The following is a 144,179-nucleotide window of genomic DNA, read 5'->3' on the forward strand; positions in this document are numbered from 1 at the left end:
GGAGGCAGCGGTCTCTAGCCAATAAAGACACTCTTCACAATCTGAACTCTAAAGGAATGTTTGTATACATGGATTCAGAATATATATATTTACAGGAGGATTTCTTTTTTTTTTTTAATAACTATTTTGATTCTTCATTTTAAATAAAATACCAAATACATTTTTACAATGTTTACAAGTCAAAGCACAAGTTCTGCAATGATTATCATTCACCTCAAGTCACTGTGCTTGTACTGGGGGGATATCTACACTGTTCCATAAACACGAATGTGATCTTCCATCACTTTATTTCCGCAACGGTGACTAAGGAGTATAAGCACAGTAACAATTATTTTAGCACAATCAGTGTATAATGCAACAGTTTACAACAGAGAACTGAGAAACTATTGGTCCATTCTGTTCAATTTGCTGTTTATCTGCCAACTGTTACGTCAGTCTTTGTCATGTAAATTGCGTACAAGAGAAGAGTTAAATAATACAACTTGAATAGGAAAGAGCACACATTTTTTAAGGCAAATTAATAAGCAGCTTATGGTGTTTTTTGTTAAACTATACCCCAACAGAACCTAAAAATAAAATGTATGTTCTGCAACTGTCAATAATTATGTCTTGTTAAATTGATCTCCTCTATAAATTGATCAACATGGCTTTGAACCTGGTTATTCAAAATGGAAAGAACTCCTCCCCCCAAATCCCCAAATATAGAAAGTGCATGACTTCATATGCACCAAAACAAAACAAAAGGCAGCTGAGGTAGTTAGATGTAAAATGTATTTATGAAAAATAACTGAAGAACTAAACCCAGGACATATACAGTAAAAATCCACTCATTTGGAATTAATTTTATATCATGCAACAACTTAAAGCAAGAAACTTTATGATTTCTGAAAAAAAAAAAAAAAATTATTTGAGTATTAATAACATAGGAATGAACACAGAGTATACTATTGGAATTTGAATTTCAAGTATTTGAGTCTATTTGCATGTGCATTCTTTTACAGGCTTTTTATAGTATTAGGAAGTCATTTACTTTTTATCAGGCATCACATGAGATCTGGTCTACTTCTGGGACTGCAGCTCCTGGAAGGCAGAAATACACTGCGAGTGCCTGAAGATGTGCCACCACGTGTGCCCGGAGGCACCCCCATCTCAGCTTGGGTGAACTTCTACACACCCATCCTCCACCGAGGCCACCTGAGAGTCACAGGGCCAGGGGTCCCATGCCTATGTTTCCCAGGGACTGATTGGAGAGGTGTCCTGGGAGCCTGCCTGGGGTGTACCCGCACGTCTGGAGCCACGCAGGATGTGCCCGTGTGGTGGGGATCCCCCACGCGATGTTCCCGCAGAGCTGTGCGTACACATGCAGCCCAGGCAGCAGTCCCCAAAGAGAGGATCAACCTCCACCTTGGACCACAGAGCCACAGCTCCTCTTAGGTCCGTGCCCAGCGCTATTGCATTTCAGCCCTCAGGGTGACTTATTCTCAGCTGGAGAGAGGGACGGTGTTCCCCCACTTGCAGACAGGACAGTCTCCAAGAAAGCGTTGGCTTGAGTCCACTCGGGATGAGCAGGGATTTGGGCTCGCATCACGATCCCAGCTGACAGCCCTGGCACAGAGGCAGCCCCAGCTGTCCCTTCCATTCCTGCCTAGCAAGAGGAGCAGGCGGTTTTCTCCACCAAAATACACAACTTGAGCGTGCAGGTGCAAGAAAAGACTTCAGGCTCTGGGAATGAATTTCACAAAAAAAGCCTACTTCTGGGAGACAGACAAATTTGGAGGTGTGCTCCTATCTTCAGCGGCAACAGCCCAATACATCCCGTTACTGAATGTGCAATGTGCTGGCTCTTCTTAGCCCTACTGTTAGATCCCACTGCTGATGGTCACAACACAGGTACGCGCAATTTGGTATCATGAATTCTGCACTGTGCACCTGGCTTGAAGAAATCAAAGCGGGGAGCATCACAAACTGAAATAGTTTTGGTGTTGATTTTTTTTTTGGTTGGCCTGTGAAAACATAGGGTTTGTACTTCTGAAGTATGTGCATATGGTTTACATATAACTTATGAAAGAGAAAAAAGTATTCATGACTTCTTTCATTTTTGTTTTCTGTTAAACAAGGAAATCCTGAAACTCCTTTTCTCTCCCCCCCCCTCTTAATTTTACCTTTCTAAGCTCCCTGTATTTTGATTCTGATTTTCAAAAGTGATCTGTGATTTTGACCAACTTCATCTCTGGCAGCCCAAAAGGAGGAGTCACTGATGTTCACAGTGTGCTGAACCTATGTACCATGGTGGCAGAGCCACTGGTAATTGCCAATTACACTCGCACATCCTGCACATCGTGGCCTTTAATTTTTCCTGCTCTTGCCACAGAACTCAGTGGAAAACTAGAAAACTGGAGTGTGAGATTTCTTGGTGTGGCGTGTTATTGTAGCTTTCCCCAAAATATTTGTCAGGAGTTCCTGCTCAGTTGCTCAGATTTTTTGACGGGGGGAGGGAATGGGGCTGTGAGAATCTTAGTTCCTCAGAGAAGTCAAGGCTTTATAGTTTTATGTAAACGTAAGGAGAAAAAGATATACTGATTTTGACAGGGAGAGAAGTATTTTTTCAGGCCTTATTTCATAAAACACAAAGATGCTAAAAGGCACACCTTTGAAACAGATGTAAAAATCTTTTTCTTCATGTGAAACAACAGTAAAGGCAAACCTTTGTTTTTCCCTATGCATATCAGTTTGCAAAGGACAGAAAACCACAAACTGCATCTTTGAGGACTGCATTGCACCAGCTAATTGTGTTCGTAGCCCCAACCTCTACAGCCTAGGCATCCAGCTTGATGTTTCAGTGTTTTGGCACTGTGGGTATTTGGCATCCTCTTCATTGCATCATAACTTTTACCTGCCACCTTTCTGTTTCACAGAGGAAATGTGCTATCAATAATATTGCCAAGTCTCAGTACTCACAGACAACATCTGCCCCAAGAAGAAGCAGTCCCTCTCCCCATCACCAGTTCAGCTGTGTCAGTGGTAGCCATTGGAGAAACTGGAAGAAAAGAGGGTGTACCTGCATCTGCCTGATCCTACCCTTGAGCCATCGAGGTGCCTCCATCCCCTTCCTGTGTGACCCAGCACTAAAGACTGAGATGAGGTTTGTCAGGATCCAAATCCTAGATCCATTTCCAGGGGTTCCAGTGGCAGAGAATGACACGTGAGTACTGTGGAGGGCTGGGGTGGCAGGCTGGTGGGGAAAGCAGGAGGACTCTTGCCTGAGCTTAGGAAACAATTTCACTTCCCCAACTTGTCCAGTTTTTCCCCTGCTGCCCTGGAGCTCAGTGACTTAGGCTTTATATATATATATAAATGGATTTTTCTTGAAATTGAAATGTATAGCTTAATGGATACTTTCTCATAGAAAATATTAAAATACAGTTAATATTAATAAGCCATCTGAAAATTTAAACACCTATTTTAATTTATCCTGGAATCCAGCCAGGTATCTTGGCCTCATCCAGTGACTAACAGAATTGGAAGACCTAGAAATGCTTTAGTATTATTTCCAGTGGACTGTTTTTTAATACAAAGCCTGATATTCCTTCCTCAGACATTTTCATTGACTTAGCCTAATCAGTATTGGCTGCACAATGACTGACAGTTTCACTTGATAGTGAAGTTCAAGTGAGCTGTAAAATAGTTATTAAAGAGACTCCTCAAAAATAAATTTTACTTAGAGAGGCATTGTGAAATGTAAAAGCAAAATGCCCACGTGCTTACTCCTGGGACTTATTGGACTCTATTAAAGTCAAAAGAAAGTAATCCATTTGCTACAGTGGACCTTCAGGGAAGCCCTTTATGATTATAAACTGCCTGTAATCAAAGCAAATCCCAGTATAATAAACACTCCTGTCCAGAATGCTGGTGTAAGTATGACTTATTGACATGTTCACCAGGCAGAATTTCTCTATCAGTCCTTTAAGAGTGTCTTTTGGTTTGTTTTTTTTTTTGCTTAGCTGTAGATCATTCAAGAAGGTTTTGTAAGCACAACTGTTACCAAGTCTGTCTTTTAGGATCATTTGCCTCACATGAAATTGCTTTGGAAGGCTCACCTGTTTTACTAATAGCCTAGAAACACTTTTGCACACATTTCCCCAAAACAAATCACATTCACCAGTCAATCTGCAAACAAACTTTTGAGTTCTGTATCTTAAGAGATGAAGGGTGGAAGCACGCACAAATTAGTTAGCCTTGTCTGAGTATACGTTTTGCCGTAATGACTGGAGAATATGCTCTTTTTAATTACTGCTGGGTTTATTAATAGTTTTGGTAGGAATCCATTTGAAGCGTCCAATGTGAATTAACTGGCATGCTCCTGGCACATCGCAAATTTCAAGAGAACAATGTATACTGAGGAAGAACAATTAAAGTCGGTTGGTTGTTTTTGGTTTGTTTGGTGTGTTTGTTTTTTTTTTTTTAATACAAGAAGATTACAGAGAGCTGCATAAAGTTTTAAACCACAGCTGTACTCTGGAAAATTACTATAAAATCAGCATGGTAAGGAACCATGTTTATTGCGTCCCAGTGGGTACCATTTCCAATGCACTCGGCTTAGAGTGAGGAGATGACTCTCCCATTTGCTAATGCCACGGATCAAATCCAGAAGTCAAACTGGGTTTTGTATGGCTCTGCAGCATGAGAAATAACAATTGTTAAGTTAGCATTTGATTAAAGAGGCAGGTAAGCAAGCATGGGAAGACAAATAGAGCCAGCTTCCATTGTTAAGACAGCCTTATACACAGAATGGCAGCTGCAGGAAAATACAGTGATGCTCATTGGTTAGAATAAACATTAGCTTGCTAATAATACACAACTCAAAGAATAGGCAGCAAAATATCTGTCCCATCAAGTAGAACAAATTATTCAGGGGACAGTTTTTGCCCTTGAGAATAAATGGGAATTGATTTAAAGGAACTGCAGTCCTGTTAAAGAAGAACTGCAATGGGATGGCAGATCTTTGCTTGCTAGTCCAACATGATCCGCAGTTAGTGGCTGTTCTATGAGTCAGAAATGATCTCAGAAACAAAAGATATTTACTTCTAGGTTGCTATGGGCATATACCAAGGCTTTAGAATGATGAAGTAAGATCAGTTGAGCCGCAAAATATGACAGCCATCTTTAAAAATGTTCCTGCTTTGCACTTGATAAAATGACTTCAGTATTTTCATCTTTAACTTGCTTTTCCTTCTCTAACTACAGAGGTTATCTCAATAGCCAGGTGTTACGCAAAGGAATTTTTGAGTTTTGTACTATGATGTGAGAAAAGAGTCTGTTAGATAACCTGAGCGTTGTCTTCTCTCATTGGTGGGGTTTGCATATGAGACTCATAAACACAAGAGGAAAACTGAAGCAAGGAAAAATATCAAAACAGTATCTAGTAAATTTTGCAAACTTGTTTGAGCAAATCTTTGAAGAAAACAGACCTGTCATGACATGCTACACTTACAGGTCGTGCATAAGGCTATGGATGCCTCCACAGTGCTTTCTGCTGAAATCAGGATCATACCGTTCCTGTTTCTAAACAAGCAAGGATTGATGGTAACTTCTGATATAGTTGAAAGTCCTTCAGCAGTAATTTCCATGATGAGCTGAGTGACAGAATACCTGAGCATGAACAAATACCATGAGGGCTCACCTACTCTAAAGACAGCTGTTCCCTAATTATAATAAGGCTTCTACCCCATCATCTACTGATCTCTGTCTTCTCTATTTTTTTCCTGCTTTACACCTTTACAAGTGCACACCTCCCCATGTATGTGCTCCTCAGCTGTGCACGAACAAGTTGATGTGAAGACTATTAGCACTAAAGGAACATGCACCTGCAAATCCACTATTTGCTTATGGACATACTGCATGAGAAACTGAGAGCATGAGAAAATGCACAAGCACTCAAACAACAGCAAGCCTATAATATTCCATATACAGAAAAGCCCATCTTCTGAGCCTATTTTAAACCTTATGTTTTTTTTGTGGAAGCCATCTGAGGTTTATCCTCTGTAAAGAAAAAAATTAAAAAAAAATTTCTTTGACCTATAATCTATTATAATGATCTAGGATTTCTAAATTTAACAACCACTGGCATAACAGCCATACAAAATCCTTGTCTCCCAGGCCTTAGTTTGAGACACGTTTGTATCTTATTGCTAATAAACAACTCCTGTCAATAGCAATGAAATTATATCTAAGAAGTATCTTTCACTGTCTCCCTGTATGTTCCAGTTAGTTTGTAATGTACCTAGAATTTTTCAGTCAACAGCTTTCCTAGAGGAGAGAGTAATTGCACCATAAATAGTATTTTGGCATTAAGTTTTGTTGGGTTGGGGTTTTTTGCTGTTAAAAGACTCTGCTCCTCCATTTATCCACTGAAACAGCAGGGGCAGCTTTTCCACAGTGTTTCACAAACATCTCAATCCTGACTAGAGGAATCATTTCTTTGCTTTCACGTCTTTTTGATCTCTGGCCTCCTTGGTAAGGTTACCAGTGGAGACGCTTCCACAATAGAACGTAGGTACAGATTACTCATTGATGTACATACACACGCACCCTGGGCAGACGGACCGAGCAGGCTGTGACAGCACCCTGCTTGAAAACTCTGTACCAGGAGGGGGTACAGCCAAGCTGTGAGCTCTTGCTGAGTCCCGTGTTGCTGTAACTGTGTTCCTCCAAGCACCAGAGTTAGGTTAAATATTAAACCACCCACTCATTCCTACTGATTTTTATAAACTGCAAGTGTACCAACCTTCATCCTTCCTGCTTATGAAAGGACTTAAATGCTTTGCTGATCACAAACCTTTCTTTATTGAAAGATCAGGTTCGGTTTAGGCAACGTTTTTGGGGGGTTTTTTTTGCCCTTCTGCTTCATGTCAAAGTAGCTAAAATCCACCTGTATGTTAAAAGCAATGAATAAAATATTTTCTCCACTCATTCGCCCAGTTCTTAGTGCTGTTGCTAAATGCAGTATGTGTTTTGTTACAGTACTTTCTCCAGGATAAACTGTTCCACAACCAGCACAGTCATCTCAGAAATGAAATTGCATTGCTGCTGGGTAGAATGACTTTTTGGTTGATAAGGAAATAGATGAGCAGAAGGAAATCTGGCCAGTTCCCCACTGACAGTAACTAGCGCTGTCTCAATCCCAGCAATGCTCTTTTAAATGCAACTCCTTGCATGTACAAAACAAATCAAATGGATGAATGATTCATAAGATGAATGATGAAAGCTTAGCTAGGACGAATTTCCTAGTGTTGCATTTCTTCTAGATCTCTTTTTCCAGTGTGGGCACCACGCTGAACACAGCTAACAACAGCTTTCTTTTTTTTCCCCCTTAACTGATTAATGTTTGCTCACGGGAGCTTGATTACTGTATTACAAGTCACAAATTTGCAAGATTAAAAATGTCTGTTGAATTAATTAGCTGCAAATCAACCTAAGCAAAGCTTGACAAGTTCCAAGCTGTTTCAATAAAATAAAAAAGGAGGAATCGATAGCAGCCACAAATACATGACAATATGCTGGCACTTTGTGACTATAAATAGTGGCAGCTGCCCTCTCTGCTGACAAAGGAAGATTTTTCATTGTCCATACAGTGCTGTCTAAAGGCTAAATCCTGCCCAGATCGGTGTGGCAATCTTGCCGATGGCTGAAGTGTTCTCAGTGAAGTATCTCCTGCGGGCCAGCCCGATAACCCAGGGGCAACTGGGGCTGGAAGCGAGCTGCCTACTTTGTCTTCCCTTTCAGCAAGAGCGAATGCCCGCAGCGCCGGCACTGGGACCAACCACAGCATGTGGTGAATGCTGGCCAACAGGAAGGATACGTGTGTCCCAAAATGGAAATGTAGGGAACGACGTTGGGAGTCATTAGTGACTACTTTTGAACTTTCCCTCCGTAGCTACTGCCATTGTCTGACCAAGTCACTGCGACAGTTTTAGATCTATCTGTCCATAAATCAGATCCTGTTGGAAAGTGACTATATTTTTCAAACACCATCCTTAATGCTGAATGGTGACTCAGGTCAGGAACTTGTGTCATATTCTCGAACTTCAGTGCAGCAAGTGCCTTCACTGGCTAGTAATCTTCTCCTCAGCTTCATAAAATTTAAAATTAATTCTTATCAAACATTGCCTAAGAAACAATCTGGGATACACAGATAGCAATGCAGAACACATACTGAAAAAAGCGTCAGTAATTAAAATTTCAGAAGTAGCTACTGTGTTTTCACGGTACATTTAAATTGACGGGGTACTGTTTTCAAATACATGCATTTGAAATTTTTTTTCAGTACATAATCCATGAACTAGCAAATCTTTCCTTCTGACAGCATGTATCAGGCAACTGCATATGTGTTGGATAGGAAACACTCTTTAGTGTTCTTCAGTCAAAATTCAAGTAAAACATCCTAATTATTGCAGGTTATTTCCTTCCTAAACTACGGACATTGATAATTGATAGTGAAACAAATACAACCAACATTAAATGAAACAAAGGTTTAATTGATCCCTTTGCCATTTGCCTGTATGTTTTTTCCCCTTGATTAACTAAATGTGATAAATCCTTATTTATTTTGTAAAAATCTTTTTTCTTTCCACTCTATTCTTTTATCAAAATATTTAAGATGATGAAATATAGCATTAGGCATATTTCCTCCACAATTTTCATTGCAATACTGGCATAATACATTGCAAAGCTGTCTCCAATCATGGCTGGAATGTGTTTTCCAATAATGTTCTTTCCTTTTTGCAGTTATCACTTGATTACCCTTGATGACGATGCTCCTGGTGCTTTTCTTTTAGGCTTAGAATTTAAATTAACTGTAAGATTGAATCCTAATAGAATCTCAGGACTCATTGTCATGTGTACACACACACACACACACACACACACATATACACACATATATACACATATATATAGAAATGCATTTGATACCGTAAATTTGCTCCCAAGTATGAGACATGATCCTACTATTTTTGTTATGAGAAAAACAAGCACTTTCATAAAGAGTACTCTTTATAGCATGCTCCAAACTATGGGCACTGAACTTCTTCCATTTGCCATAACCTGGGCAATTTGCACACAACTGTGTTTCAAAAGTACTGTCCAGAGAAACCATGTCTGCTCCACATGCTTCACTAGACAGCATAGAGCCTGTTTGCCCTTTGCTCAGCCCAAACAGATCTTTGTTCAGCAAAAGAACTGGGATCGCAAAGGGAGTGCACCATGGGCTCAGGGAACTTCGGATAAGCTACATGGTGTAGCTCTGGTGTGCACACACAAAGTCTGCCTGAGCTCCAACGAGAAACCAGGTGAACGTGGCCAGAGTAGCACACAGTGCATTAATAGACCTGATTCAAGGCAGCGTGTAGAGATTCAGGCTTTGTCACAGTGCTAACCATGTTCATACAGCTTTTGGTCAGGTTGGAAGGTGAGCAGAGTGATTTTGCATCTGCCCCAAATTTTTACTGTAGACATTACTCTGGCTGGAAGCAGGCAATGGCACTGGACGTGCGCAACAGCTTCAGAGTCCTCAACACTAAGGGGACCAAATACATCAGAATAATAGAAGTATGTCTACATTGCACAGGATAACCTTTACATTTTCCACAAAGAGGAGGAACAGCCTCAAAAGAAGAGGAAGGGAGCATGGCCTTCTCCTCAGTAGCGTGCAGCCCTATAGCCTTCCCCTGAGAGATGGTAGCTAGAGATATGAATCATTGCTAGCTGAAGAGATAACTGAGCCTGGCTCTCCCCTTGGTCTCTGCTTACCACAAATCTACTGCTGGAAAAGCAGTCATGAGTATTTCTGTGCAAAGCTCCATCTGATAGCACCCCAGAGGACCCAAGTCCTTCAGGTAGGATGGGCAGAGGAATACCTGCTCAGGGGACCCTGGCAGTCTTAGGTGGGAGATAGGAGCTGAGCTACTTTTTGCCTTGAAGGCTGAGATGTTTCTGACCAAGTCCAGGAGCCAGATTTTAGGTGCTTGAACATCTAGCATAAAAAGTCCAGGAGCTCCTGGTTCGTGCAGTTTGGAGGATCACAGTATTAGCCTGAGGCCCCTGATGTGCCTGCACTGACCTCTGAGTGTGTGCCACAACATGCCAGATATCTGGTCCCCGTGTGCCGTGGCTTTCGTCCAGCCCATGCACGTCATTTTCCTCTCTGTGGGCTCTTTGGTGCATGAGGTGGGGGAGACAGTGCTGGACCATGACCAGGCCTTGCCCTGAGAGGACTCGTAGCACCCAAACACAGCCTACATCTTGCCTTAGCACTATCTTACGTCTCTGAAGGCTCTTCTAGACATTCAGCTAGCAGCTTTTCTACCTCAGGGAAATCCCTACCAGTGAAATTCTGTTTTGCAGTACCTTTTACACACTAGGTGGCTGAGTGGACACACCTATTTCACACTAGAAATGCTTTTGTGAGGTTTAGTTCAGTGCAAAAACCCCCCAAACTGAACACTTTGTTAAAAGGATGTGGACTTTCCTACAGCAGAAGAGAACTTGTGTAGAAAAGCTGCTAGCATGCCTAGGGCTACAGCATGCCCAGAAGTAAGATCCAGAAGCAATTGCTTCCAAAGATATCTGAAATAAGAGGCTGAAACCTACAGATACAGAAAATGCTTGTATCCATAGCAGTCATGTCTTTCTTTCTATTAATGTAGCATCTAGTTACATTGACAAATCTGTTACATTTTTAAGTTTATCCCAACCATTCCTGGAAACGAGATTCTTTGTTACACTTGAAAGTTTCTTGGCTGTTTTTATTTTACAGTGTCTTGCATGTAGAAGTTTAGATTTGATCATTCTATTAGTTGGCTGCTTATCTCAGTGTTTCTTGTAAATATCAATGAATACAGTATCTGTAACTCTGTTGTGATTATACACAAGCTTCTCTCTTACCTCTCTAGCTCACGCAAATTACCCCATAAATGTGCAGAAGAGGACTTTTTCCTCTGCATCTGGCATATCTGTCCTCTTTGCTCCAGGATTCAGAGTAGGCACATGACTTACTAATGGGTATATAAGATCCTGCGCATAAGAATTAAATACTGAGCGTTCAGAACAAAACATTAAGTACAGGAGCCAAACATACATGTACAGAAAAAGTTCCTTTTAATGAATGTGCTGGTCAGCAATTGGCTTTTGTAAGGATCACTGGAAATGACTGGTTTCAGAGACATTTCTCAAAGTCTCCTTAAAAGGATCACAAAACAGCAACTTGGTCAAAATAGGTATATTCTTAAATGTTTGAACTAAAAAGGAAAGAAGAAGAAATGTTTTGATTCATGCTGAGTTAGCACTAAGGTTAAAGTATGTATTTCTGGTTGAGCCAAGTGACATTCAGGCTCTTTGGTACGAAGCAGGTCTCCAGCTGACTTCAGTTAGGAGCTAGGACATGAAGACTTTCACTACTATGGTCTGAATTCATGCAGTTATTCACTCAAGGTCAGGAGCCTACTTTCTCATATTCATACCAGTGTAACTGTGAAGAAATCCCACCAAACACCTGCAGTGACCTGCAGTAAGGTCACTACGGTAAAACAAATGGTCCCAGGGGACCCCCTCATGTTAAAAAAGCTTTGTAAATGGTCTGTAGATCAGTGACACTGTTCCCCTAACCTTGTGTGAGCAAGGCTTTACAAGGTCATCTCCATCTCTCCTGTAATGAAATCTGCTCATACCAGATGTGAGAAATCATCTCAGAAGCAGATCACTCAGCAATCTGCAGCCAAGTGCAAATGACGACAGAATTTGTTTCCAAAAATCACTGTATGTGAACTGCAGTAATCTGTTGTGGGTTTTTTTAATTCCCAGGTTTAAAAGAATCTGTTGTCATTTTGCATTTTATCTGTTTTATCAGAATAAAGAGGAGTGATTCAATGCTGTAAAGAAAAGACATAGTTCTAGAAACAATCAAGGGAAGATTTCGTAACATAATGTCTCTGGTATATACATGGCTGTTTGCCACTTACTCCATTTGGCTTTCTGCTGAGAGCATGGGCTTCATGCAAGCTAGTCTAATTGCTACAATTAGCAAAATTAAATGGCTTATTGTGTATTTAGACAATTCTTCCCACATTTGGCATTGTTATACTACAGAATTAGTAATTACAGTGTTGGGCTTGTAAATACATAGACACGTGTTGTGATTATTTTCATCATGCACCTCTTGTAGGGGCTCAACCTAAATAAGCTTGTTTAGATGGATGCACAAATGCAATTTACTCTGCTTCCCACCATGCACAGGAGCAAGAGAGGCAGCAGTAGGACCCCAGCAATCTGCTGAAGCTTTTCCTTGGCATTGTGCAGGCAGTGCAGGGGGTGCAGAGTAAATCACGGCATCTTAGTCACTCCGGATTGCATGACTTCACGGACAGAGAGGAGAAAGGGCAGTGGCTTTGGGAGCTGAATCACTGGCAGAGCCAACCAAAGCTCAGTACAACACCACTTTTAAGGCTCTTAAGGAATTGTATGATCAAATCACAAACACTTCAAAATTGTTTAATTTGGGTTCTAAAAAACCCAACAGGCTAGTTGTGAATATTTGCTCGCCAATAAAAAGTAAATGAATATAGTGTGTGATTAGGAGTCCCTTTCCAAATAAAGCAGCACTCGTACTTTTAGTACCACTCATGAATTGCTTTTTTGGGGAGATAATGATATATTGGCTGGACTATCATATGTTTTAAAGAAATTTGGGTTTAATAGCTATTCACCACATATTAAAAATTGCAGCTCAGATAAAATTTTAATTTACCTCCTCTGCTTAAGAGTTTACAAAATCAGGCAGCTGAGGCCTAGCATTTAATTTTGGAAGGAAAATTTTCTCCAATGTTATAGAAATTAATTAATAGAAAATTTGTTGATCTGCAAATGACCTCAAACCCATATAACCCAAGCACAGAAACATTGTTCTAGCACAAGAAGCATATTTAAATTGATATAAACAGAAGTGGAAATTATTTTTTCATTATTAAATCTGCAGGAAAAAAGTATTGCACGTATTTTCAAAGAATTCATTTTTTTAAAAAAAATTTATCCTATTATAGAACAAATAACTTCTCTTTTAAAATAAGACAAAAGGTTTATCTCACATTTTCTTATATGTTTTCTGAATGACCATGGGTATGCATTACCTCTCCTTTATCTATCTAGAGGAGTAGTGAATACTAGTTAAATTGTCTTTTCTGTAGCGTACAAATCCACAACTCTCAAAATTTTAGGACCAAGTCTTTAACCAGGTAAGTTACCATTAAATCTGCTGGCAAATTTGTTTGGTTCATTAGAAGAATGTTTACATAATTCTTACTTCTAACAAAGAGATGTGATTGCTTTTCTTTACCAGAATATAATTATGAATTTTTTATTTTACTGTATTCTGGAATGAAATTTAAAGGACCTGTTTTTTTCATTATTTCAAAAGCAGAAGTTAATTTTTTTTTGCAATTCTTTTTTTGCTATTGCTGTCTTAATTGAACTTTATTGATTTGAAAACTGTCTGTGGTAAAAAGAATAGTGCATATTGATTAACTGTCCATAAGGCCATCATGGAATTTCAACATGGACTATGTTTAATCTTGACAATTTCTGTAAAAAATACTTCTAGCTTTTAATGTGACTATTCACAGCAATGCAAATTAAGAAACTGCCCGTGTAGTCATCTGAGCGTTAAGATTTCAGTGGCCACCCTGTTCTCAGTGCAGGTATCACTGATGTTACGAACATAACAGAGCAAGATTTTGGAGAGCAAATTTTGACGTGGTGTAAAATGACTTCTCCCCCTTCCTCAAACAGCCAGATTGAATTCTGAAGACAAGGTGTGTATACGTACTGCCACGTATGGCGCTGTGCACTCAAACCCTGCAGTAGTTTGCTTAAGATAAACATTTTTACAAACATTATTAAAAAAAAATTAAAAATCCTGGGAGAGTAAAGAAAGTAAATGCTAGGTATTAAAAACCACACAGATAAATAACGCCTCTGTGTCCTTCCTTCCAAAACCAAACAAGAGCAAATCAGACAAACTCACCCCAAACCTTCTTTAGAAACCTTGCAATGCAAGCACCGGTCCAGACCATAACCCTTTAAATTCTGTACGAGGCAACATTTCTTCAATTCTGCAGGCCCGCACCAAAGGGCTCGCAGCTCCGAGGAAGAGCAAGACAGGTTGAGAGGGAGATCAGAAGAGGACAAGCCTCCCTGCCAGCTGCGATGCTGGCCCTCTCCCTGGGAGGTGAGAGCTCGAGAGCGCTGCCCACCGTGCCTCACTCATGCTAAAATTTCTGAGTTGTTAAAGCAGCAGCAAATCCGTCGAACTGGTTCCAAAAGAAACCCTCACATCTTGGATTACAAAGCTTGTCATTGGCCTTGTTTGTAAAGAAAAGCAGCAATTTCCTTGTGCGAGCTAGTGTTTGATTCTGGAGTGAAGGCTCTACTGAATTTCACGGGCCAAAGGACTTGCTCCCAAAATCTTTTTTAGCAGTTCCTGCAGTGGTATATTTTCTGACAAAATATGAGTACTTTTCTCTGAATAATTAGCTATTATCTCCATGGAGGAAAGGGCGATCATTTTGTACAAAGCTTCAGGTTTGGACTATCAAAGAGTTATTTTATTTAAAAAATGATTATAGAGGCAGCTGGCCACTGCTTAATTTGAAAATACCTAAGAAACCCTTGAAGCACGGGTGGTTTTGGATCTGTGTAAAGTTCCCTCTGCCTTGCAGATTCCTGCACTTTCACAGATGTTTTGTTTTGAGGAACTCGCCCCAGCAAAGAACAACAGGTATTGAACATTTTGCTAATAAAAAAAGTCAACATTAAAAATGGCTAATTGAATGCATACAAATAAACACAGGCGTGTAACCTTGGCCATTTCATAGTACAAATATTAATAATAGGAAAGACTGAAATTTACCCAGCAGCATATACAGCAGTGACTACACTGGATATACCTGACAGTGAAGATTACAATACCAATCATCAGGTCTTCTCCATCCTGACAATGCCATTTACAACAGTAACTCTTCAGTTCTGCTTCGCTCTCCTAAAATGGATGGAAATAATTATAGCAAATTGTTTCTTATGGAATTGCTTGGTGTCTTTACAAGCCACTTACATTTGAAGCAGGATCCACGGTTTATAGAGTATTCTAAAAGTACCCATGTAGGCTTTCATATGGCATTACACTGCAAAACAAACCCATAATGTGTGAAAACCAGGTTTATATCAACCTGCAGAAGCCAGTTGATAAAGTTCATGGACCAATTCTTAAAATCTAAGCTATAAAGAGAATGAAATGTATTAAAAGATTTGAGGTTTATAAAAAGTAACCTTTTTATACCATATTTTTACTTTACAAAAATATTGAAATAATTCATGAGTTTTTCACTCTGCACCAGCTTTAAAAAAAATACTATCAAATTTTGACTTGCACCTTTAATGCATCTGAAAGCACCATCAGGGGATACTTTTAACATAAAGGAGGATACCATTGACTAGATTTAGGGAGGTATTTAAAACCCAAAAGCTTGCAGCAAAAGCACTCTATTACAAGAGATTCAGCGTAATTTTTAGACGTATCTGGACACAAGTCTTGAACAAGCAGAAGAGGGTCTTCCACATAACTTGCTTATACTATACTTCAGTGAATATACTTACTAAGAGGTGGCTGAAAGCCTTTAAAAGACATCACTTCCACCTCGGGTGGGAAAAATCAGAGCTGTCTCTACACGTTGAGAACTTGATTGGTCTTTCCTGCTTCTTGTTCTGGTAGGGCTCGTGCCACTCGTTATCTGTCCCTCAGGCAATATCAACCTTGCAGTTATACAATGTTTGGCACTAGAAGGGTATGGCATGTCACAGTCTCTTGTCACCCCTGCATACATTCACACACTGAATCATGCATTCTCAGTCCCGAAACAGAGAAGTTTCAGTGTGTTCATCTTGTAGTTTCTTCTGAAATATCTGAATGGGGTCCTCCTAAAGTTTAGAATACGAAAACTATACTTCCTTGTTCTTTTACATATATATATATATTGGTTTTTTTGCAAATTGAACACTGAATCATGATTATCATTTAATTTACATCACTACGTGCTAGAGCTCCTTATTCCTCCTGAAAACCAGAAGTGAGCTGCATAGGATTTCTGTTGAAAGTAACATAAAGAACTTAAATTGCATTTAAAAAGACTTTGAAATTCCACAGAAAACAAACAGTTCTGGTAGTACTAATGTTTATGACCTAATTAATCAGAATTTAGTTTATTTTCCCTTGACAGCCTTACAAACATGACGATGTATCTTTTTAATGAAGAACCATTTTGCAAACCTATTCTAAGCTGAATGGTTGATCTATGGGCGTGCTGAAGACTACTATGCTCCTATTTTTTTCCCCAGAAAAGAGTTTTCATAACAGCAATACTGTGTGCTACGGTTTTGTTATTTTTGAAAAGGTTTTGTTTGTTTGTTTTTGCCATTGATTATGTAAATATCAACCATTCATTTCTAAAATAAATGCACTACTGGCTAAAGTTGAAAGCCCTCACCAGAGCCTTCCTATTGGTTTGATTGTGAGTACTGTGCAGTCAGAGTTTCATGGCAGCAAGAGTCATGGGTGAGTTTCCCCATGTGCAGTAACTGATCTGTACGTGTGGGTCAGCGTTTGGGTTTTTTTGAGGCTTTCAGGTGATGCTGCTGTATCAGTGTCTTGCAGACGGACTGCACACAGTGGATCAAATGATAATCATGATGATAGCCAGACTAAGAACACTACAGCTTGCTGCTCTACTTGTAGTATGCAGTTTAGTTATTCCTACAGCCCTACTGTCAACCCTTTAATTTGGACTGTAATGTCGGAGCTTCTTCAAGCTGTGTTTTTGTTTTGTTTATAATGTGGTTTCATATTCCAAGCGCTCCTGGATAAGGGCATCATCTTTATACTGTAGCCGTGGAGGAGCAGGGGAACATTCAAATGCTAAGATCGCCTTCCTCAGGCTTCTGTCCAACACGTGTCTCTCCCACGCTGGGTACCTGTTCCTGAACAGATCGATTTTAATGACAGACTCCTCAATCCTTGGTGGCCGGGATGAAGGTGTGGACGGTGCGGTGGGTCTCACCTGAAACACAGGCACACACCCATCCCTCTCCGCGAATTTTTGATCCCGCTCGCTCGTGACGCTCCGGTTGTTGGAGATGGACCGTAGGGTGTTTGTGGCCACTTCTGGGGGTAGGGTGAAGGCAGCTGCAGGGTCCTCACAAGCACAGCTTGGTGACTGCCCAAACCTTGGTCCGTTGGGGTGAAAGAAGGCATAGTACATTAGCATAAAAACAATGCCTGTTAAAAAGCTGCTGAACACTACGCACAGTGCTGGTATGGCAAATGCATCAGAGATTGGCGGGGCCTTGTACAGATACCAGAGAGCACTCAAGGCGGTGTTTTCTAAAAGGATCACAAAATAGTAAATGAAAAGCCTACAGCGTGTCCTTCCTTCCTTGACATTGAACCAGCTGAAGATGTAGATTATCCCAACAACCATGTCGAAAACTATCTCCTCCCATTTAGTGATGCAAAACTCTGTCTCGCAGTGGACGATCCAGAAGGTCATGATGCACCAGTGCAGCACGATGAAGATCCCGAAGTACAGCTGGAAAACCGAGGCAAACAGAGCAAAAGTAATGACCCTTGCTGCAATTGTGAAGAAATGCCAGCAAAACTGGATTATAACAGCCATGTAACTGATGGGTTTCTTGTCATCACGGGAGTCACGGAGGGCCTTTTGGTAGGAAGCCAAAGCCCAAGCCAGGGATACGAGAGATGCTGCAGCAGTAAGACCTAGGAGGAAACAGGAGATGCAGTTAAGGCATAATTAGTATATCAGCACTTGGTTGAAACTGGAGAGATCCTTGCTGCTTTCAACGCGTTCTCCACCACTGACATAATAAAAACCTCTTCCTTCTCCTTTAGCTCAGCCAGCACTGAGAAATGGACCTCTGCTGCTGAGATTTCATTGCCCTTACCATGCTGGATACACACAAACAAGAGTGGCTATCAAGCTGCACTCTGAAATGCTTCTCTAGCAATTTTATGTTTGAAACAAATTAATTAATTCACAGCTTTGAGCAAGTCGGGAATAGGTGTCTCTGTCAGCTGTGTGATTTAGCAGGATCTGCTATGGTTATTGTTTTAAAGAAAGGATATGAATTTTCTGATTTTGATAACTCATTAAAGAAGCCTAATATAAAGCAACCAAGTCTTTCTAATTAAAATGCCAGCATCATATACATATAAACCAAATCAATAACAATGTGAGCATAAACCTACATTTTTAAAATAAATGAATGTAACTCTTGTTACATCAGAATTTAAACTAACTGCCTTACTCTTGCTGAGGGAAAACTGTTGCCCATTTTGATATTTCTACTACTTTTAAACAGAATTTTAATAAGTAGCAAATGTTAAACCTTTATTTTCTTCCAGTTGGAAATCAAATACATTTTAGAAATGTTGGAATTTTCTACTGAATTAAAATACTGAGTATAGATGCTCCTAAAGTAGGGAGTTGGGAGTTATGACTTAATGTTCATATAGCCATTCTATCCCCCATGTATCATGGAACTGCCTATTTATAAGGCCCTGAACTATACTATTTCTGGAAAACCTGTCACATATTTTTCACAAAAAAGCATTCAATATAAAATTAAGTCTCATGAGATTTTCAAACATTATTTTTGTGAAAATAATTCCTATTCACTTGAAAATACAAAAAAAACATAAAGCAATTTTTTAAAAAACCCTTCTATGCCTATTTTGAAGGTGTATTATTCTTTTTTCCTCAAGTGAGTTTGATTGTTGTCGGTAGGTAAACCTAAAAAAACCCTTGCTTTGCAACTGAATCCAATTTTTAAACTAATCTGTTACTTCCATATACTACCAGAAAAATACCTACATTCCCATTTAAGAAGCAATATAGTTCAGCATAATTATTCAAATGCTTAACACTTACATAGCATTCTGTTAGAAATGAATAATTCTTCTTTACTAGCAGATTAATTTTTATTTACTTACGACTCGTATCAAGCTGCTTTGGATGGAAATGGGAATTCAATTGAAATGCAAAACCCCAGCCTTTCAAGTGTATTTATTATTTAAATAAAATTGCAATAAATATGTTGTATACAGAGGAAAAATGCATCAAACTTTTTATACTTAAAACTGGTTTATTACCAAAGCAAATTTTATATACAGTTAATGAATGAATTCATAAGTCTTAGCATACTAGACTGAGAATTTATTCATAGACCATTTAAAGATAATGATGCTTCAGGTTACTCTAATTCTAAGCAGATCCTTAACTTTGAACTAGTTATTGAAGTAAATCAAACTGATGAAGAAAACATTTCTTTTGTCTGCTGTTAAAAGCTGTTTAATAATTTCAACAACCTTTGGTTCTGGATGCATAGGCAGTATGTTTATTCCCTGTTCAATAGCTTTCTTTAGAACTTAACCAGCAAGAATATATTACTTAAATAGTATAAATTTTATGCAAATTTTGTTAATACAAAGTGGTAAATTTAAGCCTACATACATGTTGCTATTCACTTTTGAAAAGGAAGTTTATTTTAAAACAGATAGATGTAGGTTATGGAAATAACACCTGATTCTGAAGGAAAAAAATCTATTTAAGCAATCCACCCGGCTTAACACTCTAAGATTTTGCTCAGTAAGCAGTACAGAGGGATTCGGATTGTGTTTGCCAGTGTTTCTCCTTCAGTCACTGGCAGGGTGCTAATTATGTTATTAGCTCCCATGAATCCAAAAAACCTTTGTTTTAAAAATAAACCCAATAAAAAACAATCAGCAGGAATATAGAACAAAATTAGGACTCCAGGGAGAATTTTTAATAAAACTTCATCATTTTTCTTCACACACAGATGCCTGGATGCCAAAACACCAGTGTTACTTCTGGAATCCTCCTTCACAGAGAGAATAAACTATCAGCAATGAAGACATGAAGGAGATGTAGTATAAACTGTTATTTTCATTTCTGACATGTATGTTTGCTTTTCACACTGCCTTTCAGTGACCATTATCTCTGGAGTCAACACTACAGCTGAAAACGTAAGTTCTCATTTTCCTGTAGGAATGTTTTCAGTATTGAAAAACCACAGTTCATTTCCCTTATGAAATGAAAAGTTTGGAAAGGTAGATAGATAGGTAAAGGATAAGAGAATGTTTCAATAGAAATGAGCCACTCTGAACAGGCACTCAAAAATAGCATTATCAGCACAGGAAAGAATAATGTGTGAGAGAAATCCATGTATTTTCTTTGCAAATCTAACTTTAACGACCTCACACACTCCCCCAGAGGGTTGTAGAGATATCATCGGTTTTGCATTAGGAGGTGTAAAATCATTCAATAGTGCACACAGAATGTTCCAAATAAAATGTTAAAATTCATAGGCATTTCCAATGTTCTAATGCTAATTAATTCATAGTCATTGTCTGGGAAAGAAAGAAGCAAGTACAATAGCAACGTAATTCTGTTATTTAAATAGTCATTAATAGGGAAACATCCTTTGCTTTTACAGAACAAGCTCAGGGATACTGGCATACAGGAGAGAAGAGGAGACAAGGGAATGTACAAAAGGAAAGAACTGCCAGTTAAAGTAGTATGTATCTACTCTTGTGCTATTGGCAATGGCATTAAGGATATAGAATTAAGATAAGGCTAAATGCTTCATGAGCACCATCCGTTTTTCTTTATTGATTAGACCAAGCACTAAAGAATTATTAAAAGTATAATTAATAATGAGAACAGTAATGTAAAAGTGATGCAAATGGCAGTTTGCTAATAAATGTCACTATATAAAGAATTCACTGGGAATGGTTAGAGATAAAGCAAATTATTGTAGCGCTGAATGGATAATTCATTAATTAGAACACATTGATGCATTTGCTGAGTATGTGTTTGTATAAACCTCTATCCCTATTTCAAAAGAAGAACTAAAATAAATTTCTGTTAGTATCAAGCCAAAACTTTAAAGACACTAACATGGCACCAGGAAAACAGGATGTCCTAGAGACCTAGTGGAAAACAAGTAATTTGTAACAATGCGGGTGGTTTAACTTCTGCAGTTGGGAAGGCTTATTTGCCATTCAGAAATGAACAGAGAAGATTGGACTGTGATCTGTGGAGCCACTGTTCATGAAGAACAAGAACCAGCTTTCCCACTTGCTCAGCTGCAGCCTCTGCACTCTCTTTGGGCGCTGCAGCAGCTGTCTGGTGTATTTGACAGTCTTGTATATCAGAGTCTTGTATTTAGGGTCTTGATCTTGGAAATTAAGATTAACTAGTCATTCTCAGTGAAAATATATTCAAGAAACTATATGCTTATCCATTACAGACTGTTAACAGTCCAGGAAAGCAGGTATTCTGTAAAATGGCCTTGGGAAAAATGAAATCAAGTTCCTGTTTCTTCCTTTTCTAAAGCTGAACCTTCAAAGTTTTTCCACAGTATGTGATTTGGTCTCTAAAGTTCTGTCCTGAAGAGGAAAGAAATACATGCTTTGCACAGGAAAAAGATCACTTCACATATTGCATCAAACAAATGATGCTTTTCTTTGTTTGTAAAATGGACACTTGAAAAACTCTGAATAGCAATTAGTGGGGAGTGTATCTACCCGCTTCCAGCCTTTGTAGCTTAGCCCATCGACAATAGTCTCAATCGTGAGACTAGCCAATAATGCATTGTATCAGGACAACTTTCTGTCAGGAACTAGTTAGAATATGTTTTGAGTGAAAAAGACAATTTAACCTCTTTTATTCTGCGAATAGTTTGCATTACTTAGCTATATGATTTGTATAAGGGAATAACAACTTTGTAATCACAGATGAGTTTCAGATGTCCTTAAGATAGTGCACTTCCTGTCTGAAAACAAAGAAAGAACAGAATTGCCTTGATTGAATTATAATTTTAACTTCTTTCCCTGGAAATGATTCATTTCTGCATACATAAGAGATGCTCTTGCATTTTATAGAGCGTGGCATATCTGTATTGGTACTTTAAATACAATGCATAATACACTGCAATAAGCTATAGCTTATTAAAGACAAGATAAAAAAACCATGAAAATGACTTTCACAGGTGAAAGCAAACATATACGAGGGAAAAGAGATTTATACAGAGATGGATACATTCACAAATGTAATATTATTTCAGGGAAGCAAGCTCAAATAGCTACAGGAGAGTCAATGAAGTTCTCCTCAATGGTATTTGTAAGAAATCTGACTGAAATGTTTCGTTTGTGAGTAATCCAAATAGAATTGTTCACAACAGATAAGGGTTTTCCATATTACATCTCTGCTTGACAATTCACAACTTAATTGTATCCTGCTGACACCTCTACCTTTGCATTATGGTTGTCCCAATTTGTTTAACTTTGAGGAAAGCAATTCAATGTCTAAGCAGCATATATGATTTACTAGTTTGTATTTTTCTCCCACTCCCACAATATAATCTTTAGACTGGGGTGTAACTGAAAAAAATATGGGTCTTATTCTCACGCTAATTTTATCTTATTCCTGATTTGTACTTGGGAGAGTAAAGGCATATTGAGGTCCATAAACCACTTTTTTTCTATTCAGAACAGTCCACAAATCATATATAGGATAAGTACAGAACATCTCAGGTCAGCTGGAAACCCTACAAATGAATGAACTGATCAGAGAAAGTGCGCCTTGACATTCAACCTGATTTCAGAAATCAAACTCCTGCCAAGGCTTCTCTCTCTGCTTCATCCTCCTTTTTAAACTTGTACTCATCTCACCATTTCCAGGAGTAAATTCATGTAAAAGCAGGAATACCAAATGCAGCAGGACATCTGGGCATGACGACATTGCTTGGGATCTGGGACTATGAAACATTTTTTTCGGGAGCCTATTTTTATAAGTTTCCTACCCAGCTGGAGAAGTGACATTATATGCATCCAAGCTTCCAGCTGCTTCTCTGAACCAAAGCCAAGGATCTCTAATATTCATAGTCTCCCTTAAGGCCTTGTCCTGGTTTCAGCTGGGATAGAGTTAACTGTCTTCCTAGTAGCTGGTGCAGTGCTATGTTTTGAGTTCAGTATGCAAAGAATGTTGATAACATGGGTGTTTTCAGTTGTTGCTCAGTAGTGTTTAGTCTAAAGTCAAGGATTTTTCAGCTTCTCTTGCCCAGCCAGGGCACAAGAAGTTGGCACAGGACACAGTCAGGGCACCTGACCCAAAGTGGCCAACAGGGTATTCCATACCATGGGACGTCCATCTAGTTTAGGAACTGGGAAGTGTGGGGGGTAATTGCCGCTCGGGGACTGGCTGGGTGTTGGTAGGTGGGTGGTGAGCAATTGCCCTGCGCATCATTTGTACATTCCAATCCTTTTATTATTGCTGTTGTCATTTTATTAGTGTTACCATTATCATTATTAGTTTCTTCTTTCCTGTTCTATTAAACCGTTCTTATCTCAACCTGCGGGTTATGCTTCTTTTTTCCCGATTTTTTCCCCCCATCCCACTGGATGGGGGGGAGTGAGTGAGCGTCTGCGTGGTGCTTAGTTGCTGGCTGGGGTTAATCCATGACAGGCCTTAATCCTGTAGGAAACAGTATATCATGACTGCATCCCTCCAGCTTCAGAAAATGCCTTGCCATATTTACACAGCTTTTGCCATGCTGCTTTGCAAGTATGGACACAAGCTTGACATTCACATGGAGGCCTTGCAGGCAGCTTGACAATAGTCGATGGGTTTCTGCACTAATTCTCTTATTCCCATATACTAGTATGGCAATGTATGACTTGATATACATACTGTGCTTCCACACACGGTTTAGTACACAGGACGCTTTGCATGCTTCAGGGGCAGCTTTTGATCGTATCAGGGACCGCGTGTCCAGGTTCTCGGTATGTGTTTCATGCTCATGAGTCTCATTCCCTGACCAATACTGTGAGATGAAACCTGAAGATGAAGCTTACTTTTTTATGCTTTCCTGTTATCTAAAGGGATAACAATATAAACTCTTGCCCTCACCTGGGTATTTCCTTCCCTGATGACTGCAGATGTAGCCTGCTGGGGTAAGCTGTAGCACTGTACTGAAGTATCCATACTGGAATCCTCCTTACAGCCCTCAGAGTCTGTCACCAGGTTTCATAGTTAGGGACACTTCATGTACAATGATCCTTGCTGACACAGTCTTTGCTAGCACATTTCTTTTTTCAGAAGAGGGAAGCATCACTAACTTAACGTCTACAGGCAGGTCCAACTCCCTGAAGTATGCTGTACACTGATCTTAACGTATCTTTCTGTACTCCAAGGTTTGTGCCCTTGTTGTCCAGGGTCATTCTCCATAAGCACATTGCCAAGATAATCCTATTACTTTCCCACATCAGCAAAGTTTCTCTTATATTAACTGTCCTAAATCATAGTCAAAGGCTTTCTGTGCAATTGAAACAAGCTGCTTGAGGTCAGAAAAGGATTTTTTTCTTCTTTCTTAGGTACCACTAGATCTGATTGTGCCTAAATAGAAACGGTACCTTACTGAAATATTCCACTTCTGTAGTTTTAGACTTAGATTGTTTTAGGCTTTGACTGTTTGCTACCCACAAACATGGGAGTGACACTGTCTGAGGATGAATCTCTAGTAGTTCATACTTCAAGTGTTTGCCACGGGCTCCATTCACAACTAGGGATTTTCAAGGCAATATAGATGGTTTCATGAGCTCGTCTGCCAACATTTGACTTCACTTTCTCCCACTGTGTACTGGGGTGGGGTAATACAGCACAAGGGATGACAGGAACTCTTCCTTGTTGAAATGTAAATCAGATTTATGCCTGATATTACTTCTCCTAAGTGCTATGTAATGCTTAGAGAACATGCTAGCATATATAGGAATAATTTCTCCCATGATTCCTTTCAGCTGCTTTCTATAGACACTTCCAGTGAGACAACTTCCAGCTGTTTCTTTAATTTGGCTCTCCATGACAACTTACCATTGCCCTGGAAGTCTAGAAACATTATATATACTAAATGTTACTTTCAACCTTAGTCATTTTATCTACTCCTAAATTTTTTCCAGTGGTGATTTGGCCTCTAGAGGACCAAAGTCAACTGACAAAAGGTTGGCTTATTGTACGTATCTTTAGCAGATTCTTAGGGTCTGTATCAGACACCTGCCGAATTATTTACTTCTTGCTGCACTCAAGGTCACATCCACCTTAGCAAATCTAACTGTTAGATGTACTGTTGAGATGCTTCTGCTGAGCAGCAATCCTGGTCATAGCTTTAAACAGATCTACAGCTGAATGATGGTCATAATTTTATTTCAAGCTAAGATCAAGAACAGTTTCCCTTTGCCTCTCCCCTAAATCCAAACTAAGTCTTTTACCCAAATTTTGTTGTTAGTATCTCAAGAGTTCCTTTGGAATCTATGAATAAAACTACTAAGGATAAAGTCAACTTAGCATGCAGGGACCACAAGAACCACGAAAGTTGGATTTCTCCTGTCTTTCAAGAGACCACAGTCAGCAATTCAGGCCTCTCTTTCTTCACAGACAGCTAATGATGAAAGGGGTTTGGGGCACAACAACCAAAAGCTCTGCTACCTTTTCATCAAGCCATAGAAGACTCTCTAAAATACTTGAACTGAAGTCACACTGCCAGAATATGCTAGCTAAGGCCAGGCACTAGCTGACTAAGCAGCCTGGGTGATCTCTTCTCCTCCCTCACAAGTGCATTTTCCTAATATTTGTTAGTTTCTTGTTCTACTAAAGATGCGTTATAACTTACAGTTCAGGAGTCCTTATTAGCCACTAAGTCCAGTCAAGTCCAGTCCTTCACAGGCAGTGACAACCGCCAGGTGCTCATGTATGTCATGCAGTCTGTATGCTGCCAGGCTTGGCAAGACAGCATGAGATCATTTTGCCTGTTAGGAAGCTAAACTTAGACTTATGTACTTTCACAGCTAGACTCCTTGTCTGTTAGGTAATTTGGTATCTTGTATTCCAGTGAAGTATGTGCAGCATAAACATACCCACTGACTCCACGCTCATTTCCATGATTTGTACATTTCTTCTTAGGCAAAAAGTGCTTTTGATGTCTTGAGGTTGCTGCAAGTAGCTTATAGAAATCAAGGGATTATCTGGAGACTGCAGCTACTGCAAGCAGAACAAAACCCCTGCCATTAGCTCTTGAGGAGAAACATCATGATAACATGATGTTAAGCTAAAGATAGGGCACCATCTATGGGAGAAGGCTCCACCTGCACTGCTTGGTCCAATGCACTGCACACATGGACACCTTGTACAAAGTCAATGGCACAAGCAGTAGCACTTCTGCCTGCTACCCAACAGGAGAAAAAGACGTAGTCTACTAGACACATAAAAAATCCTGTTAAAACATAAGTTTTGAGGAAACGCCTTTCTGTTGATCCACATTTCTGTGATTTTGCCTTTATTTTTCTGTTGCAAATAAAATATTTTTCTGTTTGCTTATGCAACTTCTGGACAAAGTTTCTCTTGGTATATTCCACTGATTCGGAGGAACCAGCCACACAGATTTTCATTCCATGGCTGCTAACAAGATGAACTGAAATTCTTTTATTGGAAACACATTGGAAAAATATTCATCAAGTAAAAAAAAAACAACAAAGATGTACAGAGTAAATGCCATTTAGATTATTTCAGTCTTTTATGAAAACAAAATATATTTTTCCTTTAGGAATATGCAAATATATATTTTTTTAGAAGACATTGTACTTAGTCTACAACAGTGTATGAGCATGAATAGGGAGAAAATTAGCATTAGCATTTGTTGCTTTTGCCAAGTCACTGTGGTCGCCCATCCCAAGGTCTGTATGCCATCATTCCCAGTTCACAGGGCAGTGGCTTGCCAGACCCTGGCGGCTGGCTTGGGGCCGCCACGGGTGCGGACTGAACCCATACATCAAAAGACGGCAAGGAAGTAAAACTTCAGAATAACAACTCTCAAAGCATCCACACAAAAGGCAGAATTAAAATGGTACACAATTTGGAAATAAATCTGTTGAAGTGAAAACATGATGATATTGATTTCCTAATCAATTCTGCATAAAACTGTTTTCTAATGTACTGGATGTTGGTGCCAGGTGCTGGCAAGTGGGCAGGGGGCTGCCCCATGCCAGACATGGCCCCTTCCAGCTGCTTCCAGCCAGCTCCAGACTGAGCCACTGCAGGACGCAGCTGAGCCCATCAGCCAAGATGGTGATGCCTCTGGGAAAACGTATTTAAGAAAGGGCAAAACCACCCGATAGGCAGAGGAGGAGGAAAAAGAAGAAAGGCAGAACGGCAGCGTAAGCACCGGGGTGAGAGAAGAAGGAGGGGGAGGAGTTGCTCCAGGCGCCTGTGGGAGAGGACCATGGTGGAGCAGATATCCACCCTGCAGCCCATGGATATTTCTTGAAGGAAACTGCAGCAGAGGAAAAGTGTGAGGAGGAAGGAGCAGGAGAGACAAACTGTTATGGAATGGCTGCAACCCCTCATTCCCCGTCACCCTGCGCCACGTGGCGGGAGGACGTAGAAAGGTCAGGAGTGAAGGAGTGAAGTTGAGGCTGGTAAAAAGAGGATACAGGGGGAAGGTGTTGTTTTAATTTGCCTTTGTTTCTCACTAGCCACATCTATTTTAACTGGCCATAAATGATATTAATTTTTCACAAGATGAGTCTGTTTTGCCTGTGATGGTAACTGGTAAGGGATCTCCCTGTCTTTACCCCAACCCACAAAGTTTTTCACCCTCTTTTCTCCCCCTGCCCTGTTGAGGAAGGGGAGTAAGTGAGCAGCTGGGTGGGCATCTGACTGCAGTCCAAGGTCAACCCACCACATCTAATCATCTCACAGCAATATATTTTTTGCATGCACAAACCATACATACGGTCATTAAAAAGCAACATTCAGGCTTCAGGGGCCAGGCTGTACCTGTTACTTCCAGGACTACTCAAGAAAAAGACTTTTTCCTTGCACAGGGATACATGGAAACATTCCTCAAACTTTGCTAAACCCTCCTTCCTCTGAAGGGTGTTCTGCCACCTGCCAGCACCGTACAAAGCACTGGCCACCTCAAAGAACTGATGTCTGAGAATATCAAAGCTGCCACATAATTTCCTGACATTTAATTAGAGGAGGTGGGAGTAGAATGCAACTAATACCCAGGAGGATTAGAAAGTTACTACAGTAACAGTTTTTCGATGCCTGTAGAGGAAAGTATAAATTCTGGAAAAAGGAAGTACATATCAACATTTGTTTGTTTTAGTTTAACATAGTCACAACAAAGTTACCTTTTTTTTTTTAATAGTGAAACATGCACAAAATTTGATAATTCAGTATTGCATGTCATAGATATAGATATATATTTAAAGTGAGATAGCACAGTAACAATCAGTAGGTTTACAATACAGGCCACAGAGCTTTGCCTCATGAACACTGAGTGAATCCCATACTTGTGTTAAAATAGGTGCATAAGAATTCAAAAGTTTCAAACAAGGGAGAAAACATCCTTCCAAGGGACATTTACCTTCACTTTAAAAATGCACTTTTTTTTTTTTTTCCAGTCTGACTTAATCTACCTTTGGTTTTCAGCCAGTGATTTGGCTGAAGTTCTGTAGAGTTCAAACAACTTCAGCATAACATTTCATGGACCTTCAGAATTCTAAAAGCAAAGGTTTCCAGGACATCAGTTTTTCACTTAGAAGCCCTCAGTATCTTTGAAATAGCATCATGTCAGGGCATACTAAACGCTGGAAGAGAAGGAGACGTGGACTTAGAAAGTCCCATCATATAGAGCCCCAGAATGAGAGCTTAAAGCATTATTCCTGATAGCTCTAAGGCTCTTAATCATCTGTGTGGCTAAATGAATATCCACAAAAATGTCAACAGCATGGACAAAGCAATTTAAAAAAAAAAATTAAATATCTGAAGATGATTTTCCTAAGCCTGAAATGAGCTGGTGAAAGATATATGTTCTCACTATTAACCAAGCTTTCTGATGTGTTTTCCACTACCATCCCACAAGTAAAACAGCTTGAAATGACCATACTGGCTGCAGTATGGTGGAACATATCAGAAATAGTATCAGATGGATCCAAACTCTCTCTTCTAAGTATTTTTTTCAAGAGATACTGAATATCATAAAATACACATAGCAGTATCACATTGGCCCTTGAAATGTCTGTTGAGGATTTGGGAGAGGAAGGGCTAAATCAGTATTTCAAATACACCAGAGATTTATTTTTTTTTTTAGGTGTTGCACTAGCAGTGGCCAGCATCCAACACAGAGAAGACTAGAAGCCAAGACATGTTTTGGCATGAAAAATGTCCCAAATACCTTATACTAAGTCTTATTACAAATCAATAGCATGGGACCAGGTCACTGGCAGTGAAACACTGACTCCGTGCAGAAAGATAGCATGGGGCCATTACTCCCCTTAAATCTCCTTAAGCCGTAAGTTTAGGATTGGCTTTCAGTGGTTCATAAGCTCATATTGGCTTTCTGAAAGGGGATAAATTTCAGTCCCATTAAGCAACTGATATTTCTCCCTGTTGCACATTAAAGTAATTCTGAAGTTAGTACCTTATTTGACACAATTTGTCTAAGAAATATTTTATATATATAGGATTTTTCTGTGTTTGCCTTTTAAACTTCTTTAAGCTCTTCAGCTCTGAAGAGATGCTGAGAATAATGCCTAATATGGTGCTCAGGGACAAAAGGCAATTAGTATCACTCTGAAAAGGAAATCGATTTAGCATTTGTGCAAGCCCTCTTAGCAGAGGGAAAACTGGAGCTGTTAGCTTTGGCTGGTAGATGGTGCTATTTAAGTTTCCTCTGGATCAAACTGAAATATTACAGTTTTCACTCTTTGCTATGTTTCTTTCACTTTGAAAAACTTCAAAAACATTTTCACAATAATTCATTAAAGAGACTTATTTTTCTGTTAGTGGAAAAGCAATCACTAACCTCCTCTCCTCCCTTCCAAAAGAAAATCCATATTTCTACCTACCGTGCAGATAATTTAAATTGAAGCAAAATCTAACTAACCGATTTGAAGAATATTCAGAGTATTCTGGGAAGTCTGGAGATTAATTCTGGTTCTATCTCATGCTGTTTTGGATTATTTTAGATCTCATATTTATATCTTTGTCTTCAATATTAGTTATGAAGCCATTCGTTAGCAGTAAGAAAGCTTTACAACTGTATATCTACCTATCTCTGATATATCTAGAATATTTCCTCATGATATACATAGGTAAATATTATGTATCTGTCTACACTTTATATGTACAGTATATTTAGATTTATATGCTACATACAGACAGATAAACTGGCACAATTTGAGCACTCCAAGAAAAATAATGACTCAACATTTCCTCTGAAAAGGTTTTTCAATATTTATATGTGGTTTGTGCCAAAAAATTGCACCTCATTGCAAGATTAAATTTAATTTTAATTAATAAAAAGATTAATTTCAATTTCTGGTGCTTGTCTAGAAAATTGAAAAAGCTTCCCTGGCTCCTGCTATCACACATTTTTTTCATGTACAAGTACCCATAGAGGATGATTGAATTACTTCTTCAACCTTCTGGGCTGATCAGTCCCTTAAAGTCTTATATCCAAATGGTTGACTCATGGCTTCTGGGACCATTTTGTTCCCCTCCTTTGAATTTCCTTCAGTAGCTCCATCGTCCATGAGGTGTGAGTCACAGAACAGGGCACAGGCTTTTAACAGCGGTCTTATTGGTGGTGTTCACAGTGGTATGTGTCTATTGCCTATCTTCCTTCTACACCCATGGAACAAAAATAAGGCTTGAAGCCACAACTTGACACTGAGATCTCACAAACAAGCTCTTCTCTCTGCTGACTGCTGTGCCATCTTCTGAATTACTGTTTTTTAAGATAGAAATTTTCCTATCCTATAGGTGTAGTCTGTGTTTCTGATTCCCAAACACACTTTTCTGTATTAGTTGGATGTGATAATTTTGACCAAATGATTCAGATCAACCTGTGGTGGTAACCTGTCCTATGCACTATTAAGTACCCTCACATCTCTGCGCAAAGGCTGGGAAGACTTAACCAGTCACTGGAAACTCATCCAGAAAATATTATGCATCATCATTCATAATGGTATCAAACAAGATGAGAGCAAGGACAAGTGTTTGGTACGTGCTGCTAAGCATTTCCTCCACTCATTCTTTCCTAATTTTCATATGCATTTAGAAGACAGATTTTAGTTCACTTAAAGTAAGCCCTACTCACTTTTACTTCAAGATCTCATATGATTTTAATTCCCATGAACTATAAACACCCCTCCCCCCCCCATACATTATTCATTATAGTTGCTGTCATCATTATAACTTGTAAATTTGTCGATGAAAGATAGCAGGTCTGGGTAACAAGACCTGACGTTCAGTAAAAAAATGTTTGCAGAATTCTACTACCTAGCTTCTAATTCTTTCTTACCTGAGTACACAGTTGACCTTTCTATTATTTTATACTGAATTAATGTCAGGCTAATCTATACCTTTTTTTAGCTCTATGCACCTTTTCTTTTATGATTTGTAGATCTGTTTCTTTACGCATCTGCACATCAGTTTGCTCCATGGTAATTTTTAAGAATGACCAACTGATTTCAACAGAATTTGACACAGCAGTCTCAAAGATACTAAGTTCTGTGAAGTTCAGGGAAAACGACAGCTAGAGAAGGGCCCAAAGAAGTGTTCCCTCTGAAAGGAAAGCAGACTTCAGGCATTTTTATGCCTGAATTTTAGGGATTCTTATGCCTTCAGGCATTTTTATTCCAAAACCCAGGGACCAATTAGTAAGTGAATAAATATATTCCTGGCAGCTGGCAAATCCACACAGATATAACTTTGAGCTAACCCCAGCAGATATTGCCTCTTACCTATCCAAACCCAAAGTCATGAGAGAGAACTGAGAACAAGGCTGGGAGAGAACAGTACAGTGTGGCAATCCAGGGGATCTGAGGAAAAACTGGAGATATTTTGAGGGCAATCGTTAAGGGCAGGGTAGGAGTAGGAGACACTGTGTGAGAAGGCTATGAGGACCTTATGTGTTTACTCTTACAGTACAGATAGAAAGAAGCAGTAGGAAATGAGGCTTCATTATTTTTGCTGCTTGAAGAACCTATGAAATTATATTAATAGGCACTCTGCTTTTCTGGAATTCACCTGCTTCTCCAACATTTTGTTAAAAATGAATGGTTCAGTGCCTATAGACATCTGCAAAAGGGTCCTCCAAGCTGGAGACAGTATAGTTTAGGCTGGAAATGGAACACAAAGAGGGCCCCATAACTGGAACTCAGACTCAGATTATGTTTTAGAGATTACTGAGCATCTACCTCAAAGAGCAAATAAATGGATATTAGTTTTACACCAGTGTGACTTTAAATCAGGTTCTCTGCAGACACAAAGGGGGAAGTGGCAGTCAGCTCCATATCTGCTATTTATTTGATTTATTGGTTTGTTAATATGGCATGACAGCAGATTAGCAAGGCTTTTTTTCTGACACTGAAGATGATCAAGAAGTTATCAGTTCCCATCACTGGCACATTTTTACAAACAGAATAACAATAATAAAGCATTCAGTCTACACTAGTAACCTAACTAAACAATTTGATAGCCAAAACCCCGTCCTTTTTCAACAACAGCAGCAGTAGCAACAACTGATAAAAGCCCAGAAACAGTAGCTCTAAACCTATCGGTGAATACACTAGTCTAACAAAATGCCTCCACTATGGTCCACCTTACTCATCTTGATTTGGAGAGGAAACAGGGTAGAGCACATGCCCACAATTCGGGGGCGGGGGGGGGAGGATATGCTATTACCCTTCAACTTTGGTAGTTGTTTGGATGTGCAACAGTGAATGACTCTTCATTCAGCCTGCAGAAAAAAAGCTTACCTCTGCTACTACTACATTTAGATAACTCGTCCCTCTCAGTCAATTAAAAGCATAATTATTCCTCAGAAAACAGGATTCATAGAAAGCCCTCTGAGCCATGCCACAAATGCACTGATGAATAAAGAATCAAAACCAATACCATGACAAATGTCACATTTCAAGATTTGAAAGGTAATATGGAAATAGGCTTCAAAGAGTTCACATTCCCAGTTATAGTGAAAAAAGTGTCATGATCTATTTGAGTAAATGATCTTCCACAGAGAGATGAAGTAAATAGGCAAAAGCTTTTTTTATAATTGCAGTTCTTATTAGAGCAAATGCAAAATAAATTTCCCCAAATAATCAGGCACTGTTGGGAAAAAAATATTTCACATTAATCAGAAAGCCATTCAGTATGCATGTAGATTGTTTCTACATGTTTTAATGTTAGGATACCAAAATAAGCTATATTTTGAGATATTAGTATTTAATTTGAAGTCTAAGCTCTTTATGGCCTGGTTATACCCTGATGAATTTAACATTTTTCTGTTACTGACTGTTTTGGAACAACGTATTATGGACATTGATACTAGCTTAGGAATAAATGCAACACTCTTGCAACAACCTAGTATAATTAAATTATCAACATTATTCTTTTCTTTCAATCTTACCCTGATTTGGGAGGCAGGAGACAGAGATACTTTGTTTTGTTTAGGATTAGAACAATATACGAGTACAAACTTATTTAGAGATTTTCCTTATTCTATTTTTGAATAGTAAGGTCTATCGAGGTGCAAGAGTGTGAGTCAATTCACGCTTTCTCAGATACTCAACACTTCCTTCTCCGCTTGCAAAATAACTGCCATAAGCGATAGCTTAAACATCCCATCCATTTTGGTTCTGCATCTTTTCCTTCTATTGTTTCTGCCCCTAAAAGTCTTCAGCATCACCTGCATCCCAAATGTTCCCTGAGACACCTCCCCTTCCTCTTTGTCACCTCATCTGCAAGGTTTTCAAACTACTCTTTTCCCAATGCTCCTTATATTTCTTGCTTTTCCACAGGTTTCCTGGCTCCTATATTAGTTTTCCGTAGAGGTGCTCCGAACCCCCAGCCCTGCCTCCTCCCTTCCCATGCCCATCTCACCTGATGTCTCCACAGTCCCCATGGCTGTCCCAGCACTGGGACAAGGTGCCCAGGCCTCTGCTTTTAGATACAACCCCTGGATGACCGGGGCATTGAGACCATCGCGCTCTGGTTCAGGAATGTGTTGTGGTCCACCATAAAACCTGGACAGCTACCATCTCATGCTCACTTCCCTTGGCAGCCAGCCTGTATGTAGTCGCAGACAGGTTGTACCTATTTGTTGCTCTTCAGGCCTTCCTCCCCAAGTCAGCTCTTTTGCTTTCCTTAAACAGCCAGTTCTTTCAAAATCCTGGTTAACAACTGTGGTGTTTATCTGCTGTTTGTTTTTGTTCTTTTTTTAAAGATCCTCCTACAGCAATGAATCCATAGGAAACTAATATTCTTGTTAGTCTTAAAGAAAGTGTTAGCTTTATTAACTGCTTCATATTTTAATATGAGATGTCACACTGAGGACAAAGGTCTGCTTGTGTAACTATCAAGTGAGCAAGGGTATTCACTGCTTCTTACTTTTTCCAAAGCAGCCCTCATTATCTAGGGCATTTCAATTCACTTTCTTCTGTTCTGACTAGTGCTCCTACTTGCTGAATTATTTCATCAGAATAACCCCTGCCCTGTGCCTCTATTCATTTTTATTACCTCTCTTTCTCATAATGAAGTGAGAAAAACCTGAATACAATAGTCAGGTAATCAATGTAAAGTTCCACAGAATGCAGGAATATATTTGTAATTATTTGCTGTCACATTGTATTTCTGCCTGCAATAAAATAATTTATGCCATTCAGAGAGTATCTAGATACATAAATTCATATTTTAACATTAAAATAGATAAATTTATAGGCATGATCTCAATACACCCTATTCTCAGTGCAACCTCAAGAGTTCATAAACTGCATATCTCAGAGGCTTATAGAAAACGTGAGTGATGTTTGTGCAAAAGACATGTCTGCCAATTTTCAGTTAGTAAAACACATTATTTCTGTCCCCAGTATACGATTCCCTCTCCTTTATCAGTGCTGAAAAGGTGACAAAATTTCCCCTTATAGCTCCATTGTATTCCTCTAAGCTCTTCAAGCTGAGCAACATATTAGCTCTCAGAATGTGTGTATTTCTGTGAATGGGACATTTTAACAATGCTTTGCAGATCTAACACCTTTTCTCAAAATATTTTAGTATTCTCTATAGTCATTATATTATTCTTAAAATAGCTCATGAAGAATGTCAGTATGACATCCATTTTCCTGATGGATGAAGCAGGGAAAGAGGAACTGAATGATTTGCCTGAAATATCAACATACAAAGCCTTTTCAAGAGGAGGAACCCAGGAGTTTTAAAGCAGTCTATTACCCTAGCCATGAAGAACATGCCTTCAGTGGCACCTCAGTACCGCTTTGCAGCGGACTCCTTGGCCAAACTTTCAAACAACAAATTAGCTGTCTGCACTGGTGTCCTGGTTTTGGCTGGGATAGAGTTAATTGTATTCCCAGTAGCTGGTACAGTGCTATGTTTTGAGTTCAGTATGAGAAGAATGTTGATAACACACTGATGTTTTCAGTTGTTGCTAAGTAGTGTTTAGACTAAAGTCGAGGATTTTTCAGCTTCTCATGCCCAGCCAGCGAGAAAGCTGGAGGGGCACAAGAAGTTGGCACAGGACACAGCCAGGGCACATGACCCAAACTGGCCAAAGGGGTATTCCATACCATGGGATGTCATGCCTAGTATATAAACTGGGGGGAGTTGGCTGGGGAGTCTGGATTGCTGCTCGGGAACTAACCGGGCATTGGTCACTTGGTTTGTATATTCCAATCCTTTTATTATTATTGTCACTTTATTATTGTTGTTATTTTCATTATTAGTTTCTTCCCTTCTGTTCTATTAAACTGTTCTTATCTCAACCCACGAGTTTTACCTTTTTTCTTCTGATTCTCTCCCCAGTCCCACAGGGGGTGGGGGGGAGTGAGTGAGTGAGCGGCTGCGTAGTGCTTATCGGTGGACTCGAGCACCATTGTCCATGAGCCCCCATTACAATCTGTGGCCCCACTGCAAAAGCTAGCTTATCAGCATAGAGTTGGATCTTTGGAAACTTGTTTCCTGAGCAATTGGGTTACCAAAAAGACAAACCATGTGTATATTTGGGAAGCCAGTTGAGTCCCACTCAATGCATCAAAAGCAACTGGGCTTTGAAAATAGGTCAAAGCATCAAGGAGAAAATGTTTTCAAATTAACCTTCAAACAGTACTGGGCAGTGGCAGGGATTTCATTCTTAGAAGCACATGGAAGAACAATTACAATTCAGAATGATCACGATTAGTTTTTCTCAAGAGCTATATAAATAAAACTATCTTATCAACTTATCAGCTTTCTACATCCTAGATCAAGAAGTGCTTAATTTATCTTACAACTGCAGGTGAAGTTCTGTGCCTGTGCTCAACCAAAGACAGCGTTTAACCACCACCTCTCAAGCATGCTGAGAATGCCTCCCACAAACACTGGCATGCCTTTGGGTGAGTATAAAAGAAATTCTCTTGGAGCTTTTCCTACCCTAGATGCCATTCACAAGATTATCACAGCAGTGCTAGCTTTGCTCAAGACTTCACATTTGTGCAAACAAACTTCTAATGGGTTTCATGCTAATTCACTGGCAATAACTGTTAGATGAACTAATTCTTCTCAGATTAGTTTTACAGAAGTGTAAAATTTCAATAGTTTTCCTCATCTGAAAGATACTTGAGGACTGGATATTTATGAGCATAGATTCTATGGATCATTAGCGGAATTTGGTTCACTAAATCCTTATGGGCCTTTTGAAAATGTCTTCTCTGATATACTTAGTACAATTATTCAATCAAACACTGTGACTTGAATTTATTATTTCTGGCCAATGGCACTTTCCAGCACAGCCACATATGGTACTTCTGTACTTGTTGCCATAGGGTATATACTCTGCTGTTTAAATAGCGATTTAATAGCTGCACTGGCTAAATAAGGATATTGGCTCAAATCCATATTTTCTGAAATATTCAAGATGAATGGAGGCAAAGATTTGCTACTTGTCTTTAAAAAATTCTTTTACATTTTTCGAACAGAAATAAAGCAGCAATTTTATTGGCATATTTGTAAGTAGAATATTAACAAATTTCCCTAGCTCTATAAAAGCTAATGTATACTAGGTATTACCAACCTGAACAGAATTATTACTGCCTGGTAATAATGTCCTCAAAATAGAAGTCTATAATGTGAGCACTAAAGCTCACATAATGAATGCCAGGCTATCATACAATTATTACTCTGCACAGTGTATAATTACAGAAACTGGAGAGTATTCTGGGCTTTCAGTTTCTCTATTGTTGGACTGTTTGGTAAACTTGACTGGCAGCTTCTCTGTTAATTTTTTTTAACCAGCAGGGAATCAAGTCACGCAGTCACTTTGAGTGACAGCTAGAGAAATATGACTAACAAGCGAACACCCCACACTGCATCTTAAAAATGCAAACACCATCCAGAAAAAGGAATTGAAGTAGCCAATTTGTATAATAAATGACTTTATAAGGCATGCATGATAACAGAACTGAGGAAAAATGGGATGCCAATCCAGGCGGACTGCATGCAGCAGGCATCCACAGCACAGCACAGGACGCCTTTACATCCCAAAAGGTAAACACCGCATACCTCGGCTAAAATGCCAATTAATTAAATAAATTGTTAATATAATTAGTTTGCTCATTTTTGGTTCCCTGGGTTGAAATTAATCAAAGCACCCTTCATACCTTTGAAGACAAATGCTTAAATAATCACATATATTTCTCATAGGAAATGTAGGTCCTCGGCCCTCAAAGCAGCTGGAGGGTGGAACGAGGGAGTTTGCCAATACGTTAACCCGGTATAAAGTAACACAGCTTGAAGGTGGCTGTCATTTGCCTTTGCTGCTGACAGTTTTAAAGGACTATTGATTCAGCTGATGAGCTTTGGAGGAGTGTAGCCACGCTGCCTTTCCCAGGGCCATGCTCTTTGCACAGGAGGGAACAGCTACTCGCCTGCCAGAGCATCAGGGGATTGTTGCACACTGGAAAGCTCTCCTGCGGTCCCTGGCTATGGATTAAGGGCTGCTTTGTGGTGGGAGTAATTGCCTGTGTTTGTGAAATAGGTCAGCCTGCCAAGCAATGCCAGGGTCTTCCCTCAGTTACAAAGCATCAAAGCCCAAGAAAACCACCTAAGCTAAATGTTTCAGAGAGAAGAGGGTGAAGGAGGGAGGAAAGAAAGTGGAGCAAAGGTTTAATGCATTGTAAGCAACTAGAAAACACCTATGATTCTTTCTACGAGGAAAAATAAGGGTCTCCAGAACTGCTTTCAGTACAGGCACATAGTCACATGGGAGGAAAATGGTACTGCAAAGGAACATAAAGAGCTGTTTCTTAATACAATTCTCTTTCTTGCGCTGACTGTATTTGCCAACATTTCACCTTAGGGGTAAAACTTTTTACTTTTGTTTGCTGAATGGTGACCCATGATACAACAAGGTGCAAAGGTGACACATAACACAGTAGGATTTCAGTCATGTTAAATCCATCATAAGAAAGATTTCAGTTGAGATTTGTGAAAGGTCCTGGTTCCAGTTTCAAAAGTAACTTAAACTTGGATCTTTGGCAGTATTTAGGTACTTAACCCCCCTGACTTTAGTGGGAATCAGACATTAAAGTACTTCAGATGAAATCCCATGGGCCAAGATCTCCACATTTAAAAGTAACTTTAAGTTTGCTGTAAGACCCTTACTACAGCTCAAAATAAACCCTTTGTGTTGAAACCTCAGTGCCAGTTCCAATTCAGTTATAGTTTTGGAAATGTAACCTGAGGGCACATTGACCTGGTCCCTTGCTGAGGACAAATTCACTGCCTGTCTGGGAAAATTACACTTCCTTCAAGACTTGAGCTATGTTTTCAATGGTAGTTTTCTTCCACTAACTTTTAAATGTTCAGCCTTGCTCTGCTGTTTCCAGGGACAGACAAAGAGGCTCTATCTAGCTAAGATACTTGTATATCCTTTTCTGCCTGTGGTCAGTCATGTACCCATGAACTTGCTTTTCCTCTGTGCTGAAGCTCCTACTTAAGCAACAACAGAAATCAATGAAAAATCCAAGACAAGGTAAAAGCACCATTAGAACAATCTTCCAGGAGGGAAAACACATCATTGTTCAGAGGCCAATACACTTCTAGAGCAAGAGTCCTTTGACAAATTGCTAAGTCCCTGCAGCAGTCCATGGTGTTCACTAAACCATGCAAAATGAACGTGAACAGATGTAAGGACCCTTTCCAACTACTGAAGACCTGAGCACAGTCACAAAAGAATTTACTTTCTTTGCCATCAAGTGCACAAGTGCTGCATGCTAACCAGCCATAGGTGTAGACAGGCAGAACTACCTACCATGAAATCCAGGCCAATGCTAAGAGGAACTCATTCACTGTGTATTCAAAGTACAGCGAAGGTGTCATTCTGGCATATCCTCCCAGGGTCATTTTGCCAAAAACCACAGCACAATCCCCCATCTGACCAGATATGTTACTGGCAAAGACAAAGAGTATAGAGAAAAACAAGTAGACATAGCCAACTTTTCTTCTGAATTAACTGAATACAGAGGAACAGAAGCAGCAGCAATATAGCAAACTGCTTCACTACTGTACAGCCAGCTGAAACATCAAATAGTAAACCCAGAAAACATTTAAAAATCCTACCCATGATTCTGAGAGAAATGAAAGTATTATTGCCCCTTACTGTTTGTGAATATCTTCTGCAATCCAAAGGAATACTATGCCATAAGTTTCTTTTTAAAAAAAATTTGGTTTTACTCAGAAAAATTTCAAACATACTTTAGGAATTTTCAGGGTTAATTGTCAAATCCTACATGACACCATGTCAACTTCTCTGTGGTAAATATAGGCTTTTGATCAGCAGACTGTCAACTGTATTTATTTATAAGTCAGTGTTCCTAGAAACACATCTAAAGGCTATACTTAGAGGTTGTGCCACGATACTGCAGTGCTGCAAAAACTGGTCACATATGGAGGTAAACAGTTTTGAAAGGTTAACCCTCCTCAGCTGTGATGTGCTCTGACATCCTGTGGATGCCAACTGGCTGCAGACAACACCAGAGAGGAAGAGCTGTGGGTATGTCAGAAAAGGAGACAGCTGCTTATTTGGATGAAAATTTACAACTTAAAATGCTAGGATGGAAAATCTGCAGGGTATTGTAGGAAGGTCAATGATATGGATGTCAAGAACGGGAACAGGCTTACAACTGACTTAATCCTGAGTGAGTTTTATGCTTGAGTTCATGAATATTTATTCTAAGTAATCAATTATTTACATTAGATAGTAAGTATATTTATTATAAATATATTTTAAATACAGTATTAGTTAAAAAATATAAGGCATCTAGCACAGCCACCCTAGAGAAGCATGCAAAAATTCTCCAGAAGATTTTCAAGGTCTAATTTAGTGCAGACTTAAAATAAACATGTCTCTCACTCATCTGTCCTGAGACAATCTCCTGAGCAAATATGAGCTGAGTGTCAATAAATCCAGTCTGTGATGCACTCCTCTTCCAGCTAACAGTCTACACTATCAAACAACCCTCTCAATTAAAGTCTCCTCAATATTTATGATTGAACCTCGAACACTCTTGTAAAGTATTATTACATCTCTATTCTCATTTTGTAGATTAAAAATGGAGACATACATAGACTCCTTTAAGAAATGTAGATTATTTAAGCAATTTGATACTTTGGGCACTGATGAATCATTAGTTCGTTTCATTCTTTCCATGTAGCCAGGTTAGGTATTTTTAGAAATGAAATGCAATCTCACTCAAGTCTTTGTGCTTGGTATAAGGTATCTAGGTAGAACTTAATGGAAAGGGATATACAGACAGTTGGACCTTAATTACTATGAAGTTGCAACTATCCAAACCAACAGAATGACCTCTGGGAAAAGTTGCAAGATGACTCCATTTTCCCATGTCTCAGGTCCTTCCTTTTCTACAAGGCTCTATTTTGTCTTACTAAGAACAGATAATTCCAGGGTCAAGAAGATTTTACAGAAGGCATCATACTTTTTCCCTTAGGCCCATCAATAAGTCTTCAAATGCATGCAGTGCCCTGATATTTCAGAAAGCGTATTCCATGGAGATAAAAAGATAAGAATAAAATGAATAAAAAAACCCCACCCAGCAGATATGGTACAACTGATAATATCAGTCACATGTAGTCCAAGGTAAAAATACATGGCTTTGTTAATCTCCAGTGAACGAAAGAGAAAAAGCTGTAGGGCAGTGTTTATATATCCTTATTCATGCCAGATAGCATTGTCCTCTTCCCACAGTAGCAGCACTACCCAGGATTGCTGTAAGGATACCAGAAGCTGTCCTTAATGATACTTCATATGCTTGAGAATATGCAATACTCTTTTTCACAGAAATGTGTTGTGATGATCACAAAAGTACAGTTCAGAGAGGCAAACAACCTGTCCATGGCATGTTACCTCTCTGCAGAACTCTCCAGATTGTTCGACTTGCTAGTTATATAGAAATGTAATAGCAATAGTATCTGATCATTAAAGATATTGATAAAACCCCCTCAAAACCTAAGGAAAAGCCATTCACTCATGTTCAAATCTACACACTATTTTTCCTTGTAGGGTATTTTTGTAAGCAGTCTAAAAATAAAAAAAAGTCTTGTCAAAAAGAAGCCTTGAAAGAAAATGTTGCCCTTAAGGGTTACAAAAAGAGAAAGTAAACTCAAAAGAAGGATGTTCTGCCTTGTGCAGGCCAGAACAGAAGAACCAGCTAATTGCATACAGGCAGATGCAGGCTTACCAATGAAGCGAAGTCACCTCTAGTGTCTTCTTTTCAGACCAGCCAGTATGGTGTGTGGTCCTATGTTGCAGGATATGACAGGTTGTGCAGCTCTGCAGCACCATTTCCCTGTGTATCCACGTCCCCCCACCGTTCGCTAATCCTTCTGGCAGGCTATGCTGGCTCACCTGGCTTTACATGAGTGTGACTGACTCCATGATGATGTTGAGGGAGCATCCTCAAAGATAACGGTCCTGACAGGACCATTGTTAAGATCAAGTTTCAGATGGCTGATGTAATTTCTGCAGGAGTCCATACCATCCTTTAGGCAGGGGAATTAGGGTGGTGGAACCCTAGGCTTTGCTGTTAGGAGGCAATAAGCATTGATAAGTCCTGCAGAAGTGGATGTTTGCTTATTTAGTTGACAGAAGTATTAGAAACCATATAATATTTAGGTGGGTGATTCAACAGACACAATCACCATCTTGTGATAATTTCCCACTTTGTTACAGTCTTTTTAAAGTACCTGATTACCTGCAAAGAACAGTGGTGATGACTCATTATTTTTTCTTAACAGCAAAGCAAAAGAAAAACTCCTCTCCTACATGAATACCAATGAAGAAAGATTAAGAAGATAAGAGTTGCCACACTGGCTCAGGCAAAGGTGCATGAAGCCTCGTATCTCTGGCAATGGCCCAGATCAGTCACTTAGGGAAAAGTACACAAACAGGACAGTCATACTCTCCTCTTTCCCCAAATATGGATTTATGTTTTAGCTACCTTCCATTCTTTTTCTCTTCCATGACCACTCCCAGCTTCTCTTTGGACTTGTATAACATATCTCACCCAGAACATCCTCTAGCAAGGAGCTCCAAACCTTAAATATACCCTCTATGACAAGCCACATCTGTTTATTCATTCTGAATCTACCATCTGCTAAGTTCCCTTCTTAGTCATCAGACCTTGTACCAAAAGAAACTGCAAACCATTGGTCACTCACTCCTCAATGCACTCACAAGTTCTTATTTGATAAACATAATTTTAGCTTTCAGTTTTCAGAAAAGGCTGAAAACATGGCCTGTATGTGTTCAATGTCTTCAATGTAATAACACATCTACTTTTGTCCTCTAGAGAAGAGAAGAAGGGCTGCCACTAGGACAAAGAAGAGACTACAGAGCTGAATCAGGCACCTTAGGATTGACTCATCCTTGGTGGAAGGTGGACAAAAGCCAATGCTAGGTTTTTCCTGCTGCATAGTGGGCTGTTCCAGTCAGGAAGATGAGGGAGAAAGTGATACAGCTTTTTGGTAAACTCCCTAAAGATGAGACCAAACCAAAATGTCTGCATGTATAATACTTTTTTCTATGTATTTACTAATCTTCATTTTTATACACTGTAATCAGCAGTGAAGTAGTTAACAGAGGGGTCTCAGTTCAATAACTGCCACCAAACACCTGACAACACATTGACACAAAGGAACTATTTCATGGTGCTCAACATAATTTATTGAGACTTTCCACAAACAGGCACACATCACTTTCTTGATCTGGAGTTGTTTTAATTTACTTCATAACTATAGGGATTAGGAACTTTAGAAATAACTAAACAGATTCTGGAGAACAAAATGTCAGCCTCAAACAAGAGCAAGTTACCTTCCAACTCATCTGAACTGAGCTTCTGGCAGAACCAGCAGAAGCTTTAATGTGAGATTTTTCTTACTTTATTCTCAGTTTCTGAGTCTGTACAATTCTCACAGCGTACACTATATATCAGACACATCCTGTTGACAAGGGAGGATACTGGAAGAGAATCAGGTCTATTTAATTCAGTAGACCCTCATTTATTTCTTATAGATACAAGGAATAATATGATAAAATGGGAGCCTGCAACATACCAGTTGCTCAATATTGCTTAGTATCTCTGTTTATGAGCCAATGAAGTTTGAGACGTCAGGTCTGCTGATGTCATTTATAGAAGGAATCAAAGAAGTTAAGAAAACAGTTAAAAAGAAACACATAATTTGAACATGTACCTTTGCAACAGGCTTGCATGGAAGACAAAAAGCAGCTATTAAGCTTGCTTACGTGAACTTCTTTTATTACTAGATTATCTTTTCCTGCTTCCTCCAGAAAATAAGAAGAACGGAAAACTGAAGTCTGCTTGTAAGAGGAGTGATTATGTTGAATTGGCTGAAGAACATGGTGAAGTCAACAGAATGTGTACAGGACCTGCTGCCCTCAAAGTTCCTAAATGCTGCTTACTTGGACAATTGTCCTGGCATCAATTTTGGCAATTAGGCAATTTTTTAAAGTGTTTGCCCTATTGCTATTACGGTATTATATTCTGAACCAGTTGTTCCAATTGGCTTTGGAAAGTATTGGTGACATGTACTTTAGCATTAGGGCCCATGCAACCAATTTTTATGTTCCTGTAGCAGTTCCATGCATGTATTTCTATGGGTTGTATTGGAAATTTCCCCACTGGTTTGCAGAGGGGCTATTTATGTATATGTCATAGGGACTGAAATGGCCACTGTTTTCTTGGCAATGATTGCCAGCTTGTGCCTTTCTTGCATTGTTCACAGAACTTCATCACAAATGACATTCTGCAATAAGAGCAAAGTACACTGTAGTATACATTACCAGCTGAGAATATGTAGAGAGAATATATATGTTCAGTACATTGTACTGTTACAGCACATAGTAATGAACACTAAAAAAAAATTATCTCAGTAAGCCTTGTCTGTAACTCAGGAAAAAAAAAAGAACCCTCAACCTGGAAGAATCTGTTATTAATTTCCATTGTATGGAGTCTGAATGGTTTCCTATTTGAATAGAATACAATGCTCACCTTAGTTACGGCAGCCACTTGCTCAACACATCAATTTTATTGTTATAAAGAAATACAATTCTCCAGCAGAGGAAATGGCATGTTTCTGATCTACTTGCACTGCCTGAATGACGTAGTGGAAGTTTTCTCTTTCTTTATGGTGACCAGGTGTGGCAATAGGAGCCTTTGTACTAAGGCAGGTTTAGATTCTTTATCAGACAAGACCTGACACATTTCAATATAATTTCACTGAAGGTATCTTGTAGAAAGGTTAGTTTTATTCTGCTTCCTTGTTTGCCAGTAGTTGATGGCCAGGCCAACTCTGATTCATGGGTCATAAATATATCTTTCAGTCATTTGATAGGACAAGTTTATATCAAAAACATATGTAGGATTCTTTGCTTTATTATGAAGAATTATTAATTATTGCATTATTTATATTCATAGCACAAATAAGTTTCTGCCCCACAGTCTGGGTATTTTCATGTCATTTAATTTCACAATCAATCTAGTGTGTGTCGTCCCCCTCCAACAATAAATGCTCCGACAAATAAGAAATTAAATAAAATCCTAGGAACTACACCTAGCTCCCTCTATAAATACCTTATGCTAAAGATGAGCTTTCCAGAGAGTTTGTAAGATAACTAATACAGGCCTTAATGGATCATGTAGGAGACAGATAGGTCTAGAGCTCAAAAGTTCATCATGAAGAGTATTTAGGCAAATGCACCTACTCAACTAGAGTTGCAGTGCCTCAGCAATACCAGCTGCAACAGTAACAAATGGGTTGCACCAAATTACTCAGCTTGGAGGTGATAACAGCTGTTCTGAAATGTTACTTGAAAGAGAGAACATGGAAAAGTCTTGTTTCCTGAGTTATTTTGGTATTCGTGCCTGCTGTGTGGTGTGCAAGGTGAGAGACTGAACTCTGCAATGACGGCAAGAGATTGCACTTAAGTGGCCGCCTAAAAGTAAAAGAAATTGCATTTGGTTATATGTAGCCAGAGCATAAGGAGGCGGAGGCCAGTATATACACCTGTGATACAAATCATGTCATCCTTGTTTGCTAATATCAGTATGATCCCTTGCTATCTCTGCCAGCTTTTCTCCATTTATCACCTTTCAGTCTGGATTGATTCATACATCCCTCCTACAGAATACCACACAGCTGGGAGTACATGACATCTACCCGCAATCCATATTAAACAGACCTCATGACAGGAGAGCAATTACTCACAGCTACTCATTAGGTCCTGCCAAAGGACAAAACCAGAACAATGTAAGGACCATATCACCCACCCTGTTAGGACCTGCAATGTGTCTTTCATAATAATAGTTCACAGCTTCCTACAGATCTAGAATAATCAGAGTTTGTAACTTGTTGCTTCTGCTGCCAGGAATGGGTAAACAGGTCATGCAACTTCTTTTCCACATTCAGATTCCAATCAGAGAAGTTGATGAAAACCAAAAGCCAAAATTACCCTGGCAACTCCTCTCAAAAAGCCTCCATAAAAAACAGTGGAGGAAGTGCAATTCAGAGAACGGTCAAGACTTCCACCATGAGGTGTCTAGAGTTTTTGTGCAAAGCTGAACATCTTAATCCATACCCTTTCAGGAGAAGCACTGACACTCTAACAACCATGGGTATGTGGCCTTCAAAGGCTGGTAGGTGAAAGACATTCTAGAACATGCATTGAGATACTCAGAAGTTGACTCAGTGACTGGTGTCTTTCCACACTGTTTTTAGGACAGCACAGATCTGAGATATCTAATCTACAAAATAACTAAATGAGGAAAACCCAGCTAATGACCACTTGGAGCAGTCTTCTAAGTCAGTTTGTCTGTGAGCAGCAAAATAAACCAATCTTGATGTTGTGAACTGCCAATGCATATGATATTTCCTCTGACTATTCATCTGCAAGTCTATGAGGAAAAATAAAAGATAGTAATGAGTTGTAGAAATGTTCAAGATAACATTGTACTGCCTATTACTGAAGCAATAGTGACAGAAAAACTGTTACCATTTGCCATTGTAATCATTCGCCAAGTATATGACTTTGATAAATGGATAAATCTTGTAGTGCTGCTTCATGGCCAGCAAACTTGGGATTTTCTGAATTAACTAGATTACAGAAAAAAAGCATAATCTCAGAGAAAACTCTGCCCCTGGTTGCCTGAAATACAATATATGGAAGCATTATAGTGTATCTTGATTGTAAACATTATTCATTGGGAATACTAAATAGAAATTGGAGCTGATATTCATCCCAGGGTTGTCCCATCTAAAAGCGTCGAAGATACTTTAGTGAAAAAAAAAAACCAAAACCAAACTACTGTGGCAGCTTGTATTATCATTATCTGTTCTGGATTAATGCAGTCTTGTAGTCCTGGCAAATTTTACCAGCCAAATGGCTCCTTAGATAAGAAGAGTTAAATGTAAACAGTAATCAAGCATGCAATAACTTTAAGATTCCTCATGAATGGCTGTTGAATTTCTAATTCTGATGTTTCTTTTATTCATAAACCCCCAAGTGTTCTTTGGCTACCAGGTAAGCATTCAAAAGAAGTAATACAGCCTTTATATAATGTACAGATCTCTGGTACAGTTGCTTAATTAAACAGTAAGGTTTACACAGGCACAGCCCAAGGCACAAAGCTCTGTTTGACTTAGATCCTGGCTACCAGAGAGCCATCAGGGTCTGGAACAAGTATGCTTAAACTAACAGCTCCTTTTTATTAGTTGACAGGTATATCTGTGGTAAGGTATATTCAGTAAGAGACCCTAGAGTCTGAAAACTCATTTTTGCTTTTTAGTGAGCAGAATTAGAAAGAATTCACCTAAGGGTTTTCTGCTGGATTCATGCATGGGTCCTGTTTACATTTTTATGTTGGGCATAGCTTCTGAAGTAAGTGTAAGCTGTGCATTTTATAATGGTAAAGTTTTTTGTAATATCTATCACTGAAGCTCTATGTAGCTGAAGTCTTTTGATACTGCCATAAGGATATCCATGCTAGCCAAAACTTGAAACATTAAAGTGGGGACCTCTATAGCTAAAAAAATTGAACATACTACAGACTGAGCTAAAAAATTTCGATTTGCTAGGTAGCACTGTAAGAAACTAGGCACAGGTGCAAGAAGACCTACTATATACTCCCTAATGGGACACACAACGTATTATTGATCTAAGTCTTAACCAAAACCAGTTAATACCTTAGACTGATATATTTCTATTGCAAAGGCTTTCAGGACCTTTGGTCCTTATGTAAGAATACTTACATTTTCCAATTAAATAAGAAATATAAATATTAATAATATCACTTATGTTTGCCAGTGTAAGCTGACATAATTATGAAGAAATTTTATTGGAAATTATTCATTCACAGCCTACTTAGAGATTAGATCATTCTCTTACTTGCCTCTGAGGATTTTATAAGCTATGGAGGGCCAAACTAGGTCAGCTGTAGAAGCAGTTTAAAGGTGCTATGAAAAGTAAGATATTCTACTTGAATGCCAGAGTGCTAAAGTTTTGGTCTCAATTTTATCCAAGTATTTCAATTAAGCTGAAATATGAGTCTATAAAGAAACTTCAAAAGGGTTTTTCCTAACCCATGAAAGTTTAGTAGAAAGAATATCTGAAATGTAAGCATGATATTTCTCTCTCTATATTAAAAGGTTCTGCTAACATTATGCGGTTATAATATTATTCCGTGTAACTTCAAACAAATGACTTCAGGCTCCTCTAGAAAGCCCAGCTACAACTACAATTGATTTATGGAACTAGTTAGGGATACAGTGGACACACAGCATGGCTTTGGCTCATAACCTTGATGAATACTTGATTAGCAACTGTGGCAATTAACCAACTTCCACTTGTCAGAAACAGAAGACAGCACAATGTTGTCTTCTCTTGTCTTGCTCACACCATTGTCCAGTTTTCTGAGGGCCAATGCTATACTGGGGCAAGATGCTGAGTGACTGACATAAGCCTTTGACATAAGCACCAGAAAGCCCCTTTAATAGCAAGGTTTTATAATAAGGTCATGTCAGGTATTAAACTGGTACAAATGGGTATTGCACCTGAGCTCAGTCAATAAGGCCATAAAGATCAGCCAGTTTACCACGCTTGTGTGTATGCACTGACTAGTTCTCCTTTCTTCTGTTCCTCTATACTTTGCCCGTGTGGGTTAGCGATGCCATTGCACAGGAAAGCCTTTTCTTGGCTCTGGAAAGGTAACAAGAGAAGCTGCCTTGATTTTCTCAGACCCTGGTGATGTAAACACAGTTAGGTAGTGCACTACCTATGCGCTGTATAGATGTGAAACGGTTTAAATGCATCTGTTGAGAGTGGATCAGATAAGCCTGTCATCAACTGATTCATTGCAGCTGTTAAGAGGGCTTATACAACCAGGTGGAATGCTTGGAATTGCTAAACAAAAGTTACGTCATTCAAAGGTAGCGTTCAATCTCTCTAGTGCATTTTTAAAAGGAATGTCAGATTGATTTCTAAGAGCTGCTTTGATAGTGCAGATAGTACTGCGATTAACCAGGCTCTTTACAGACAGACTCAACAGTTTGCAGTCACATAAGGGTCACCACAGATATGAAGAGTTTCTGATAAAAGCTTAAGTGAGGAATCCATTTATACCAACGAGTTACTCAGCTAAGGCTATGTCATTTACATTTGTTTTAGGGTAACAGTCATCTGCACATCTAAATACATTTCAAATGTTGATTACTTGATACTCTCCACAGTCTGAGAAATTCTTATTTTATGATTATGTCCTGGTTTTGGCTGGGATAGAGTTAATTGTCTTCCTAGTAGCTGGTACAGTGTTATGTCTTGGATTCAGTATGAGAAGAATGTTGATAACACACTGACGTTTTCAGTTGTCAATAAGTAGTGTTTATACTAAGTCAAGGATTTTTCAGCTTCTCATGCCCAGCCAGCAAGAAGGCTGGAGGGGCACAAGAAGTTGGGAGGGGACACAGCCAGGGCAGCTGACCCAAACTGGCCAAAGGGCTATTCCATACCATGTGATGTCATGCCCAGTATATAAACTGGGGGGAGTTGGCCCAGGGTGGGGGAAGGGGCGCACAGATTGCTGCTCAGGAACTAACTGGGCATCAGTCAGGGAGTGGTGAGGAATTGCATTGTGCGTCACTTGGTTTGTATATTCCAATTCTTTTATTATTATTGTTGTTGTTGTATTTTTATTATTGTTATTATTATCATTACTAGTTTATTCCTTTCTGTTCTATTAAACTATTCTTATCTCAACCCACGAGTTTTACCTTTTTTCCTTCCAGTTCTCTCCCCCATCCCACTGGGTTGGGAGGAGTGAGTGAGCGGCTGCGTGGTGCTTAGTTGCTGGCTGGGTTTAAACCATGGCAGATTACTTTTATCAGGCTACAGCATTAGAAAGGTTACTGGTGGCCTCCTGATGTCAAAAAGGTCTTTCCTTTTTCCTTTCCTTTCCTTTCCTTTCCCTTTCCTTTCCTTTCCTTTCTTTTCCTGTCCTGTCTTGCACTCCTCTTAAAAATGCCATCTTTAAGAATGAACAAGGAGCTTATTAATCCTCCCAAGTATTCAAGGGTATAAAAGCCTTTAAAGAAAAGATAAGGATCTCCAAAAGACAGTAGCATGCTCACATTTAACATAGGATGAAAAAGAAGAGTGGACAGAAAGAGAGACACTTCAGATTTGAATTTTAAACTCAGTGAACATGGATTTTCATTGTTGGTAATACTAAAACAGAGTGAGAGGGCTAAGGAAATCACAGCATAGCCCATATAACCATCAGTCCTATTATTCTCCCAATTTAGATATACATTAAGTAGCCATGAAGAAACAGAGGGAAAGACTGGTGATCATTTTAGCCTTATAGCTAAAATTTGCTTACACAGACTAGTATCATTAGTACAGGCTTTCTCTACATACACCTTTTAAAAAAGCAGTTCCAAATCTTTAGCTCTAGGGATTTCAGTAGGGCTACAGAAAATCATGCTTCAGTGACTGGGTCTGAGGTGCTTTGTACTGGACTATATGGCCCAAAGTGCTTAGGCATCTCTCAATACGCATCTCTCTAATTCTTTCAAGGTTCCTCTCACCTTTCTTTAGTATCATGACTGCTTAAGTAACAGAATAGTCCAGCTCTGGACCACTTTCAATTTTTCCTGCACCTCACTAGGGTTCCAGCTAACGGTATTTGAGTGAAATAAAATATAAAATTTAAGAACTTAGAGATATTCTAGGTACTGTAGACATTGCTGATCCAGGATTAGGGACCTTGAGCTTTAGACTTTGTGCTAGATGAAAATGGGATATTCACTTTATTTGTCTGAAATCCTCTTTCCCGAATGTAAAATGGAGGTAATATGAAGAAGCTATGCATAGTTACCGTGGATGAAAAGCAAATATAGAAAGAGTTCATTCCTAAAATGAAGCAGGTGAAGATACTGTCATGGATTATGACTACAGGTGTTTGGGGTACCCATGACTTATGCCAGAGCTTTAAAGTCTTAAATAGCTAGAGAAACTCTTAAAAAGCTGGGAAGGGTAGGTGCTGCAACAGCAGCAATGTTGTCTTCTCTGAGAGAGAGCGACAGCACGTGACAGCGTTTACTTCTCCAGGCACCGTGAAGCAGGTGACTTGCCTGGATGTAGAAGCTTATAACAACCATGATTTAAGTAGAGTGTATTCTCCCTCTGTTTGCTTGGTACCTGAACAGTAAATAATATTTCAATTTGAAGAAGCTGCTGGACAATCACTTCAATTAGCTACTACCTTAGCTGACAGACAAAAAAAGACTGCAGAGCTCATGCTATTGCCTAAAACATTGGGGCTGCTGTGTAGATCGAAGATGAAAAGTGGTTAGGCTAGGGAGGGCACCGTCCTCTCAAAGAAGGAAATTAGATCTGTTAGAAATGGATTAGAAAACATAGCTCACACTATATTGATAACTTCACCCACAGGCACCAAAGACTCAGTCCCTGTGATGCTGCGTGTTGCAGTGCAATCCCCAGTGCTGAGATGGGTGCCTTGCTCTTGGCTTAGGTGAGGTACCAAATGAGGAGAGGTAGATGCTTAACGAGTGATCCCTAACAGCCTGCATGCTGGCTGAACCAGTTGGAAGTGCTGAGAAAAGAGCTGAATTACAAAACCTTCTGGGCTTAGGAACTTTGAAGAAACTGGTATTTGCAACCAGCTGAGATGAGTCCATGCAGTCAGGACAGCAAGCACCGGGAGTCTGCAGTGCGCCAAGGGCAACATGGCTGGTTTGGAGGTTTTTTCTTTTTGTTTTGGTGAACAGACCATTTGGAGCAAGATGCCTACACTGTGCCTTACAACTTAACAAATCATTTTCATCTTCAAAGTGCTGTACAAAATAAGTAATCCTTGCCGAGTGTCTGTGAAGTATGTTCAGTTGCTCAGTTACTACTGAGATGAGTGTACCATGCAGGTTTTGATAAGGAAATTGACTGTCTCAATTTTATCCGAGGTGCAAACAAGGCAGGGAGGAGGTTAGGAAATGAGCGCAAAGTCTTGCAGTGACCCAGAGGCTGAGACTGCACTGAAAATTAGACATTTCAGAGCTATTATGCTTAACTCTCTGCATTAGTGTACTCCCTGGCTGATTCAGGTCTCTCAAAAAGGGAGTAAAGTAGAAGGGGAACACAGTAAAATGTTTGGGCTCAGATTTTAAACATCGAAGCTCAGTGAAACTAAATCATTACCTACTAAGATTAAAATAAAGACAGACTCCCGTTCAGACCAGACCTAGGGTTAGTCTTCAAACAGCACAAAAATATATACTAAAAGTATATATCAGTATATAATCAGCTCAATTGCTGATTGGCTTTACCAGTCAAAGCTTGATTTTGTTAATGAATAGCTCACACTGTAAATTATGTATGAGTTTTGCATTAAAAACCATTTTTTCCTGTGTGAAAAGACTAAAAAAAAATGTAATACAAGCAATGATTTGATTTTATCTCAGCATCTCTTCTACCCTCTGTAGATATCAGAAGCATAAAACAAGTTCCATCCCGACTTTGTAAAGAGCTGTTGCTGAAGATTCAATACCTTCTTTTTGTTTTTCATATTGACAGTAAAGTTGGCCAAACCGTTTCTAAGACATAAGCATTTGATTCCATTCATTCAGGCACGTTCAAATATTCTCACTATACTTTTACATTTGACCTTCCCTAAGTGAACCTTCAACTTAACTAACAGCTTTCTGATCAAACAAAGGAGTTTCTCCTCCAGGAAAAGAGGGGTGATGTCTTCCAGACCACCTCTCTTCTTCTCCACAGGGCTCCCAGGCTCCTCCTCCATCCTGTTCACTCCCGCACATCCCTTGCGCCAGCAGCAGCACTTGTGCAGCTTTGCAGTTGGTGGTTTGGCAAGATGATCTGGATGAAAACTTGCACATTTTGTTTGTACATAGGGTTAGTTTCAGCAGGATCTGTGTGGCCCCCGAAGTCCTACCACTAGACAATGGAAAGGTAGGAAAAGTCTGCCAAGAAGAGGGCGGGAGGACTGACCATTTCATCAGTAATGTGACTTTAAATTGGTGTAAGTACCTTGTGATAGTGGCCCCAAAAATGAATTTTAGGTAACAATTGCTTTCGCTTTCCTACTTTAAGCAAACACTAAATAGAAAAATGCACTGAAAAGAACTAATGTGTTGCTGTCTCTGGATCTCAGTGTGAAGCATCTTCCGGGGCTTCAGCTATTTAATTTCAGTGATCAGAGGCCACCATTACCTGAAAGACGTACACAGGCTACTTTGGCAGGGGTAAATTTTCTGAAAAAAGCTATCTTGAAAAATGCCATTTGTACAAGAAAAAAATAAGATCTTTCCTTCCATAAGATGTGTTTAAAGATATTTATCAGCTATATATTCCTTAGCAGGGACTTTATAACAAGAGTGCCCAGATTCAGCTGAATGCCTAGATGAATGCTTAACTTCAAACAATCATATATACCCAAATTTAGGAAAGTACTTGAGGTTGGGGTGAATTTTATTTATAATGAGCTTTGATAAAAGCATTCAAATGCTTAAAGCCGAGTACCTGTTTAAGGATTTTGCTGAACTAGAGTCTACAGGAGAAATATAGATTTGAAGGATCAATACAATCATCTACAGAGAACTGACTAATAACACATGGATTGCTAGGGATGAATTTTTTATTTTTTCTTTAATTGGTTTATATTTACCAAACCTGTGTTTTTAATGGCTCTGGTTCCACATACTTTTTGCTCAGTAGCAACACTGGCTTAAAAAGTTCTTATCTTTTTTCTCTCCCTTCTCCCCCATATGCCTTAAACTTCACCCGATCTTCAGAAACATCTATATTATTCATGAAGCCTTTGAGAAAAAACATGAGTTTAAAAACTTTGATCACTTAAGTTAGCCAGTTTAGAAGGTAATGCCATAAGCAGCTGCACCAGCACAAGTATGAGTGGTCAGCTTTAGGAGGGGACAGGAATAAATAGGTCGCTTTGAAACTTACCTTGTGGTTACAGGCTGAATTTGAATGACCAGTTTATGAGCCCAGAAATTGTCTGCATCATTTAATAGACATAAAAAGTTGTGGGTGCCTTTCTACTACTTAGGTGTGCAAAATGATTAGTTTACAGGCAAATTAAAGGCTGTGGACTTCTTTAAAAATGATGCCTTAAGCATGGTTCTTTGCTGAAAAGTTACTGGAAGAATAATATTGCAAGAAAAGTATGGCGCAGGGTTTGTTTCTTTCAAATCCAATCTACTTAATGTACAGCTTAAAGGTGTGCTGCTTTTGCTGCCAGTATTGCAAATTTAGGATACTCTTGAAAGTGACACTAGTGTCTTACTTCAGCAACTCTGAGAGCTGTACACCTGAAATTTAGGGCTAAATCCTGGTTCATAGAAAGGTCTCTTGGTGCTCTTTTGACTAAGTAGGGAGCAAAAACTTCCCTAGGACTGACACATCGCTGACTGACAGAACTATGATCATTGTACTCCAACGTGCATTAAACTTCAGGGACAAAACTAGATGTTTCTCCCAGCTGATTTGAGGGAAGAATAGGAAGAAGTAACCTTTCCTTCCCCAGCAGTGCTAGCCGTTGTCTAGAGGAGCTTGAAGACTGAGATGAGAGTCATCAGTTACTTAGATGATGCACAAGCTCAAACAGCAACACCCTCTGCATGTTTGTTAGAGGCTCAAGGACCATTTTGGTAAAGGCTGGTATGGACCTTAAGTATTGTGTTCAACTTTGCACAGCTTAAACTGGCTGATCATGAATGACAGCTGCATGAAACTGCAGTAAAGGAAAACAAGACTAATGGTTTATAGTTAGACTGTGTCACCCTGGCTCCTCTGGAAGAATTTTTTGCAGAAGCAAATGGACTATCTTTGGAGTACAGTGAAGGAACCTCATGTAACTTAGAGCATCAAATCTTGTAAAAATTGACATAAGAAGTAGAAAATGTAGTTGTTTCTAAGCATACCCAGAAAACCTAATACAGTTAAAAAATCAGAATATAAATGCTTGGTTACTTTACATTCCAAAATAACCACGTGAGCTTGAATTGACAAAGAAGTGGGGGGAGACTAGAAGCAATTCAAGCTACAAGATGACCAAAAAGTATTAGGTCACCTGTGGTTTTTGTAGGGGTTGCTATTTTCTTCCTTTAGAGGAGGGATTGAGATCAGCTGTGAGTCGTATCATTATCTACAATTCTTGTAACAGCAGCATGGAGAAAAGCTGCCAAAGCATTTAAAATTAATTCAATCAGGCTGAGAGGAGTATGTCAAACTGACCTCTTTGCCTGCAAATTACAAAATTATCTGTAGTTAAAATTAGTTTCTAACCACCTTGGGAAGGGAGGAGATGAGTTCCTAAAACTACTGTGTGCTGCCATGAGGCTGTGATGTAGGCTGGGCTCACCAGCAGCACTTGCAAAGTCAGTTGCTGTTGGTAGAACTGCTGAGATGCATATGTGGGGCACATGTGATAACTGCTGCAAGACAAAGGACACAATAATAGTAACTGTAAACTATCACCTAGACACTGAATTATGTTCTCTTTTTCTCCTCAAAAATCAGCATAGCATAGCTTACTTAACTCTTGCGTATAGTAAAATTAATTTTTGACTTATTACTACTAGCTAGAAATGTCAATAAAATTTCCCTTAGCAAATTTGGTTTCAGTCACATCTATCTTCTGATTACTGTCCTTCAGCATAGGGACCATTACAGTCAATTACATTGTTATCTGACTCAAACATGTGGACAGCTCAGGCAGTGACTTTAATTACTTTCTCATCAAAGCCATGTTGGACAGTGTCTGAAATTTCTTCTTTGCCTCCTAGGACATTGTAAAGGACAAATGATTTTTGCATCCCGTTCATCAAACATGACAGGAAATCTTTTAGTTTAGTTATCTCAAGTCAAGTTCTAATAAAAAAACTGTATGTATGCCTGCATTGGCAATCGGCTCATACCTCTTGAGATATGACAGGCATTGTATGCCCTTAGCTTCATGGATTATTTTCAGAAACAGTAGGCAAAAATGCACATCTTCATTCACAGAGTCTGAAATTAATATATTAACAGAATCCTTTTGTTAAATTAGTCCCTTCACAATACAAAAATCTTTTCAAGTGGTCTCCGCTGGAATGGAGATTCACAAGATCCTGTGCTTACATGCTAATTAATTGTGCTCTGCTTTAGCCTTGCCAGAACTACTGGATGGGGCACGTATGTTTTTTCAGACTGAGTAGGACTTTTGGTCCTAGCTGTAGCTGCCGAGACACCAATCTCCAGGGTTAATTTCTAGTTTGCTCTAGAAATTCAAAGCATTGCACCAACAAAAAAGCTCAAACTGTTTGTAGATTATTTTGAATGTGCAATGAACTTAATAATACCTAAGTACTTCTTATTGTTACTAAAGCCTATGAACACTTGGATAAAGAGATAAACAGGATGCAATTACTGGATGTTCATATCATCAACAGAGGGATGTTGCATTGTAATTGCAGAAAGCAGGGCAGATACCTATAGCAAACCCATCTCATAAAACACATCTCTCATATACTCAAAAGAATCACCCCATGGGGCCATAATTAAAACTTTTTTATCAAGAACACTTATTTCCACAGAAGAAGGTGTACTGCAAATGTCACTGATTTCTTTTTGATAGCTACAGCTGCCAGTCCCTGCATCTAAGGGGGGCATTTGAGCCAATGTTTGAATAAAAATAATCACGGCCTCAGACAGAATAAAATTCTATGAAATTATAGTCTAAATACTGTTGCCTTTAGAACGGACAAAACTGCAGCTGTTCATTTCATGAAGAACAGATTTAGACACATGCAATCAGGGTGAGAACTGCTCAGAGACGTGATAGCTCTCTGATTGCAGAAGGGACAATTACTCCTGTAGGGTTTCTAGAATCAATGAATCACTGAGGTTGGAGGGACCTGGGTCACCTAGTCAAACTCCTGCTCAAAGCAGAATCAACACTGACTACAAGCCAGGCTGTTCAGGGCTTTTGAAAAACTCCAGGGAGGGAGGGTTCACAACCTCTCTGGACAACCTGTTCCATGATTAATTCTCTTCTTGCTGATTTTTTTTCCCCTCTTACACACAGTCAGAACATCTCCTGTTTCAATCTGTGATCACTGGTTCTCATACTCCTGTTGTGCAACACAGAGAAGAACCTGCCAAGAGAAGGGAGCAATATTTCCTAGTATTTTCCCTAAGTATCTCTCCTACTGGCCACTGTCAGAAATAAATTATTGGTCTAGCAGAACCTTTAGTTTCATCAAGTGCAGTGCCTCACAGAACCTCCACAACTTTTTTATAAAAACCACTGAATATTAATTACTAGTTTCTTTTTTTCAACATGCTCAGCAATGACTGATGTATAGAAACATGCAGCAAAAAAGCGGCCGATCTACAAAGAGAGACATTACAAAAGTTAAGGCATTAAATGCCTTACGCGTTGTAATTTAGAAAGTTGAATTTAATTTTCTTGATAAAAGACCACATGAGATACATCATTTAACAACAGAACCTGGTGAATTACGGAGCAGGGATCAGGAATAGAAAACAGCATTGAGAAGGAGCATGCTAAAAAAGTGCAGGTGCCAAACATGCATTTGTTAGCAAATGTGTCACTGACTCTGAACTGGAAAGTATCGTCTCCCACTGCTCTAGCACATTCGCACCTCTGTTCTTATATAAATGTGCAAGAAGAAGAAACTGCAAGCAGTACGATGGAGGTGGAGATGCATGATTACAACCACCCCCACTCTGGGAGGCACCCAGGCATTGCTGAAAGAAACAACAGGTTCAGACCTGTAGGAGTGCACCTTAGAGGTGATGTCAAGGCTGTTGAAACTAGTGACTTGACTGGTTTGTTAACAGATGAGCTGGAAGTATGTGTACCATAAAGGGTTTGGATAATGCAATAGAGCACTATCACATAACAAGATGACTGGTTCAATGGGACTTAGTGAAACAGAATTGTTATCGGGGATTAAAGTGGGCTGGTATTGAGTTTATGGTCTGAGCACACTCTCTTGATTTCTTCACACAGATTTTGCATAGACTAGCAGAGTGAACTCATATGTACCATTTAAATATGTCAAATTAATTTTGGAGTTTATGTTGCATATAGAGGCACATGGGGCACTGGGATTTCTCTACTGAGGCTTAAAGAGCAAGTGCTGCACTGCCTTTTGTCCACTATTCTTTTGTAACCTCTGCCTTCATCTCCTTTATGCTTAGCATTTTTAGCCTGTGCTGTAAAACCTGCTACTTCTTTAAAGAAAACAATTTACTTTAGGATAAGTTTGTAGGGAGAAATGATACCTTTTATTACAACAACTTCATTTATATCCTTAGGGCATCATGGTTACTTTGCAATTTACATGGTTATTTGCAATTCACTTAGAAAAGAGAAGTGGGTTGCATGCCATTCTTGGAACTGGGATCCTCATGAGCTCTGTCAACCCATACACTAGCAGTCTTCACTTGGCACTTTCAAAAGAGATTTGAAGTAAATGTTATGCAAAAAAAGTTGCTGTAACATTTACTCAAATTAAAAGAATGCCCAAGTGCACTCCTAAGTCATTGTTTCTTATAAACACAAAGTTGTAAATACACTTTACAAGAATAAAGTAAGCACTGCAGATCTTTTGCTCTTTTTTATTTTAATTCTTTAACTTTTAAATTTTAATTCAGTTTATAAAACAAATAGTGGTGGGGTTTTTTTGTTTGTTTTGGCTTTTATTGAGGTAGTGCATGGAAGAACATATGTTTTTGCAGTTATAAAAAAGTGTAATCATTAAGGCACTGCAGCTAGGATATGGGAAATTTGCACAGATTTCACAGTTGTGCTGTGGGCTTCCTTTTTTACTCTGGAAAAATATTTAAAAACCTTAATACCCTTTTCCTCCAAACTTTGTTTACATACCATTTTCACTTGAGAGGAGACTATAACCTACCAAATGAAGGCAGAGTACAGCAGGGACCAAGAGAGTAAGAAAATGAAATACTACTCTGTTTACTGTAACTGCATGCACTAAACAGGCAAGGGACAAATTATTTGCTGCAAATATGTCGTTTTCCCCCTGAATATGCAACTATTTTGTCTAGGAAGCTGCAGAAAACTTTTACAAGGTCACAGACAAGCAAGCTTCATAGGCATTTGTGTGTGGTTTAAGGGATTTCAAGTTTTAACATTTAGTATATGCCACTAGTGTATGCATTTAGTGGTGCCACTTAAACTGGTTTAAGCAGTCACCACCATCCCTGTCCTGAACTGGTTCCCACCTCCACACCTCCCCCACTGTTGTCATGGCACATGTGAAAGCATGGCTCTGCAGCAAACTGGACCACAAGTGTCATCCAGCCAAAACCCAAACTATTTCTGTCCAGGTTATTGTTCAGCAGAATCAGTTCTGCGCAGACACAGACTGAGGGTTTTTACACAAAATTGTGGAGTGACTGCTCTTGGAGCACATTCCCAGCCACATGGGGAAGAAAGTGATTGGGAACTGCCAGCATAGATTGACCAAGGGTAAATCATACCTGACCAACTTGATTACCTCCTACGCTAAAATGGCGAGGACACTGGGCAAAGGAGACCAAAGGACGTCATTTACTTTGACTCTAGTAAGGCTTTCAGCTCTGTCTGCAACAGTATTCTTGTGTTCAAGTTGGGATGATACAGTCTGGAAGGGTGGAAAACTGGGTGGGTAAAGAAATTTGTTGGATGGTTGGGCTCAGAGGGTGGTAGTTAATGGGTTGTACTCTGTGGTGGCTGGTGAGAAGCAGAGGACCACAGGTGTCTGTCCTGGGACTTCTACATCTTTATCAATAACTTGGAGGATGCAACACTGCACACTCATCCGATGTGCAAATGACACCAACCTGGGAGGATCAGTCAATATGCTCAAAGGCAGGGCTGCCATCCAGAGGCACCTAGACAGGCTGGAGGAATGGGCAACAGGAAACTTATGAAATTCAGTAAGAACAGCATAGTCCTGCCCCTGGAAAGGATGAACGGCTGGCAGCAATGCAGGCTGGGGACAGACTGGTGGGAGAGTAGCTCTACTGAAAAGGCCCTGGGGGCTGTGGCAGACAGCAAGTGGCACATGAGCCCCATGTGCCCTGGTGGAATGGCATCCTGAGTGGCATCATTAGCAGCACAGCCTGTAGATTGAGGGAACTGATGATCCCGTTTTATGCAGCACTCATTAGGCCACATGTACATACTGCATCCAGTATTGGGCCCCCAATACAAGAAATGCATCGATCAACCAGAGTGAGTTCAGGAGAAGGTCACTGAGATGATCAGGGGCTGGAGCGCTTAACCTGGGAGGAGATGCTGCAGCACCAGGGCTTGTTCGGCCCGGAGAACCTACGAGGAGGTCATCAATAAGATGGACCCAGCCTCTTCACAGAGGTGCAAGGTGGGACAATGAAGGCAGTGGGCTTAAGTTGAAGCAAGGGAGGTTCAAACTGCACATAACGAAAAAATCTCTTTCCCCATGAGGACAGTGAGGAAGTGGCACAGGCTGCCCAGAGCGGTTATACAGTCCCCATCTTTAGAAATTTTAAAGACCTGACAGGATAAAGCCCTGAGCAGCCTCCTGTGACCACACCGCTGCTCCTGCCTTGAGCAGAGGTCCCTTCCAACCCCAGTGACTCTGTGATTCACACCAGAGTCAGGGATGCTTGAACTGGCTCTGCTATGGACCAAACATATATGAAAGTGTGCTATTTATCCCCAGGATCAAACAGTTGGGACATATTATGTCAGCAAATGAAACACATGCTTTCAGCCCTTAAAAGCACAGGAGAAAAGGAATACTGTGGTATCACACTCTATACATTAACAACTTCTGGATAAGCAACACAAAGAATGTCACTACCAGAGTTCCTATTTATCCCTCTGTCTCTCTATAGTCTATATTTTTGTGTATTTATGCCTGTGAGTATGCAAAGATATCACTGCTTGAGAGGTTTACCCCAAGCAAAAAATTATGTGTACAGACTGTTTGTTACTGTACTGCATACATTTCTTAGCTGTCTCAACAGTGCAGAGAGTTAAATCTTTAAGAAGCTCTTAGCGGGCCAGAACTGGTTATAAGGGTGTGGAGAGGGTCAGATTATGCAGCACTGATTATCAGAAATCAGACAGTCAATAAAGCTGATCTCTACAGACACGCTGGTGCTGAGTGATTGCAGTACTACACATGCATAAGACTATCTTGGATGTATTAGGAAATAATTGGCCTGTTGTGTTTGTGTGCATTGTACTTCAAGAGATGGATAAAATACTGGATTTAAGAGAAAAATAAATATCAATACTTCACAATTCTAATGGACCCTCCCATAATGCTTAAGACATGGATTTGCATTGTTCCTTTCACATTATTTTGTAAGGTAGGCATGTGTGTTCCTCACCTTTTCAGATGAAGAAACAGATGCACTGAGATTGAATGGCTTGCCCAGGATCACATGTTAAATCTGTGATGGAATCACAAAGAAAACCCACATATTAAGGGCAGCATGTCCTGTGAACTTCTAAGCTTATCTTTCATCATTTTTTACTGCTAAATTAGAAGGTTACTGGGTCAGAGAAGCTGTTTTCTTATCTGCCTGTGAACCACCAATTATGATCTACCTTAGTACCAGCATTATTCCTTAACATGCTATCTGTGTACAAATGTGGGGATCACTGCTCAGCCTCATAGGCAGTATTTGCCATCGGAATGGAATCACTGTGAAAGACGCCGATATCCATTCTACTCTGCTTTCCTCTTGTAATTTAGCCTTATATAAGAAGAAGAAAAAGATAACTTGGGAAAGGGAGCAAGAGAGAAAGCAGGGAAAGAAAAGGAACACCATGGAGAATGCAGAAGGACAATGAAGAACAATGGTAATGGAAAGGAATATGGAAAGAGAAAAAATATGAAGGCAGAAAGAGGAAGGAGTACAGGAAGGAAGAGAGAGGAGAGACATAGAAAGTGTAAGTAAAAGATGGCAAAGACGGAAGACAAGGAAAGAACAAAAATTAAATAAAAAAGAAAGCATAGCAAGAAGAGAGATGAGGGGAGAGATCACACAGGAGTACTAGAACCTGGTAACTCATTATGTGTATTTAAATAAATTTAACAGAACTAACTAAATTACCTTTGTTTCAATGTCTAATTCTATGGATTACCATGGACTAAAAATGCAAAATGGCTTTAAAGTTATGGCCATAATTTCCAAGTTGTATTAGAAAAATTAAAATATGAAAAGCAAAGATTAATACTAACAGTCACACCAGGCCCTACAAAGTCCAGCCTGATGTATATAGTATACTTTCTGAAGACAAATTTGTGTTTGGTATTACAAAATGTGGAAAGTTTATCACGTGGTTCACTGCATCTCCTGAAGCAAATCCATAAAAAAATGCACTCAAAATATTGTATTGCACAATAGGATGGAAAGTGTACCATGGAGCAGCTTTATGATACTTTTTTTGCTAGGCTTTTGCAAAATGCCTTTGAACTTCCCTCCAGAATAGATACAGCAACTTTTACCATGTATACCACCATAGGAACAGCTATTGCTATTTTTATTTAATTAATTTAAACTGTCATAACTTCTTTTTAAGATGCCATAACTCATTGGGACTTTAAAACATTTATAACTTGATTTTTTTTCAACTTAACAGAGCAATTGGAATATTAATAACAATAGAGAAAGAAATCTGAGATTTACTTTTCTACATTCTCTTTGAGCCTAAGCAAATGAATTTAGAGAATGTATTTTCAAGTGAAACATAACATCACGTATAGATACTTCTGTATCCATTTGGAAATAAAGTATTTGCATTAAAAGAAGATTCAAATCTACTTGGCAGAATTTTTTGAATAGACATATTGAGAGGAACAGATACCATTACATTGTGGTATTAAAAAATACCAGCTCAAAATCTGGCAAATTGCAGAGATTAGTCAATCAAGAAAAAAAAATGTGAAAGTTTAATTTAATGGAGAAAGATAACTTAATGTAATTATCTCTTCCTTGGTTTTCCTTTCTGCGGCAGATATACTTTGCTCATTCTGTCTCTGTCATCTTTGGAGACTAAAGCCAGTTCAGCCTGCCTTCCCATGAAAGTGTCTTACATCCTTTCAATAAAGTAACAGGGGTGAAAAATCACATCTTTATCCATGTTCACACAGTGGGTGGGCACTACGTGCGTTTGCCTTAGGTTCAGTATTTCTTACATACATACTCCTTCTCTAACTTTTCCTATTTAGAAGTATTGACTACTTTCATACTTCTGGGTGAAGTATTGCCTTTCTTCTTGCAAGGGCAAGGACACTGACATTGATTCTCATCAAGCTTTAATTTAAAGAGGACAATATAATGGAAACATGCACACTTGTCTGCTCTCAGCTCCATGATTCATCATAATGACAGAACGTTTAATATGTGTTTTCAGTTGAGAATGCCCCTTCTGGGCAAATGACAAGTTTGTGGTTTTTTGAGGTTTGCCCTATAGGACATGGTAGACAAGGAAACACAGATTAAACAAAAACAGGGTTAAGGAAAAATCCTAAGTACCCCAGTCTCCTAGAAACTTTGCTGTCACTACTTTTCAAAGGTGACACAACATAAGCCTGCAATGGGTGTCAGATGCCACCAAAGGACAGGAATTTCATCCAGTTGATCCTTGTGTCTGCTGTGTGAGGGGAAGGTGTGGGAAAGGGAGAATTTGTCTTTCCTGGAGTGCAAAAAACAATAACCAGTCACAGAACCCTGGGAAATCCAGTAGCAAGGCATTGCTCCAAGGCTGACATCCAGCTTGATGCGATACATTCCTCCCCAGCTTAAGGTACATAGATGAGAAATGAGAGAAGCTACTGTAAGTGACCAGGCACAAAATGCTTCTGTGCCCCCATGCTGACCTCACGTGGCTACTACAAAGGCCAGGCGCAACCCAACCTGCTTCTGTGCACCCAGTCTTCAACTGAGAGTTATTCTCTGTGTTTAGAAGGGGTGGTGGGCATGTCTGAAAGGTGAATTATTCCTTTACTCCACATCTTGGTGCCTGATTTCCCAGCTTGCAGGGAATAGATCTGATTTTGACTGGGTCCATTCAGTAAGAAAAAATGTGGAATGTGGTGTTAAGTATCATGATCCCTAGTCCCCCAAAATGAAGCAGTATAATTTTATGTTTTAACCACGCTACTAAAACATCCCAGCCAGGTTTAGACCAGCTCCTTCCAGCCTGCTCATCAGTAAGGGCCTGTCTGAAGGTGGCGGGGGCTCTGGCAGATACCCTGTGCTGAGCTCCCTCCCAGCACCTGCCTGCAGCCAGGTTAGTGCTGCTGACAACAAACCCACAGCACCGTCACACGGGCGACTGAAGCAAGGTCAAACTTGTTGTCAGTGATGGTGGTGTTATGACACTTGTTAGGAAATGCTTGTGGCACTCAGGTGATGGCTGAGGGGTCTGTGGCAGGACAAGATGAAGATGGTTAAAAGCCATTTGCAGTTATTTCTCAGATTGGTCCTAAGACTGCTCTTTGGTTAACCCTCTTCTAACCCTCACTCAGGCACCAGTAAAGTTGATTTTTAATCTGCTCATAGTTTCAAAGGGATGACATGTTGATATCAGGAAAAAGGGAGGATACTTTCTAGATATTATCTCTGAGGGTTCAAGAAGGAGAATGGTAGGATGAGTAAAGAATCACAGAATCATAGAATCATAGAATGGTTTGGGTTGGAAGGGACCTTAAAGATCACCTAGTTCCAACTCCCCTGCCATGGGCAAGGACACCTTCCGCTAGACCAGGTTGCTCAAAGCCCCATCCAACCTGGCCTGGAACACTTCCAAGGATGGGGAATCCACAACTTCTCTGGGCAACCTGTTCCAGTGCCTTACCACCCTCACAGTAAAGAATTTCTTCCCTATGTCTAATCTAAATCTCCCCTCTTCAGTTTAAAGCCATTGCCCCTTGTCCTATCACTACACTCCCTGATAATGGGTGCCTCCCCATCTTTCTTGTAGGCCCACTTTAAGCACTGGAAGGCTGCTATAAGGTCTCCCCAGAGCCTTCTCTTTTCCAGGCTGAACAACCCCAACCCTCAGCCTGTCTTCATAGCAGACGTGCTCCAGCCCTCTGATCATCTTCGTGGCCCTCCTCTGGACTTGCTCCAACAGGTCCATGTCCTCCTTATGTTGGGGGCCCCAGAGCTGAACACAGCACTGCAGGTGGGGTCTCACCAGAGCAGAGTAGAGGGGCAGAGTCACCTCCCTCGACCTGCTAGTCACACTTCTTTTGGTGCAGCCCAGGATACGATTGGCTTTCTGGGCTGCAAACACACATTGCTAGGTCACATTGAGCTTCTTGTCAACCAACAACCCCAAGTCCTTCTCCTCAGGGCTGCTCTCAATACACTCATTGCCCAGCCTGTATTTGTGCTTGGGACTGCCCCGACCCATGTACAGGACCTTGCATTTGGCCTTTTTGAACTTTGTGAGGTTCGTACAGGCCCACCTCAAGCCTGTCAAGGTCTCTCTGGATGGCATCCCTTCCCTCCAGCGTGTCGACCGCACCACAGAGCTTGGTGTTGTCAGCAAACTTGCTGAGGGTGCACTCAGTTCCACTGTCCATGTCACTGACAAAGATGTTAAACAGTGCCGGTCCCAATACTGACCCCTGAGGAATGCCACTCGTCACTGGTTTCCATTCAGACATTGAGCCATTGACCACAACTCTTTGAGTGTGACCATCCAGCCAATTCCTTATCCACCAATTTAGAGACAAGGATATTGAAGAAGAGAAAATTGTTTCAGAGATCAGTGCATGAACATTTCAAGGCTTGAAATAAATTTGACAAATTACGCTACCTATTTTGAAAACCAAATTAGAATTTTCAAAAGCGGACTCTGGCCTCAACTTACTTTAAACACTTAAAAATACACCCATCGAGGCCAGTTCAGCCTAAGACAAATACAAAACAAATGAATAAATCACTGTTCCTTGGGGCATGATTTAGTTAGTCTTCATTTGATTTTTCAAAAGTTACCACTCTATGTATATTATTTTCAATGTGGGAATTGTTTAAGCATTATTTCATAGCTAGGGTATGCAGAAGTAAAGAAATGCAGTTTAAAAATTACATATATCCACAGCTTGCACCATTTTCACATCAGAAACGTGGGAAAAGAGTGGATGGCATTTTGATTACAGCTGTGTATGTCAGCAGGAAACTGAGGGTGCATGTCTGGTGAATCATAAGATTGGATAAAAATAGATGTATTTAGTCACTAGTACATCTACTCACGTGTGTGTATATATATAAGTATATAAACTATTTCTAGATTGAAAATTTTCAGTAGATATATACACACAGTTCTGCATGCAAACACTCAAACACAGCGTACCTGATGGTGACATTAATTAATAGCCCGAGCGTAAAACCCACTTACTGCTGCCTGGCTGATGATGCCCCTGAAACCCCCTTACCAAATGTTCCTGGTTTTAGGTGAGAGGCAGAAGCCTGCCGACCTGGCTGGTAGGCAAGGGTGCAAGGTCACACACACAGGCAGGCTCTGACCCTGCGGGAATGACCTGGCTCTGGCTCTGCTGCCCCCCACCAGGTGCCCCATCAATCCCACCACCAAGGTGAGGAGGATTTTTCCCGGCTCCCTTTCCTTCTCCTGGGCTCAGACTCCCTCTCCTGGCCTCTGGCACCACTGCACCCGTGTCCCCCTCCCCCTATTTAATCCTGTCCCAGGGCTTAAATGTTGCTTCACTGTCACTGTTCCCCACAGAAACTTGGGGTCACCTTCCCGGGGTTCCATCACAGCACCTGCTTGTGTCAATATGGACCTGCCTGTTGCCGTTTTCCCATATATTCCCTCCAGCCCACAGCTATCCAACACAGGTGTCACCAGAGCATGGTGACAGTTCACAGCGTGGGGCTTTGAAGGAATGTCACATCCCAGACTTCCCTCTTGTGACACGCTTCTCTGGGTAGCAGGGTGATGAGAGGAGCTGCCACCTTACCTATAGGCACTTGCTGGCAAATGCCCCCATTAGCAGTGTGGCCAGCTCCTCTGGTTTTGTCACAGTATGTATTTTAATCTGCCCACTCCTAGTGTCAAACAATATTTCTATTTCAGTCTTGCAAAATTTCCCATTTTCAGAATAGTCCCCGCTCAGAGGTGGTAAGATGTGGGCACTGGTGACTGCGCATGCAGCTGCCCTAGTAAAACGAGCATCAGTTCCCACTGTTTCCAGGGAGACGAAGGGCCTTCAGAAGATTTATTTAGGGGTTACACAAATAACTGTAGAGAAGATGGGATTGGATGACGTAAAGGAGCAAGAAAATGGACAGCGAGAGTGGTGGTGGATATAAGGCAATAAGAACTAGAAGAAAAAACCTTGATGCTGTGCAGGAAAATGTCTAGACTGGTGAATAGACAGGTTCAGGAGCTGTTGTCTGTCCCCGAGGGCAACTTCGTTTGCATCCCTATAGTTACAATCTTCCTTCTGCTCCACCTCCATCTCCCCAAAACACCAAACCCAGACAAGCAGGGCAATCTTATCCAAACTGCCCTCTGGAAGCAGACCCTGGGTCTGTGCTAATTCCCCGAGTAGCCCAGCCATTGCCTGGATGAGTATTGGCAGCTTGGGGAGGCACTGTATACTGATGTCCACCACACCCTGGTCCTGGTATATGTACTTGGGTACATACAGATAGATACACATATGGAGAATGTGACAACTGACAAAAGAAGAGGGAAATACAGGCCACAAACAGATGTGGAGGACCAGAGAAGTCAGGACCAGTGGAGAAGCCAGAAAAAGCATTATTTAGACAGCTTTCTGTACAGGCTAATTGCTGTGGGATGCAGCAAGGTAGCAAGGCAGATCCCCACCTAAGCAAAGGAAACCAACATAGCCTTAAAGCAATGGACAGGGAAGCCACTTGCATGCGTATGGTTGACATTGTTGAAGTTTGAACCTGAGATGACTATAGACAAATTTGAAGTTGTCAGCTTCACTCTGAAAGTGAAATCATGACAAGATAAGCAAAATCAATGCCATTAAAAAACCCTCTTGATTTGTAAGCCAATCTCATGATTTTTTTGGAAGTAACACACTCTTCCTTAACACCTCTCTTTGGCACTGGTGAAAGCAGCAAGAAGGATCAAATTGCTCATCTCAGTAGCCTGCTACTATCAGTGAGCAGTGTGTGTGACTGTGGCATGGTCCAAAAACATCATTCATCAATGAGTGACATAGTTATCAGATCACTAAAATGGAATTTACATGCTACAAAGCATTTAAAGTTTGAATGAAGAAAGAAATGAAAAATTTCTTTGCGCCTTCTGTGCACATGCCTGTGCTTCTTCCTACCTCTGCTGGTCTCCCTCTTTTCACTGAGGTTATGGACAAGATCAGAAGTGAAGGCTAACTAACTTTTCCATCCTAGATTATAAATCCAGAGTCTCAGTGTCAATTAGAGGCACAGGTAACTATGGAAGAGGCAGTAACAATCCTTTCCATTCTCAGATCAGTAAAAGGGAGAGGACTGGGTCTGGCTGGGATGGAGCTAACTTCCTTCGTATCAGCCTGTATGGTGCTGTGTTTTGGATTTGTGGCTAAAACAGTGTTGATAACACACCGATGTTTTGGCTGTTGCTGATTAGTGCTTGCACAGCACCAAGGCTTTCTCTTTTTACTATTCTGCTCCCCCTCTCCCCTCCCCCCACGAGCAGGCTGGGGGTGAGCAAGAAGCTGGAAGGAGACGCAGCTGGGACAGCTGACCCGAACCGGCCAAAGGGATAGTCCATACCATATAATGTGATGCTCAGCAACAAAAACTGTGGTAGAAGAAGTAGGAAGTTGGGGATTTTGGCTTCCAAGGTCGCCATTGCTCAGACACTGGCTGGGCACTGATCTGCTGGTGGAAACTGGTGAGCGATTACATTTGCATCACTCATATATATTTTTTTTTCTCTTTCCTTCACTTATTAAGCTGTCTTTATCTCAGCTGTCAGGAGTTTTCTTGCTTTTGCTCTTCCTATTCTCTTCCCGTCCTCCTGGAGGAGGGAGGAGGAGTGAACAAGCGATTGTGTGGGTGCTTGGCTGCTGGCCAGGGTCAACCCACTACACTAGGATTTTATCCCAGCCTTGTAAAACTTTTACCAAAGTGGAAGGAATTTGTCATGCATAGGAACACATAAAATATCTATTTAAAATATTATTTTGTTAATAGAAAGGAAAAATAGATAGCGAGATGATTTAATGGCCAGCTTGATTGCAAATTTTAATATTGTAATATACCTTTAACCAAAGTTGTCTTCAATTATATCCCAAAATATAAAATAAGCATATACCGCAGAAAAGCTACATTTCCTAACCAATCTTTAACCTTTATGACAGTAACACTAATCAACATAGCCAACATATTTTGACGACCACATAGAAAAATCTTGCAGTGACCCATCTGAAATAATTTTTTTCAACAAAGATTAAAAACCTTGGATATCTAAAGGCAGAGATAAATTTTCGCTCCAGTTGCTACTTGCTATAAAGACTCAGGCATAAAACAGAGAAAATGAATGTCCTTCCTTATCTGAAAATTTTACTTTTCAGAATGAGCATATTTATGGGACTGGACATAGTGTCTTTATCTTTTAATAATCTTTGTGAAATGAAGTTTGTACATATTATACCTTTTGCTCAATTATGTCTTTAATCTACAGTGATTCTGTTAATATTACTTTCTGCTTCTAAAGTCCTATTCCGGTAATGATTTCTGGAACCAGACTGGAGTGCTGCCCCAGTCCAGGATGCTGTGGTTATCTATGATTTGGTAGAACAAACAGGCATCACCTGCAAACCATGTCCCAGACAGTGGATTAGGAAAGCCAAAAAACCTTTAGAAAAGGAAATTAGTTTTCTCTATTACTGCAATGTAAGATAGTTATGATCTGTGATTTTTTTTCTTAAACAAGCTGCAGTGTTGTAGGAACCCATCATCCATTTTTCAATTCAGGAAAAATTGCATGGAAAAAATGTCAAGAAAGGCCCCATTGCACAGGTTCCCATGCATTGTATGATAGCCATTATAGCAGAAAATAGCCTTCTGAAGCTTCCCTTTTAGTGACGAAATTAACTATGAAATTAATCCACGATGGTCACCTGCACAGAAGTGTTTTTTTAATGCAACACTTTCTTTTGGCTGTGTGCTTTCACAGAGAACTCCCCCTCCCTGACACGCAAGGTGCTGGTGATGGCACTGGGTACAGGCTCAGGGGACATGAGCTACCTGGGCACCTGCTCATCCGGTACTGGCCCAGCAGTCCTGCTGCTCTCTGCCCACCGTGTTAGTAAAACCAGCCTCCGTCTCTTAGGGGCTGTTGGGCTGGAGCATGAATATGCTGTTGAGCAGAGCAGGAAGTATTGCTGAAGCATGGTCTGCAAAGGCAGAGCCCCCCGCCAGAGAAGCAAGCAGAGTGTCCTCTCTTGCAAAGGGAGACTCCTACCTCCTCCTATCCTGCTTTATCCATTTGCTGCTCAGACGTGCAGAAGCAAGGGCTGTCTTTAGCAAAGATCTCTTCTTCTCACCTCTTCTAACCCAGCACTCTGCCCTATCCCCACTCTCTGGCTCTTTTATGAAGAGTTTATGAAGACTTATGGCAACCTCATAGATTTTATACCTCATAAAACCTTTCTGCATAAAGGATTTTGATAAATAGAAGGCTCAGGGGGGATCTTATTAATGTATTAAATGCCTGAACAGAGGGTGTAAAGAAAATGGAGCCAGACTCTTCTCAGTGATGCCCCATGACAGGACAAGAGTCAATGGGCACAAACTGAAACATAGGAGGTTCCCTCTGAACACAACCCCCCACTTTTTTTTTTACTGTGAGGGCCATTGAACAACAGATCAGGTTGCCCAGAGAGGCTGTGGAGTCTCCATATGTGGAGATATTCAAAACCTGACTGGACATGGTCCAAGGCAACAGGGTCTAGGTGATGGCCCTGCTTTGAGTAAGGGGGTTTTACTAGACGATCCCCAGAGATCTCTTCCACCCTCACCTAGTCTATGATTTTGTGATTTGCTGTTTGTTTCTTCTCCTAACCATTTTGGGAAGGAATTTTGGACCCTTAGTTTTTATTAAGTTTTTCAGCCAGCTGTCCAAGGCACACAAACCTACAAACACAGGTTTACAAAACTCGTAAGAGATTCATGCATACTTCTGTGTAGCTGGATTTCACGTTCCTCTGCTCAGTTCTGGACCCTTTTCTCCTCTCCTGGACGGTGCACTGTAACATAATATTGCAATACATGGTAGCAACCACCACTAGAAATGGCAAAATCCCCCTCCTGGCCTGACTTGTGTTCAGTCATTTCTTTCCACTCCTCAGAAGGTGTTTTAACTCTATCTGCATGACTGGTATCAGTAGGCATCTTCTGCCACATTGTAGATGGTAGATCCTGTGGTTCAGTGTAGCTGGCTTGTGCCTGGATACAAGGAATGAAATGAAGCTCTTTGGCCAGCAGTGCTCCAGCCTCCTGTCAGTGTCCAGATGTATTTTCTGTTATCCTTGTACAATGGTGTCCAGTCCAAACAGAGCTGGGTCAGCTGCAGCTGAACAGCTGTACCACTTGATGTTGTACTAACCAGATCTTTCTGTGTGCACAGTCTGCCTTCCTCTGATCAGCTTCCAGCTTTTCAGACCTTTCAGCTTGGAAGATTCACCACTATATTGTGCAGTCTTTAAAAATCTCCTTAGGGTTTTCCTCATCCTAAATCCTCTTGTGCTGGTTTTTTGTTGGGATAGAGTTAATATTTTCTTCATGGTAGCTAGTACGGGGCTGTGTTTTGGATTTGTGCTGAAAACAGTGTTGAAAATTCAGGGATGTTTTCGTCCCTGCTGAGCAGTGCTTACACAGCATCAAGGCCTTTTCTGCTTCTCACCCCACCCCACCAGCGAGGAGGCTGGGGGGGGCACAAGAAGTTGGGAGGGGACACAGCTGGGACAGCTGACTCCAACTGACCAAAGGGGTATTCCAGACCATATGACGTCATGCTCAGCATGTAAAGCTCGGGGAAGGGAAAGGAATGGGGGACATTCGGAATGATGGTGTTTGTCTTCCCAAGTCACCGTTAGGCGTGACGGAGCCCTGCTTTCCTGGAGATGGCTGAACACCTGCCTGCCCATGGGAAGTGGTGAATGAATTCCTTGTTTTGCTTTGCTTGTGTGCGTGGCTTTTTCTTTACTTATTAAACTGTCTTTATCTCAGTCCATGAGTTTTCTCACTTTTACTCTTCCGATTCTCTCCCCCATCCCAGGGGGAGTGAGCAAGTGGCTTTGTAGTGCTTAGCTGCTGGCTGAGGTTAAACCATGACACCTCTGCTGTCATTTGCTTCACTGTCACCATGACAGCTTAAAGCAAATCTTTAATGTTTCTGTCCCATTCATCTCCTACTTTCCAGCCATGAAAAGTCTTGCTGTTGCTTTCTGTTGATAGATACCTGCCAGACCCTGGCTCTCAAAAACAAATTATTTGGTGATGCTTTAGCCATTTCTTGATTCAGCAACCACGTTTGTTGACTTTCTCCCCATGGATGAATTTCTGACCCTCCACATGGATGATTCCAGTCCATATGCGTTCCTGTTTCAGACTCTGTTTTTCTCATCCCTGAGCATGACCTGCAGCTTCTCAATGCTTTGCCTATCACATTCAAATGTGGTCACCCTGCTACTTTTGTCTTTTCTAAGCTTGCCACAGTCATCTGGCATTTCATCCCACACACCATCAGTGATGCACCCCTGTTCTGCCCATGTTTAGTGCACAGAAATAGCTCCCAGCTTGTCTTCTTCATACCATCAGCATGGTCCTGTACAATTTTAATAGGCAGCCCAGTGAAAGGGGACAGAGGGCACCAGGCTCTGTATTGGTTGTGAAGTGACCAGGGTGGTGCATCCCCACCTACTGTTTTAGGTAGATGATGTCATGGGGCATTTGCTGGTCCTTCTCCCCTACCGTATGCAGGGCAGGAGTGCTTCACACAAAGGAGGTGCAGAGGAGTGCCTCCTGTTAGGCTTACAGCTGCCTTAAGCCGTGACACCCACACAAGTAACACAAAGGGAAAATGAGAAACGCAAAGAGAAGGATGGAAGTTTGCTACAAAGCCATGCTGCCAGAAGCCATGCAGAATGAGCTTCACATTTGCGACCCATCTGTAATACAGCAACAAGCAGCTTCTGGTTCATGGGTGTCTGGATGGGGATGATGTCTTAAGCTTTGCTTACAAAAGCAAAAGTGTTTGTGTTACTAAGGTATGACTAAGGGAAATCTAAGGCTGTTGAGGTAAATCTGGGAGAGTTGCCCTTGTGCCAGTACTTGTGCCACAGTGGGAGGCACTCCAGGGCACTTGATCTTGCACTGAGCTCTTCAGCTCTTGCAGCGTTGCATGTCTAAGTAGCTCTTCACTTCTGTTCCTTTATCTGGGTCCTATTAAGCTGTGGTCAAGGGGTCTGCAGTGCTAGCCAGCTCTAGCCACCAGAAAAGAAAGCAGACAGTAATATGGCTTGGAGCCTTTTTCAGGAAAGCCAGTGTAATTATTACTTACACGAACTGAAAACCCCAAATACTCTGCTCCCCAATGAACTTACCATCTTGTTGAGGACAAGACCTGTCACATTCGTCCTCATAACTGCCATCACAATTATCTCCTCTACTGTCTTCCATTCCTCTCTCTGCCTTTGCTTTCCCAAAAATACAGCTCCTCATTGTCCATCAGCCCACATTGTCTTGGGGCTCTTTTGTAGTCTCTCTGGTGTCTTTCACTTACAGCAAGAACTTCAATAAAATGCCTGAATTCAGAACAAAACTATCCTCTTTTTCATTTTTCCTCAAATCTCATCTCTATACTATAGGTAAGGCAGCTGACATGAAACTGTTTATTATATTCAGTGGTAGCAAACAGACTGTTTATCTGCCCTTTCCATTTTTTTATGTTTCTACTTTGTCCTCCATATGTTTTAACTCACTATGAGTTATTGTTTTCAGTATATGTAGGGATGGCATATAGCACAATTTGGCAAGCTTGACAAGTACTTCTTATAAATGCTACCTCAATGCAAAATACTAATTGAAGAGAAGTAAAGAAATTTTTACAATGATTTCTATATATTCCTATATGAACATTGACAGAACCCTGCTTGTTTAAATGCTCTTCAGCTTTCTGGTATTTTCTTATAAAGACTGTTATGCTACATGCTCTGATTCCAATTTCTCATCTTTATGTTCTCAAAGTCACACTTTGAATTTCAACTTCAAAAGACAAGATATCATGAAAGGACACTGTTGAAACTGTAGCTGTAGTAGACCATTTGTGAGAAGAAAACAGGATGCTTTCATGTATTAACTTATTTGACACAAATGCTCTGTTCTGTTCTGAATTCATACAGTTTGAATCAAGCCAGGAAACTAGAATTTTGATTTAACAGCATAAACTACTCCAAATTTCCTGGAAAAGTCTGAACAATAGTGATCTTTTAGCTGAACAGTGCTTGAGTCTGGAAAGCAATCAGTATTTGAGTTTGAGTTTGTTATGCAACCAGGAGCAAGAGCAGGCAACCTGAATTTTAAAGTGAACAATTTGCATTGTACTGTAACCACTTTGTTGCTGAATAGTGTAGTGTTCCTGCATACCACTGCTCTCTTCATCACTAGAAGCTTGATTTCTCATTGCTTTGCACCTCTTGAAGTGGTTTATGGCTGTGTGAAGTGGGTATTTAAAAAATACCATTTTGGTTTAATCATATTTCATACCTGCTTTGCGCAGGATGCAGAGAACAGACTTTATATGTCACTCCAGCTGTACATTACCGTAGACATCATGATATCTTAACTTACTAAATCTGTCATATTTGGAAGCAAAAAACCATCTTTTTTTCCCCCATGCCCATTTCAGGAACCAGTGCCTTGATGCCTTAAAGGGGCATTTTTAAAGTAGTTAAGTTGCTTGACTCTTGCACCTCCATCTCCTTTCCCCCATATTAACATCATTAAGGGAATGCAAAGAAGTTGCTTAAATAGGCCAGATGGCACCCCTGGGGCTGAGGGGATACCCTGCCAACATGCTCCTAGACCACTTACTCTCAGCTTGTTATATGGAAGTTGGAGATTCCTATATTCCAAAATGTGTAAACATGGCAGACACCACCTGGTTCCTGAGGTAGTTATTAGGGAAGACAGAAAATAAAGGAGATGTTGAATTGCAGTCCACAAAATCATTAACTCAATGAATGCATTTTCATTTTTGCAGTATCTGGACCATTAGACGACAGGGCAAGATTAAAAGAGAGAAAAAAAAAAGACGACTTTAATCAGAGCTTTGTGAAGTGTGTTAATTATCTACAGGGAACAAGATGCTACAATGAAAGACTGCGGTTTAAACTCCCTTTGCTGAGACTCTGGAGCTTGCATTTGTTCTGAGTGAGCAGCGTGTTGGGTAAGGACTCTGGGGTAAACCTAGAGTGGATGTGTTTTGTGATCAGCGGACTGTGTAATGAAATACTGATGCAATATATTTCCCTTTTTCTGCAGGGGAGTCCCTCTGGGAATGAATGTAGCTACATTTGATATCATAAAGAATTTAAAACTGGTAATAAACGTGTGCATATCTTTTTCTAAAAAAACAGGTATGAATTTTGATGCACTATTTATTACGCGTGGAGTTGTTTTTTTCCAAGCAATATAACAAATCTGCCTTGCTATGTTTTCTTTTAGCAGTTTGGAACTGTATTATATGCACACCAGGTACTAGCAGCCCCAGCAAGAAAGCCGAAGAAGCCAGTGGGGATGAGCCAAGCAGCCCAACCACTGCAAGCCTACAGGACTGTATCGCCTCCTGCTCATTCCTCTCTGTATCCAGTTGCCTTCAGCTTCCCCTTCACCCGTCCGCACTATGGGTTTCTGGTAGTAAATTTACTCAACGTGGGTTTCTGGTAGCATATTTACTATGCCAGATGTGAGGGGCAAAGTTTGACCTCAGTTCCCACTTGTTTTTTTCAGCTCCGTGAACTTTAGATTACACGCATACCCAGCGGCACGCACTGAACCCCCAGCCGTTCTGACGAAAGCCACCAGAGCGCTCCCAAGTCTCCTCCTGCAAGAGCAAGCCCAACGTTCCCCTCCCCAGCACCTCTCTCAAGCAGGTGCTTAGAAGGCCGAAGTCTGTGTAGGCTTCGACCTGCTCGCGCTGTCCCCTCTGCTGTCCTGCCCGCTCTTCGCTCAGCAGCTGCGCAACTCCCCCGCGCTGCGGCCGTCGGCGAGGACCCGCAGGCCGAATCGAGGCGCCGACCCCTCCCAGGGGAGCCCCGTAAGGCCGCCTTTGCGGGCCGCTCACAGCTGCGTAACCTGGAGCCGGCAGCGCAGAGGCGGAGCGGGGCCAGCCCGCCCCCGCCGGAGAAGGCCGCCGGCCCCCGGCCGCGCTCTCACTAGATGGCGCTGCGGCGCTGCGGCGGGGGGGCGGCGGCCCCGCAGCGCCCCCCCCGCCCCCTTCCGTGCCCGCCGGCTCCTCGGTTTGGCTGACCGGCAGCCCGAGCAGGCTGCGGAGGATTGTTTCCGTACCCTTTGACGGCAAAAGAAGAACGGGGTCTGCCAGCCGAGGAGCCCTGTTCCCTCCCTCTGCAGGGAATAAGGCACCGAGAAGGATTCCCCCCCCCCCACCCCGGGCTGTTTCTTCTAGCAGGCGCGGGGAGACTAGGGGGTTCTCTCACGTAAAAAAAGTCTGCATGGCCTGTAGGAGCGGCAAATCATGCTTCACAGCTCACTCGCCTTAATTTTGAATTGCACAGCAGAGTTATACCAAGGTGTTTTAGGAGATCCTTGCGCTCACAAATTCTTTGCATCTTTCAAAACTCCTCAGAACAGATCTGACCTGTCACGGAGAGCTTGTTCTAGCCCCTGTACAAATTTCCCTGGACATGCAGGCAGCAGCTGACAAACAACAGCATCCCTGACGGAATGGGGAGAGCCTGGAATATCTTGATTCTGCACACGACTAAGCCAGATGGACACAAACTGCTCATTACAGATCGTGTCAGAGAAGCTGCACGAAAGAAAGGCTGGAAATAGACGAAATTCTGTTTTAACTGCAGAGGAATCACCTTTGGCTAAAATGGGGCACGAGGCTGCTAAGTAAGCAACGGTGCTAGAGGCGATACCAGCCCTTTCATATTCCACTTTTCAAAAGTGAAGAAATAAACGTGTTGTATTAGTGAGGCTTTGAGCCTGGATATCTGAAGGTAGCATTAAACCCTCAGATGAATTATCAATTACTACACTGTTCAAACATTAGAAAAATATAGGGGATTAATTGCAAATGTGGCCTGGGATCCTTGGCCTAGAAGCATTCCTCAGCTTAATGAAACTCCTCGAAAAGCCTTTGTTGTGATAACTAAGAAGCATTCTCTGTGTACGATGAGTAAACAGTTCAATAGTAGAGGGGGATCATATTCTGACTGAATAAGATTTCATTTCTATTGAAATTTCTATTTGGCAAAGACTATGAAAAGATGTTTTTAGATCCATACTGCACAGGAAATTTAACTGCCATTATGGTAATTTTTGAGGACGTTCCACCTAATTACAGGTCGTCATTTGAAGGACTATAAAGCATTGATCCCAAGAAAACTTCCAATATTAGGATGATGACTTAGTATTTACACACACACATGTGCAGATACGCGTGTCTTTGTGAACCTCTGTTGGTAGTATGTCTGTGATTTAAAGCTGACTTTTTAACGAGTTTAGTCAGGGCAGAGACATATTCTGAGCTAATGTAGGAGGGACAAAAGATCACTGGAAGGCGTATTGTCATTTCTCAGAAGGAAGTTGACAAGGAGTTTCCGGAAGGAGTGATAGGGAAATGGCGTCGTGTTTCCTCACCACAAAACAGTTTTTAGCAGATCCTAGAAAGGTCTCACTGTTTCCTGAACTCTGCTTATTTATTAGAACTGTCACAACTGTTAAGATGAGGTTTTAAATAAGCTCTCATTATGTAGTCACCTCAACAAATGGCTAAAGAAAGCAATCCTGGGCAACCTTTACAAATGTGTTCCTCTTTACAGCTTTTGTATAATTGTCATCCTAATCAATACCTGAGTAACTGAAATCCTTCAAGATCAAAGTTGTGACCTTCTGCCTGCCCTCTTTCCTGATCTACTTTCTAACTCCTCTAGAGGAGGATAGGGTCAGATGATTGGCTTTGCTGTCCTAAAAGCTAACCAGTCTGCTTCCGCTGTGTCAGCCAAAATATATCCCTTCCTTACAAGCTCAATAGCATCCTTTCATTTTCTGCTTCTGAAATCTAGGTATCATTTTACATATCAAAAAATAATAAATCTACTGGTTTTTTCTACATGCAAGATTAAATTGCATTTTGTTATCATAATTTGAATATACTTTTTAGGCTCAATAGATATTTTTATAATTTTGAGAAAAATGAAATCATATTGCTACCCATGCAGTCTCACTTCTTATCTGATTTTGCTTCTCCTGGGAGTGAAATCCTAGCCACAGTGTGAGCAATGATAAACTTCAGGTGAACTGAATGACTCCAAGATTTTTCCCTGCAAGTTTTTTTATACTATTCCCAATGTATTTAGATGCAATTAGAATATTTTAAAAGCCTGATACTAATAGTTACAGTAATTATTCTTTATTTTAAACATAATACAATAGAAAGTTTTGAATGATGCAGTTCATTAACAAATCCTCATGTAACTATTATAAAATCAAGGTTTTCTGCAAGTATATTTTTTTCAAATGTTCAAGACACTGTAGTTTACAGGAGGAAAATATCCTCAGTCCCAAGAACTTAAGACTTAAAACTTCAGTTTTGTAATGGGACCCAGGTCCCTGACTCCACCCGCATTCTCAGTGAAATCCGCAGGTCTGCACGGTGTAGGAATCTACAAATTCCATTTCCAGACTCAGTATACACTCATGATGAAACAGTAAAAAGGTGGTATTAGACACTGGGCATAAATTTTAAACTTCTGTTTATTTTAACCAATTTAATGAGAAATTTAGTAATTGCCTTTTTTTTTTTTTCTTAATTTATGTGGCTTTCGTAATGTATTTCAGTGCATATAAGGTGCTAGCCTTGGGAATGATTTTCATGCATTAGGAAAGAACTGAAAATAAAGCATGTTACCACCAAAAAAAAAATATTGTGCATCACATCAAGTACTAGAGGAGCATGTAGAACTGTGACAGGGTCTGTATATTAAACATTTTCATGGATTTGCATTTTACAGTAGGACAGCTCTAGAGGTATCATAACATAGGACTGATTTGTATTCAACAATCTGCTCTTTTAGATAAGAAACATTTCATTTAGACTTTTTGAAGACTTAAAATAATTAGTTTTGTACAAATTTTATCTTAGAATTTTGTAGTTTGCACTTGATCAGTTATTTTTTTCTACACTATTCATCAGACTTAAATGTTGAAAATTTTCCACTCGGTTTGGGGAATTAAGCAGATTGCTAGTCATCAGAACTTCTTTTTCGGAGACCAGTCTTAAGTGTGCATTTTTCCTCCTTTGTTTTATTCTTGGTAGTTGAAAAATCAGATCTTTTGATTAATCAGCGTGAAGTCGCTGAATTAAGGGAAGTTAGGCCTCTCGTTTCAGAATTACTTGATGAAGGGTTTTTCCATTATTTGTGTCACTTGCATAATCTCTCACAGTAACAACAATATCTATCTGAAACATAAAAGATTCAGCAAGCAAAACCAGCTAGACATAATCCAGGCTCCCTGGCACCATGTACCTTCAATTTACTCATTATTTCTATCCAATATACTTCAGAAACAACTTCACAGCTCAGGCCTCCTTGGCTCTATTAGCCTCCTTTTTATTTGATTTGAAATCACTCTAAAGGTAAGAAATCATGCTAGCTGCTAGATACTATCTGTTAATTGCTCCTGCAGATAACGAGCACCCTAAGGGGCAAAAAAGGTTACAAGGCCTATAGAGACACATCAGAAATGCATAATTTATGCTTCTTCCAGCAGTTAACATTGCAATGTTTCTGTGTGCACAGTCTATCTTATGCTGTTCAGCCTCCAGCTTTTCAGCCATTTCATTTTTGGATGGTTCACCATTAAACAAACTAGTGAAACCTCCAAAAATCTCCTTAGGACTTTATCCTCCTAAATCCTCTTCTGTCATATGCCTCAGTTATTTGATGGTGAAGGAATTTCCATTTCCCTGCTCTTTGTTCCTCTCCTCACTTCCCCACTTGCAGTCCAAAATAAGTGCTAAGTGGTGAAAAGTGTTTAAAATAATTAACTTGGCATCTTGTGCAACTTGATTGCAAAGCAGGAATTATTAGTACAAATGAGCAATGCCTGTAGGACCTTTGATATAATTGTTTTGTTTATGCTGACAAAGTATAATGTTTGCATTTTGTTATTCAATTGTTATTAAGATCTTTGAGACAGTGAAGATATGTCTTCAGTATACAAGAGGTATTTATAATTATTAGAACAAGAATTGTAAAAAGTAGTGCAAGAACTGCACACGTCGTGTCTGCCTGTGAGAACCAGTTAAACCGGGGGCCCAATATTTCATCCCTAGAAAACCAGTTTCCTTATGCATGCCCCTTCAATAAAGTGTTTGCAATATAGGTACTTGCAATCAAGTGGTCTTAGCTGGCCTCTGTACTCTTCTCCTTTGCCCCAACAGTTCTCTGAAGCAACTCACAGATGCTGGTGGTGCCTCTGTTGGTCTACTCAAATGATCTCGCTGATGAAATCTCATGTATCTTCTGATTCACTGAATTTAGATTGTGTCTGCCAGTATGAATTAGACAGACCAGTTGTGCGAGGATACTCCCAAGGTATCATATTGGAGCATTTTCTGTACAAGGCTGCAAGGCTGATCTTCTGGCAGGTGGAACAAGCTGTTCCTTCCTTGTAGAGCAGATATTGTAACTCTCTGTATGAGCTGTAGCATTATTAAGTCACAAACATTTTCAGCAACATTCATTGCTGCAGGTTTGACACACAACTGCCATAAGTTCAGCAGGGGTTTTTTAAGTGCAGCATCCTATTTTCATTCTAAACTAACTTTTAGCTTAGTCCTGGGTGATAATGCAGGAAAACTTTTTGTGGTGGAGGAATTCAAAATTTCTCAGATTCTAAAGCAATACAAACTCCTGGCACATGCATGGAACCACGTGAAAGCTCTCCGCAAATTTTTCAAGCAGCTATCTTGCAGTGAAAGATGTGGAAAAAGTGAATGTGTGTCCATGTCCTTTGATTATAGCCATCTTAAAGTCAGATACTGAAACTACATTAATTACCTGGGCTCCACTTCTAGGCCATGGAGAGAAGCGAGTGTATCTATAGGGTAAGCCACCTCACCTATATTAGATGCCCCTCAAGAAAGGATGAATATCCTTCAGGTGCCTCTCTCTTAATTGGCTATAAAAGTAGCTTAAACAGGACATCTAACTTTTAAACAGAACTACAGTTCAGTGAGATTAATTCCACCCTTAACAAGCAGTTTCCTTAGTATCATCTTCACAATTCAGCAAGGTATTTAAAAACATGCCCAGTTTTCCACAGTTGAATGACTAATCACATGGACTGGCTTAAGTATCTTGTTACATCAGGACTCAATGGTTTCTTGAACTGAACACTTCACACTCTGCGTGGCTGCTTCTGTTAGACTCCAGGCTGCTTGTTTATGACACTAATTCTCTTTAGCTTTCTTGAGCAGTAGTGTTGATATTTCAGAGGGCAAATGGAAAAGAACTGTTCTAATTTCTTGGTATTTTCAACAGAAATACATGGCATCATTTACTGCCACGCTCTGTGCTGCATGTCTGACTAAGAGTTTGAATTATTTCTGCTTTCTTTTGCCTCAACCTTTTAAATTTCTTTATTCTCTGCTGTTATTTGCTGAGACTTTTATCTAACTCTTTTAAGTGTTCTGGGACACAGATGGTATGAAATGCTCTACACATAATAAAGACTCATTGTTCAGGCAGCTCCCATGGCAGTTGATGGTAGAGATTACAGTACTAGGCCATAAATTGTATCAGTATTGTGTAAGCAGGATATTGTTGACACTTGATGTTCCCAATTAAAAAAAAATACAAAAAAACTTGTCAGTTTTTTGAGCAGCTTCCAATGATTTCTTCACATGAGAATCTAGGGAGCATATACAGACTGTTGACATCTCTTCATTTGGTGTAATGCTGATTTCAGGCAAACTTTTCCTCTACAACTGGCTGAGTAATATCTAGTTTAAGACAGTTTTTCTCTCTTGTTGACGTAACTATACATGTTCTTGCATAAAACTCCCACTGACGACAAAAAGAATTGGATATTCAGAGCAGTATCTATTAGAAGGTGTGGATCAAAAGCCAGCTGAAACCAATGGAAAACCAAGCCCCCATCCAAGCAGAGAGCAGAAAGGAGAACATTGCTAAAACAAGCTCATTGGAGATAGCTTGAATTCTGGCAGAAGACAAAACAAGCCAAAACAAATGTCAGCTCATTTAATATACAAGTCAGAAGAAGAACCTGAGCCAGATGATCAATGATGTTTGAGCACATTGGCATATTCCACCAGAATCCATCTAAAAGAATCACTGACAGTAACCCTGTGACAGTGGGTGATGTCTGAGAAGCATAACTCAAAATCACTGAGCCAAACTGAACCCGAGCCTGAGCCAAAACCAGAGCAAACCATCACTTGTCAAGAACCAAAGCTGAACCCAAAAGGCTAGCGTGAAATCTTTGCAGAATTTCCTTGTGCCATCCCCAGTGTCAGATGCCCATGCCGGGGGCCCAGTACCCCAGGACTTGCTCAGACAGCCCCAGCACAGGGGTGGGGGGGCGTGGGGGGAGCAGCCTGCTCCTGAGCCACGCGAGGCTGGCTGTCCTGCAGGACACAGCTCCGCTTGGCGTGCTCATCGAGGCTCACAGGAGCATTGCCGCTGACATACATGGCAGGAAAGACTGCCCGCAATACCTGCAGGTCTTACAACACGAGTTACACCAGGGGGGGTCAGCTGGAGGTGACCTGGGTGGATGGGACCCCCGTGGGTGATGCTAAGCACGTTTGAAGCTTATGCTAAGCTCCTGCAGGCTGCTGGGAGGGCTGGGTACCACTTGTGGCACCAGTGTTACAATTGTTCTAGAAAGCTATCTTGTCTGGAAGAAAAGATATGGGCCACGTGCTTTTCTTCAGCATAATGTTGCAGAAGGACTCAGTCCCACAATGTCTCACCGTGGCTTTGGGTGAAGCTTGCACAGGGATGAGAATTAAAATGTAAGTGAAAGTTTGGTGGGTCACTTACATGCTTGCACTCTGCTGGCTGGTACCTTTATCTGTTTGCCTCTTTCTTCCCCTCTCAGAACAGCACATTTCTGCTATTTTAGATCTAGCTTTTCAGTATCCTTGGGTTATAGCACTTCATGGCAGCAAGAAGGTATAATTTTAGCATATTTTAGTTTTTATGCCATGCTGTCTCGATCTGCCTCCTTACCTCCTTTTGTTCTTTTTCTCTTAAGCAGAAAGGCAACAGAAACCAGGCACTGAAGAAAATGAATACTGCTCCCTGACAAGAAAATCTAGAGCCAACTGTTGCAGTCAGTTTTAATTTGCATTCCTTGGTGAAACCCTGAAGCTTACTGGGACATGGAAACACACAGGCTAGAGCAATTTATGATTATGCACATAACTACTGCTTTATTTACTTCTTTTTCCTTGCAATTGTTTAAAGGAAATGTTAGCAGAGATGCAGACTTCTGCCAAACCTATTTGTCCTGGTTTCAGCTGGGATAGAGTTAATTTTCCTTCTAGTAGCTGGTACAGTGCTATGTCTTGGATTCAGTATGAGAAGAATGTTGATAACACACTGATGTTTTCAGTTGTTGCTAAGTAGTGTTTAGACTAAGTCAGGGATTTTTCAGCTTCTCATGCCCAGCCAGCAAGAAGGCTGGAGGGGCACAAGAATTTGGGAGGGGACACAGCCAGGGCAGCTGACCCAAACTGGCCAAAGGGGTATTCCATACCATGGGACGTCACATCTAGTATATAAACTGCGGGGAGTTGGCCGGAGGGGGTGGATCGCTGCTTGGGAACTAACTGGGCATCAGTCAGAGGGTGGTGAGCAATTGCATTGTGCATCACTTGTTTTGTATATTCCAATCCTTTTATTATTATTATTGTCATTTTATTATTGTTATCATTATTGTCTTCTTCCTTTCTTTACTATTAAACTGTTCATATCTCAACCCTTGAGTTTTACCTTTTTTTTTTCCCCGATTCTCTCCCCCATCCGACTGGGTGGGGGGCAGTGAGCAAGTGGCTGCGTGGTGCTTAGTTGCCAGCTGGGGTTAAACCACGACACCTATATAGCTTTTAGGACATCCACGTGCAGGGTGAATTCTCAGTTCTGACTGAGGAGAGTTGGGGACATTTCTCATGCCCTAGCTGGACAACAATACAGATTTAATGCCTGTTTGCCTAGAAATCTCTAATCTCAGTCCTGAGTCACTGCACATATAAATACATGAGCTATTCTGGGTAGTTTGCCTATTCTTCCCTTACTTTGGACACGGTTAGATGATGCATTGCTAATTTTTGTTGATTATTGTTTTGTGTTTTGTAGCTTAATATTGTTTCATTATTTTCTTTGTGTTTCATTGCAGGAGAGTGAGTTTGGTGACCCAAATACATCCCTTCTCATCCGACACCTGACATTCCTTTAAGTATTGGGAGAGGCCATGATAAAAACAGACTGAGTTGTACCATTACAGCCTTTGTAATGGCCTTAGAGCCTTAGAGGCCTGAACATATTTTAATGATTGCACACAAAGACACTCAACAGCTAAAGCATCTGGTTTTGGCAACAGAAACACTGGTTGAAAGCATAGCCTCCCTCTTCTTCAAAATTTATGACATTGTCTTTAAAACCAGCATCTTCTGCAAATGACAGGGAGGGAAAAGTGTGTTTGGGAGGGGGAATGGAGGGGAGGACAGGAAGGAGGAGGAAATAGGATTTGTCACTGTGGATTAATAAGCCAGAGAATGAATGTTTGGGCAGTAGTGCTTAACTGGAACCAGCATCAAATAGTCACTGCGAAAAAGTAATAAACATTTTAGCACTCACCGGTGAGGTGCTAATGAATTTGTATGTATGTTTTGGTGTCCATAGGGGGAAAGCAATCAAAACCCATATATTAGTTAGTTAATTAATACTATCCTTAAGGAAAGATTTTCTTCCTCTTGGCCATCTTATCAGGCAACAAAATTGTAGACCTACTTATAAGTAAGTTCACAGTCTGATGGGCATGAGATATTTCAATAAAAGAGCAAAAATGAAAGAATATCTAACTGTGTTCCAGACAACCCTATTTTTTTTAAAGAAACATATATATTCAAAATCCAGTAATGATATTATGGTGCTCATTAATGGAGTCAAGAAAGCATTTTAAGTTGCAAAATATCTTGTGACTGGTCTATTATTAGTCACAAGACTACGAGATATTAATTATTTCACAGGTTACCATAAAAAGACTCACAAATATTTTAATGGCTTTCAACGTTACATAATTTCAGTTTTTTAATGGGGCAAGCTGTCATTTGGGTCAACAGGTATTTAGACAATTCCTCTGTAGCCATAACATATTTACAAACACATAACTGCAAACTTTTTTTGAAGTTACAAATCCTTATCCATTTGACAAGCATATTACCTACTTACGTGCTTAACTATGGATCCCTTTTCCTAACTTTAGACACCCGATTTTTAAAGTGTTTGTCAAAGTAACAGGTTATTGGCGTGTTACAGGAAGAAACCAAAATAGCATCCCAAAGACTTGATCTAAAAGTCTGGTGTTCTTTTCATTATATTCCAGCTTTCCTCAGACTTCAGATCTTTATCTTATCTCCTTCCAGACTTGGCAGTGGAGACATTTGGCAAAGTTTTCTACACAGTTCTTGGGACCAGGAATTTGGTATCTGAGAACCATCCTTCCATAGTCTTGCCAGCAGGGCTATTTTATTTCATGGCAGGTACGGCTCATATGTAGAAAAATGTGTGAAAGTCTCTAACTGGAATTCTCTCTTAGTTGAGGACTTTGTTCTACAGATTGCTCATGTTAAGATATTTGTCTAACCATCTTCTACAATACCTTTCAATTTTACTTTTAACTTCTGTATATGCAGTGATCTGTCTCTTCTGTTTTAAGGCTGCATAAAGAACTCTCTAGTTAGCATCAAATCTGGATATCATTTCACAGTGTGTACAGATATCAAGACTGTCAAAACAGGAGATATTTTTAAGTGTCTGATCTTCCTAATTTGTTCTGCAGAGCCAGTTTAAATACTTCTGAATGTATAATCTGAAAGACTTGGTCTTGATGACTGTTTCCTATTGATGAAACCTCGAGTAGGAGAAAAAAATCCCATAATGCCGAAGAGTTGCCCAAGTGTAGTAACAGGTGAACATAAGACAAGTCAGCTACACTGGACTTGCAGGCCAACTATTTCATTTGTGTTGCTGATAACAACCAGTGCAAGACACTTCACTGAAAGGTATAAGAAATTCTACAATAAACAGTTCAGGAATATCCTGCCATGAAGAAAAGGGCTTTTTCTACCTCAGGAAACAGAACTCTGAAAGATACAAGTGTGTAATTACCTCCAGAATGCCTGGATTGTAAGCATTTGCTGTTAGAATTGTTAATATTAATTTTTTAATTATTATTAATAATAATAATAAGGTTCTTCAATCCTTGGTCACCCTTACTGGTTGCTTGGCCTCAGTGATACTTTATGACAAAGGGATACCTTATACAGGCTAATGGTTTAAAGAGAGTACTTTCTTAATACACAATTTTAACTGCCACTGTTCAATTTACTAGTCCTTTAGCTTTCAAGTTAGGTGAAGTATGGCTGATGTGCTTTCCTAGAGATCCCTTGCAGCTCCGTACATTTTATCCAGCTGATCCTTTCAGAAGAGCTTTTTTCAAAGCTGTGTTCATTCTCATTGCCTCACTTGCGTCAGCTTCAGAAACAAACACAGGAGCCTATCTGTGGGGAAGCAGATTTTGCTACCCTCTTACATTTAAGCTTTTTCATGCTGGGAAGCCTTTCACACAGAGATGAACTGGGATCCCTTTTTAGATTGCTCTGGGTCTTGGCCCATGTCCTTGTTCAAGCCTCAGCTAAAAGTGAATTTTTACAGCTGCTTGAAGTCATTGAGAATTGAAATTTAGAAGTGAAATGCTGACACCACCTTCCCCATTACAGCATTTAGCTGCTTCTGTCATGCTGCAATCAGCCCTGTATTGTAAGCGTCTGTGTTGTGAGCCTCTCTGATCTAAACATTTGTTAGCTTAAAATATCAATTCAATTGCAGTCCATTATGCTGTGCTCAGAAAACCCATCTGGCTCCAAAGGCTGCTGCCATACGATGTGCTGCTGCTGCGAAGCCAAAGGCTTGATTCTGCCCTTGCTTGCACCGCTCTACATCTCAAGGAATGGCATTGAAGTAGCTGAAAGTGAACCACCCCAGAGCAGGTGTGGGGAATGAGCCAGCCAGGTGCATGGCTACATCATGCACTCTTTCCAACTTGTTTTCTCAGTTTTGTTGCTACCCTCATTATCAAGGAGGTGAAATTCCAAGTCTGAAAAAAAACCCCATCACAAACAGAAAACACGGTTGGATTTTTTTCCTCAAGAAGATGATTGTAATCCCCTTTTTTTCCTGCTGAATCACCATTCAAGACACTTCTAGGCATTTCTGAGACAGCTCTTTAAAACAACACTGACTCCATAGGAGTGGAAAGTAAAATCATGCTTTTTAAAGGAAATGCCAAGAAAAAGATATAAAATATTCATCACCTAGAAGAATCACTTTGTACTGCAAACCATTTTAGTGTGTATTGTGCTTGCAGGTGAAAAAACTCATGGCGTGCCTACGAGATCTGCTGGAACTACAGTGGGTCTGAAGAAAAGACATGGGAAGCCATTTTCAGTTTACTGTTGCATTGGACTCGCATTGTATGTTTTCTGCCTTCTGCTGAGCAAAATCAGCAAAGAGCCCAGTTACCTAAGAAAACAGTTATGTTTTGTTCTAAATGTAAGTAATAAGGATGACAAGCTGCTATGAGTGCCCAGAAAGTAAATGCTACCATGCCACTTAGGGTCAGGATCAAGAAGATCACCAGAGCTCAATTTTTTATGGCTTTGGGGCATCTTACTTATTAAGCTTCATTACCAAGAATGACTAACCTAGGAGTTCAAAATGAGCTCTGAACGCCTTTCTGTGGCACGAGAGACCTGGGAAAGATCCAATTTAACTAGATGGTGCATGCACGAACAGCTCTTTCCTATCTATCCACCTTTCCAGTGATAATGAACCACTCAATACATTTTTCCACAGAGCGGGAAAGAATATGAGAGCACCAAAGGCACTCGTTAAAACCTGAAAACAGCCTGAAGTTGCATAAGCTTTCCGAGGGCTTTGACGCAGGGGTGGCAGCAGATGGCTGAAGGAGGGGTACACCCCGTCGTTCACTTGCCCCTGTGACGGGGACAGCAGCACGGCTCACGAAGCAGCCCCTGAGCTACCGCAGATTTTAGCACAGCATAAACAGTAAGCTGAGATGGGGGTTAGTTTATTTAATTTCTTAGACTGAAAACTGCAGCAAATCAGGAGGTTTTCCATGAGTCATTCGGTCGTCCCCACCGCCGGGGACACGGCAGCAGCCTTGCTCGGAGCGATACGGCAGCTGGCAGAAGGGGCTTGCTGCTGCTGATCTCTGCTACACGTGAGTCCCGAAAGCCCCGTGGCCCCAGTGCCCAGCACCTGCAGGGTGCTCCCCATCAGTCCCTCGGCCACTCTCTGACCCTGCCACGGGGTTGCTGGGTCCTCCTGGTGACACTGGGTGGGTGCTCCAGGAGGGTGCTGCTGCCAGAGCTCCTGCAAAACCCCGTGACAGTCCCGGATGGCTGCTGGAGGGTGACAGGGAGGACTATTTGTGGCTGTACCAGGAAAGCCACACTGAGAGAGGATTCAGTTCATGCTTTTTACTCAATTATGTGAGAATGGAAGAATTCCTCTGCACCTTGAAATGTCCACAGTGTGGGAAAGAGCATGCAGACGCAGTGTCTGTTAAATGCAATGGACTGGGATCAATAGTGATTCAGTAGCCTTCATATCATGAGATTCTTCCTGCCCAGGCTATTTAACTCACGAGAGCACACTGGCCACCCATGCACAAACGATACGCTAAAGGCCCCGGTCAAAACTAAAATTAGAAATTCTCTCTTCAACTGTAACACAAAAGCCATTAACAGTTTGTTTTTAAATTGTATTCATTATATACAGAGAACAGAATATAGTTACCACTTTATTAACTGACACACTATGAGAAATAACACCCACAGGAAAAAAAAAAGGATTTGAAATTTATTTTCATTATAATTTAGTTAGGGAAACCGAAAACTAATAAAATACATTTAATAGGTTTGTATCCCCATTAGGTTAGGTAGAGTGTCAAGCCTAACACAAAAGAGAGCTATTTAATACCTTTTTGTAAAACAATGGTCCTGTAAACCCCAGCCTAGTGAATAGTCTTTATTCATGAAAGCAGTTCCACTGGCTCCAGTGAGAAGGTGCCCCAGGGGTGACCCTCCTGTGCCAGACAGGACCTTTCATTTGAGTATCACTGTAGCACTGGCTATTCATTGATACTTGCAAAACTCTGAGCACAAAGCAAGAATGCAATGCATTTTGTTTATATTTGCAGTTTGATACTCACCTAGTGTATGCACAACTGAAGAATACTAATAGTTATAATTTATAGATACTAATTTCCATAGGTTAAGTTCATCACCTGTAGTATATCCTGTATACAGCTAAACAAACTTCATGCGAGACACATTTTAAAACATGCAGTCCCACTTTGACCTGCAACTTTCAGCTAAAATCACTCTCAACAGAAAGGATTACTTTTCTGGTAAATTTTGGCAAAAAAAGTAATTTTGCAGGTAGGCAAAAAGGTGCAAGATGAATAAGGGAAGTAATATATCATGCACTAACAAAGAAAATGGCTGAGGAAATTTCAGATCTGTGTATTTGGAGTAAGGCTGGATGTTTACATTGGCTCCCTGACTGAAGCTTTAAAGGCCACTGCCTGATGAAGAATTCACATTAATTCTTATCTTTGCCGTATTGTGCAGTCTTTGGGTAAGACACAATCACGACTGCAATTTCTCACTGCTATATTAGACACAAGAGAGCTTTTTCTGTGCCAAGCATGCATCACTTTTTTCCCACCCCTGAACAAAAGTACCAGTCATAGAAAACACAGTAACCCAAAATGAAACTAGGAATCTGTTCTTTGGCAACTGTGCTTTTAGCACAACAAAAAGGGAGCAGAAGGATATGCCGCTAACTTTCTGACATTCCCCAACAGTTAAAATTCAGTGTGTAGGCAATATATCACGCTCGCAGAAACTAAATGCACTACTTTGTGTCTTGGGCTGTCTTTACCACTATCTATCTATTAGCAGCTTTGTGGAGCCACTATTTGTCCTGGTTTCAGCTGGGATAGAGTTAATTGTATTCCCAGTAGCTGGTACAGTGCTATGTTTTTGAGTTCAGTATGAGAAGAATGTTGATAACACACTGATGTTTTCAGTTGTTGCTAAGTAGTGTTTAGACTAAAGTCGAGGATTTTTCAGCTTCTCATGCCCAGCCAGCGAGAAAGCTGGAGGGGCACAAGAAGTTGGCACAGGACACAGCCAGGGCACCTGACCCAAACTGGCCAACGGGGTATTCCATACCATGGGACGTCACGTCTAGTATAGGAACTGGGGGGAAGTTGACCAGAAGGGGCGGATTGCTGCTTGGGAACTGACTAGGCCTCGGTCAGTGGGTGGTGAGCAATTGGATTGTGCATCACTTGTTTTGTATATTCCAATCCTTTTATTATTATTATTGCCATTTTATTATTGTTATTGTGATTTTATTATTGTTATTATTATAATTATTTTCTTCTTTTCTGTTCTATTAAACTGTTCTTATCTCAACCCACAAGTTTTACTTTTTTTTTTTTTCCTGCACTTAAATGGAAAGAAGAAAAATGCTCACTAATATCTTCTCTGGTTGACTTTCAGAGGTTGAGGTTCTGTACAGTGGGTTTGTTATGGATGTCCTAAGAAACAACACCATCACTCTGCCAACTCCTTATCTTCCTGACAGTACCTGCCACGTTGCATACATTGGTTCTTTTGCGTAAAGTTGTATTGATGTATCATACCCAGATACATGAATGGACAGGGACAGGATATCTGGAAACAAGAATGCAGCAGTTGGCATAGGGACATCTATTACATCAAGGTATACAGGAAGAAAGCCAAAAAAAGTCATATCTGATGAGAGCTGTAGTTCTGGTAGGTGATGCAGTTAGTGAAAGGATAGTGTCTAATGCATGGAAAACGGAATCAGTTAATGTAAGACATAAGAGAACTATTGTTGCAATGAATCTGGGTATCAAAACACAGGAAACAGTCATGGGTAAAAGCATACATAAAGCACTACAGGGTTGCAAAGAGTACTAGAGGGTTACAGAAACATCATGGACTCATGATGATTCCCTGCACATAGGTACTGAAGGGGAGCTGGTATTCAGAAAAGATGACAATGATGATAAAAGCGGTGTGTGTGAATGGAATGACAGACTGATGTTTCAGAAAGGGATCCCCGATAAAACAGATTCTGTTTGCATAGAAAATTACTTTGGGGAAAGACAGTGGGTAGTTCTGCTGTAGAATTCCAGAGTTATATTTGGATATGGATAGAGATGTTCAAACCGTTATTACAGGGAGAAATTCTGCAGAGAATTGTCTCATTATGGCAGACTCCAATTTCTCAGATACAGGCTGCAGAACAAATGCTACCGAAGGCAGCCCGGATATTCCGGAGTGTGACAACTGACAGATTTTCTGACAGAAAGTAGAGAGAGAGGCTTCTTTCTAAACTTAGTTGCAGAAAGTATTGAGGTTGTTATAGGACAGCTAATTGTAAAAAATAGCATCAGATGACATGAAAGTCGGTTTAATCTAAATAAAATGGAGAGATAAACAAAAATAGATCTGTTGGTAAGTCTGTCTATCAGAATTTTAAAGAAATGAGTGAAGGCAGCAGAATTTAATTGTTCAGGGACTTCTCTGTGGAGGAGACTTGGATTCTCTTTAAGGCAAAACACAGAAGAATTTCTGGAGCTTTTAAACCCTGCAAAGCAAAAAACTTCTAGAAAAAGCCTCAAAACCTACCTGTATGAAAACCCACCTCAAAAATGGTGCCTAGATGGCAATGGAAAAAGGATGATCAGCAATAAAGGATGTGCCTTATAGGTCAATTTTCAGTAAGGGCTCTTGAGACAAGGGCTCAAAGACACCGCCAGCTGATAGGAAATGAGAACAGAAAGGAAATCTGCATTACTGTGGACGGAAGCAAAACTCGAAGCTCCTTGTTTTTACCCAGTGCAACCAGAAAACCTCTGTTTCAGGATTCAGAAAAAGCCGGCATATGGAATCCTGCTGCTGGTGAGAAGCATCTTAAGTCTCTCCATTCAGAACTGGTACCATGTGACTGGAACAGAGGCAATCCGGTGCCTCTAGTAGAAGATAGCTAAGGCAGGTAAAGGAACTAGTTAAAGAAAGATACTGCAGGATTATGTTGAAATGCGATTGAAAAATTCTTGGGCTGGAGTAGGATTCCTATTACCTTTTTCAGTACTGATTACTCTTGAAACCAATCTTAGCTGAATATTTCTTTTAGTGACCTTGGTTTTAAAAAGTAATATACTAATAAGGTTTGGGGAGACATTATCAACATAGAAAAGGAGACTGATATGCGGAAAAATCAGGAGTACCTTGCAGGCTGGAAAAGTAGAAATGAGATGAAATTTCATTACATGCATGTAGTTACTAATAATTTTTTTTTAATGTGATTGAACCCTCATCAGAGTAACATGACACCAGAAGAGCCTGTGTGTTTTAAAGGATCATGAAATAACTAGGATTAACCAGTGCAATGCCTGAGTCAACAGGGAATTACAATCCTAGATCACACCTAGTGAGATATTGCCATAAGAAATATGAGAGCTCTGGAGAAATGTAATCTGGAGTACTCTGTACAGTCTTGGTCATCCATATTCACCAAAGATGAATTCAGACTGGAAATGATGAAGGGAAAGTCTGTGAAGATAATAAAGAGAAGAGAGTGCAGAGCCTCTCATGAGATGAGAGAACAAGCAGCAGAAGGAATAATTCTTACTTTCCCATCAAAGTGTCTCTCATTCCCTAATCCCATCTGTCTATCACAATAGTCCCACTGGGCAGGGGAGAGCAGTGCAGGATGGATGCTGGAAGGATGCATATTTGGACGGGCTGGTGGCTGGTGCCTAACAAAAAGAGTAACAGCTGAAGTCTGCCTGCTTTTCCCTTTAGTGGAGGCTCTCATTTGTCTTTTTTTCCTCTGACTTGGCTGTTTTTTTCACAACATTTAAAGAAACATAATTATCTTTGAGATGTTGGCTGCTCTTTTATATTTGGTTGAAATAGTGCAATGGATCACAAGTTCTTAAAAGTCAGGACTGAAGGACAGAAATGGACTATATCATCACATGAACCTCATTTCCTTAGGGAACAAGTGTAAAAACAGGGATGGCACAAGAATAAATAGGGACAGACTGCTGATGAAATTAAAAAGGCGGGACAGCAGCAGCAGGTCTCTATCAATCAGACAATTAAACTTCCAACTGGTATATTAGATACAAAGGGTATAACTAGTTTTAAGATTGTAATCAGGTTATGAAATGGATTATATGACATGATCGCCTTCAGGAGGTCCTCTCCCATCCTATCAGAAACAAGGGTGTGCTAATATGATGGCTCCATCCTAATGATTGCAAGATAACATTTTAAGACTTGCAAAGAGGCCTACAGATCAGTTTAAAAGTCATTTGCAGAAGACATATTTACTCTATAGTATATCATATTTGTTCATCTTTGTCACTGAAAATCTGTTTTGCCAAGTTGCAGGCAGAATCTGGGACTATTGCTTGCTCTGCTTTTCTTTCTCTCTGGAAAGGCTGGGCGCTGGACTGCAGTGGTGCAGAACCTTGACGGCACAGAGAAAAGCAGTGGCAGCTTGCCCAGAACTCAAGTGCCGCACCTTATTTCCATACAAATATACATTGAATTGTATAAGATTTTACATCAGAATTCTTTTTTTTTATTTATTTAAAGAGCACTGCAAATGTAGGCAGCACTTTACGGAGAAATCCAAAATTGCTGTGAAGGTAAGAAAAAAAGAAAAGCCATGTAAAAGCATAGCGTTGTGCTCACAAAAAAAAAATGTACAGACTTAAATGAATTTCAGTTTATTGCACTGATATGAAAAGAGTTTGAATTCCTGATGCACGAGGATGAGCTTTGCCACAGGATTTTTTAAGGAACTAGCTAACACATAATTTCCTTCTGCTAGATAAAGTTAGGACCTATCAGCCACGTCATAAACTGCTAGCAAGTCTCTGAACCTCTTGTTCAGCTCAGGCAGGAACAGCAATTCTTTTGGAGTAGAAGGACAGGAGAGCGATGCTTAGTGGCACTGTGAACTTTTGTACGCTGGCTGCGGTGTCAGCATATGAACAGCGTAGGAGTTTCCAACAGAGCTGGTAGAAAATGGGAAAATGGTTGGCCAGGGTCATTTCATGGAAATGCAGTTTCAGCAGAATGCAGCAGCTCTATGGGAGTGTGGTGACTTCAATGAAACTTGATGAATTTATAAATCGTTCTGAACTTCTCATTTTGCTTCTGCACTGCTGTCAGTCTATATTAAGAACTGCAGCTTTATATGATATAAACTTTGATTAGACTTTGATTAAACTTTGATAGAGACTTTGATTAATAGTACTGTATGGAGAAGCCAGAACAAACCCCCCAGGGGCTGATGAAGAAGAAAATGTCAAGTGCTGACTAGCCAGCATAATATGCAGTAAACAGGAATGAGAAGCTAATCTATAATTTAAACAATGTGTTAATTAATACAGCATAAATAATGAAGTCTGTGGTAAAATCCAGGGAGCAATCTTGTCTATCTGCTCATCTTGGAGCAGCTAGAACACCATGCCCTTGAGTAAGAGGACAGTAACTGTATGCTAACAGAAAGGAGTCTCTTTCCAATCAGATGATCAGCAGGATTTTTTGCTTGCTTACTAATTTGAAGATGGGAAGTCTTTCTAAAATCAAACGGCATAGTGGGAAAATCAAAGGAAGTAAAAGAGGAATGCCAAGGGATGACTGCCAGTCTGCATGCATGATTCCAAAACGAGGTGCCACAGAAAGGGACAGCCCTGACCTTCCCTACCCACCCTGATGCCATGTCCCCTAGTCCCTACCAGTCGTGTGACACCTCCCTGCCCCAGGGAGTCCAACCAGATCCTGCTGAGACTCAACCAAGTTAGCAACGGGGAAAATAAAAGTGTCCGAGGGACCCAGCGTACAGCCATGGCAATGCCAGTGATGCGATGGGAACATGCAGCTTGGGTGAGGTGCTGGCAGGACTTGCCATGATTAAATCAAAGATTTTCAGGGGCAGCCTTCAGGTAGGTTGGCTTCAAGTCATTGCGGAATAACGCCCCTGAGCCAATTTGCCAGTCCAGGTCTGTCTGTCATTTTGTCAGTCCTCAGACCTGTTGAGCCAGCAGAGCAAATGTGGTAAGATGTGGCCATTATGCTGGATGTCCAGAGACCCAACCAAGGAAGAGTCTCATAGCCTTTAGACTGATCTTACTGTGTCAGCAAATCTGCCTAATACTTAGTCTATGGCAGTTTATTGTGGAAGTGTTTGTTTTTATAGCAAAGACTGTGAAACTACTTGCTTATTTGCTAAATAGCTTGGAGGGTGGAGGCATTTTTAAGGGAATTACTTGCAGCCTTCTGAATTTATTGGGGTAATCCAATAATCCAAACACTTTCAACTCTGGTATTTTGGTTCCCTGTGACTTGGAGACAGATCCAGTGCAGGACCTGGTTGCCCAGCCCTGGGAGCAGAACTGAAAACACAGGGTGAAGGGCCCAGGTCCAGGCGGTTGGTGTACGTAGACTGGCACTGAGATCAGCTAGCCCATCCTGGCCTTGAGACTACTGCTGTTAGACTGTTTCTGGTGGGTGAACTAGCTCACCTGCAGATGGTTCAGACACTTCTGTCCGCATATATGCCCTTATGCAAACAGATGTATGCAGGATGAACATCAGTTGTTTCAGTGGACTTTCTGCCATTGCTACCCCCACATGCAGAGCTGCCTCATTTCTCATACAGTTCCCACCTAGAATAGGACTGGTGAAGCTACTGACTCCCACCATGAAGCTGCTTAGGACATGACTTTCCTACAGAGTAACTAAGGGAGAGAAAAAAATTTAAAAAAAGGCAAAAAAAAAGAAAAAAGCAATGCAGTTTGGAGGTGCTGCTGGCTCAGCAGAGAAGTTGCTGCAAGAACGCTGCGCTCAGAGCACATAAAGAGAAAGGAAGGGAAACAGGCTCCCATGAGGAAAAGACTGAGGAACTACTTATTTTTGAGGCACATCTGTCTTCTAAAGAGTAGATATTTCTTCAAACTCAAAGGAACCACCAGAGTGGAAAAGGTAGAGGTAATAGGGGGGTTAGCACAGCTCCAGCTTAGTCCAGCATCATACCGAAGTTGTTTGTTTTCTTGAGGAATTAGCGTTGAGAAATCATCAGCTTCCCCCATAAGCTGTTTAATTTCTTCCACTCTGGGATGGACCTGGCTGCTGGTTGTAGGCAGAATAAGAAAGATCATTGCCTCTAATTGTGCCAGTTTTGATTAAATCTTAAAGAAGAATCAGATTTTTAGATAATAATTTAGATACTGTTTTATCAATACTCCGATTTCTCTGGGTGCCAACGCAGAAGAGAGATGCCAGTCCATAGTGACGGTTTATGCACAAGCAATGTTCTGCTGCAGCAGTCACGGTACAGTGGTACACAATCCTTGCTAGAATTTTACACTGCAGTTTTTAAATTCATGTTTGGGGAGCCCAGGCAAGTGCTAAAGGATCCTTGTGGTACATCCTCTGGGCTTTTGAAGTGGTCCTCACTGCAGTGTATGGAAAACTGAGAGAGAAGGTTTTGCACACATTGCGCAATATTTTTCTTCCTAGACATGTATGTGCATGCCTGTATGTATTTCTTACCTTGATTAGCAGGGCTTAAGGACTGAAATAAGAAATAATTCACACTTAGCCAACACCCGTTATAAAACGGGGAATCTTCAGTCACACTGACAGCATTCTCCTGTTGGGAATGATGCTATTTTGGTGCATTTAGAATGGAAAATACACAATTTCATAAATAAAATATTTAACATTTTTTCTTGTGGTCATTAATGGCTTGATAATAGAAATACCCTGCTTATAGACCAAGACATTTCCAGTATCATTCATTTCCCATGCCAAATTTGTGGTTTGTGATGGAAGTATACTTTAAAGAACATGAACCAGAGATGGCACTTATTAATTGTCATGATAACTTTGTCCTGCGGGACAGAGAACTAAAAGAACAATAATAAAAACCAAGTAGCATTCTCTAAACACGAAAATCAATCCAATACTCTGTTTATTGATCCATGTTAGAAATCTCTGAAACAGGCTTAGTGAGTGGACAGCTAGCTGAAGCATATACCTTATGGCTAGGCCTTTTAAAACACTCAGTTGCAGCATGATAACACTGAGAGCAACTATGCTGTCCTTACGCAGCCTCACAGCAAATCTACCATCCTATAGTGCAACGCATTATCCTTAACATTTTTCCAAAAAAGGAGAGAGAACAGAAAAAGGATTTTCACAGCTGGCAATGTACTAAAACATATTAACTTTCATCAGGGGAATATAATGGTACTACTGTTTAAGAAAATGCTACAACCTTGTTTAATTTTCTTAGTTTTTTTTAAATGGAGCCTTTCCTCCTTGGAAGATGGGAGAAAATGGGGGAAGAGAGGATAAGTAAATATTTTCAGCTTTCTCAGCTGTAATCCATAATTATAGTTTTATTCCTTTCTGGGTTCTGATACCTAGATTTCACAGAGCTGATTGCAGGCTTCAGGAACCATTTTTGCCTTTTAAATTGAAGCATTTCAGGTTTTCTCTAATTAACAACCACTTGCAGGGTACATCACAGGCTTAGTGCCTACTCACCAGCCACATTTCTCGTAGACAGATCTGTTATTGCACAAAAATGAGGGCAAGAGGCCTTCTGTATTAATAGTTTATGAAGATAGCTAAATTACAGCTGACCATAAAGTATTCTGGCTATGTTCTTCTCCTAAACATCTCTCTGGAGTCTCTTTTTCTTGGGGGACAAAGCTTCTGAAAGTGATAATACCTTCTCCTGAATGATAATAGTTTGGATTGGCTGATGCCGGGCAGCATCCTTTTGAGAAATAGCTGCAGGAAGTGCTTAGGCAACCTTCTTTGTACAGAGCACCAAGTAATTAAAACAGAAACTTTGGCTTTCTTTTCCCCTTAAGGTGACAGAGTTTCAGATCTAAAGAAACAAAACCAAAAACCACAGGAAGCAGGACAGCTGTTATTAGATGTCAGTTCAAAGGGGAGGTAAATGAAAAGCCTCTGATTTATCCAGAGGAAACTGCCCAGGATCAAGGTCTTCACACAGCTACTCACTTTGTTCCCAGTCCTTTTTCACCTGATCAGTCTCACTGCAAGTTACTCATAATAAGCTAACTAGACCCAGAGCTTCTTGGAGCAAGGTGCTGTCATAGTTTTGTCTTGTACAGTGGCAAGCACATGAGTTGTTTCTTAAAAACAAATGGCAAACCCACTGCATTTCCTTCCTCCCTCTGTCCCTTTGCTCCTCCTCCTCTCCTCTCTGCCTCATGACATTTGTGTCACCTTCTGGATCCCAAGTTCTCATTCATCTCATTCCTTTGCCAATAATTTCTGCCCAGGTGCAGCCGTAAGGCAAAACAGTGGCGCAATACGGAAGGAAAATTGTCAGGTAACCAAAAGTAGCATCAAAAAAGCAGTAGAGAAGGTGATATTCTTATATCTGTATTGCTGACTGACAACCCCTATGGCAGGACTTATGCATGCATTTACCATTTAAAGAAGAAATCATGCTTGGTGAAAGCATCAACCTTAGAAGGAAACCCAGAGCTTGAAGGAATGAATATTGTTGTAATGCTCAGGAGCTGACTTGTATTATTTCAAATAAACATGGCTGAGAACTGATGGACATGTATTCCATAGACACTGGCATTTTCTTCACAGAATAGCTGTTTTCTGCTGTGTTGTCTTCTGTTTTGCATAATACCGTATGAACCTCATTACTGCAGTTTGGAGGGGTTTGAACATTCACAGAAAGAAGCACAGGGATAAGAGCAATAGTTTGATTGATGCAATTTTCACATTGGCCCACTGGATAAACAGAAGAGCTCTTCTATTACAAGGACATGCAGAAAGCAAAACATTATCAATCCTACCCACACCCCAGGGCCAATAAGAAAGGCTAAAAGACCTCCAACAACACAGGCTTTCTTGACAGTCATTGTTAACCGCTTAATAGCAGCTAGCAGGCAAGATCTGCTCTTATGCCAGAAGTACAAGGCGCACAGCAGTTTGAAAGAAGGATAAATATGTATGTATAGAAATTACATCTTCCTAAAATCATAAAAAAAAAAATAGATTAAATGAACCCCTACCTTGGAGAGCCTGGAGTGTACGAGTCTGTACAACAATACAGAGTTGCAGGACCAGCTGTGGTGCACTTTCCAGAAACGTGGCTAGCAAATGCAGCATACTCACATCTGCATACTCATACACCATTTTCCAATAAAACCGCCATCTGTCATTCTCTCCACTCCGTCGACTCCGGATACCCAGGTATATTGTGTGGAAATACCTAGAAATAAAAGACAGAGGTTATAGAAATGCAGAATGATATTTTGCAGGTAACACTTCTGCTTGAAAATAACCACCATTTTTTCAGTGTACTTCAAAATAACCACTATTTATTTAAAAGGGTTATCGTATTGCAATTTATAGTAGTTGATGTGATAAGAGTGAACTAAACTGAAGACAAGACTTGCCCTCATAAAACCATTTAAAAAGCTTAGCATTGTCTTATTTCTTAAATTGTATTCCTTTCAAGGACCCAGTCTTCTGAACTGAAATATAAGGGGGATGTATTGATTGTGTGGCCTCCCTCAGAGTTTTTTCAAATAATGTGGGGAAAAAAGGTGATTCTGCAATGGTGTCTACTCGGGACCTGCAAAGAACTGATCTTTCTGCATGGCTCTGTGTGGACTTGGAAGACCACCTGCACTGCAAGCCTGGGGTGGTCTTAGCCTGGGGCCCTGCTATGGCTGAACTCATAGTCCATCTTTTCCACCTGTCTAATGCATTGAATCTCATATTTCAGATACTGCCAAACATATAGTGCTTTTTCTCATAGTTTGATTATTTTAGGAGGAGAGAAGATGTAGCTGTGAGCTCCTATTTTAGGAGGAGCAGAGATCTGGCTGTGGGTTCCCTTGGTGATTAGAAGTGACTCACTACGATAGCTCCCGTGCAGCAGCAGCAGCAAGAAGCAGCAGGAGCCAGGAGCCCAACAGGCTGCTGCTGCTGCTGGCAGCAGTAACCAGCAGATGAGAGAAGTAATGGTCAGAAAGCACGTCAGCTCTGGTGGCCTGTGCAAGCGGGAGGAAAAACACCCGGCGACCAGCCAGTTAAAGAGATTTCAGTGGGTGCAGGAGCAACGAGTGGTTTTAGAAAGCAAGGGATGTGTTCTGATGGCCAAGCCACCTGGCTGCTGTGATGCTTTTCATGACCCTTGCAGAGCTGGCAGCGGTCTCCCATGACACACTTGTGTCACAGCACACCGACCACTCTGGGTGGCCTTTGATCTGCTCTATTATTCTAATCTCCTCTTTGTTATTCTGTGTCAGAAAGTCTAGGCTCCCACCTTGCTCCTACAATTTTAGTTCAAAACGAATTAAGGCTGGCTGAAAAAACAGTCTCACTTAACGAAAAATTCTGAAGATACTGTCTTGCATCCTACCAGGGTGCCCTGATGGGCTACTGAGTGATGTGGATCTCTGGTTCTCTTTTTCTTGACGTATCTTTCACATCCTGGTCCTGAAAGCATTTCCTTATGATCTTTTAATATGTTTTCACAGCACTTTTTTTGAAATGAGATTATATTTTCGAGTAAGAGAAATTTTAGTAAATTTTAACCACTTCCCATATGAATTGTTTTAATTGGTTAAGATAAAACATTTTGGTATTTCTCCTCCTTTTCACAAGTTCTTGTTTTAAAATGCTTTTCATAACTGGTGGAGCATGGTGAATTGTCGAACCTCTTTTTATATAGGCTGCATGCAACCTTTCCTCCCTCTTCTGTTCAGTTGTAACTCTGAAGGTATCTCCTGCTGATGAGAAGATTTTTGGCCTATGACTGGCAAACAGCCCAAGAATCAGTTGCCCCCTTGAAGAATGACTGCTGTGCTTGTATCCAGTGAACCCTTGTACCCAATGCACACGCCACTGCAGAGCAACAGTTTTACTCAGGAATATTCATCAAACAAAACCAGGGAGTAGCACAGAGAAACAGCTGAGAGGCCAGTTCTGAGCCTGCAGCATTTCTCTTGACAATGCACATCATAGCAATATAAAAGGAAAACACATTAAATTCACATTTAAATTAAAATCACACCAGGTGGCTTTGAATTTTATCAAAGTCCCATGTGGGAGTGAAGCAGCAATGAACTACTCAGAGACTGAGACCACAGAGGTACAGTAAACGAGACATCGACCCCACCTCTCGTGCAAAACACTGAGCAGGTCTAGATGGGTCAGAGTATGATGGGGTAACAGGGGCTCTCCGGCGTCCTCAGGGTTACGTAAAGTGAAATTGCCCACTGTCCAGATCTGAAAGAAGCCACCCAGCTGGAAAGGCATCTTTTGTTGTGCAGTTCTGCTAATGGGTCTGTTGGACCCCCAGGTTCTCAGTCACAATCAGTTTAATTGTTCCTAGATCTCTCATTAGTGTCCTGCAGCACAACAGGGACAGGTAGGGCTTGGATTTCCTTCTGCAGTTTGGTTTTTGGGTGGGGTTTGTTCAGCCTGCCTCACGTGGCCTCCCAAGGGGCACACCTGGGAATATTGTACATGGGGGAGGGCAGACAGCATCTTCAGCATCCTTCTTTTGAGATATCACTAACCCTTGCTATAAATACCTAAAGTAGCTTTGGCTGCTGAGGGTTGTGCCAGGAGGCTCTAGCTCTGCCAGTGGAGCCATCTGCAACTTCAGTTCTACAGCGTTTGTGCAAAAAATACTTTTCCTATTATGAAAATGACATGCTGTGCCAGGCAACGTCCCCTAGGGTTCTTTACCTGCTCTGCAGAGTGGTTGTGCATGGCAAATATGTTGTGATTAATGAACCCTTATGGAAATATTTCCTCTCCCATTGCACTTTATTGTGAAACACTGGCAGTGAGTTATTGGGGACTGGGGAATCATTGCTCTTTGTCTACTTAGCTCTGCAATTTAGACACGAGAGGCAGAGGAGGAAGATACTTTCTCTTTTCACACACTGGGGACCAAATTTCAGCCTAGGGTGGTATTTTTTTCTGTCCTATCAATTTTGGCCAAATTAATTGCAGGCTGAAATGAGCATTTACACACATAATTACTGTCACTGATTTATAGGCACAATCAGGTGATTAGACAGCTAAAAATTCTCATTTGCATCCACAATTAATTGCACCAGCAATTGATGTTAGGTGTGCAAATTAGCAGTTATTAAAATAAAAAGATGGTCTCATAAAATGCTTCATATATCAAAGGCACTTTTTTCCCCTAGTGAAATAGAAAGAAAAAAAATTGGGAGAAAGTGCTTATTTTGTTTTGATTTCCAAATATAGCTTAACACTGCAGTAATGACACATTCCATTTTTTTTATATATATATATATATATGCATTATGTAATTGCATCTTAGACACCCTCACTGGAGTCCTATTGTCAGCAAATGCTATACAGACACACTCAGAGGTAGTTCCTGCCCTGAAGAGTTTTTATATGTTGGCCTTCTGGTATCATTTTCATGGAAACTCATATTTTTCTATGAGTCCAGGTTGTGGCTCTTACACACAGTTATTCCAGAACAATATAGGAAGAAGTAATAACAGCTCTGCATTGGAAAATATCTTAGGTTCATTGTAGGGTAAACTGATGCCAATGAACCTGAAAGAACAGATGTGAATGTTATTATTTTGGTTGTGATTGCATCCAGAGGCCTCAGCTAAAGTCTTGTGCAGGTGCTGTACAAATATACAAAACTTGCCTATCCATTTCTCCAAAGAGCATTTAATTGACATGAAAAGAAATGACAAGGAGTGAAGAAGTGAGAGTTAGAGCACCAGAGGAAAAAAGGAAAAAAAGGAGGAATGAGAATTATGGTAACAATACTGCCATCTAGTAAAGTAACTACTTCATCTAATAAGTCAAGATAGTCCACTGAAGTTTCTGATTTCACTAGAAAAGTGAAAAACAAATAAAAAACTCCACCACCCCTAAACAATCCATAATTTCATAGCTCTCACGTTTGTGGAGAAAAGCTTAGAAGTAACTTAGTTTCCTAAAGGTTTTACAGTTAGAAGACTATAAAATGTACTATGAAAAAGCAATATCAAACCTTATTATTTTAAAATGAAGCCAGACCACTGCTTGGACTGTCAACACTGATATAAACAAGCTTACTATTCAGAATGAAGACAATGGAGTAGGAAGCAATACTTCCTATACTGCTGATAATCAGATGGCAACATACATATTGTTATTTGAGACCTAATGTCTTTTTTACCCTCTGGAGGAAGTGTAGAATGCTTCAGCATTTAATTGTTTTAATTTATTTCAGTACATCACACAGCACAGTATACAGACCATTGATAAAACATAACCCTGAAGGATAGAACCTGAAACAAGATCGCAAGTGACATTCTTTTTCCATTGCAGTAATGAGGGAAGGCAGTAAAGTAAAAAACAAACAGAAAGCAGGTTAGTCTGTGTGCTGCCCACAAGAAGTGTTCAAGATGCAAGACAAATAGAAGCAAAAAAATTACCTATACTTGTAGTTGTGGAAAAGCTGCATTTCTGTTCTAGGGAAAGAGACATTCATTCTGATCAGACAGTGGCTCCCCAGTGTTTCCAAAATCAAGAGTCCTGATTTTGTTCCAGGGTTACATACCACTCTTGAGGATGGTCAGCATAGACTGAGATACCTATATTTGAAATACTTTTGGTGACACTTCAATTACGTGATTAAAGCATGCCCAATTGTGCATTTAATTGAGATGTGGTAGTGTAATTATATGATAATACCAAATATTTATAGAGAGTGCTTTCTGAGTTTAAAGTGCTTTACAAACATTAATTGATTAACTGGGATGAATGTAAATAATCTCACAGGGTTCATTCCCTAGGAACTGGCAGCTGACCAACCTAATACCTTCCTACAGGAGTAGGTACTCAGCAGACTCAAATCCAGGTGAGATTTCATAAGCCCATGATGGGGATGAGTTGCCCTTTTCTTGTGTGCAGAAAAATCTCACTCCTTTCTCCCTCATTCTTAGGAACGTGATATTCTGTCCTGAATTTGTGGATAAAAAACCTTCTCCCCAGCTCTTGCTCCAGTACAAGGTAGGCAACGAGGCCCCCAGAATACTTTCCAAACGGGAGGCAATTCCTCAGAGTCAGATATTCTGGAAGAGAGAGTTGAGATGCCACTGGCTTTCGGGCTAAAGGTTTCCAACATGACTACAGTTCATCTACTCTTTTATAAAAGGCCTTTCATGAATATCCTGGTATCACTGAAACTGAAGGGGCTTTTGGCAGTGATTTAACAGAGCTTGGGTTTTTACCTAGTTTACTTCATAGTAGCTGGGTGTCATTTATGCCCATTACTTCTCTCTATGAAATGATTTCAGAAGCTGCTCCATTATGCTTCACAGACACTATTCTTTTTAGTACAGACAGTTGAGGCTTATGATAAGTGGAACAGAGAATCCAAATCCTGATTGCTGGTGGACGTGTTGCTCCCATGTGTGTGGGACTGAACTGTTCTTGCTGCACACAGTTTGCCTCAGTCAACGTCTTTCAATCTTCTGAGCTCCTCTGGGCTTCCCCTCCTGAAGTTTGCCATTTGCCCTTACCTCGTTTCATCCAGCCTCACAATTTATTGCAAATCTTTGGCTACAAATTGAGATTTTGGAGATTAGGAAGAGTTATGTTCAGTTGCTTTTCATTTAGACAATGTGCACAAGTATGTGCATATGCAAGTGCAGGGCCATATGCAAGTCCAGTCTGACCATAGCTCTGAGCACTTTTTGCTACAGATTTCCACCTTAATGAAACCATCCATCTGATGGTAATATACACAGCTCTAGAAAAAAGTTTTCAGTTTAAAAGTGTCAAAGACTACATTGCTACCATGTGCTTAATCTAAAAAGTCCTTAGGATGATACACATGAATGAGAGACCATTTGCATTCTTTGGAAAAATGAAAATGTTCTGATTTCATGCCTCATGTAGTCCATATTTATTAGAATTGCCTAAGTCAGTAGAGGACATTTGCTTATGTTACATAATCTACCAAAACATTTGCGAGAAGATCAGAAGTCATTAATGGCTAGTTGTAGCAGTCCTAGACATTTATTCTGATGCCTAATTTGCCCCTGTATCAAACAGTACATTAAACAATTTAGCCATATCATAAACAGTTGTTCTTTCTGTATTTGAGGTGTGGAGAATAAAAATCACTACTGCAGAGTTAAAAAACAGTAGAATAAACAGCAATTCAGATAAGTGGTATTTTCTTCTGTTGCTTAGTTACCAGAGAAAACTTAACTGTATTTGTATCTCAACAGTATTTGCCGTGTTAAATAACAACAGATTGTTCTATTTTGCTTCTTATGTGTCTTTTTATTAGGTGTGCCTGAACACTTAAAAAAAAAAAAGTTTCTTTAGCAGGAGTACTTCCTTAACAGTATGTGCTAATGCTTATTCTTTTTGTTCTGAAGAAACGGACAAGTCTCTTCAGTTTTAATTCCTTTTTTTAGGAAGGAACAAGCAGCCAACTTTTAATTTTCCAATCAAATTATTTTTTGATGGGAGCGTTAAGGTTTAATGTGCAAAAGGAAACTGAAATGCATTCTGTAGCACAGCAGTGACAAAAGCTTGTCCAACCAAGCACAGTTCTGGCAATTTACCAGCAGTCAAAAGGCTGGGCTTAATTTACTTTAAATTATGAGTGCAGCATCCTCATTTGTGTCACTGAGATGAGATCCATGTGAGGACAGATCCCACTGGGGAGTATTTCATCATAAGAGATGTTAAAAGACTTATTTCCAGAAGATACCTCCATTACAAATATAAAAAACAATCCCCAACTTCTGGTATTTAATTTCCCCTTGCAGTATTTAAGATATCAGAGAAGTATCTCCTTTACTTCCTTTAATACAAAGCAAGGCACTTTATGAGCATAAACAAAATGATTACATCTGTTTCGTTAGGACCTATAAAGCATTCCCCAGCATCTTCCATGACTGGGTGATCCTTCCCAAATGGCCACGAGTCATATTAGAGCAGCGTTTTATGGTCATCTAAATTTTTATGGCCATCTGAATTCAGCTACTGTCTGAATTCCCCAAATGTAGCCAGTCATCCCCAGCACTTCCCTTCCTTTCCCGACATGGCCGAACTGCAGACCTCCAGTACGTGAACCACTGGTGTAGGGAGACAGTAACTACAGGTTTAATGAGGAGAAGGCAGGGTGGTCTAAAGAAATCCCTGCTCCCCTGCTAACCCCCCTCACCTGCGGGGTATGGCTGCTTGGCCCCACTGCTCAGGCTACAGTGGGACTCAACCCTGCCTGAGGCAAAGGCCCCCTCCAGGAAAAAAAACGCCTTGTATTGGAAGAGAGGTGCAGCTTGCACGCTTGCACTGAATGACATGGATGCCGGGCTGTCCCATGCTGGAACCCCTCTGGCTTTACAGCATTTTACTGTCCCTTTTCTCTGCACCCTGCAGATTCAGGTGAGACGGGCAGCAACCCCCCTGCCTATGCACACAGCGAGGTGATACCCCCACACCATGGCCGCCGTGCGCTGCCACACCAGACAGAAATACCCCTCCAAGTCTGCCACTCGGTTTAATCCTTTCCGTGTTCCTGCTTTCAAAACTGGGGTAATCCCAGTCCGCGCTCGCCTCCCAGGGCTCCCCGTCAGCCCGGCGGCTCTGCGGCATCCCGACCAGCCTGGGCGTCCCCGTGCTGCCTGGCTGCCCCTGCCGTGTCTGTGGTGCTCGTCCCCGCGTCAGCTTTCCCCTCTGCAGTGCCAGGGCCCAGGGGCAGACGGAGCTGGGCGGCCGCGGACCCATCGGGCAGGCAGCTGATGGTGTCACCGCCGGTGACGGGGACGCCTTAACCTTGTCACGGGGCGTGATACAGCCGTTGGCCGCAGCTCCTCAAGATGCCACCCCGATACTTCTCAGGAGTAAACATTAGTGCATTTTTTGCACTATCAGCTATGGGCTAGAATTAAAAAGGAAAATGAAGAAATGAAACGGAAAAAAAAATATTCATAGTGTGCTGCAGCTGTCTATAGCTTTGTACCTCAGAGTTTCTTCACCGGACTGCCACTGGTGCTGCATAACAGCTGCCTTTCCTGTTTCAGTCAGGGGACAAGGGCATTTAGACGTGTTCAGCATCACAATTCAAAAGTTTTACTGCGCGCTCATTTCCTGTATGGCACCGCGCACCTGCGTGCTCTTTAACCACAGCCACTGCTTCATCAAAAGCTGATGAAATAGCTTTGGGCCTCAGAGGCCCCTTGGTTTCCACCTGTGGGAAACACTGGAGTTTCTCATTTGTAGTTGAGGCTGCAGCCCTGGAAGTGATGCCTGTGTGAGACCAGACCCCTGAGGGCAAGCAGCTTCCCGAGAGAGCAGAGGTCTGCCCTGCTCTGTGTCCTCTGAGAAGCTGAGGTCTTTCCCACCATGTTAGAAGGGTCCATACGGGCTTCCTGAAGCAAAAAAACCTCAACTGAAACTGTTAGGAAAACATGGCTTTATTGATAAATGGCAGGGCACTCCAAAGAGATAAATTAAAATCCTGAATCACAGTCTGCTGTGTGACTGTCTCCTTTTGGTTTCCTTCCCGCAGCCTTACACGCTTTCGGGGGTGCCCAAGTAGAAGGCTGTCTCTGTCCTGTGAACAAGGGTTGAGATCCCCAACCAACAGTGGTTTACACTGAATTTCTTTCTCCTCTTCTCCTTCCTTCCTCCCCATGTCATATCTTCATTTGCATCTAAGCTTGTCTGCCTGTTAGTCAGCCCAAAACACCCTGTGAACTGAATCCTGGTTTGCCTCTGTCTCAGTCTAGAGATATCAAGAAGAATCAGGGAGCAGAAAAGCACAGAATCCCCCAGGGAGCTTCAGGCATTCCCTGGAAAGGCAATTAGTCATGGCCAAGGATCTGTACCATGCAGCTGTCACAGGAATATAATCATTATCATAGGCATCCTCACTTCACCAGCCCCTGGGGCTGCAGCAGGAGCCGAATTGTTTCCCTGTTCCTCCCTAGCTACGACAGAATTATGATGATAGCCCTTGGAAATGGTCCCGAGACCCCCCCTCATGAGGCCAGCGAGGAAGATGCACCTGTCTCCCGACTACCTATTTGACTGCACTTGAAGAAAGGACCACTCGTAGAGTTACGAAGTGGGCACAGCTGGAGAACGGTGCCTCTGGCTTCTTCTCAGCTTGGGGTACCAGGTGTATTTCCCAGCTCTCTGGAGAAGCAGCCGAGCAGCATCCCATTACCACATAAGGACAAGACCAGGATGAGGCATCAAGAACCCTTTACCTACCTTACCACCTATTAGTTTCCACAGGAGCAAAGCGTACAATGGCACACTCTGAAAACCAGTGTCCCATGGCTGGAGACCTTTCAGTCTGGAGACCAGCTCTTCTCCTGGGTACCAGTGTTTATTATTCACACTGCACACAGGGAGACACTCAGGCCCCTCCAGGGGAACCGAGTGTCTCCCAGCATTCATCTCTCAGACCATTTCCAGGGGGACATGGGCTATTTATCGATCTGAACAGTCCACAAGGGAGGGTTCAACATGGAGGTGGAGCACCAGAGCAGCTAGCGGGGTAAATACCCTTGACCATTCCTGTGCCAGTTCATGGCTAGCTTTGTCAGGGAATCCTTCCATGGCAAGCTCTCAAACTCGTGGTCAAACTCACCATCTGGAAGAGGGAATACCTTCACGCCATTATTCACCAGAACCCATGTTGTTTGTTGCTTTCTCTGATGTCTTTGATAGATTAAGTAGACTCATCTGCCTGCAGAATAAGCAGCTTTCCAGTGTCAACTTCCACAGAACAAGAGTAGGCAGTTGTGATTTCCTTGGTTCAGGAAAGGGAAAAACTGCATTTTTACAGCAGAGGAGATGCCTGCAGTATCTTTTGCAAAAGTGAAGAGAAGCAAAAGTCATACAAATACTAGAGAATCAGAATGGCTAGGGTAGAGGCTATATTTTATCCCCACAGACAAAATATAATGTGTTTCCTTCCATATACACATCTTTCTTTCATGACCACTGGTGTGTGCCAGGATGAATCTGGGTTGTGTCACTCTGGGGGCCTAGCATGTAATCTCACACTGTGAAACAGCAGGAGCTAGCTGCCTCCACTAACCAGTAAAAATGAACTACTGCCAACCTTCTCCTTCCTTCCTCCAAAAAACCTTCCAAATTGCTTATAAGAGCTTTTATAAGACCTGCCTGCTCTTTTTGGCTCAGAGAAAACACAACTGAGAATTCTGTTTGAAAATATCTATGCTGTAAATAACTTTTTATTCATCCTATTTATATAGCAGTCTATGCTTCAGCTTTTTCTTTTGAAGTACTCAGGAAAAGCTATTAGCTAATCCTCCGGTATAAAACTCCTAATAAATTGAATGCTCATTGTTTGGATGGAGCAATCTATAAGCATTCAGGAAGCAATGTGGGATTAGTCACTCATTAAGATATGGACAGACAGTGCTCGTGTGATCTTTATCTGATATTCAAATGGCTGTCAGTGTTATTTAACAGGAATTCAGGCTACCTTCCTGTTGGTGCTTGTAAGTGGTCCTGGCTAATGGAGAATGTGCTTTAAATGTTGCCTGCTTGAAGAATTTTATATAAGATTCAATTCAAAACCAAATTTGCCAGCTAATAGTATTAGTAGCGCTCAACAGCATCTCACAAAGAAATGGTCCTGAATACCAAGCTGAACACTGCACCATGCACTATAGCTGCATGCTTTGCAAATGTAGTATTCAGAAATCTTTGGAATAAAGTTTCTGGCTTGGGTTTTGCCTAGGGAAAAGCTCTAGGGCAAATGGCAGCATTTTCATTTCAGCCTTTCATCAATTCCCATAGGCCAAACCGAAAGGGCGTCAGTGAGAAAAAGACCCTGAGAAATCTAGTTGGAATTTTGCCAACTTAACAGACCTCCCAGATTGCCCCCTTATCAATATATTATAGAAAAAGACCGAATATAAGAGGTGACATGCTGGGAGCAACACACAAACTAAAGGAGAAAATAACATGAGCTGGCAAGACAGCAATTACATGTAGGACTTGAAAGCAAACTGTGGTCATTAGAGATCTACAGTTTTTAGTCTAACTGGAATTCTCAACTCCAGTATTAGTTCCATCTTAAAATATAGCTCAAAACCCAAGAAGCACTGAAGGATAGTAAAATGCCTATGAGAACAAATGCTTCAAGGAATAGCTTGTATCAAAGGGCATGAATTTATAACAAAGCCCGAGACTGACTGTGAATTCAACAGCCATTTTGTCTGTGAAGTTATTCAGAAAAGGAGGCAGAGATAACACAGACATGCAACAAGAATGAAGAAAGATTTTTTGCTGTGGCAGGAATTCCCTGGACAAACAGGAGAAAAGAGACCTGACCACATCAATCTCTTTTATACTGTATTTTGAGAAGGCCACCCTAAGGGGCAGATGAATAAAATGGCCATTGAAAGAGGCAGCACAAAATAGCCAGGGGTATCAGAGTCACATTACGTGTTACCTATTAGCTGAGAAAAGATTCATTCATGTGCAGCAGGAGCAACTCCAATGAAAAGTCTATTTAAGAAAAGAATTACTTTAGAAAAATCTGTATGATCCATATGAGTTAGTCTACATGGGCAGTTACCTCCATTTAATTGAAAATATGAATTTAAAATGGTTGATTTAAGCACTTAAACTCTTGACTTACAGGTGGCTTGCTTTGGTTTAGGATTGATTAAGAGGCAGTTTAAGGTAAACTGAAATAAGCCAGTAGCACTGAACTTGTCTCCACCCGAAGGTTTGAAAAAATTTAGCTAAGTTTTGGCCTATGAACATTTTTTTAATACTATTTTTAGTTGGGTGTAAGATCAGTAAAGTTTTGCAACATAAAACACAATCATATTTGCATACAGATGCATATGTATAAGCTTGTCATTCCCCTGCCATTTAGGCATCTTATTCCAGTAGAGAAGGATATAACATCCAATAGAAGGCTTGTAAAACTTGGGAGACTGTACTGTTGAAAAGCTACAAATTGAACAAACACAAAATCTGTGTGCAGGTTAAGTCCCAGACTGTTGTACATATATGTATAAACAAAGAGCAATGCTTTAAGCATCAAGCCTGAATTCATTGCCACCCCGAGAATCAGTATAATTGAGAGCCTGAGGTAGCACAGCAGTGCTTTCAAGAGGGTAAAACTGGACAGGGGGTTGCCAGGAGCCATCGGGCCATCTGCTCCTCACCAGGGTGAGGGGGCAAATGCCAGAGCTGGAACGCTCATTTGGGACTTGGGGACGGAACACTTGCTCCCCACAAAGCATCCGTCACTATCCCTTTGCACCTGGGCAGGAAACATTCCCCAGCACTGGTTCCCCTAAACACGCTGCAGGTTAAAAGAGCTCTAAAGGGTATCTCCAAATCCTGCTTTGGCCCTGCTGGCAAACTTGGGGTGATCTGCTTTACCCTTTCATTACAATCTTAAGCACTGAATCACAGAATGGCTGAGGTCGGAAGGGGCCTCTGTAGGTCATCTGGTCCAACCTCCCTGCTCAGGCTGGGTCATCAGCTAGAGCCAGTTGCCTATGAGCATGTCCAGACAGCTTTTTAATATCTCCAAGGATGAAGACTCCACAACCTCTCTAAGCAACCTGTTCCAGTGCTTGCTCACCCTCACAGTCAAAAAGTGTTTCCTGATGTTCAGAGAGAACCTCTGGTGTTTCAGTTTGTGCCCATTGCCTCTGGTCCTGTCACTGGGCACCACAGAAAAAAGCCTGGCTCTGTCGTCTTTGCACCCTCCTTTCAGGTATATAAGATTGCCCCCGAGCCACCTCTTCTCTATGCTAAACAGTCCCAGCTCTCTCAGTCTTTCATCAAAAGAGGGACGCTCCAGTACCTTAATTATCTTTGTGGCCCTGTGCTGGACTGTCTCCAGTAGCTCTGTACCTCTCTTGTACCGGCCAGCCCAGAACAGGACACAGCACTCCAGGTGTGGGCTCACCAGTGCCGAGGGGCAGGATCACCTCCCTCGTCCTGCCAGCAGCACTCCTCCTAACGCAGCCCAGGACACCATTAGCCTTCTTTGCTGTGAGGGCACATTGCTGGCTGATGTTCAACTTGGTGTCCACCGGGACCCCCGGGTCCTTTTCTGCCAAGCTGCTTTCCAGCTGGGTGGCCCCCAGCGTATACTGGTGCATGGGGTTGTTCATCCCCAGGTGCAGGACTTCGCACTCTCCCTGCTGAACTTCATGAGGTTCCTGTTGGCCCATTTCCCCAGCCTGTCAAGGTCCCTCTGGATGGCAGCACAACCCTCTGGTGTACCAGCCATTCCTCCCAGGTTTGTGATGTTAGCAAACTTGCTGAGGATACACTCTGCCCTGTCATCCAGATCATGGATGTAACATCTCTCAAGATGTTAAACAGGAGCAGAGCCAGCATTGACCTCTGGGATACACTGCTGGTTACTGGTCTCCAGCTAGAGTTCCTGCCGCTTTCACAACCCTCTGAGCTCAGCTTGTTCAGCTGGTTTTCAATCCACATCACTGATTGCTTCTCCAGGCCACACTTGATCCGCTTCTCTATGAGGATCTTATGGGAGACAGTGTCAAAAGCCCTGCTGAAGTCTAGGTAGACAATATCCACTGCTCTCCCCTAACCTACCAGGCCAGTCATTTCATCATCAAAGGTTAATACTAAAACTAAGAAGGGATCAGTATGGTGGTACTCATGGTCAGGTTTATAGGTACAGTATTAGTGAAAAAAATGAAAGCTTACAAGTAAATTAAATATTAAAAAAATTGCAATTCTAGCATCTTATAACAAGCAGATAGCTCTTTAACTACCCATCCCTGCCACCGAAAATCCCTCAGACATATGGCAGATGCCCGAGTTGGAATTCTGTGTTCAGACTGACACCCCATCTCCAAAATGCCACCTGCTACGAGTCTGATTCTTGGCCTAGACTTACAGATTATGGCTTCTTCAAGGAATACATGACACATGTCTTCCTAGCTCTTTGCACAGTGAATAAAAATGTTCTCAAAATCCTAAGTGCAACTGAAGTTATACATAATGCTAATAATACCACTGTTAATAATAAAAAGTCTGTTTGGCTTTATTTGCTTAAATTGAAAACCATTTATATTAATCCAGATGGCAAATTGCATGAACTTCCTTTAACCTTTGGAAACCATTAAGAAATTCAGTATTTTTGGCTAATTATGGTTGCAATTCATGGAGCCTGCATGTCTTCTATGTTAGCTAGGTAAAATACCAGTGCCTCCATGACATTTGCTTGCTCTGTGGATCCCAGTCACCCAAGTGCAGAACTGGATTTTCCATGTGTGTGGCAGCTCTGAATTTAAGGAGCATTTGAGGTGAAGGTGGATAGGGATGTAAGTGTACCTGATAAAGGAGGTAATAAAAACTATGAACTGCTCTTCTCAGCTTTTCAAGAGCACAATTAAGAACTTGCTTTATCTGCTGGTATAGCTGAGACCAGAAGCTAAAAGAGCTTGGTGAAGCAGGAAAAAGTAATTTTCGGAGTTCCTTTTTTTCTATGGAGAATATTATAAAGAGAAGCTTTCCCTTTTTAGACCCACCAATTTCCTTTCTAACAGCAATCTGTCTGATTGCTGCTGGCTCCCAGGCCACATATATGCCCTCAGTTTCCAGAAGAAATTCAAAAAGAGGGCATATAACTCAGAAGACTGCTTCTATACACAGAACTGTGCATGTATAGGAGGGGTAAAGAAAACATACAGGGATACACTGAACAGCTCCTCCTGGGAGCTCCAAAGAAAATGAGGGACTCATGATAGGTTAAGAGGGTGGAAGACTATGCAGATGGCTTCCCCATGCCCACAACCAGGGTTGGTCCCTAAGTATCCCTTGGCGCTTGCACCATATTCCTGGAATTTTCAGCCTTCCACGCTCTGCTGGGAAATAAATTGTTTAGGTCTAGCAGGGATTACTAAAGCTAGCTCTACCTAAGACCTATGTGTTAGTGCTCAAAGATGCATATCATTTCCTACAGCTAGAGGCAGCCATTTAGATTTGGCAGATGTTATTTTATTTGTTCAGGCTGAAAGGTCACTATAATTCTGCCAGCTTTATTTTCTGTATTTAAAATGTCACCCCAAACAGGTAGCTAAGGTAACACATTTGCTTTCTACATGTCTTTTACCATTTTCTATGTCAGAGAAGGTCTTTTATGTCTTAGGAATGCTAATTAAGTTTGAGAACTGGTCTTTGAAAAAACCACTCGAAGGAAGTGAAGCACCTTTTTAAGATGATTGTCTCAGTTCCAAGGGTGTTAGATTCTGTTGTTTTTCTAAGGGCTTTGACATGTTTGCTTCTGGCAGCATTTCTTTGCTCTCTCAAAGCATGTCCTCATGCAAGAAGACAATTATAATGTTCTGAAAGGTTTCCTGCTACTGTCCTCCATTTCTGTGCTCACGTTTACTTGTGTCTGCAATTTGCACCTACAGAGATACACAACAAATTTGACCCTGTGCTTTGAAGGCCATTTCAAAAAAGCAATTAAAGCCATGGCTAAACGGAAGCCTACATCAATCTACCTGTTGACACTCACCCTCCACGAATCCTGGCTGTGCAAACCCACTCCCTCCTTCGTGCCAGCTCCTGCACATGTCTGAATCTGTGCTGAGCTGTTTCAACATGTCATGCTGGTCAAGAACCACCCCTGTTTTTCTCATTTTATTTTTATTAGTTTTATGTCATCTTAGCATGCTGAAATGGCTCTGTGAGGATCACAGAGCACCAGAACCACAGGGAGAGGCAAGAGAACAGTAAGCCATGGGCAGACGAAGGCAGAAGGAAGGTGGGACTGCATCATCCAGCACTTGGAGGGAGTCCCACTGCCATGGCAGGGCAGCTTCATTTATTGGAAAGACCTTGGTGGCTCCAAGGGTGCAGTTTTGCCTTGCCATATTTCCCCAGGGAATACTTCGATTCTTTAATTAGAAACACCCTACCTTTTACTGACATTTGAAATGCAGGTAGCAAAGTGCATTTCAACTGGCATGCTGGTCAACTATGGCTAACTGTACTCCAAAGAAACATGTCTGCTTCTTAACTAACTTACACCAGGTGCATAACAGTAATAAAGATCTCTCTGTGCATTGTTTAATTCAATGCACTGCAATTTTATTTTTTTTAAAACTGAATTTTTAAAGCTCTTGTTTTGTGTTATAAATTACTTGAAAGGAAGAGAAAAACATTCTAGTATTGAGGTGTATTTCTGAATGGTTTTCTTCGTACATTCTGTTTTTCCATCTTGTCCTTGTCAAGATGGACATGAAAGCAAAAAGACCAAAAAGAATCTCTCCAGAAGAATATTTATTTTCCTTGTAAAATACATTAATGATCAACGCTGTCTCTAAGGACCTGTGATTCTTTCTTCCTTATACCAAACTGCAGACTGGCATGATATACTTGTGAAGCACTGAAACCCCAGGTCAAGATAAAGACCATCATTCACTCATTTAATTTGCTTTTGAAATTAAGTTTGAAAAAGTCTGCAGAAAACCTGTTCCTATGCCAAGGGTTTCCTTTTGTACTGACTAGTTAAGTATTTTCACAAATGCATTTTTATCTTTTTTTTCCTTCCTGACCGCATGGTTTGAACATACAGGTCAATGTGACCTTACAACTTCCTAGGGGAAAATTAGTTGCAGAGAGATGGCACGCAAAGAAAGAGACACTGACAAAAAAATCAGTGGGTTTTCTGCAAAATACATATACTGTTTCTTGGCAGTCTCTGCCCTCAACTCCCACCTTTGCTTTAGTAGCATCTGCTGTGATTTTCTTATCTTGCGCTGAGTGGTCCAACCAGAATTTCATTATTTGGAAAGTGTATTCCATTCACTAATGTGTATCTGATTAAACTTGGCTCCAGATTACCTTAAGTTAGAAGCACATTATAGCTACATCTTCACAGAACACTGAAACATCCCACTTCCCAGAAAGCATTGGCAGAGGCCCAACTCTTACTGAAATCACCGTGACTGAGACCTCTAGCTTTCTTTAAATATTGGGTGGGATCAATAAAATGGGACAGGCTGAGGATTACAGGCATACACATAGATGCATGGACACACGTCCCATATATACACACACACACATGCTATACCGTACTATTATACATCTGCTGGACACTCTACAGGAATCTGCATGCTTGTGACCTAACTTTTTTCCCAGAAGCAGACCGAGATTCAACAAAACCATTTGAGGGAAATGAAGGCAAAGAACTGAGGCAACATCGATAGAAGCTCTCCCAGCTAAATCCACCAAAATGGTAAATGCAGGAAGTTCAGCCAAAGGCAAAGAACAAGCTCCAGGCTTCTTTTCGTGCCAGCCCACCTTGCAGGATGCAGTCCCCCCTACGGTCCCCAAGCTTGTGTGCTACTTCCCTGGACTGAATGAGTCCATGGTACCTTCCTCATTCTACAATCCGCTGCCTGGCTGTAAATGTGTCTGCTACACCTTGTTCCCCCACAGGAGTTAATCTGGCATTTAGCATTAAATTGCCACAGCTAGGCTCAGACCACTTTGTCTAGAAGAAGAGCGGATTAAAAAGAAGTGAACCTGGTCAAAATGAAAACCAAACAAATAAGCAAATAAACAAACAAACAAACAAAATGCCCTGAATGAGCCAGTCCAAATCCCTTCATTTAGCTGGCTTTCAACATTGGTTTTTTTCACACTCTTGGTCTTCAGTATATCAAGCAGGCCTGGAAGCCGATGAAACAAATTTCAGCACTCTGGGAATCTGGCCTATGTTTGCAACGGGGGGACCTTGACTAGGCACAGGGCGTACCAGAAGTCATAAAGAAGACTGATCCTCTTGAGAGCTCCAAATTAATTTTAATCAACTGAGGAAGTTGACTAAGCTCCTGTTAAGCTTTTCACATTTGAAAATGCTGTTTCAAGGCAAACCTGTGGGGTTTCATCCATCTCTATCTTCTTGGCTTGATTTGAACCATATCCTGGTGACAAGGGGAAACGCTTCAAGCAGGAGGGAGGAAATGCTCTAAATGATTAGCATCAGGAGTGAGGAAAATTCAGTCCTAATTCTCATCCTGTATATCTCTCGTAAGCTTGCAGGATGACTTAAGTGGAGATAGGCTAACAACATACTTAGTACAAAAGATAAGACAGAGATGCACAAAAAGCAAGTGTGCTCATAGAGTTGAATGCAACTCAATTTAAGCACTTACAGCCCAGAGACTGATGAAAATCTTGACTACTCCTCTGAGGAACAAACAACTGGTGGTATCTCGAGTTTCATCCACCAGGAACACCAGAATTACTGCAATGCCCAGAGCTGCTACCACACTAACCCACTTGAACGACTCGCTATCTCCTCCCTGCTCTTGTCCATATGTGATGTACCAAAATTTACATGCCTACCACTCCGATATGGACCCAATGCTGGCTATAACCTCAGTCACTCCTACACACAAAATGCCCCTTGGTCCCCCATTCTATTTTTCTGGCCTAAACACATTTAGTGATCAAAAGCAGATTGTGTGCTTATTGCAAACCTTTCCTGTGGCCTTCTGGCTGAGTAGCTCCCAAGAGACATGAGACTGGGGGGGCTTGAATCCCCCCAGGCTGGGGAGGACCTGCAGGAAGCCCATGCACTCCCTGAGCAGTGCTCTGCCCACCACACTTTAGGCTGGCCCTGTTATGACTTCTATAGTTTTAAGACAATTACCAAGAACCAGCAGCTAATTTTCAGCATCCAGTAGGTAACCAAAAGCAGATGAGATTTCAGATACCTCCTCAGTAGTTCCTCCTAAGTACTCTCCTGTGTGGAAGGTAGCATGAGACAGGCCATTAATTCTAATGCAATATAGTAGCTTTATCTCCTTGCACATCTCTCATCATCTCTACATGGGAATGGTACTGTTCAGTAACATTGTAGGTATACGTGGAGGCTAATTAAATTAGGATCTGCAAAAGACTAGCTCCCTGGGATGGCAGGTGCTATATAAGTGAAAGAGATTGTATTTAAAATGTCATGTTAAGGGAAATTTTTTTCTTCAGAAGATTGTCTTACTGAAATCCTCAATGTGTTTTAACGTTGAAATTTCATTAACAAGTTGTCAACACCAGCCCCTCCTCCCAAAACCCTCTCTTTTCCCTCCCACTCTTTCCCCAAAACACAAGCCATCTCGAAGCATCTAGAACGGCAAAGGAAAACCTGGCATTTTTAAAAGAGGAAAAGAATCATAGTAAGCAACAGCAAAAGTTTATTTCTTTTTAGGGCTAAAAATGCTTCTCTGTCTCACACGTACAAAGTTACCTTATACACAAACACACATACGAACACACTTGCAGAATGTGGATGTACATGCTTAATAGCTAAATTTATGCACACAAATACAATTACAAGTTAAATGAAACAAAATACTCTTTCAGTAGCAAAGAAGAAATGACTGGGGACTTCTACCTACCTTGTTCCTCCATTTTAAACTCTTTTAAAGCCTCATTTTCTACTCGTTAAATCAATGAGTTAGCAGAACTCTGGTTCCAGTTCTTCTAAAATGGCTAGATGCAAGTAAGGACCCTACCAATTCAGTTTTGACCAGGAAAATAATTGCTTCACAGTAGATATTGGTTATAAATCAAATTGCATGATTCCTCTCACATTTCAGGAAATAATAGCACTCTGTCCGTTCCAAAAAAGTCATGGAAATCTCAGGTACTTCCTAATGAAGTACCCTCCATCTGTACCACATCAGGCACTATTTTCTCCCTTGTCTCCTCTTGTATGTTACAGTTTTCAATGGTTATTAAATGCATCCTGGCCAGCCATTCTTTTAAATTAGCATCCCCCATAAGATGCAATATCCTCCTGAATTCCCCCAAGAACCACTGCAGCTGTAATCTGCACTTAATATTGAATTTGCACCAGAGAAATTCATTAGCTATGAACAGCATAAGACCTCCTTTATGCATGCTTTCACTTCATTCATCCAAAACCACTATAGTCCTTGGCTGCAGCAAACAAATTTGGCCTCCTCCCAATAAAATCAATTGTTAACACGCACACTGAAAAAAGTCCTATGTATTCAAAAAGGGTAAGTTACAGCTTGGACCCAGAGACTGTATCCTGCTGAATATCTTTTTAGGCTTTGGCAACGGCCCCTGCCTGTTATGTACATACCAGAATACTCATTCCACTTATGTTCTTAGCAAAATCTGGGAATATGACACAGAACTGACATAATAGGTTTAGGGAGGATTATAGGCTACAATTCTAAAATCAGAGCTACATAGATATTGGACAGATTTCAAACATTTAAATATTCCTTCCTCCAATAGTAATTTGAATATTGAAGCTGTGGTTTTATTTATATACAACACAGAAAATAAGAATCTATATAGACATGCATACACATATACACAGAAGTACAAAGATACACAAATATTCTGTGTGGTTTTTGCAATTTTGTGTTAATACTTGATGCTATGACATAGTCATCCAAAACAGGTGGCAAAACTAATATCATGCCCTTTAAAAGTCTTGTAAAATTGTAATCAATTACACCCTCTTTGAGATCCCAACAAATAGGGAAGAGCCTGAAAAATTAGTCTTGCAAAGCTTAAACTGAGAAACAGACAAGGGTAAACTGACTTGAGCACTGCAGCATGCATGAACTAAGTAATTTGTCACTGTATGTCTTAAACGTAATGAAATCTTGAAAAATGGCTTTTCCTTTTACAGCTTTTTCCCATAAGGAATGTAGCTACATACAGTATAATTATGGCAGCATAACTATATACAGAAACTCTCCAGCCCTCCATTTTAAAGGATACAAAAAAGTCCTGTAGTTGTATACCTTTCAAGAATGACTGTGCATTAACAGAACCACTGAAAGTAATTATTGCGGTAATCTAGGACTCTTGATAGTTAAATCACAACATCTGACATAGATGGGGATATGATGTTTCAACACTTGATATTTTGGAGTGAACAGACTCAGAAAATATATAGGTTTCTCTGCATATTCAAAAAGGCTTATTTAAAATGGATTCATTAATTTGGACAGGCAAATCCCCACACTCTTCCCTGAATGCAGTACCTTTCTTGCTCTTTAATTACTGTATTTTATTAAAACCTCTCTTAAAATCACATGCAATGAAGGTGCAGAACCAAAAAGAGCAAGGATTTTCTAAAATGCAGTCACTCATGAAAATTAAGAGAATTCAACTACATATATGTAATACGGAGGGGGGTCTGAAGGAGCTACATCCCCATAGTCCTTCCTTTTCCCCCTTGCCATGGGTTTCTCCAGGCTGTATAAACCAAACCCAAACTGGGGCTTTACCCTAAAGTTAAGATGTATTAACGCACTTTATGGCTGCTGTCTTTTGGAGGTAAAGTAGCCTTAAACTGAAATCATCACGAGCTAAAGAAGCTTAGCAACTCCTTTAAATAATTTTTGCTCAAGTGCTTTTATTTGAAAAATTTGGATACAGGTGTCCATATGCCAAATAATAGGCCAAAAATCTCACTGTTCTACTTTACTATAGAAAGTTACTAAAGAATACTTTACTAAGTAGCAGTTCCACCAGTTGCAGTATCAATGCAATTACACCAGTATTTGACCTACACTTGCATAAAGCAGGGTGAAAGTAGAATTACATCCCAGATCCAAAACTTCTCTCCTATTTTACACTTATTTTTATACTCCTGAATTATTTCTCATGAGTGCAAGCTTGCCTTCTCCTCTTCTTCATACCTCTTCTTCATACTCTCACCAGGTTGCAAGTTGACATCACTAAGCCCAAATTAAACAAAAGTTCTATTTTAGCAATCATTAGCATACATCCAGCATCTTTATATCTCATAGGGAATCAATCTGTGACCTTTTAATGTATGTATTCTTAGTTTTGTAACCACTATTAATATCCTGAATTTTCATTCAAATATGATTACAGTGATGTGACTTCTTCATAATGCATCTGATTAGTCTTCCAGTCCACATAAATGTCTACTGCCATCAATAGGTTAGATGGATATAAAGAATCTACACGGATCATTCAAAGGACCAACTTCAATTTTATATTTTTCAGTTTATAACTGAAATATTTCAGCCATAAAGGCAGTGGATTAAGGGCATTACTGGAATAGTGCTCCCTTGCACTCCTCAACCTCCTCCAAGCAATACAGAGTCAGACTGAAAATTCACGGAGCAGTAATAAAAATATTGTTTGAACTAGTGTACCTCTATTTTGTTCTGTTATAACCCTGGAGCTTACACACTTCACCTGCAAGCAAGAAAATAGAGTAAAGGGATGTGTTTGGCAGCTGCCTTTTCTATTTAAAATGTCAAGTCCATATTTTGAACTATTGTCTTCAATTCTAAGGAAGCAGTTAAAGTATTCTAGCTTGTGGGGTGGAAAAAAAAATCAGGGTCAATTTTCTATGTTTGATTTACAGGAAGAGCGTGAGGAATCCTGCTGGTTTTTGCACTTGTCCATGTCATGCATGCTTTTCCATGTGTTCAGATCTTAGTGTCACCAGCAGGTAACTTTACAATTCAGGTTCACAAATTTATTCACCAAGTTCTTCACTTCTTTCTAGACTATACTTTTAGGTGCTTTTCCTCAGAAAAAGTATTTTTAAAGATGCTCAGATAATTTTATTAGCTTGCTAGTGATTTGCCCTGCATGTTCCAGATAGATAGAAAACTTGTGTGAGAATAATTATAACTGAACCAGATTTTATTAAAATATTGTTTGTTTTGGAATTATAAGCATGGGTATTTCATTTCACTGATGCACATTTTGGTTTCTTATTTCATTTCTTTGTATGAGACAAATATTTAAACTCCTAGAGTGCCCAGCTGTTGCACACAGAGCATACATCAAGGACTGTCATGCTGGTAAGACTGTCTAATCTGTCTGCCTGGACCAGAATCCAATGATAAACTCTTCCTTCTTCAGAGTAAAATCCATGCATGCAGACAAGTAATTTTTCGTGGCTTGTGCTGAATCTTGAAGGTTGAAGTACTTTGCAAATAAACTTCAGAAGCTTCTCTGGCAGCTAATGAGGACATCACTTGCTAAAAAGGTGAAGAACTCACACACTTGAGTGAGCTGGTACAATTTTCTCTTCCAAAACACATTATTTTGTACAAGTCTGTGACGAATTTCAACAGCCACAAATCTTCCGATTAAGTGCTGTATTTACCCAACCAACTGAACCTCATTACTGTCCCCTGTCTCGAGAGTGCACCTTGCCGGGGTTTTAGTCTTCATGTCACTGTGCCTTTACCCAAAGTAAAAACACCCAGACGCAGCCTTCTGTAGAGCATTTGTGATCACCTTGACACATAGTGGAGTGCAATAGGCTCAAGAGTTTTTTTCCTGCTCCCTCTAGGACAATGAGAGTGGGAGACAAAGACTGAAGATCATCCCTGCAATGAAGTTATTTAGAAAACCTTTAGAAACAAGTTTTTCAGGAGGAGAATATCAAAACCATATTGTGTGCATATTTAATTTTTCACATTTCTGGAACAAAAAGGCCCAGTTCTACTGGGCTTTCTATGCCAGCTTGTCTCTACAGATAGCTGCTCACACATGCCGACCTCTTACAGCTTTTCAGATTTCCTTTCAACTTTAGCTCTCCATTGGTAAAACAAGATTTTCAGCGTCTTGAAAATGAGGAACAGGGTCTTTTAAGCTGACAGCTACTTCCACTGTCTTTGCAGTGCATACCAAGATGATCTCATTTGAGAAGCCATTATGATGTTTGATATGGATTTAAGATAGAGTAATATTCATGCAGGAAAAAATTCCTAACACTACATATTAGTTCCATTTTTCTTACACTTGGTGTTGACCTTAGTTAAGTTAAAAAAGAAGACAAAGTTTCACTGTCTTTTTTGCTTGGGATTAATCTAAATATTTATTTATTCTCAGATCTTACCACATCTCATTTCACTCAGGTCATTAATGCACACATGGATCATCAGTCCTTGTACAATGCCCTGGAGAAAGCTGGTAATTAACCTACTTCCATACTGACCATAAGCCATCTATAGCTCCTCTTTGTTTCCCTCAGTCAGTTTATAGTCTATAACATTGCTTTATTTTGGGCCTGCCTACCTTGAATACTTAATTTCCTTAAATACCTCTGACAAAGACATATCAAGATCCCAGGGGCATAGCTGAATTTGTCCTCTTTCTTGGTGCAGTAGCACTGTGATGGCAGAGCTGGTTCCTAAGAAGCCTAGAAAGAGTCAGTGGGGTTTTGAAGATCTGTGGGGAGGAAGGAAATCAAGAAAAGGCTAATTTGGGTTACGGGACACATGGGTAATAGAAAAGATCAATGAAGTTTCATGCAGGTATGTGAAGGGCCTCTTTCATCTCCTCCTCAGCATATCCTGTCTGAGTGCTTATCCCTCTGGTAATACTTACCCTCATCCTACTCATAGAAACTGCCGATATCTCTCTTCTGACTCCAGCCTGATGCCAAAGAAGTCCTGCACCGTTCTCCTGTGCCGCATCCCCCAGCCATTGCCTTGTGCCTCTCACCCTGCCAGGGGCTGGGAGAAGGAGCAGGAGCAGAACTGCAAAGGGAGGTGCCTTTTACTGGAACAGTTGATCTAGGCTGTCTTTTTATCACAGGCAAAGTCATCTGTTGCTCCAAATGGCCTCCTGCCCTAGTCTTGTGGTTTAACCCTAGCTGGCAACTAAGCACCACACAGCTGCTCACTCACTCCCCCCCGGCAGTGGGATGGGGGAAGAGAATTGGACAGGGAAGAGAATTGCGAGGCTAAAATTGAGAAAACTTGGGGCTTGAGATAAGAACAGTTTAATAATTTAAATAAAATGTAATGAAAAGAAAAATAACACCCAAGAAAGCCGAGTGATGCAGATGAAAACAGTTGCTCACCACAAACCAACCAATGCCCAGCCAGTCGCCAAGCAACAGCCCCCCCGCCAACCTTTCCCCACCTTTACATGCTGAGCATGACGTCCTATGGTCTGGAATACCCCTTGGGTCAGTTGGGGTCAGCTGTCCCAGCTGTGTCCCCTCCCAACTCCTTGTGCCCCCCCAGCCTCCTCACTGGTGGGGTGGGGTGAGAAGCAGAAAAGCCCTTGATGCTGGGTAAGCACTGCTCAGCAGGAACATCCCTGATCTATCAACACTGTTTTGAGCACAAATCCAAAACATAGCCCCATACTAGCTACCGTGAAGAAAATTAACTCTACCCCAGCCAAAACCAGCACACCTAGACAGCCTCCTACTATGACAAATGACAGACATGGCATCCTGTTAGGGACTTTTGGCAAAGTCTTTTCAAAAGTCTAGATAAAGAACTGGCTGAGAAAACACTTTCTGCTATTTTAATGACAGATTTAAATTCTATTAGATTAGTAAGATTAGATTTTTTTCTTCATGGAAGCCAGACTGATTTGCATCTAATTGTACCATGCTTAGTTTAATGTTTTATAGGCTCTACCTTGCTTTTTTCAACTAATGTTCCTGATCCTAATTTAAGGTCAGTGCTTTATGTTCCTCAAGTCACCCCTAATGGTTTTTTTTAGGAGAAGTGTAGTATTTGTTACACTCCAAGGCTGTAGGTAAGTAATTGACTCTAGCATGATGCTACATTTTTATCAGCAGCTCAGCCACTTTCTCAAACATCCCTGTAATTCCTGCATGAACAGTGGCTAGGCCCACTACCTAATTTCAGTTTATTCTACTGCTCCATTTTTTAACATCTCATCTCCCATTATGCCTAGTTCTCACTTGCAAAAACAAGTGTTACAGTAGGAGTATGTGCATCATCTTCTATGGCAGGCACTAACGCAAAGTCATAATCAAGCTGCTTTGAAATTACACTTCAGACCTGCCTTCCTCTAACTCAGGGCTTTGACTGCAGGAACTAAGGGAGAATGAACTGCACTCTCTTCGCCTCTCCACTGGATGCAGGCAGTCATCCTTTGAAGACGTGGCCGCAGCCGAGGCAGGACACGGGGGTTTGGGGCAGGAAGTGCAGGATACCTGGCAGAGCTGAGAAAACTCTCGCTTTCCTGGTTTTTCTGACTTGTCTGTGTGTTTAGAGGTAAAACACTTGTGACCAGATTTGAGAGGAGGGAGGAGTAAAGGTCAGCCTCTGGACCATTACCCTAGAGAGGCAGCGAGGGTGGAAGAACCTGCCTCCCTCTGTACCATGGTCACAGCCTACGTCCCAGGAATGGCGTGGCACTTTCACAAAGCCCATAGTGTTGTGGGGATGCAGGACATCTGTGTTACACTCTCTTCATGTGATACTGTGTAATTCTGGGAGATTTTTGCCTTACATATAGGAATGTTGGGAAGGAAAGTATTTTGTGGCGGCTGGTGTAGCAGACACAGGCTGGCTTTTCCTCTGGTCTCTTCTGGACTATTACATCTATTACATGGTTGGCTGTGGTTGCAGGAACCAGGCTCAATGATCCATGAACTGTCATCCACGCCTGTGGGGAATAACTGGGGATAGCAGGAACAAAATCTCTGCTATTTTAGAGAATTTGGGATTCTTGATCCCCGTTTCCCCTGTGTGCTGCAAGAGTTGCTGTGAATTCTTTAGCTTATCCCAAGCTTTCAGAGGTGTTAAAAGGTTTGTGGGGCTTGCAGACCTGCCTGGAACCCAGAGCTATTAAAAAATAGTAACAGAATGGCTAGATGAAAGAACGAAGGGCTGCAAGCCAGAATCTCTCCTTTGCCAGATGGTCATCTTAATAATACTTTGCATAAATGTAGCATTAGGAATTTGTACTTTGGCCTCTGAAGTGGATACATATCATTAATACTGTTTTACAAATGGGGAAGCTAAGGATTGAAAAGGTACATTCAGTGGCCACAACATCACTAAACACATATGTGAGCAATGCCAAGAATCTTTACACATAGGTTATGCAGAAAAGGTCTTAGTGGCTACACTGCATTCATGAAGATCCTTGGAGTAAATTGTGATGTTCAAAGAAAGCACAGTATGTCTCAGCAGCCACACTATAAACCTGAGCTAAAGGAGATTCCTGACTTTAGACCTAGACAACTGTACAGCTGCTTTCAGGTATTAGAGTTTGCTCCATGGCTTACAATAAAGGATGCTGTCATTCAGTCAAGAGCTACAGCCAAGCAGCATGGTGGAGTTCAGCACTGACACAGAAACCGTGAGATGTCCTTCACCCAGTATGCCTCAACAGGTCGGTAGATTTTTGTGAACATGTTCAGCTCGCACACTCTATGGACAGACGTAAGCTTGTTCCTGTGTGTGCTGCAAGCAAGACATCAGTTTATTTTGCCCATACTCCAACACAGAAGAAAAGAGGCCATGACCATATAACCTTGGGCTTGGAATTAAGCTAACAAACTCATTTTTCCTTAAATCACATAATGTAGGTCTAGGCAAGGGACCAGTATGGATGCATGCTTTTCTCCCTCTCTAGTTATGTGTTGACATCTGCCCTAAAACACAAAGAGTAGGCCTATCTTCAATCTCTCTCTTTCTACAGTAACCTCTCAGCAGACTTCAGTTTCATCCTTCTCATTTGGTAGTGAATATAATTTTGAAAGCATGCAGAGCTATGCCTTTAAAGCGTTACTCAGTAAGACATCTTGCCAAGAACACTGCAAAATATCTAAACCCAAACTGTTCTTCACTTTAGCTCCTTTATGTTCAATGTGATTTGTCCCTCGGCATTGAAGTACAATTTGATACAAAGGATACTTTAATAAGCATTTAGGGCACTGTTTCTGAACCAACGGGTCACAAACACAGAAGGACAGTGACAAGAAATCAGGGTGACATGAAGTACTATAAATTTTATTGTAGTATAAAGCGGAGAGAATGCTGTTTTCCAATTCTACACACAAGCCATTCAAGGTCAAATAATCTGTTAACCTCTCCAAACAGACACATGAACACAAGCTTACATATACTTCTTGTTACTATGGATATATTCTATATTCTTTGTTCTTACATTTACAGTAAGTGGAAAGAAATCATAAAAAATTGATTAGGACCTTGCCAAGTTGAAAAGCTTAGGAGCACTGTTCCAATTTATGTTTTAAGAGGAAAAAAGCCTGGAAATATTTAATCTGCAAACAGTTGCTGAAAACGGTGAGTTAATAGGAAAGACTTTTCTTTGAAAAAACAGGCTTAAATAACAATACATAGAAATGATAATCACTTTTATGCTTTGGAAAAAAGTAGCATAAAAATAGTGATGCTTTAAGTACTGTAGATATAAAAGCTTCAGTAAGTACAGCTTAACTGTGATATACTGCTATGTAACTCCTATTTATGCTAATGGGTATCTCCTAAATACTTGTCTGAGCACGGTGAGAAAAAAAAAATATGGTATGAAACAAAGTAAGCAGAAAGGATTCTCACATGGTATGTACACCCAGCTGACCCCACTTCAGCTCTGAAATGCCTCTACATTCAGAATGCTGCTTACAGAGAGACCTTCAGGGAGCCAACTGAAGATCATAATACAAATAATGTTTTGTGTATACCACCTGTACTTCCAATAAGCCAGTTATAAACCAGCTAAGTACCAGTGAAGTACTGGGACATATGTTTATAATCCAAACAAATGAGAAGCAGAGACAGGAGCTTACTGGGGAAGAGAAAGCACCTGCTGCAATATTAGACACAGAGGTATTAAGAGTAAAGCGGTAAACTTCCCATCATACACCCATACACGTAAATAACTTTCTTTTACTGCTGCATCACAGGGGAAATGGCCTGGGTGTGCAGTGGCAGAGTCGCTTTGTTTAACACAAGCTACTTAAGGATTATACACAGAAAAATACGGTATCATACAGAGTTTGGCATCTGTTTTTGCAGCTGTCACACTAGCCCTGCAAGGGAGCATTCGGAGCTGTGAAAGAGGCCAAAGGGGACTATATTCCACACAATCATCACCAGGAAAACAGGGTGCCAAGTGGGTATTTGAGTCAAATTTATAAACCAACTTGCTTTAGAACAGTGCTTCTATTTTTAACGTGGAGGGATGAGCCAAGAAACACTGAAATAATGCATTACAGATTACAGAAAGATACAGTATTGTCCTAAGTTTCTCCCTAGTGCTTTTAAATATTTGAGCTTGAAGCCTATGTTCGGTTTTGGGGTAAGTAAGTGCAGCTTCATTTAGAAAAGGAATAAAATTGAAACTGCTTACAATAATTCAAAATAAGTGCTTTTTTAAAAAGTATCATTCCTTGTCAGAGACTGCTTAGTAATTTACAAATTATTTTGGCAGGCAGTAATGATTAAATGAGCTAGGTCTTCACTTAAATAAAATGAGCCATGTCTCTTAGTTCAATGTTTCGCATTTTGCGTTATGCAAATGTCATAAGAGAGTACTAAAATGATGTTCCTCTCTGTCCAAGACAAGGCAACACCCAACTTGAGTCCTTCAGGTATCTATTGGATAAATTTAAAAATTCTAGACTGCAGAAACCTAAGTGCTGCTTTTCTGAGGATTCCTTCATTCAGATATTTAATAATTTTTTAAATCTCAAATTTTTAGAAAAGCAGTGGAAATCTCTAGATTTACACACAGATCACTTTTTTTGGCTTCTAATTTAGAAATTCTTAATAACATACATACAGTTTTATACAGAGCTGTTAGTATCACTGATTTGGATCAGCCTTTAATGAGTTTCTCAATATTTTAAACCATTTACATGAATTTACACTGTGGATTTTCATTGTGGTTTTCAATAAGATCGAAATATGTGTCGGTTTGTTAGAGTAAATTAAAAAAAACCATAGACAACTACCATATAGCAGTGAATAAACATATGCAAATTTATCAAATATATGCCATTTTATCACATTATTTGGCCCAACTTGCAAAGTTCTGATCATCCCTTACCTCATTTATGACTTTATCCAAAGTTCACTGAAATTTGTGTGTGCAAAGCTGCAGTTATCAGTGGAAGATCTTCACATTAAAACCACGCAGAAATTAGTTAGCTTCCTGGTACCATCAGCGTGTATTACTGCTTGTTGCTTACTACAGCTTCTGGAACATCAGGTTCAGCAAATCTTTCTTTCCCATAATAGAGAACATTTTAACAATGCAACAGGACAGCTTTCAGCATGGGCACAAACACGTGTGATCTCGTCACACTGATAATTCATGCTCAAAACAGCTATTTGTAACAGCTAAAGACCTGCTTTCCTCCATCTGACTCTTACATACCATTGTGGCATTCATGCTACATGTTATGCCAGGTTAAAATCCAGGGTTTGAACCCTATCCTGGCTTCTGTTTAAGTCCCCAGGCTAGACTCTTGGCTCTTGACCCCTTTTTTTAAGCAGACTACTCTTCCAAGGTCATATTAAAGTCTTCCAAGCACATCAGCAAGGCAAGGGAGCTTGTTTTGGTCTTTATACTCTGAGAACAGGCTTGCCTGCAGCAATTTTATTTCAAGTATCCTCATTCCCAGGTCAGTACAGCCTATTTTTGTTGTGAATTTTCCCTGCCTCCCTGCCACACATATTTACCCTTGGACAACACCTAGTTCTCAACCTCACCAGCATTCATCTACTACTTCACGAGTTGTCAAATGACTACTCAGGCGCTAAAAAACCCAACCAAGTCTCTCTAGAGTCTTAATTTAAGTGTTAGCAGGGAGCTGAAAATTAGCAGTAACGTTCCCGCCTGCAGCTATGAAAAAAATAGTGAGAACTGACACTTTAATGATTGCTGAGAAAGGCTGGGTAGCAAGTTTGCTCGTTGCTCTCCATTCCACCTTCACTGCCAACGCTGGATGCACAAGCACTGAACCTGCATTCCTGCAGTTTCTCTCTTGAGGGTAGGAACCTGAGCTACAAATGCAACTTTGGACAGTAAATGCCTGCGTCAAGTAAGTTGGTGAGGCCCAGCAATCTGCTCGGGAAACTCTAGAATATTCCCCACATTGCTGACTGCACTGTGGAAAGTTTCACATGCTGCTGTTTTCGAGTGCACTTGTCCACAAAGCTCGTCCTTAGAAATTCCAGCTCAGTCATCTTCTTCAGCACCTGCTGTCTGTAACTTTTACCTCCCTGATCCACCTGAAACTCCTCTATAGTTTTTTTTTAAGCTGAAGATCTCTGCTCAGGCACTCATTTTTAGGTCCCTGTTCTCAGTCTTTGAAAACTTACTGCCTCTTTGATGCTGACTTAGCAGCTATGCCCCATACAACCATGAATGGTGCTTGCTCTGCTGAATGCTTTTAAATCAGTTGTGTGTGCTTTTCACTTTCAAATCATCTTCCCACTCACATTTGGTGTATACGACTGCTTCCCTGTCAGGCCAACAGCTGGTTCACAATCCACCGACTGCATCTCAGCATTTGCCTTCGTAAGGCTGACTTTGTGTCACCACCTGATAAAATTGGCTGCCAAAAACAAGAGGAGAAATACTTCAAATGTCAAGTTTACTAACCTGCTGAGGGATCTAATACTGGCACCCTTCTGATATTTGCCTCATCTGCTATTTGCCACGACACCACCAGTCAAGGTCCACTCATGTTATGCTGAAGATGCAGTTGTGTGCAACCATGCTGCTCATATACCGTGTGACCCAAATCTTAACTCCATGCTGTCACCACTGAGCAACACCACTGCTGCACATTCACCATGAAGCTTTTTCAGCTCAAGGACCAACACACTCCCAACTTCCTATTGTAGCTTTCTTCCCCTCCTCTCTCCTTCCACTTCGTCTCAAATCCCAGGATCCTTGATGAGCAGTTTAGCTATGCCGTAACTTCTTAGTGGCACAGTAGCATCTTGCCAGCAGACAGAATGGGTCCCAATCCGCTTCTGTGTTGAAAGCCTATCATTCAGATAACAGATTTTGATAGCCTGCGTTACCTCTGGACCCTCCTAAATTGCTGCTGGCCATGGCCAATGTGTAGCCAGCACCCACAGCTGGGCTTTTAGGAGAATCTGTGTCAGCTACCTGGCCAGGTGCATGTTATGATTCACTGCACAGGGGACGATCTGCTGGCCAAGGAGGCTCTAAACACACGGAACACTGCCAACCTTGTCATGGTTTGGTTTCGCCAGTTGTGCACATGCTAAAAATAAATGACAGCAGTAGACACTGGGAAAAGCACTTAACTTCAGATAGAAATCTGTAGTGACAAGTATTAAAATCTCACGTCACAAAATTTAATCTGGGACATCATAGGTCCAGCTGAACTCTGAGCCCAGGAGCGCTTTCCGTCTCCTGGCTCTGGCTATGCACCTTGGCTGCATGTCAGCCCAAGGCTGGGGACGTGGGTGGGATGGGGACAGTCACCCTGTGCCCTGGCAGGTCTGTATGACGGGGGGTTAGGGCTGCGGGGAACAGCACTGAACACATCCCTCCTGCAGTTTAGGCACTGTGTGACATAAAACAGAATGCAGGAAGCAGTGAAAGCTGGAGAATTCCCATCTTCTGTATAAATAGCTTTCTCTACATGAACTTTGACATCTTTTAATTATGGTGCAAAGTTTTCAATAACAGAGAAGATACTTGGGATACTAAAGGGATACTAGGTTTGGTGGAACATGGGCAACTGTAGAGACAAAATGAGCAACAACCCTCAAAATATGAGGCATTTGAGAGGTATTGGAGCAACTGCCTACAGCAGTTTATGAACAGATTCAGAGATGATGGTTCACAGTTCACCTATAAAACTGTAAACAGTTTTTAGAGAAAGATTAATTTCACAGAACATCTTGGAAATGTTCTCTTCAGCTGTGATATTCTCCTAAAAGTTAAATGTATTTGTACTGTCTGATACAAATATATCAGGGAAAAAAAATCTTTTTACTGGAATGAGTAATCACTATGCAGTGTTTAGTAGTGCAATTCTCCCTTTAATTGTCTATTCCCTACTGCTGACTGTTTCAGTGATTCAAGAATAAATATCAAAGAATAAATAAAGTGGATGCAAGAGATTTCTTACTACATAACGACTAGGCTGCACTTCACAGATGAAGTCTCAGACAATCCAGTCGTTACATAACCAAGAGTCTCATGGCAATTCGGGAGTTGCTGTAGATGAAGGCTGACTTCTCTCTCCTCTGCCTAGCCTCACCATAGCTTAATCATATTCTATTTCTGACTTCAGTTACAGCACCTTACTGGCAACATAATGGGCATTGATAGTATCTTGAAGACAAAAGAAAACTTCCTCTCTGAAGCACTGCAAAACTGAGTCATGCATAGTAATGCCCATCTTTAAAATAATTGAAGTCACTCATAATTTACACATGCATTTCAAAGAACAAATCATTACAGTGGCTAAAGAAAACAAAACCTGCCATCTTTATCTTTGCATTGCTCCCAGGAAGGCAATGGGATTTTGGGTACATGCGCATGTTAGTCTGATGACTTCCCTCCATACCTCATGTACCGTCTGAACATACTGAGCACAAAGGGATGGCTATAGCAACATGGGAGCATCAGCAAGCTCACCCGTTCTCACCATCCCTCCGGGCTTGTTTCTCTTCAGTTTTTCCCTCAGGAGCATTCAGACTGTGCCCTTGTTCTCTCCTCTGCCTCCAGATGCGACAGGGGCCTCTTTGTCTCGTTGAGAGTCACCAGAACCAACCTCTCTTTTCTCTGATACACTGCACGCCTGCAAATGAGGTGCAATTTGCAGCAGTCTGCTACCACTTGGACACGCCAGCTGGTGGCAGGGGGACTTCTGTTTATTATGATATGCCTTGTACCATTTCTATCTGCACTTTAATTCATCTATTTAATGGACCCGACTTCCATCACACTTTAAACCTAGTGATATCATAATTTAAAAATAAAACTTAGAATTTACCATTCCATAAAAGCCACTGATTATTCATTAGCCTTGCTACAGACATATTTTACAACGTGAAGGCACCACTCTCCTCACCTAGTTTGATCTCCTGAGTAACAGAAGCTCAAAAGAGTATCACCCAGCAATTAGCTGAGAGGTCTCCATTTTTTCTCCAGGAACTGTTTTCTCCTAGTATCTAAGTACAGACACTGAAGTTGAACTCAGGTCTCACATGGTTTTTACAAACAGCAGCTGTCGTGGTGCCTCGTCATTAACGTGTGATTGACCTGAGGAATGCAGCTCATCCAGCGTGAGACAACATGACAGCAGTGCAAACGGCGCAAGAACCCGATACGCCTGTATCATCCGTGAAACTACATCCTGAAACTACACATCCCGAATAACAGCCTCAAGAGCCAGTTTAGCACAGCAATGGCATCAAAAGTAGCATACCCAGACCTGTAGAGGTATGACCTGAGAAGATACAGGCCATACAAAGGGAGATTTAAGAAGGCCCAGGTTGTTGATATGAACGGAAGATGGACAATAAAAGCCTTCTCTTAGTTTCTGAGGAACACATACTTTGTTAACAGTGCTCTAATTACACTCCTAATTTGATTTAAGGCCAAATGAAACCCTGAGCCATGCTCTCATTAAGGAGCACTTATATTCCTATACTCTTTAGGTAAGCAGCTAATTTTTAATGGCTGGAAAATAAATTAATTGCATTAATTTTAATAACATTTCATTTAGAAGTCTAGGAGAAAACTAAATGAGACCAGTTAAATAGATAATGGTGTACACATTTTCTTCATTCACTGATTTATTAGAGAGATTCAATGCAATTCAAGCAGCTCCCCTATTAGAAAGGCTGCATGGCATGGACCATGACTACGTGTAGCGACAAAACAGGAGGCTTCCTCCCTGCAACGGCCCAGCTACAGGGCACTGCCGCAGGCACCGTGGGGTGAGCTCTGATCATTGCTGAGGCTGCTCTGAGTGGATCGTCTCACACATACCCAGCTGACACCAATTAGACAAGTATCACAAGCTCCTTGATGCTACTTCCCTTTTTAATAATACTAATTTAAAAATTAAAATTCTTGACTGGGTTTTGTTACTGCCTTTTAGAGCCGTAAATAGAACGTAAGTAACTACTGCCCACTTAAAACTGAATTTTTAAGGTTAAAAGTACTTTTGTATACAGGTTTTCTTAAATATATCTTGAAAAAAATTGCAAACATTTTATAATTTTAGTTCTGAGAGCTTTCAGAAACTCAAGATTTGTTTTGCAATTTCAAATCTTTCAAAATTTATTTTATTGAAAGGTTTTCTTTTCATTTTCTGAACCTTGCTTCAGGACATGAAATGGACTGACAGTGTAAACAAGATCTGCTGTGATCTAAAATCAAAGGCTGAGATATGCAGTTAGGGCAGTACATATTAGTGGCTTTTATGTTATGCATTGAAAAAAATAATAAACAGCAATTATCAGCTTGGACCAGCTTGAAAGTTTTTTCCTTGCAAAATGTAAGATCCAAAGATTTAGTTATGTATCAAGTCAAGGATCTAAATGTTTCCTGGAGCAACACCTCAAACACACGTGTCCACCTCCCAGCTGAATGCCCTACCACCAATCTGCTGAATCACAATCTGCATGTCCCTGAATATTTAGTTTGTCTACGATGAGGACTCATTTGGTTGTAATTCCAATACTTATGGCATTTTCAAATAGGGCAATCTACCAGAAAAGAGCAGGAACCGGTTTCAGCCAGTCCTGCACCTTCTCCCACAATGCTTCTCATGTTAAGACTAATTTCTCTGGCTCCTGCATAGCAGGATCAGTCTAAGTAGCATGTCAGATATGGTCTCAGTTGCCTCAATAAAACCCTTCCATCCTAACTTGATTTTTCCTCTCATGGGTGTTGCACATTGACTACTCCAATGATTCCTCTGCAGTTATTTAATTAGAACCTAATCTTACCTTCTCACACAGAGCAAGACTTTCTGCCCTAGCATTCATAAGCTGCAGCCAGCTATTTGGCAGCAGCGTTGTTTTTGCTGGGAAGAGCAGTTTTTCCTCTTTAGCACCTCTCTAGGGCAGGATGTGCCGTTCACTTCCCCACAGCCTCCCTGCCGCTGCCGTGGCCAGCCGCCCAGCAAAGGGCATCAGGGCGCAGGTAACAAAAACCAAGTCCATGGTCCCCACCACCTCACAGCCAACAGCCCCAGCAGGAACTGGGGGGCAGAGGCAGGAGGAGGTGCTGATGCTGCTGCCCACTCGCTGCTGGGGAAAGGAGTGCCCCTTCCTCACGAGCCAGGAAAGGAGAATACAGCCAAGAGCAATTACTTTAGGACAGTTACCAGTTTGTGCAACACTAGGGCATAGTGAAGCTGTTAAGTGCTCACCTGGCGACAAGTCTCCATTACAAGTGTTCAGCCAGTTAACTCTTATCATCATCAACCTTTTCAAATTAAACACGTTTCTCGCGCTTCTAAAGTGAATAAGAAAAAAGTATATCACAAGTGATGTCCAGACACTTCCCTTAGGTTTGTTTTCAGAACATTCAGTGGGACCTGAATCCATGCTCAAAGTGCAGAACAGACTATGCTGCTGGTAAATGAGGTTAGAATAACATCAATTTTTTTTAAAAAATACTACCTTGGAAACTCTTCTACTTAGAGAGATATGCAAATGTCATTAGGTAGATTCTCCCAAGTGTCCGCAAGGCTCCCTCTAATGCACAGGGGAAAAATATACTTTTCCTCACACCACTTTTGTGATTTCCAGTTTTGCTTCTGTTTATTACTCATTTTAAAAAGTAGATTTACATTATATTAGCAGACCAGACCTTCCCTAGCATCTTTGGCAGCCTTTTATGTTTCATGTTCACATTCTCTAAGCCCTAAAAAGTATGCAGGTTACTTACTTTACTGGAACAAAAGCATTCGTGTTTCCTTGGGACTTTGCCTACTTCTGGTTTGGAGCATGAAGTGTGCAAACCATGTGTAACAGCCAAAAGAGATCTGAGCAAAAGTGCAGGATCTTCAGAAAGCTAACACAGACTCAGAACATACATAACCTCCTTTCCACCATGAATGTGCTGAAGGCATCTTCCTGTAAGCAATGTTCATGGGAACATCTTGAAATATAAAACTGCATGCCAGGTCCGTGTTGACAGGCATCTCTGGAAACGAGGTAGAATTATCAGTCAACATTTTGTACTAATGCAACATGGAAGTTTCAGCAAAGTGAAACAATCTTCCATCACACTACCACTGCCATCTGATTTCTGCTACTGGGTGGAGGTTTGAGTATCATATATGGGAAAATTACCCGTATTACTGTTTTGAATTATATGTACTGTAATCAGGCTATGCACTCTCAGGTCATACTGATGCGCTTTCTGTGCAGTAGGAGATGGAGAAACTCACAGCCTGTCTGGCTTAATGCCTCCTGAAGTATTAGGTTGGGGATACTGTCCCAGCTGCAGATGAACAAGTGGGGAAAAAATGCAGAAAGATTAATAAGCTTAGGGTGGACCTGGGGAAAAAGAGTGACTGTCTCAATGAGAAAGAGAGGCTGTTGGGATCCATAAGCACAATATATAAAACAAGTTGAGGAACACAGTCCAGAATCAGGCCCAAACCTGCTCTTCACAGAAGTTCAAACAGGAAAGAAGATCCCAAAAAAAGAGCAGAGCCAGGATAAGCAAGGGTAGACAGCAACAGGATCTACCTTAGGGCCTGCAGAAGGCAAGATAGGGACCCAAGAGGAAGAAGGAAGAGGCAGACAGTGATGTTCAGAAGCAGCAGGGCAGAGCAGATTCCCAGGCAGTCCACAAGTTCCCAGAGCGTCTCTTACTGCAACAACAGTGCTTTGGGCACAAGCTCTCTCCAGACAGCTCAGAAATCAATAACCTGGAGAGTGATTGCCCTTGGCAAGCGATAGTTAATTACACAGACCATTCAAGGCATTCATTGACATATGTACCAGTCATCCTTTTTTTTTTTTTGGTTAAGTTGACTGTAAAAACTTTACAATTTTCCCAGACCCCCCATAAATCTTTTGAAATTCCGAGAAGGAATGGACACAGAAGACCTCAAAACCCCCAAACCTTTTTGCTCCCCCAAAAAACAAAGGTATAGTTTTGTCTCAGTTCAGTCTACTGTTTTTTTATTTTTATACTATCCTATACTTTATTGCATAATCCATTTGTGAGTCAGTTAAATTCTGAATAGCCTCCAAGGAGAAACTGAGTAAATATCTGATTTAATGGTTTCTATTAAAAAGTGCTATAAGCATCCTCCTGTACTATTTGTTATCCATAACTGGGAATTGGTTTTATCATATCCTAGCACCCAGCGCAAATTTTTGTGCATGATCTTTTAGTAAAATAGACCAGACAACAATAACCTAGTGTTGGACATATTTCCTAGAGCTCTGAAAGAACATTTACAAGCTATACTTAAATGACAACATGCAAGGGAGAGACCAAAATGAAGCCTTGTCCTCTTCAGCAAAATACTAAATGAAGCCTTTTGGAGAACTAAAGGATTGATCTTCCCATGCTTTTTCCTGACTTTGCCTTTTTTTTTTTTTTTTTAACCGAGCTCTTCTGTCAACTTGCATTCAAAAGTTTTACCCGAGTAAAGCTGGCCTCAAAGTGGTAACATCAGGCAGCTTGAGTTTAATGTTGGATTCCCATGCCTTTCAAAATGTTTTTCATCTTTTCCCTTTCAATCAGCTTGGAAGGAAGAAAAGAGGACAAAAAATCTGTCTTAATTGCTGACACCCTTTTGTGATCAAGTGTTGCCTATTTACAGGGCATTTTTCATGCTGTGTCCTTGTGCCCTAAACTGATCTAATTTTGTGTTGCATCTTGATGGTACTTGGTGTGCTGGGATTATTCAGAACACTGCATTTTTTGGAAGAAGCCAACAGGCATTTCTGAGTGTGACTGTTCACAAGCAGACGATTGTACTGCATCACACAACCCTAAGCACGTGCTTTACTGACAGAAGACCTGCCTACAACTCATTTAAAAACCACATCATCTGCGTGGGGACTTACTGCCACTCATTGCATGGTTATGATGGACCTTCATTTTCCAAACTCCTACTCTGCTACTTAGTCATGGATAACACTGCTGTTTCAGCAACATTAGTTAACCCGTATTTTAATAGTTACAACCATCTATGGAATGGAAGCAGGCTTGGGGTTGAGTCTCAGATTTGTATTGGCTGTGTCGTCGTGGGCAAGACTGCTCTCATGGCTCTGGCTTCTCATACAGAAAAATGTAAGGATAAATACTACACTTTTATGAGGGCTGGAGGAGAAAAAGGGCTTCATGATTTGAAATAAATTAAAAACTGAAAAGTTGCCAAATCCAACTGTGAATCCAAGAAATCTATCGCATGTGTGTTTCCGACAGATACATTAAGTATTTTTGGGTGCTTACTTCTATCAGTCTTGGTCATATGTGGGTGCACAAACTTAAAAATCATTTTGGAAAGCATCGCATTAAGTCTTCATCTCCTTTTAAGATTTCATGACCAGCTGGAGGCACCTGGAATTAAATATGCCATGTTGCCTGGAAAGAAGAATCTGTGACTGTGCTTCCCACAGGTTCAAATGACTGAGTGGAGAAGTGTTAAGAGGTTCTACGCTCCAAAGCCAAAGTTAGTCCCAAAATGTGCAAGATCCATTGTAAGACTTTGAAATAAAGTATTCCACAGCAGGAATGAGAAAAAAGAAAGTGTTTCCTATGTATCCATTTTAAAGACTATTATTTGCTTGTCACTTCATGGATGAAACATGCCAGTTCAGGACAAGAAATGCCCTAAGTTGATTGTATGTGATTTTCCAGGTACATTGTAAATTATCCGTATTCCCTACATTTTATGGGATATCCTTTTCCTAATCTGCAAACTTAGCAATTAGTCAAACATAAACAATCATATAAATGTATTTTATACTCAAAATTAAACAACTAATTTCTGCTCTACAGTAATTATTTTCTGATCATGCTATTTTTATGGTTAAGAATGATTAATTTTGTTTTTTTCCCTACATTCATCTCCTTCTCAGAAACAGTTTTGGGTTTTTTTAACCTGTGTTTTACAAATAAAATTTTCATTTGAACAGAAGTTAAGACCAGGAAAATCTAATTTTCAGAAGATAGCTTGTCCAGAAGGAGCCCTGTCCCTAACCAGAGCACTAACGGCTCATCTCAGATGGAAGGCTGATACACACATTTGGATAACATGGCGGGGGGAGGGGAGGGAGGAGGGGCGGGGTGCATTTGGCAAAACAGTGCAATGCTAACACTATATGAAAGAACTACTGCAGTCCTGAAACATCTTGCAGATGGGAGAATCAGCTTCCTGACAAGTCCTTTTGCAAGTTCAATGGAAACATTTACAGAACATTGTGCCACCTTAATTAGAGGGGTTGCCATATGTAATATGTATCTATTAATTGTAGTAGAACTCTATCTTTCAGTCTTCATCTAGTGTTGTAGGATAAATTTGAGTAATAGGTGTGAGTTTTTAATTTTGTATTGTTTTAACATCCACTGATGCTGACAGAAACTGGGATCCAGTTCACCACTTTTTCAAAATCGTAATAAGAAAACTATGCTTCAGAAGGGCTTGTATATGGCAGACAAAAAGTTCAAAGAGAAAAAAATTCAAACAGCCTGGCATCAGATCAAATGGCTGGCAGAGTCAGAAATAGACCCCAGGTCTCCAACACCCAGGCTTGTATCATCTGATCTCTCCTGTCTCATTTATTTACACCAGTTTTTATTGTCTGCTGCTTAACTGAATTACAGAATCCACATCAACAGCTGGGCCTCACAAACTGGGTGTATCTTTTTAATAAGAAATGTTTAAAATCTTTATTGTAATTGTTAGTGGTCATACACCTTGCACTAGCTTGCTTCCTTTTCTGAACATGAACATACACTGCTTTCATTTATTAAGTTACTGATCATTCATCTAAAGCTAAGGGAAGGCAATAATGGCACTCATGATGACAAAAATCAATAGAGCTGTAAATAAGCTCTGCTACAGCTCTTAACAATTTTAAGTCATTAGCTAGAAACATATAATGCCAGCCAAGGAAATACACTGTCTTTCTACACTAGTTTCTACACTTCTCCTGTAGTTGTACCCATCACCTTCTACTTACGGGCCAGAAGAGAGGATTCTGTGGAGTGTGTAAAGGCAATGAATGCATTGCTAAACCTATTACAGATAATGTTATGATTTTGCTGAACAGAGGGATAAAGATAATCAGCGTGTTTCCATACAGCCACAGAGACTTCTCTGTTTCCTTTACATTCTGCCTTTTTGGATCAAATCCCTTTTCCAAACTCTCAGCCTGGTTTTCCAAAGGCCTCCAGAAAGAACAGAATAAGTAACTTTAAATTCCAATCACATTTTGGCCTATGGAAGGACAGTCAAAATACTCAGGCCATATATAGTTTACACCTCTAATATCAGAAGGTGAAACATCAGAGTGTAAAAGGACAAGCCCCCACAAGGGAAAAAGCACTTGGAAACTAAAGCTGCTGCTCAAAATGTGCTAAAATGGAGACCTTAAATTTGAACCCTTTCAGAAGGGCAGCGAGCAGAAGGGGAATTTGACAGTCTCACTGGGGTATTCCTGGGTAGGAGGACACTGAAGTACTGTAGAGCTAATGTCAAATACATAGGCCACAGGCCACACTACTTTCCATTTTGCCTTAAGAAAACCAAAACACACTATGGGGCAGTGCAAGAGTGCATGAAGAGGCAAGATAGGAGAGGAAAAGGTATGGCATTTTGGATCCTCTTCCAAATCTCGGAGCAAAGTAGCACCGTAAGCCATATCCCATCCCATTTAATACATTGAGCTGTTTTGATCAAGAAGAAGAACCTTGGGAAATTTCCACAGACATGTTAGCAGGGAACACTGCCTAATTGCCAAAATATATATACTTTAGTTTAAATTGATTTTACTTTTTCTTACTTGCAACATGAATTTCCAACTCATACTTTTGCAGAACAAGTTGGAATCTATGGAGTTCAATAAATACAGTGAAAAAATGTGAGGTACTAGAAATCCTGATAATCTTGATATGTTTTTCAGAAGACTATGAAAGAAAGCTGGATTTGATTGCTTGCCAAAGAACAGAGGAAAAGGTCTTTAAGCTAAATCTTACTGGATCAAAGATGACATCTGAACACTGAGAAACAAATCCTTTACAGTTTAGTAAGTAGCAAAGCCTAAATAACTCCACCAGAGCACCATATATTAACACACATCTGACAACTTTGCCGACAGGAGCTCTTACTATTTAATCATAGAGGAATTTTGGGCTTAGCCTCCCAGGCAGACCTATAAATATTTTCTCAAAAGAAAGAAAACCTAAAATTTCTATGCAGAGTGCACACATACTTTGTTTCCCCATACCCCTCTACACACAGTGTAAAGAGATCTGAATGGAGTCAAGTATTTTCAGTCTGAGACTGAACACACAACTTCCTCATGTGAGGCTCAGACCGTCTGTATTAATTTAAGCTTGACGTTCACAGTGACTGAGTTCCCTCAGCTGCATCTAGAGTCAAAGGGTCCAGCACTCGTAAATAAATAAGCAAGTAAATCAGGCTCCCAAGGCTGGTCAGTCAGATTTACTACTAGAAATCACAGCAGATACTTTCCCAGTGTAGCTATCCACACAGATAGCAGCTTATCTCCTAATCTGGGACTCATTTAGGGAGTCATTAAAGGAGAAAGATTTAACTTGAAGAATGCTCTTGTCCTAGACACCTACAAACAGATTTATCTCGGGGCCCAGGTGCCCCTGTTAATTGGCACTGACTTTATAAGAGCCCATAAGAATATTCGTAGAATCGAGAACATAATTCTAAATGATTCACGTTGCCAATCCTCAATTATCCATTTGCAGCACCATTACCATATTAAATATGTGATGATATGTGCACTCTTCATTATGTTCAATGTCGTCCTTTATTCTATTTATAGGTCAAAATCTGAATCTTAAACAGACATATCAATTTCTGGGAAGCTTTGTCATAATTTTAGTCACTGAAGTCTTGATCAGAGTTTGGCTAAAAAACCCAACGAAACAGTTTGTCTGACTGGAAAACCATCATATAGGCAAGAAAACAGAAATACTGCTGTAAGTTTATAAACTTTTCTTTGAACTGCCAGCATGAAGCAGCATCTAGCATCCAAAACCTAGATTCGGGAGACCCTGTAGTATCAGAAATTCTCAGGGAAGATTTCATCATAGGCACCACCCTAATACAACAAAATTTAATGTATGCAGCATTTCACAATTCCTCCCACACATGTTAGTGCACATGGCTTATGCAATGTGTCTCACTTACTTCAGAATCACCAAGCTGAAATTGCTGAGCCATATGTGGCTTGAAAATAGCTCCAGTGTGGCTCCAGTTTGGGAGATATAGCCTGTGATTAATAAATGGTATGCCTGGCAGGGTGGCTGCTGGGTAACATTTTATTGCTACAGCACAAGGTTGCAGGCTAGTTGTGCCCTACAGGCAACCTTTGGAGACTGGCACGACACTCCTGGGACACTCTTATGGGAAGCAGTGTAGACTGCTTCTCAGCATCCCTGCATCTGCCTTCTGGCCCAGCAGTTGTCTCAGAGAGCACACAAACCTCTGAAGAGGCTGGAAAACTTCTGCTGAAAATTACACTCAGTATGAACAGACTAACTTCAGCAGTGGAACTATTTAGTTCATGAAGAGGGAGGTGAGAATTAGAAGAGGTTGCATGGAAAGTCAAGTAACAACCAAATGAAAATAAAATAAAGTGAACCCTGCTGAGAGACAGAAGTGATGATGGAGTATACCTATACCTTTTGAGTTTGTGAATATTTCAGTGTATGTGATACAAAAAATTCATATTGCTATATGGTGGCATGAGTATTGTGGTAATTGAAACCCTGACAATTTTTTGGCAGGTACTCCTCAAATGCAAGTCCAAAAAGCAGTTAAAAGGTCAGGCTCAGGAGACCTTGAAAGGCCACAGAGGATCAAGGCTAAGTCAAAACTACTTAACTCTATGAGAAAAATGGTAGATTTAGGCAAAACAATAGATATTTAAACTTTGCCTTTTTGACCTGTTCCTTCCTGCTTGTTATAGTCTAACAGGGAGAAATACTTTCTTTT

The 144,179-nt window shown here is 40.7% G+C and overlaps 1 protein-coding gene across 1 annotated transcript; it reads right to left on the reverse strand.

The window, feature by feature from the left end:
* Window positions 1-16,925: 16,925 nt before the first annotated feature.
* XKR4 (XK, Kell blood group complex subunit-related family, member 4) lies at window positions 16,926-100,396 on the reverse strand. Its single transcript, XM_010582940.1, has 2 exons — window positions 100,201-100,396; window positions 16,926-17,872 (listed from the first exon to the last, which is right to left on the reverse strand). Exons 1-2 carry the CDS (start codon window positions 100,322-100,324, stop codon window positions 16,926-16,928), a joined length of 1,071 nt encoding a protein of 356 aa, XP_010581242.1. The 5' UTR covers window positions 100,325-100,396.
* Window positions 100,397-144,179: the final 43,783 nt, after the last annotated feature.

The sequence above is a fragment of the Haliaeetus leucocephalus genome, unplaced genomic scaffold (assembly GCF_000737465.1).
Source record: "Haliaeetus leucocephalus isolate CR32 unplaced genomic scaffold, Haliaeetus_leucocephalus-4.0 Scaffold858, whole genome shotgun sequence".
Classification (NCBI taxonomy): domain Eukaryota; kingdom Metazoa; phylum Chordata; class Aves; order Accipitriformes; family Accipitridae; genus Haliaeetus; species Haliaeetus leucocephalus.

Bases quoted from the DNA above. Each gene is read 5' to 3' on its own strand.
- XKR4 (XM_010582940.1), bottom strand. From the start codon at position 100,324: ATGGTGTATGAGTATGCAGATGTGAGTATGCTGCATTTGCTAGCCACG. The intron at 17,873-100,200 runs GTAGGGGTTCAT...GTTTCCTCCTAG, and splicing joins TACACTCCAGGCTCTCCAAG to GTCTTACTGCTGCAGCATCT.